A 139,497-nucleotide genomic window follows, 5' to 3' on the forward strand; every position below is an offset into this window, starting at 1 on the left:
GCCTGAGCTCTGTCCCTCAGCTCTTCAGCTCAAGGCTAGTGCTCTACCACTTGAGCCACAGCGCCACTTCCAGCTTTTTCTGCTTATGTGGTGCTGAGGAATCAAACTCAGGGCCTCTGCATGCAAGGCAAGCACCCTACCACTGAGCCACCTTCCCAGCCCAGTCCAACATCTTTTAAGTACTTCTTTTTTTTCTTTCAAGTTATTTTTAAACTCTAAGCCATTCTTTAGTCACTTAGCACATTCCGATTTTATAGAAAAGAACATTCTTTCAGAAGAAAAGGCAGTGAACTCTTCTAAATAAGACAGTAGAAACCTGGCTGTTCTCAATGAGCGGACATCATCTAACCACGCTCTGTGCCTAGCTGATACCTGTGCACTTTCCTCAGATTCCATTCCAGGAGTCCCTCTCCGTGGCTGCAGGCTGGGGCCCTGACTTCTTGTTGGTTATCTGCGAGTTTTTTCAACAGCTGCGTGGTGGTGATGCTTTCATCACATCCTGGGGTCTCACACTCCTAGACAGTTCCTGCCTCACACGTGATCAAGGAACTCCATCCCAAACCGGCATCTTCCATGTCTGGAGCCCTCTGTGTCTTCTCGGGCCCTCTGCTTGGACAGCCCTCATCCATGCCCAGCAAACGAGCAGGTCTGAGTTTCCCAGGCATAGTAGCCCTTCCGCTATCCCTACCACTTCTTTTTTTTTTTTTCTTGGGTCCGGTCCTGGGGCCTGAACTCTGGGCCTGGGCACTGTCCCTCAACTCTTCAGCTCAAGGCTAGCGTTCTACCACTTGAGCCACAGCGCCACTTCTGGCTTTTTTCTTTTTGCTTATGTGGTGCTGAGGAATCAAACCCAGGGCCTCATGCATGCAAGGCAAGCGCTGTACCACTGAGCCACCTTCCCAACCTCTCCACCACTTCTGTTCCTCATAAGACCCCCCTGACAGGAGCGATGTTTCGAGCTCAAAGCTCAGTGCCTCCAGAGTCAAAATCACCCTGGCTATTGAGCGTTAGAGCTGTTTCCATTATACGTAAGAGAAAAACATAAAACAGTGGCTTAAATAAGATACCATTTATCTCACACACATAAATAGAATCTGAGACTCTACCTTCAGTGGGTGTTTATGTCTTCCGCCTACAATGTAGGTGTCATGGTGTTAATTACCCTGAGGGCCCTGTCCAGCCCTGCCTCCCGCAGCATGCTGGGAAGTTCCTGGTCAGAGATTTGCTCTGGAGCTATAGGAGGATGCTGCTAAGTGAGAAGAGGCAGGCTTGCTGCAGTGCTGTGGGAAAGCCAGGCTGGAAGGAGAGGTCAGGAGGGAGCTCAGCCCGCACTGCTGCCCCAACTGCGGGCCTCTGGTCCAGAGAACGAAACAAAGCGAAAAGAGCTTTGCAGCTCCCTCTTGCTCTTTTTCCTGCATGCCTGTCTCTTCACACCCTAGTTCTTCCCCCCAGGCTCAGCCCATGGGCCACCTTCCTGCTAACAGGAGGTAAGATGCCTTCCTGGTGGTTTCTCAACAGTTCTCTGTGAGCTCCTCAGCTCTTCACTTCACTCTCTCTCCTGACTTGGGGGACGGTGCCAACAGCCCATAACAGTGACTTGCTGGTCGGGCACAGACACTTCCCAGGCCTTGTTTTCTCTTTCAGATTCCAAGACAAGTTCAAGTGTCAAATGCAGTGGTGTTTGGAGGCCCTCTCACCGCTGGAGGAGCGCAGTGGATTTGGGACACCTCAAATCCAGCTTCACAGAAAAGACCAGACTTTCCCACGCACACACATGTCCAGGGGGCCTTCAGTCACATCCACTCTGTTCTTTTTTTTTTTTTAAGCAAGCAGCACATTGCACAAAATAGGTTCTTGATACATACTTGTTGTCTTGCCTGGCATCCATATTTAACTCTTGTTCTAAGGGATTTAAGAAGGAGCGGCTCAAAGGCAAGTGTCTACTGTTCTTTCCTTGGTTTGAGGTTGGCCAGAGCCGCGTTGGTGTGGTGAGGGGCATGGCTGCAGTGCTCTCTGTGGTTGGTCAGGCAGCTGGACTTCAGACAGGTGTTGTGTGTTTATGTGAGGGGAAACTGCACAGCCTGTTTCTGCTGGGCTCGGTTTGATCAACATGTTTGGCCAGGGTAAGTCAAGAGATCCCTAAATAAATCTACTGGTTTGGGCAAACCCAGTGACTAGGCTGACATGGGCCTTAGCTACTGTGCTACTAATTCGACACATTAACATGGAAAGGCTCCTGTATTCCTGCTGGGAGCCTGGATGCGGATGCCAGGATATTGGGGATGTGGGATGTGGGAATGTGGGATGTAGAGATGCGGGATGTGGGGGTGTGGGATGTGAAATGTGGGGATGCAGGGAGGTGGGATATGGGATGTAGAGATGTGGGGAGGTGGGATGTAGGGATATGGGGATGTGGGAGGTGGGATGTAGGGAGGTGGGATGCGGGGATGTGGGGATGTGGGGAGGTGGGATGTGAGGAGGTAGGATGTGGGGATATGGGGATGTGGGAGGTGGGATGTAGGGATGTGGGATGTGGGGATGTGGGGAGGTGGGATGTGGGGAGGTAGGATGTGGGGATATGGGGATGTGGGAGGTGGGATGTAGGGATGTGGGATGTGGGTTGTGGGATGCGGGGATGTGGGGATGCGGGGACACGGGGATGCGGGGATGTAGGACCTGGGGTGTGGGAATGTGGGATGCAGGGATGTGGGATGCGGGGATGTGGGATGCAGGGATGTGGGATGCAAGGATGTGGGATGTAGGGATGTGGGATGTAGGGATGTGGGGAGGTGGGATGTAGGGATGTGGGAGGTGGGATGTAGGGATGTGGGATGTGGGGATGTGGGATGTGGGGATGTGGGGATGTGGAGATGCGGGGATGTGGGGTGCAGGGATGTGGGGATGCAGGGATGTGGGATGCAGGGATGTGAGGATATTGGGGTTGTGGGATGTGGTGATATGGGATGTGGATTGAGGGATGTGAGGATGTGGGGTGTGGGATGTGGGGATATTGAGGTTGTGGGATGTGGTGATATGGGATGTGGGTTGTGGGATGTGGGGATGTGAGATGTAAGTTGTGGGATGTGGGGTGTAAGGTGTGGGATGTGGGGATTGGGATGTGAAGATGTGGGATATGGGATGTAGGATGAGGGGATGTGGGCTGTGGGATGCGGGGATGTGGGATGTGGGGATGCAGAGATGTGGGGATGTAGGATGTGGGATGTGGAATGTGGGGATGCAGGGATGTGGGGATGTGGGATGTGGAGATGTGGAGATGTGGTGATGTGGGATGTGAGGCTGTTGGGATGTGGGATGAGGGATGTGGGGATGTGGGATGTGGAGATATGGCATGTGGGATGTGGGGATATGGGGGATATAGGATGTGGGGATGTGGGATGTGGGATGCGGGATATGGGGATACAGGGATGTGGGGATATTGGGGATGTGGAATGTGGGATGTGGGGATGCAGGGATGTGGGGATATTGGGGATGTAAGGATGTGGGGATGTAGGATGTGGGATGTGGGATGTGGGGATGCAGGGATGTGGGGATATTGGGGATGTGGGATGTGAGGATGTAGGATATGGAGATGTGGGATGTGGAGATGTGGGATGTGGGGATGCAGGGATGTGGGTATATTGGGGATGTAAGGATGTGGGGATGTAGGATGTGGGATGTGGGATGCAGGGATGTGGTGATGTGGGGATATTGGGGATGTGGGATGTGACGATGTAGGATGTAGAGATGTGGGATGTGGGGATGTGGGGTGTGGGATGTGGGATGTGGTGATGTGGGGATGTGGTGATGTGGGATGTGGGGATGTGGGATGTGGGGATATTGGGGATGTAGGATGTGGGGATGTGGGATGGGGGATGTGAGGCTGTGGGGATGTGGGGATGTGGGATGAGGGATGTGGGATGTGGGGATGTGGGATGTGGGGATATTGGGGATGTAGGATGTGGGGATGTGGGATGTGGTGATGTGGGATGCGGGATGTGGGGATGAGGAATGCGGGGATGCGGGGATGTGGGATGCAGGATGTGGGGATGTGAGGTGTAGGATGTGGGATGCGGGGATGTGAGGATGTGGGATGTGGAATGTGGGGATGTGGGGATGGGGGATGTGGAGATATGGGATGCGGGATGTGGGGATATTGGGGATATAGGATGTGGGATGTGGAGATGTGGGGATGTGGGATGTGGGGATGTGGGATGTGGGGATATGGGGGATGTAGGATGTGGGGATATGGGGGATGTAGGATATGGGGGATGTAGGATGTGGGGATGTGGGATGTAGGATGTGGGGATGTGGGATGTGGTGATGTGGGATGCGGGGATGTGGGATGCGGGATGTGGGGATGTGGGGATGTGGGATGTGCATTTTACTCAATGAACTATGTTTCAGAGATTATCATTTCGTTCATGCCTTGAGTTATTAAAAGCTACAACCTCTCAAGCTTTGTCCCAGTTACTGGGCTAAAAGTAAACCTCAAATCTTGATAATAAAAATTATTGTTACTGTAATGTTCTAGCAAGTCAAACGCCAATAGGATTCTTGTTCACGAAGGTGCATTAGCTCTGTCTCTCACTTGGCAGACACTGAGTGTACGGAGGCGTTCTGGGTGGGGCCAAGCCTGCTGAAATCTAATCTTTCGTCCACTTCGAGCAGCCCTCGGCCTTGGGTGAATCACTTAAGCTGCAAGTTCCTCATGGAGGAAACAGGAGTATAAACTCTGTCTTGTAAGCTGTCTCCCCGGTCAAATGGGAGCTGCTGGGGAGCTGGGGAGCAGTCCCTGGGCCTGGAAGGCATCAAGGTCCTCTGGTCACCAGGCTCCTTACTGTCCACAACAAATTACAGATTAGAAAGCATTTGATTCAATAAATTAAACAATTCTTGATCTGTTTGGGGAGTTGATAACTTTCATGGTCTAGACTTAAAATGCCTACGTTTTCTTTTCTTTTTTTGTGCTGATAGTGGAGCTCAAACTCAGAGTCTCACATGCTTGCCTAGTTTGTGTTTCCACTCTCGGCTGGCACTCTACCACTTGAGTCACACCTTCACTGCCAATGTGTGCTTTTTCTTTTGCTGTAGCTTAGCAGAGTCAGGACCAGCCTCAGAATTCGCAGAGCCCAGTGTGTGCTGTAAACACAGGCCTCCGCATTCAACACTGCAAGATTCTAGTAGCAAAGGACTGAAGCAAGTGCAGAGCCCTTCACGGCCTGCGGGGCTGGCTGGCCCTCTGCTGGGCTGGCTGGCCCTCTGCTGGGCTTGGAGATGGTTCAAATCCCAGCCCTTCCACTTGTATGCTGTGCATTCTTTGTTTGTTTCTTTTCCAGTCCTGGGGCTTGAACTCAGGACCGGGGTGCTATCCTTTTGCTCAAGGCTAGAACTCTACCACTTGAGCCACAGTGCCACTTTGGGCTTTTTCTGCATATGTGATACTGAGGAATCAAAGCAAGATTTCATGCATGCTAGGCAAGCATTCCACCACTAAGCCACATTCCCAGTCCCTCTAAAGTTATTTTCATAAAATGCTTAAAATTAAGCCAGGTGCCAGTGGTTCACACCTATAATCCTAGATACTCAGGAGGCAGTGATCTAAGGATCAAGGTTCAAAGCCAGCCTGGGTAGCAAAGTCCATGAGACTCTCATCTCCAATTAACCACCAGAAAATCAGAAGTGGCACTTGGCTCAAAATGGCAGATTGCTAATCTTGAACAAAGGAGCTCAGAGACAGTGCTTAGGCCCCAAGTTCAAGCTCCATGACCATCAAAAAAAAAAGGGGGAGAGGAAAAAAAAGCTTAAAATTGGCACATAGATTATCTTACCCATGTAATTGTAACCCCTCTGTATGGTATTTTCACAATAAAAAAATTGGCACATAGAGAGTACTCAATGAGGGCTAATGGCTATTTCTACCATGTTTATGTTGTAACAGAGCTGTGGAGAACAGGAGCCAATGGATCTCGTCAGCCACGTGTCCTGAGCCACACAGAGGCTGGCATTATGACTTACCACGGTTTCCCTGGCCAAGATGGTCCACATTCACTTCATCTTGACCACACAGGGCTACTATGATTAGACATTTTAGTATTGCTTGTTACTGCTACTCTCTTCCCTTGCCTAACTTACGTGTATATAGTTAAAAGCAATATGTAGAGGCCAAGTTCAGGTATACTGAGGGGAGGGAAAGAGAGAGGGTGCCATGTACCCCCAAGGTGAGGAGGAATTACAGTAGGGAGAGTTGACGTGCGGAGGGTGGGCTGAGGCAGCAATCCCTTCCAGCTGTGCCACAGCCCATTCTCTACACTAATAAACCGCTCTTCTTCCAGTCCCAAAGCCTGGAGTAAAAGGTTATAGAGAGCATATTCTGGACCGTTTGGACATAGGTAGCACCAGGACAGCCTTCGCTGTTCACTTTACTCTCCCCTAGAGACTGGCGTGGTGAGCGTTTGGTATACTCCCACCTGCCCTGGTGTGTGTGGGGGCCTGGGAGTGCCAGACATTGAGGAAGAAGCTGAGTTCTACCGGAAGCCCCCTGTTCACAGCAGACATCTTTCTCCGGAGTGAGCCACATGAATGAATCTCATTTTGCTATAGAGGAAACCCAGGTTTTGAACGGTTCAGTGGATTGCACAAAGCCAGACAACTAATAAATGTTCAAGCCAAATTTTGAACTTTGACCTCTCAGAATTTAGGCTCCTTGATACTCTTAACACCTTTCTTCCTAAACACGCTCTCTCTCTCCCCTGCCCGCTGCCTCATAGGTGATCTGTGGTTTGGATCTTGAATGTCCTCTGAAGGTCCATGTGTCAGAGACTTGGTCCCCACAATACCGCCCCAGATTGGTAATGGGATTTGGGGAGAGAGGTCCTTAAGTAAGAGGCAGCATGCCCGCTGCCCATGAAGGGGACCACGGACCCCCAGCCTCCTTCCTTCCTGCCACCTTCTGCCAACACTGAGCTCTTGTGGAGGGGTGGTGAAGGGGTAATGTGGGGAACAGAGCTCAGACACACTTCCAGCCTTACCTCCCCACCGCCGAGCTCCCACCCAGAGCAGGTTCCAGGCCTGAACAGCCACTTGCAAAAATACAGTACTGTGCATTTCTTGCTCTTATTTGGAGAGCTCAGCTGTTGAAACACTCCAGCTGACTGTTCCATGCAAACATTTAGCCATCTTAAAGCAACCACCTTACTGGAGACTCAAGCCATAGAAGTCATGATTCCAGTGGAATTTTCCACAGGGGAGAAGATCTGTTTATACTTCGTTTATACAGTGAGTGTTCTGGAAAATTCTCTGAGCCGGTAACAAATGGTGACTCTCAGAGCTTTGGTCATACACACACTCCAACAAAAGAGTGGCTGTATTTACACTACACTGCTTTCATAAACATAGCTTGTGATTCTGGTTTATAATATCTAATTTCTCAGCTTTATGACGTGGTGAATGTTGAAGTATAAAGAAATTCTCCCTGAAATGGCCCAGTGGAAGATGTACAATCTGACATTGGTCCTTGGCTTTGGTGGGGTTGTGAGCAGGAAGGCATCTGACATTACAGAATGGGTATCTGGGTAGCTTTTCTTCCCAAAGAGCAGTCAGTGCATCTATTTTGTATACTGCCCTTGTGTAGCAAGAGAAAGATAGGCAGGTGGCTGTGGGCAGCCCTCTAGCTCCATCTTGTGCAGCTGGATACGTATCTTTTTCAGGGACTTGTCTTCAAATCCATTTTTAATACAGTTCATCAGGGGGATGGGTAGGTAGAATTTTAATGAAGCCTAACCCCAACGTGTGTACAGTTTGAACAATTCCTAATTCACGCATACTCACCTGATGCCAGCATTTAACTCCTAATTCATGCGTACTCACCTCAAGCCAGCACTTAACTCCTAACTGCCTCCCTGGTAGCCCTCGGGAGTGAGAGGGGGCCACACCTTGAGGGGAGGCCTGTATCCCCTCCCAAAACTACCTGGCACACTCCCAGAGGTTTGCCAACTTCCCTCAGATTCCTCTGCTACTGTGTTTTATGGTGACAAACACATGATTCAAAATGTTCCATCTTGGGCTGGGAAGGTGGCTCAGTGGCAGAGCGCTTGCCTTGCATGCATGAGGCTCTGGGTTTGATTCCCCAGCACCACATAAGCAAAAAGAAAAAAAGCCGGAAGTGGCGCTGTGGCTCAAGTGGTAGGGCGTTAGCCTTGAGCTGAAGAGCTGAGGGACAGTGCCCAGGCTCAGAGTTCAGGCCCCATAACCGGACCCAAAATGTTCCATCTTGGGCTGGGAAGGTGGCTCAGTGGTAGAGCACTTGCCTTGCATGCCTGAGGCCCTGGGTTCAATTCCTCAGCACCACATAAGCAAAAAGAAAAAAGCCGGAAGTGGTGCTGTGGCTCAAGTGGTAGAGCGCTAGCCTTGAGCTGAAGAGCTGAGGGACAGAGCCCAAGCCCAGAGTTCAGGCCCCACAAACGGACCCCCAAAACAAAAACAAAAACAAAATGTTCCATCTTACCAGGCGCTGGTGACTCACACCTGTCATCCTAGCTACTCAGGACGCTGAGATCTGAGGATCGTGGTTGAAAGCCAGCTTGGGCAGGAAAGTTTGTGAGATTCTTATCTCCAATAAACCACCAGAAAACTGGAAGTGGCGCTGTGGTTCTGTGGCACTGTGGTAGAGCACTTGCCTTGAGCCGAAGAGCTGAGGGATAGCACCCAGGCCCAGAGTTCAAGCCCCACAACCAACAACAACAAAAAGTACCAGCCGGGCACCGGTGGCTCACGCCTGTAATCCTAACTTCTCAGGAGGCTGAGATCTGAGGATTGAGGTTCAAAGCCAGCCCGGACAGGAACATCCGTGAGACTCTTATCTCCAATAAACCACTAGAAAACTAGAAGTGACACTGTGGCTCAAGTGGTAGAGCACTCACCTTGAGCTGAAGAGGGCTGGGACAGTGCCCAGGCCCAGAGTTCAAGCCCCACGACCGACAAAAAAAAAAAAAGTACCATCTTCAGTATTTCTAACTACGTAGCTCAGCAGTGTTAAGTATGTTCCCACTATAGTACAAGCAGGAAGTTTTCCTACTCATGAAACCCAGTAACCTAAACCTTACCTACCTCTCCCCCGCCCCTGTTGAACACCAGTCAACATCTGTCCCCACAGATCTGGCCACTGTGCTCTTCTCAGTGGAATTATGCACATAATAGGCCTGTTTGACCCTGCCTGTCTAAGATTCAGCTGTGTTTTGGTACCTGACAGGATATCCTTCCATTTTGAGAGCTGAATAATATTCTATGTATGCAGCATGTTTTGCCTACCTGTTGGCCATAGACACTTGGGCTGCCTCTGCTAGCATTTAGGAGAAATGCTGCTTCCAGCAAGCTGTGCAGACGCCCCTTGGAGAGCCTGTGCTTAATTACTGCGAGGACATGCTGCTATCAAAAATTTATATGAATTGTTCCTCTCTGGTACTTTTCTGCGTTGTTCATGAACCTTGTATGATAGGGCTCTAGTGGTAAGGAAGATCATACCCAACGCGGCCTTGTTCATCTGGAGAGCCTCTGAAGACCCCAGTGTGGAAGGCCTCCCGCCCGGCCTCCCTCCATGGCCTCTGCCATCCTTCAGGGCCTGCTGGACCACATCCACCTCCTCCTGCCTAACCGAAAGTGTGCATTCTCTCACCTACAGCCTTGAGATATTGGAAAACTGGACATAGCTCATCCCTCTGGACCAAAGTAGTAACTTTTTCTCTCTGTTGGAGAATTAAAGTAGCAATGGCCATATACATGGGTCTCCTAAAACTGGCTTTAGCATCCAAATCAAATGGCCACAGCAGACCTGTGCCGGAACAGCCTTGCAGCTGACATTTGTCTGTTCAAACACTGGGGGAGGAAGAGGCGGGTTCGGGTAGGGTGTGCTGGGCCAGCTCACAGGGGCTCGCAGGTAACCAGAGGTGGCCTACATGCCTTTTCCCAACTCAAAATTCAGTACTGTTGCACTGATATTGTTGAAATCAACCATGCTGAGAGAATTTCCACAGTGAGATGGGGAGAGAGAGATTCTGATTAAAATATAATAATATGCATGCTGAAATCTCATGATGAACCCATCTGTCCGGTGTGATTCCCTTCCCCCATCTCACCCCCCCCCACCCCCCGTCAGTGGTATACAAGCAGGTCCTGCCATTCCCACAAAAATCCAGAAAGCCAGGCTGAAATAGTCAGAAAAAGGGAAGGAAGGCTGGTTGTGGTTAGACACAAAGAAGCCTGGTGAAGGTGTTCGAGGTGGAGGATGGAGGGCTGTGCATTTAGCCCTTCAGCATTTGATGGCAGCTGCTCTACTTCCTCTAGTGAGTCGTTTCAGAGTAGATCTGAACTAGTCAGGTGTGGTACGTTTGCAATCCCAACACAGGGAGGTTTCACTCTCAGCCTGAACTACTCAAAAGAAAAAAAAGTATCAACGTTTGTTTTGTTTTGCTTTGGTCACGGGGCTTGAACTCTGGGCTTGGGCGCTGTCCCTCAGATCTTCAGCTCAAGGCTAGTGCTCCACCACTTGAGTACCACTTCCGGTTTTCTGAGTGGTTCATTGGAGATAAGAATCTCACAGACTTTCTTGCCTGGGCCAGCTTTTAACTACAATCCTCAGATCTCAACCTCCTGAGTAGCTAGGATGACAAGCACCCGACTTACTCTATATTTTTAAATAAAGAGAATTCTTAACCTATTCAATTTAATAAGATTTAATAAGATGTCAACAAACCTAAATGAACTAAAGTTCCAAAGGCAACAGGTCCTCACAGAGGAGAAAGGGTTGTGGATGTCCTGCCGCCCCCAACCGCCCCCCCCAACCCCCCCTCCACCCCCCCCCACACCCCGGACGTAAAGTGCCGGCCTAGAGGGAGATACTGAGCAAAGGCTATGGTTTGACAGTCACACTTGATTGACAATGCATTTTGTCTCTGCCTTAGAATCTTCTTCTAGTTGTTGAACTTGGTTTTGTTTGTTTTGGTCACTGGTCTGTCTATCCTGGGCTGGTCTAGAACACAGCCCTCCTATTTTATATTTCCTGTAGCTGGTAATCACAGTCATTTGCCACTGAACCTGGTTCATTAATTGAGAGAAGTTCTCACGATCCTTTTCCCTGGGTTGGCTCTAACTTCGATTCTCCCTCTCTTTACTTTCTGAGTAGGTAGGACTACAGGCATAAGCCACTGCACCTGGCTTACAAGCTGATGCTCAATTAATTTACTGCAGGTTTCTTTTTTGTTTTCTTTCTTTACATAGGGTCTCACTATGTAACTCAGACTGGCCTTGAACTTGTAATCCTCCTATCTCAGCCTCCTAGGTAGCTGGTATGCCCTGCCACATTTCTTTTTTTTTTTCTTTTCTTCTTCTTCTTCTTTTTTTTTTTTTGCAGGTCCTGGCCCTTGAGCTCAGGGCTTGGGCACTGTCCTTGAGCTCTTCAGCTCAAGGCTAGCGCTCTACCACTTTGAGCCACAGCTCCACTTCCAGTTTTCTGGTGGTTAACTGAAGATAAGAGTCTCACAGACTTTCTTCCCTAGGCTGCAATCCTCAGATCTCTACCTCCTGAGAAGCTAAGATTATAGGCTCAAGCCATCAGCACTCAGCTCTAACTGCTTTTTTTCTTGGAGTCTGAATTTTTTTTTTTAGTGCTGCATTTGAATCTAGGCTCTGAATGCCAAGTACTTACTTTATTATGGCAAAACTCTACATCATATAAAAAAATATAGAATTCATCTTTCAGCAATTTCCAAGTTTACAGCACAAAACTGTCAGCCACAAGCACCTTGTACAACAGACCCCAGGGCTGTGCATCCTGAGAGATCAAAATTTGCCATCCACCAAGAACCTTCTACCCCTCCACTGACCCTTACACCCATCAGTCTACAATCTGACCCTGTGATTTTTGTTCCTACAATTCCAATGATAGCCAATTACGTGGAATCACACAGTATTGTGTTTGTGTGAGTGACCTGCCGATTTCTTTCAATATAATGTCCTCAAACTTTATCTATGTTGTAGCATGTCGGAATTTCCTTCCTTTTTAAGGCTGAATAATAGTTCATTGTGTCTACACTCTGCACCTTGTTTATCTATCCAGCTGTCAGGGCTTCCAGTTGCTGCCAGTGGTGAATACTGCTCTGGAGAATACCCGTAACAGACCCTTTACGACCTCCTTCTTAGTTCTTTTGGGGAGGTAGGGACATCCGGAAGAGGGGTTGCTGGGTCATAGTTGGTTCTATTTTTAATGTTGCTAATCCTTAGTAGGTAGCAATTCTTCCTTTTGCTTATCTCTGAGTGTCCCTTGGGATAAGCAGCTTACAGAACTGGGTGACACTCCTCTAACGGCTGTCTGGAACTCTCGGCTACATCCCTCCTTCGTAGGGCACAGTACCTCTTTCCCTCATCTCTACATCTTCCCCCACCCTGTAAGAGTGCCTTCCATCCAGCTTCCAATAGAGTTTCTCTCCCTTTTCTTTAAGCCCTCATGGTGCATCCCCCCCCCCCTCTGGAGAGTCCCCTCCTCCAGTGTGTCCCCTCCTCCGACACTCTGGGACCTCCTCACCCTCCTGCTGCCCCCCCCCCGTGCACCTGAAAATGGGGCTCCAGCACCTAGGCCCTTTCTACCCCACAACTGGTGTTGCCAGCATCTTAATGCCCCCCTCTCTTCCCAGGGACCCACTTGCTAGCCACCCCATGGTTCCAGAACTCAGAATGAACTCTGTGCCCCGCTCTCATGGAGTTCTGGGATGCATTCTTTTACCCCCACACTGGGTCCTTTGCTCTGAATAACAATCCTGAGCACCAAGGGAACCACCAGGGGATTGGTTAGCATTGGCCAAAAGTTAGAGAAGTGAAATATAAACTTGAAAATCAAACTTTCAATTCCTGGGGTCAGGAGGTTCTAGAAAGACTAAAAGATGTGCTGATGGGGAGGTCAAGAGGAGAAAGACTGGTATCTTTTCTGGAAAAGATGGAGAGTTTTCTTGGAATTCAAACACATCTGTTTCCGCTCCTTGGTGGACGTTCTTTCCAGTCATCTCCATAATAATTGCCAACTGCCATGGTACAGAATTCTGTTACAGAGTTCTCATAAAGCAAGAGGTGGATTAGCTGGTCCAGCTGTCCCAAACCCTCTTAGAGTAAACCAGTTTCAGCCAGCTACCCTGGACAGGGGTCTTGTGGCCTTGGGGCATCTGGATGTGAAAGACACAAGATCAGTGTGGGCAGAAGCTCCTATGGGGCTGATAGGCAGCACCCAGGGCCACAGTGCGGCCCCTGCTGGAGCTGTTCTTGGCCTTCCTCACACACATCACCCCAGCCTCAGTTGGGCCTCAGCCCCGGCCAGGTGCTGGAATGGGCGAGGGGGGGGGAGGGGAGCCAGAATTGTCTTTCTTTGATTTTGCCTAGCTCACTGGTGTCACTGACATTTTCAACTAATATTAACATAATTTCTGCACACCAAACATAAGCCACCCTGCTTTGCTTCTACCTTAGTTCCTCATTCCAAAAACCTGCAATTTATCCATGATAAAATGACAATTTACACTTTTCCTGTTCTCTACTATTTTATCTGCCCTCAGCTTCAAACTGAAGGTCTGATTATTTTAGTTATCCGGTGTGGTGAGGTTAGCTGAGTGGCTCAGGGGGTATAGCACAGTGCAGAGTCCCGAGTTCCCAACCGTAGTAGTGCAAAGCAAACAAACTAAGACAAATGACAAAACTTTTCAGTGCACCTGGGACTGGGTGCTCACACTGGAAATCCTAGCTATTTAGGAGTCTGAGATCTGAAGACCAAGGTTTGAAATCAGCCCAAGCAGAAAAATCTTGAGACTCTTATCTCTAATTAGCCAGCAAAAAGCAGAAAGTGGCTCAGGTGGTGGAGAGTCAGCCATTAGTGAAATGCTTAAGGGTAACAACCAGGCCCTGAGTTCAAGCCCCAGTTCTGGCACAAAAACCAAACCAAAACAGAACAAAACAAGAAAACCTTTCTGATTTATGTCCTGAACAAGAGTTCTGTGTCTTTCTGAACCTCTTGAATTAATTTATTTCCTCAGATAGTAAATTCCTAAGTCCAGGCTACCACTTCCTCCTTCCTGGTCCTTCATATCTTTCTTCTCTTTTTAACAATTTTTATTGTTTGTACTGGAACCCATAAACGAAAGTCTTAAGATGCATATAGAGAGTGGAATTGTTAGAGTGTGAAACACCTAACAATGGGGGTTTCACAGACACATTTTCCTATGGCAAGCAGTGGAAATCTACTGACAACAATCCCTAATAGGCTACAATGGTATTAACTGCTGTCAGGGGCTTCTAGAGGTCTCCCAGTCTTCTTCTACCTCCTGCTACTTTGTGTCCTTTGTCCTACTGCAGTGAGCTGCAAGTATGGTGTCTTCTTTTCTAGCTGGGGACAACCCCATGTTTCCTTGGTGTGTGAAGAAGGCCAGAACTTCCCATCTACGGCCCTTGGCTTCCTCTGTGTCAACATGGAGATAGATCCCTGAATCCTTTCATGTTTGTGCTCAAAGACAACCAAAAACATGAGCAAGAAAACATGATCAGAGGGAAGTAGGGAGGGGTAAGTGGGAGAAAATGAGGGCTGGGGTAACAGTGATTAAAGACAAATGTACTCATGCCTTTACCTATGTGACTGTAACCCTCCTGCTCACCACCTTTTCAATGAGATTACATGAAATGTGATCAATGCAGGTGGAAAAGTAGAATCTAGGTCCATGGAAGGGAGGCATTTCTGAGAGGCCCAAACACCCCAATCCACTGGCCAAGTCCTTCCAGGATCCCCTGTCCTACCTGTTTTGGCCCACCAAGGTGTGACTTTCGGAGCCTCAAGTCTGTGCACCCCTCACCTCAGCAACCCTTCTGTGCCCGGGCAGTGAACCGCTTTGGCTATGCACCTTTGCCCCTCTGAGTCCCTAATCTACTTTCCATGGCTTTCCCACATGCCATACATCATCCAGCTTGCCACTTTGGTAAGCAGCCTGCTTTGTTACAGGCATGACAAGTTCAAGGTCTGTTAGAGCCAGAAAGGAAACTGGAGACCCCAACTCCCTACACTGAACGTCTGCTACATGGTAGTAATGTACAACGTATACTGCCATTTCGACGGTCCTCTATTAGAGATACAGACAACAGCATGTTATCTGCACATACATATAAATGTACACACATAACATTTATGCAAACACGCACACACCCATTCACAGTACTTGCACAGTCTAGAATATGTTCGTGTACATACACATTATCCACACAGCCTCTGCTCACTTGGAGTGAGTGCAGAAGTGAGCACTGGAGATTGAGCTCTGTGTGGTTCACTGGGACACATTAGCTGCTGGACTGTGATCGATTGTGAGGGAAATCCCAATCTCTGACCACAACCATGACCTCAGCTCTTTGTGGTCCGGCTTGTGGCCACTCTCAGCCCATGACCAGCAGTCTGGCTCCCTGGTGATGGGCACTGACACCCTAAGGATGCCGGGAAAGCCACAAACTGTGCTTGGCCACTCCCTCTATAAGATTCCTGACAGCAAACGACTCCACAGCACTGCAGAAACTGCCCTGTCTGCTCCATCCGCACAGAACCTCCTCAATGGCTGCCTACAGCTCCTCCTTTCTCCACCATTTCTTCCTTTCATTTGCCTTTTTGAGGCAGAGTCTCACTCTGCTGCCCACACCAGTATTAAACTGCTGGGTCACGTTTGGCCTCCCAATCAGCTGGAACCACGCATGTTGGGCCCCAGGCCCTAAATTTAATGTTCTGAAACTGTTTTTAGTATTTATTTTATTCATTAATTTTTTTTGGTGGCACTAGAGTTTGAACTTAGGACTTAGAACTTGCTTGGCAGGCACTTGGGTTATTTTCAAAGCTAGAAAGTAGGTTGACCTTGCTCCTTTTCTCCTTTTTTAAAACTTTTCAAAAAGTTTGATTCCTTTATTGTACTTTTTTTTTTTGAGGTCCAGTCATGGGGCCTGAACTCTGGGCCTGGGTGCTGTCCCTCTTCAGCTCAAGGCTAGTGGGCTACCACTTGAGCCATAGCACCACTTCCAGCTTTTTTTTCTGCTTATGTGGTGCTGTGGAATCGAACCTAGGGCCTTATGCATGCAAGGCAAGCACTCTACTACTAAACCACCTTCCCAGCCCCCCTTTATTGTACTTTCTAACTCTATGCTGTGTCTTTGAAACCTGCACAATGACTCTTTCTATTTTTGTGCTGGTCCTGGGGCTTGAAGTCAGGGCCTAGGCATTGTCTCTGAGCTTCTTTTGTTCTAGGCTAGCACTCTACCACTTGAGTCACAGCACCACTTCAGCTTTTTCTGAGTAGTTTATTGGAGAAAAGAGTCTCACAGATTTTCCTGCCCAGGCTGGCTTTGAACCGTGACCCTCAGATCTCAGCCTCCTGAGTAGCTAGGACTCCATGTGTGAGCCACCAGTGCCCGGCCTGCACAGTGACTCTTTACCCGCTGATTGAGATGCCAGCTCGATCCTGTTGTGGCCACACACAGCCCATGTGGACAATCTGTGACAACTTTGGGAACTGTCACACGAAGCCCTGAGGTTGAACTGCGTACACACCACATGTAGGTCTGGGTGCTTTCTGGATCTTGGCATACGAAACAATTCCATCACCAGGATTCTAGATGGCCTGTTTTGGGGGAGGCTGTGCTGCAGGACGCTTGGATGGACGCTTGTGATGGAATGTCAGATGCTGGACATCCCGAGCACCTCTGCTACCCAATGCACCGGAGAGTTCCTGGAATCGATCACTGTGTGCCTGAGAGCATCAGCTGGGTACCATGAGAACTACCTTAATCTGTTTTGAGCGCCAGAGACCGTTTCCTGATGGGATGACCTTTCCTCTGCTTGTTACTCCAGGCAGTGATCTTCCTTTATTTCATTCCCCATATTAGGTTTTATCTTTCTCCCTCCCTCTCTCCCCCCATCTTTTCCTTCGGTACAAGAGACTGAACCCAGAGCCTTATCCGAAATAGATAAGAACTGTACCAGTCAGCTACATCTCCAACATTTTTTAATAATTTTTTTTTTTAATTTTGAGACAAGTTATCTTTAAGTTGCCAAGGCTGGCCTCAAACTTTGTTGTCATCCTACTTTAGCGTCCTGAGTATCTGGGATTACAGACATATGCAACCATGCATAGCTGCTTTTAATGAAACTTGCTATCAGTTTAAATCCACTATAAAATTTCTTTGTACTTCAGTCTCCCCAAGTGTAAATCAAAGGTGGTCAAACTCACAGCACAGGTTTCTTTCTTTCTTTCTTTCTGCATGTCTGTCTACCTGTCTTTGTTTCTTTGTCTCCCTTCTTCCTTCCTTCCTTCTTTCCTTCCTCCCTCCCTCCCTCTCTCTCTCTCTCTCTTTTTATTGTCGGTTGTGGGGCTTAAACTCTGGACTTGGGAGCTATCCTCAGCTCCTCAGCTCAAGGTAAGCACTCTACTGCTTGAGCCACAGTACCACTTCTGGTTTTCTAGTGGTTTATTGGAGATAAGAGTCTCACAGGCTTTCCGGTCTGGGCTGGCTTGGAACTGCAATCCTCAGATCTCAGCTTCCTGAGTAGCAAAGATTATAGGCATGAGTCACCGGTAGTTGGCACAGCACAGACTTCTTATGAAGGTTAAATGAGACCATACAACTAAAAAATTTGTATCAGTGCTTGCTTATATGCTGCACAGTACATGATTAGAAGGCAATTACACTGGCTGGGCACTGGTGGCTCACACTTGGAATACTAGTTACTCAAGACGATGAGATTTGAGGATCCTGCTTCAAAGCCAGCCCAGGCAGGAAAGTCCAGGAGACTTACATCTCCAACTAACCACCAAAAAAAGCCACAAGTGGAACTGTGGCTCAAGTGGCAGAACACTAGCCTTGAGTCAAAAAGCTCAGGGGCAGTGCTCAGGCCCTCAGTTCAACTCCAGGACCAACATACACACACACACACACACACACACACACACACACACACGCAGAGGCACATACACGCACACGTGTGCACACATACACAGGCATACGCACACACACACAAAATTATTTCAAAAAGGAAAATCAAATCCTTTAAAATTTGGTAACAAACTTGAAAACTATATCTTCAGTTCATGGCATACTTACATAGATAAAAATAATTAGATGACTTTAAAATGAAATATTTTGGAATGCCTGGTGTTGCAGCTACTTGGGATGATAATAAGATAATATAGTAGAGCGCTAGCCTTGAGCTGAAGAGCTGAGGGACAGCACCCAGGCCCAGAGTTCAGGCCCCACAACCAGACCCCCCCCCCCAAAAAAAAGAAGAAAAAAATAGGATAATATAATAATCAGAATAAATCACAACAAAATTGCAAAACCTGGGCTGGGAATGTGGCTTAGCAGTAGAATGCTTGCCTAGCACACTTGAAGCTCTGGGTTTGATTCCTCAGTACCACATAAACAGAAAAAGCCGGGAGTGGTGCTGTGGTTCAAGTGGTAGAGTGCTAGCCTTGAGCAAAAGAAGCTCAGGAACAGTGCCCAGGACCTGAGTTCAAGTCCCAAGACTGGCAAAAAAATGGGACTGGGAATGTTGCCTTGCATGCATGAGGCCCTGGGTTCGATTCTTCAGCACTACATATACAGAAAAAGCTGGAAGTAGTGCTGTGGCTCAAATGGTAGGGTGCTAGCCTTGAGCACAGAGAGGCCCAGGGATAGAGCCCAGACCCCGAGTTCCAGTCCCAGGACTGGCAAAAATAAATTTGCAAAACCTCATTTGAAGTTCCTAGAGCACCAACTCATTATTTTAAAAAATGGATAGATTTCTGATAGTGACATTTCAGGGTAACAAAAGAGTTGGTGAAAAAAGATGTTTAGGGTAAGATTTCAGCTAATAAATGAAGAGGAAAGGGTTGAATTAGGAAGTTACTAGTTTACAAACTTTACTGAACCACCATTAATAAAGGCTAAAACAACAGAGTGAAGGTTGGGGAAAACCTTCATGCTGTAGGAACCAAGCTGTGATAGTGCGAATGAAACTCTCAGCCATGGCACCCCTGTGGGAGATTGAGAAGCTACCCAGAAAGCACTGGGAAGGAGGTCCTACCTAAAGAACAACCTGGGCCTAGAAAAAACCCTACAACCAGCTGGTTGGTCATGGGGCTTGGGTGCTGTCCCTGCACTCTTCAGCTCAAGGCAAACGCTCTACCACTTGAGCCACAGCACCACTTCCCGGTTTCTGAGTGGTTCTTGGAGATAAGAGTCTTATGGAGATCGCAAGGTGGGGTTGCAGTGAGTACCACTGGGTTCAGGTGCAGCGTGGCCCCTCTTCCCCTTATTCCCGCGGTGGCTGGCAGACTCCAACCTGGAGGCGCTCCTTCATTCCCGGTCCTCACGTTTAGGAGCTCAAGCCTAGGACAATGGTGTGCATTCCTTGTATCATCATTCCAGTTCTGCTCTGGATCTTCAAAATTTTCCTGGAACCATACTTGTGCCCTCTGGTCTCCCCTTTCGTTGGCCGTATATGGCCTAGAAAAGCTGTACACGAAGCCAACAATAAAAATAAGGGCATAGTAGGCTGCAAGGCTGCAGACACAGATGTATTACCAACAAAAGGACCAACAGAAATCTCTGATAAAAAGAAAGACTAATGTGATTTTCCTCAAAGGATCTCCGCTGTTTGAAAAATAGACCTGATGATATGAAGCACCTTCTTTGTAGTTGTATCTGACCTTTTTCTCTGAGACCAGAATTCTGGATAGACAATTTAGATATTACCTGGTACTAATCAGGAAATACATGATATTTATATTTAAAATGAACTTAGTTGTATTTAATGACCTCATTTCTGAGATCCTTTTCCATTAAAGTAGCTCTCATTCCCTTATTACTATTTTAATAATATGAATAAGTAGGAGATTTGTGCCAGTAGAACCTCTACTTAAAACCCTTGGTCCTTTAGCACTTGTTCAAAAGAATTTGCCATTTGCTGTAACTTAAAGGATTCTAATTTGAATAATTTTACTGTGAAATAGTACAATGATAATGATGTGAAAAGATGCAATGCAATAGTTCATAAGAGTAGTAACTGCTGCTTATGGCTCTGATGAAAGTGAAAAATGTGGAAATAGAAAAAATTCCTTGATAAATGAAACATCTTTTACATGTACATCTAATATATAAATTATAATCCTGTTGCATTCCTTCTGTTCCTACAAATGCATTAAACATTCAGTTTAATGCTGGGAAGGTGGCTCAGTGGTAGAGTGCTTGCCTTGCATGCATGAGGCCCTGGGTTCAATTCCTCAGCACCACATAAGCAAAAAAAGCCGAAAGTGGTGCTGTGGCTCAAGTGGTAGAGCGCTAGCCTTGAGCTGAAGAGCTGAGGGACAGTGCCCAGGCCCAGAGTTCAGGTCCCACAACTGACAAAAAAAAAGAGTCCCACAGACTTTTCTTGCCCGGGCTGGCCTTGAACTGTGATCTTCAGATCTCAGCCTCCTGAGTAGCTAGGAATTACAGGTCTGAGCCTCCAAGGTACCTGGTGAGAGGAACATTTTTGAAACTGGAGTGGTAGGTGTAAGATCACAAGCCAATAAAAATTTGGTGATGGTGATTTTCAGTTTTCAGATTTACCGTTTTTTGTTTTCACAGGGAGATAACCTCAGTGGGAAGGAAGGCAGCCCTCCACCCACTGGGGAGCAGGTCCCCGAGGACAGGGACAACAGTGCCGCTTCACAGCCACACCTAGACATGCGTGTCACCACACCATAGTTAGAAAATGGCTCAGATTTCTGGTTGCTTTTCCCAGCACTCAAAGATCATCTTCCTGTTTATCTTGGTGGAATGCCTGTGTTACACTTGTGATTTTTCTGTTCTCTACCAGATATTCAAACAAGATTGTCACAGATGGGGGCGGGCAGGTCAAGGGGTCACTAGTCACAATCAGATGTTGGATTTCCTGAGTAGAAAAGATACTCGGCTGTGAACTACAAATGTTTTTATGGAGACCAGAGGACCTCCGCCGGCCTCTCTGCCCTGGGCTTCTTCACAAGGTCCCAGTTCTTCCTAGATTCATCTCCTCGCGGAACCTGACTTGCATTTATCTTTCAGTGTGTCTCTGGTCAGTTCTCAAGGGCTATGGCCTCACAGTTTTGGAAAATAGTCCCTACCCAGAACAGGGAGGTCACACAGGGAGGTCAGTCTAGGTGGGCAAGAAGGTAGATGCCAGCCCCTTTCTGTTCATCCGTTCCTCAGTTTCCACAACAGTATTCTTGGTTAGTGGGGAGAACTAGTCTGGCCTCAAAAGGCATCAGCTGTCAGAAGAAGGGGCTCACCCCACTACACCTTCTATGAAATGAGTCAGTGCAGTGTTGAGGACTAAGTTAGTTAATATTGACAAAACGTTTAGAACAGAGTTTGGTGCCTTGTAGCAAGCACCACATACTTGCTGTGAGTGGATTCCTAAGGGCAGAGAGGGTTCTGCCTTAGCAGTGAGCCAGTGCTAACTGAATCCTCCTGCTGGGGCCCCAGGGGCTTCCTGGCCTAACCACGGACCCATCCCTGCAAACTAATGATATGTTGAAGCTTGACGCCATTGAAATGAGCTCATGAACAATTACGCCTGACATTCTGAAAGTGTGCACCTTTGGAAATATTTCAAATCTGTATTTTAAAACTGGAAACTTTGTCAGTTTCATACTTGGCTGATAAAGTATATTCAATATACCCATGTTGTCTGGCTCCTGTGGCTCCTGCCTGCAATCCTGGCTACTCTGGAGGCTGAGATCTGAGAACTGTGGCTCAGGGACAGCTCATCTCCATCCTGAAGCGGGGGTGTGGTTTAAGTAGGAAAGACCCAGCCTTGCGCAGAAAAAGGTAAGGGGTCTGAAGACCCCAAGTTCAAGCCCCAGGAACGGCATGGAAAAAATATATACACACCTTGAATTTATTTTTATTTATTTATTTTTGTCTGTCATGGGGCTTGAACTCTGGGCCTGGGTGCTGTCCCTGTTCTTCAGCTCAAGGAGAGTACTCTACACTTGAGCCACAGTGCCACTTCTTGTTTTCAGGTGGTTTATTGGAGAAAAGAGCTTCACGGACTTTCCTGCCTCAGCTGGCTTTGAACCATGACCCTCAGATCTCAGTCTCTTGAGTAGCTAGGATTACAGGCATGAGCTACCTGCATCCAGCTTGAATTTGTTATTATGAACATTTAATTGGAACGTTAACAAAGTTCTTTTTTTTTTTTTGTGTCCAGTCGTGGAGCCTGAACTCGGCCTGGGCACTGTCCTACAGCTCTTCAGCTCAAGGCTAGCGCTCTACCACTTGAGCTACAGCGCCACTTCTGGCTTTTTGCTTATGTGGTGCTGAGGGATCGAACCCAGGGCCTCAGGCATGCCAGGCAAGCGCTCTACCACTGAGCCACCTTCCCAGCCCCGTTAACAAAGTTTTGATATGGACATTTCTTTAATATATTTCAAGCAAAGGGGAATAATGTATACTTCCTTTGCCTGTCACAGAACTATATGTTAATTTTAAAAGAAACTTGGGGGCTGGGAAGGTGGCTCAGTGGTAGAGGGCTTGCCTTGCATGCATGAGGCCCTGAGTTCGATACCTCAGCACCACATAAGCAGAAAAAAAAAAAAAAAGCTGGAAGTGGCACTGTGGCTCAAGTGGTAGAGCACTAGCCTTGAGCTGAAGAGCTGAGGGACAGCGCCCAGGCACAGAGTTCAGGCCCCACAACCAGACCAAAAAAAAAAAAAAAAGAAACCTGGCTATTTTCAACACCTATAAAAAACTAAATTTTGAGCCATGTACTAGTAGCTCACACTTGTAATCCTAGCTACCCAGAAGGCTGAGATCTGAGGATCACAGTTCAAAGCCAGCCGGGGCAGGAAAGTCCATGGGACTTTTTTTTTTTAATGCCAATTCTGCCTTTGGGAAGCACATTGCTAGATTTAGATTCTGATAGACTTGAATGATAAAATCCTTCCTTATGGATGACAATATTTGAAATGAGAATACATGAAAGGTTGTCATAATGGGGCTAGGGTGTTATGTGTACATTGTATTTATTTATTTATTTATTTATTTGGGTTGGTCGTGGGGCCTGAACTCTGGGCCTGGGCACTGTCCCTCAGCTCTTCAGCTCAAGGCTAGCACTCTACCACTTGAGCCACAGCACCACTTCCGGTTTTTTTGCTTATGTGGTGCTGAGGAATTGAACCCAGGGCCTCATGCATGCAAGGCAAGCACTCTATGCAAGGCAAGCACTCTACCACTGAGCCACCTTCCCAGCCCCCTGTGAGACTCTTATCTCCAATAATCCACCAGAAAACCGGAAGTGGCTCTGTGTCTCAAGTGGTAAAGCGCTCACCTTGAGCTGAAGAGCTGAGGGACAGCGCTCAGGCCCAGAGTTCAAGCCCCACAACCTGCCAAAAAAACAACACACACACACACACACACAGGTCATTGTTCCTGAATTAGCCCTTTCTGAATTGCTTGCTGGGAATCTCTTTGCTACAAAAGGCAAAGCTAACCATTTCAGCATGTCCTGTCCTGTCGCCCTGGGGTTGTCCTTTATTAAAGGCCCGTTGTGGCTCCTCCACCTTGGCTGAGCAGCGAATAGCCGGTGCCTGAACCGGGCTTTGGGAGCCCAGGAGCGGGACTTCCCGCGGGGTCTAGACCTGGACGGGGTGACTGCGGGTCCTCATCTCAGCTTCTGGGGACGGGTGGGGTTGGATTTCCCGGAGGCCTGCCCATAGGTGTGGAGGAGTTCTCGGATTTGAGTCTGTCCAGTTGGGGAAGTTCTTTGTGCGTGGGAAGCTCCCTCCCCTCTCCGGACGCCTCGGTGACCCAGCCGCGCACGGGCCAGGAGGGCCGGGCCGCCCCACCGCGCGTGGGCCCCACTAGAACATAAACACGAGTGGCCGGGGCTCCTCTGCCCAGGACCCCTCCTCCCCCGACGAAAGCAGCCTGCCGTGCGTGATGGCCCCGCGCGCCCGGCCGGCCCCAGCTCCTGTCCGGTCAGCATCTTCAGTATGCGCGCCGCCGGCCCCGGGGCTTGAACTCAGGGCCCTGAGCTCCGTTCTCCGGAGGCCGGCGCTCTACCGCTCGGCCCTTGCTGCAGGGCTGGCCTCGAACCGCGACCTTCGTGTCTCAGCCTCCCGACGGCCGGGCTCCGCCGCTGCTCCCCTGGCCGTCCCGGCGCGGCCGGCTCCCGGGTGGACACCAGGAGAACGGAGCGGCCCAGAGCCGGGGCCCGCCGTGCGAGCCGGCCCCGCTTTGTCGCGGCCGTCGCGGGCGCGGGGGCTGCGGGGCGGGCGGGCGCGGGGGGCCCGGGCTCCGCGGGCCTCGGGCCTCGGGCGGCGGCGCTTCCCCAGCTTCCGTTTCCTGTGCGGCCCGGCCGGGACGGCCGCAGCCCGGAGCGCGCGTCCCCGGCAGGTGTCGCCGCGTCCCCGCGTCCCCGCCCGGCCCGGCCCCGCCGGCGCAGCCGCCGAGGGGCGGAGACCGGGCGGGGGCGGAGACCTGGCCGAGGGAGGGAGGGCGGGCGGGGTCCGGGCCGGCCCAGCCCGCCAGCGCCGCGTGAGCGCGGCCCCCACCCCCGGCGCGCGCCCGCCCCCCGCGCCCGCCCCCCGCGCCCGCCCTCCGCGCCCGCCCGCGCCGGGTCGCCGGGGCCGTGGTGTACGTGCAGCGCGCGCGGAGCGAGAGGCGCTCGCAGGCTCGCAGGCCCGCCCGGCCCGCCCTGCCCGTCCTGCCCGCCCGCCGGACGCCGAGCCCGCCCGGCCCGGCCGCGCCGCCGCCGCCCGCCCGCCGCCCGCCCGCCGCCCGCCGCCCGCCGCCCGCCGCGATGAGGCGCTGAGCGCGGAGCTGACGGCGCCGAGCTGCGCCGCGGCCAGGCCGGGCCCGGCGGGCCAGGGCGCGCACGGCCTCCCCGCGCGGGCGGCGGAGCATGGCGCCGTGACGGCCCCGCCGCCGCCGCCGCCCCGCGCCCGGCCCCGGCCCGGCCCCGCCGCCATGGCCAGTGACAGCGGCGGGCCCGGCGCGCCGAGCGCCGGCGAGCGAGACCGGCAGTACTGCGAGCTGTGCGGGAAGATGGAGAACCTGATGCGCTGCGGGCGCTGCCGCAGCTCCTTCTACTGCAGCAAGGAGCACCAGCGCCGGGACTGGAAGAAGCACAAGCTGGTGTGCCAGGGCGGCGAGGCGGGCGCGGGGGGCACCGCTCGGGCCCCGGCCCCAGCCCCAGCCCCGGCCCCGGCAGGCCGCCGCCCGGCCCGGCCCGAGCCCCGCGCCGACGAGCCCGGCCCCGGCCCCGCCGGCCTGTGTCCCGCGCCGGGCGGAGAGGCGCTGAGCCCCGCCGGCGCCCCGAGGCCCAACGGGCAGACGAAGCCGCTGCCCGCGCTGAAGCTGGCGCTGGAGTACATCGTGCCCTGCATGAACAAGCACGGCATCTGCGTGGTGGACGACTTCCTGGGCCGCGACACCGGCCAGCGCGTCGGCGACGAGGTGCGCGCGCTGCACGACACCGGCCGCTTCACCGACGGCCAGCTGGTCAGCCAGAAGAGCGACTCGTCCCGGGACATCCGCGGCGACCAGATCACCTGGGTAGAGGGCAAGGAGCCCGGTTGCCACACCATCGGTCTGCTCATGAGCAGCATGGACGACCTCATCCGCCACTGCAGCGGCAAGCTGGGCAACTACCGCATCAACGGCCGGACGAAGGTAAGCGGGGCGCCGGGCGCGGGAGGCCTGGCGCCGCCGCCCCGGGGTCCGCGCCCCTGCACCCCGGCCGGACCCCCCGGCTCACCCTCCGCCGCACCCCATCCCTCCGGGCCAGGAGGGGCCCCCGCCTTCGGACCCTGTCCGGGTTGGCCGGCTACACCTTTGCGGGGGGGGGCTTCCTCTATCTGCTTTGTTTCTGTGGTGCCCCTTGAGAAAGAGCTGCTCCCTGGCTTCCTGGAAAAGGAACACACGCGCATGCACACACACACATGCATGCATGCACACACGCACATGCATGCACACAGACACCACCACTATCACCATCACCACCACCATCACCACCGACAACAAGGAGCCAGAGGTAGAAGTCCCAGCCTTCGGTTGGGAGAAGTCTTTTTGTCCTCCCTCACTAATGGGTGGTAGTTTTCACCAAGGCAGCCCTTCTTCCTCCCGGCAGACCGTGGCTGTCCTGTCCCCCTCCACCCTGCAGCCTTTCCATTTTGCTTCCAGCCCCTCCGGGGTCCCTTGCTCCGCCCTCCCCCCCTCATCTGGAGAGTTTTGAGAGGGGACAAGGGACATCCCTGTGGCTGCACACAGCCCTGGCCATTCCTGGGAGGCTGGTGTCAGGTGTGAGCAGGTGTCAGACTCCCTGTGGGTCCAGTGTGACTGCCCAGCTGTGTAAAGTCCCAGTGCCGGCTCTGAGGAAGGTTCTGAGCATCGAAACTTCTGTGGGGCAAAATACCGTGTGGAGTCGAATTTACCTCTGGCACAATCGGTCCTTCCTGAAGCACATATCTTACATGCCGTCTCAGAGAAGTTTAAATAAAGGGACAGTTGTTTAAAATTAAACGGGAAGGGAAAAGAGGGTCTGATTGAACCCCACCCTCCATTTTCCACAAGATTTTCATTTATAGTTTTAAAAGGAAAGGTGGTCGTGGATGACATGTGAACACAGAAATGACTCCCGCAGCAAGAAGGCTGTGCGGGCACGGGCTTGGGCCTGGGCCTGGGAACTGCCGGCATCTGATTAGGTGTGAGCCATGAAGCCAGCCTCATCCTGAGTATTCTATGATCTGCTTCCTTGGGTAACTGAGCTTTCCGTCGCAAGCCAAGACCTCTGCTCTCCATGCTTCCCAGGGAGGGGTGGCAGGGCACCTGCTTGGCAGATGCGCCCCGGGAAGATGTCAGTTAGGAAAGTCACTTCTGTCCTGAGTGAGGGCTGCGACTGAAAGGTCCCAAAGGTACTGCCCCCACCCTGGAAGGGTGGATTCGATCTTACCTCTGCATTTGACTCAGGGACCAGGTTCCGAATCTGAGACCGATCTTGGGGGAATTCTTCCCATGGTACTTGTTGGCTGAAAGAATGTTGGAAATCATGCTTAACATGTAATTTAAGTATTGGGGGGGGGGGGGGGAGGAAGAGAAGCAAAACCAAGGGTGTTTGTGAGGAGTAGAAGGCAGGCAAAACAATACCCCCAGCCGGACACTGAGCCACGTGGGGTGTGCAGGGTACAGATGAGGCTCCATGGCACACAGAGTGCGGCCCGGGGCCATGGTGCAGGCGGCAGCATCCACACTCACACTGGAGGAGGCTTCCGCTCACCCTTGGCCGGGGTGAAGGTGACTTGGGCGCTGGACAGACGTGAAACCCTGTCAGCTTTCCGGCTGCAGGTGTAGGTGTGATGTTGGATAAGAAGGGATCGCTCATCAACACAACACTGGCACTAAGGTTTGATGTGTGTTTTTGTTGATCGTGGGTGAATAGTGTCCGCTGTATATATAGATTAATCATAGCCCGTAGTTGAGCTATGTAAAGTTTGTCAGATACTATGTTTATTTCATATTGAAGCTCCTGAATCTTACGTAAGTACAGCTCCAGAGCCATGTCAGAGAGTGGGTGTTTTTGCAGAGGGATCTTCAAGAAAGAGTTTCATACCAGGAGAGTAATTTCAGAGGTACCTTTCTTGTCAAGCATGGGGGGGGGGGGGGCTCACGCCTGTAACTCTAGCTATTCTAGAGGCTGAGATCTGAGTATCTTGGTTTGAAGCCAGGCAGGGTAGACAAATCTGAGAGACTCTTTAATTAGCAAAAGCTGGAAGTAGACCTGTGGCTCAAATGGTTGAGAGCCAGCTAGAGAAAAATGCCTGAAGTTCAAGCCCTAGTACTGGCACAAAAAAGAATACAAAAGTAAAGGTGTCATCCTCGAATGAGCACCATTTCTTGCTCACTATTCTTGGTGTAGCTCAGGAGAGGGGGAGGGAAGCCGCCCACTGTGGGCAGTTCTGCACAATCCCGGGCCTTGGGTTCAGGTCTTCAACCGCGCTGCATGCATGCAGGCCCTGGACATCAGTGGTGGGTGATGGTTATGGTCACTCTTGGGCTTTGGTTTCCCCAGAGTCTCCTCCTTCAGTCGTGTTCATCTGGCCTGTGTTTTCCCAGCTTCTTTAAAAGAGAAACCACAAGGGAAAGATGAAGTAATCTAAGGGAAAAACAGAAATGCAATCATTACTCCTGATGTAACCCAGCTCCACGTCCTACTTTCCCTGATCTTCTCTTGGGGATCTCCCCCTTTCTGTGCCAGCACTGTCCTTGGGGCCTTCACCTTCCTCCTACCCTTCCTTCACCAGGGAAACTCTTCACTTGGGCAGAGCAGTGTTGTGGGGCACCCGAGCGGTGTTTTCTGTAATCCCAGCTCCCAGGAGGTGCAGGTAGGAGGATTGTGGCCCGAGGCCAACTGGGTTTAAAAGCAAGACCCTATCTGAGAAATAAACCAAACAAAAGGGCCCAAGTGGGTAGAGTACTTGCCTAACAAGCACCAGGTCTTGTAATCCTAGCTACTCAGGAAGCTGAGATCTGCGGATCAGGGTTCACACAGCTAGCCTAGGCAGACAAATCCAACAGACTCACCCAACAGACTTCCTCAATTAACTGGCATAACGCTGGAAGCGGCTGTGGCTCAGATGGTAGCTTGACTATTATACTTCACTCACAACTCAGTTCTGAGTGGAAAACCCCAGGAGCGACTGTGCAAGGTCTTGAGTTCAAGAGTTCAAGCCCTAGCACCACCACCACAAGTGGTGTGGGGGTGGGGGAGAGAAAAAGAAAGAAAAGAGCTTGGTGCCGGTGGCTCACACCTATGCTCCTGTTACTCAGGAGGCTGAGATTGGAGGGTTTGGGTTGGAAGCCAGCATGGGCAAGACAGTTAAAACCCATGAGACTGCTGGGAAGGTGGCTCAGTGGTAGAGTGCTTGTCCTTGCATGCATGAGGCCCTGGGTTCTATTCCTCAGTACCACATAAGCAGAAAAAGCTGGAAGTGGCACTGTGGCTCAAGTGGTAGGACATTAGCCTTGAGCTGAAGAGCTGAGGGACAGTGCCTAGGCCCAGAGTTCAAGCCCCACAACCGGCAAAAAAAACAAACCATGAGACGTACCAACTTTATTTCCACTTAACCACCAGAAAGCCAAGTCTCATTTGGTGGAGTGACAGACTAGAATGAAAAAGCTAGCCGGGCACTGGTGGCTCACGCCTGTAATCCTAGCTACTCAGGAGGCTGAGATCTGAGGATCACGGTTCAAAGCCAGCCCGGGCAGGAGCGACCGTGAGACTCCTATCTCCAATAAACCACCAGAAAACCGGAAGTGGCGCTGTAGCTCAAGTGGTAGAGCGCTCGCCTTGAGCTGAAGAGCTGAGGGACAGTGCCCAGGATCAGAGTTCAAGCTCCGCGACCGACCAAAAAAAAAAAAAAAAGAAAAGAAAAGAAAAAGCTAAAGGACAGCATACAAACCCTGAATTTGAGCCCTAGGACCACACTGAAAATAAATAAAGGTATGCTAGGATCTTAACTGAGGTAGAGGAAAAGGGAGTACTTAGAAGAGTAGGATTGTCAGGACACACTGACCTGAACCTTCCTGTTGGCATTCTCTGAGGGAAAGCATTTGCTGTTAAAATTATAGGGATATTACTAATATTGGAGGGTCATGAGGTTGAGGCCAGCCTGGGCTATGTCACGAGATGGTTTCTCAAAAAAACAAAAAGCCATTGAAAAATTAATACAGTTACTAGACTCGTATGCATATCATTTTTGGAATTTTTTTTTCATTTTTGGAATTTAATCCCAAACTTGATCTGTTCAATAAAAAAGTACCAGCCAGGCCTGTAATCCTAGCTACTGAAGAGGCCGAGACCTGAGGATCATGGTTCAAAGCCAGCCCAGGCAGGAAAGTCCATGAGAATCTTATCCAGTGAACCACCAGAAAACCAGTAGAGCACTCAACTTGAGCTGAAGAGCTGAGAGACAGTGTTCAGGCCCAGAGTTCAAGCCCCATGACTGACCCAAAATTAATAAACAATGTACCTTATTACTCCAGAAAAGGTTGAGTTTATTAAGTACCACATTTTTATTACCAAAATTTTCATTAGTGCTACAGCTAATGAATCAGCTTTGGCTAATTGCGGCTTCAGAGCAAGGAACAGGATGAGGAAAACCCACTGCTCTGTCAGTGTCATAGAAACATGGAGACAGACTCTTAAATGACAAAGCATAGCCAATCCCGGCCACCTCGGCCGCAAGCCAGGAAGAGGCCTTCCTGGAGCCCACCATACTGCCTCCCGAGCTCTGGCTGAGCCTCTAGGAGTACTATACACCACTCTCTGTTGTTTAAGCTTGAGTAAATAAACAAAAAGTAAAGCACATATAAAAGCCACCCAGCAAAACTTCCTCTTCCACCTACTTCTGCTCTCCTCTCTCTCCTGGAATCTGGAACATACACACTGAAACGACTCAGTGATGGTTTATAGCTGCATCAGAATTCACCATCATGGTCAGCTGTCCTGTCAGCAGAAGGGCTGAAGCATGGGTCAGGGTCCTGTCAGGCTTCTGGGGCTGGCCCTCAAAGGGGTCGGCTCCCAGGGTGTGTTGCACTGAATGCACCTTATCAAGAAAGCACTTTTGTTAGTGCATTACCCTCGCATGTGCTGGGTGAGTGCACAGAACCTCTTATTCCAAAGGAATTTTATTTCAAATAAAAAGACCTTTCTGCGTGTTTATAATGTTTATAATTTTATTTACATACTGGGGATGGGAGGAGGGTGTCAATGCAAAATTGTGTGTGTGTGTGTGTGCGTGCGTGTATGCGCACGCATGCACGCACATGCGTGTACTAGTACCTGAACTCAGGGCCTGGGTGCTGTCCTTTAGCTTTTTGCTCAAGGCTAGCACTTTACCACTTGAGCCACAGCTCTACTTCTGGCTTTTTGCTGGTTAAGGAGATAAGAATCTCATAGACATTCCTGCCTGGGCTAGCTTTGAACTGGGATCCTCAGATGTCATCCTCCTGAGTAGCTAGGATTGCAGGCGTGAGCCCCTGGTGCCTTGCTTCAGAATGCTGGATTTTGTGTTCTTTCTAGATCTCAGTTGGATCGGGGGTCTGCAACTTGGGGCTATAAGGAACTAATCTGTCTGCTCTGTAGGTCTTCCAAGTACTATCTGCTTGTACTCTTCTCTTCCTCTCCAGCTCGCTTCATTTAATTCAAGCACTTCCACACATAATGTCACTTAAATATTACTCTTCTCATTCAAAGGTTCCCACTTTTATGATCCATTTTTTTCTTTTAAGGGTTCAGTGCTTTCCCTTTTAACCCTGCCAGTGTGCTGGAGAAAAGAAGGTTTACGATTCTGACCCGGCCACTTTCCACAGACACACACTTTTTTTTTTTTTTTTTAAACAGGAAATAAGTTCCAGAGAGGTTAAGGACTTGTTCAAGGACACAGAGCTAGCTGGGGAAAGAGGCAGCCGCAGCTGGCTCCGCCCCCTGTTCTGTCTGGCCATCTCGCTGCTTCTCACAGAAACTGCGCCTTGCTGCCCAAGTGATTTTTGAGTGTTTTTGCCATCGTTTGAGGATGTGCCTGAACTTGTGTGACTTCCTGTTCCTTCCCTACTCCACTCTTTGGCTTATCTGAGGCCCCAGCCTTAACATTTCCTGCCTTGATGTCCCCCGCTGGTCCCTGCTGCTCCTTCCCATCTCCATCCTCCCTGTCTCGCTTCCTCAGCATGAGCTGGCTCGCTTGGTTTCTTTCTTCCTCCCTCTGCCTTTCCCCTAGCAGCCCTGGAATCTATTTTTGTTCTCCCTCGGTGCTTTCTGAACCTGTGCTGCTCTGGTATGCCTTTCTGCTTGGGTTTTATTTATTTATTTATTCATTCATTCATTTATTTAATCCATCTATCTTTAGGCCTTAAAGCTGTATCAGCTAGTTCAGTCTCTCATCCTAGCAAATTCTTGGGCAGTTTTTTTTTGGTTGGTCATGGGGCTTGAACTCAGGGCTTGGGTGCTGATCCTGAGCTCTTCAGCTCAAGGCTAGCGCTCTACCACATGAGCCACAGCGCCATTTTTGGTTTTCTGTGGTTTATTGGAGATAAGAGTCTCATAGACTTTCCTGCGGGATGAGCCACTGGTGCCCTGCTTCTTGGGAAGTTTTGGTGATAGGGTTTACTCCTTGGGCTTGTATTCACCCCTTCTTGGCCACACCCAGGCTCACACCTACCATGCTGCATTCTGACATTGAAGAATTGAGCAGTTTGCTTTTGACATTAATTCCAGAAAAGACTCCTTGTTTAAAAGCCAAAACAGAGGGGCTGGGAAGGTGGCTCAGTGGTAGAGCACTTGCCTTGCATGCCTGAGGCCCTGGGTTCGATTCCTCAGCACCACATAAGCAAAAAGAAAAAAGCCGGAAGTGGTGCTGTGGCTCAAGTGGTAGAGCGCTAGCCTTGAGCTGAAGAGCTGAGGGACAGCGCCCAGGCCCAGAGTTCAGGCCCCACGAACGGACCAAAAAAAAAAAAGAAAGCCAAAACAGAGGAGCTAGAACGGTAGCTTAGTGGTAGAGCGTTTGCCTTGCATGCTTGAGGTCCTGGGTTCGATTCCTCAGCAACACATAAGCAAAAAGAAAAAACCAGAAGTGGCGCTGTGGCTCAAGTGGTAGAGTGCTAGCCTTGAGCTGAAGAGCTGAGGGACAGTGCCCAGGCCCAGAGTTCAGGCCCCACGACCGGACCCCCCCCCCCCAAAAAAAAAAAAAGCCAAAACAGAAAAATCATACTGATAGGTGGCCACCCAGAGGCGGGGCTGTTTTGAGTGGAATAGTTCGTGTGTCATTATCATTTGTCCATAACCAGTTGATAGCTAGTTTGATTTCTGAAGGTTTGGACAGTAGCTCTGTGGGCATGGTAAAGTTGCCTTCGGGTTTCCTGGGGTGTGAAGCACTCTTGTTTCTTATCCAGCCTCACAGACCCCATTTCTCCACAGGGCTCATGTGTCCTTCCCGACAGCGTTTGAGCGAGTGTGAGTGACACCGGCTGTGCGCCGGCTCTGGGGAGGAGCTGGGCCTGGGGAACAAAGCCGGAAAGCGCTCCTCTTCTGCGGGCCCCCGGCTGCCACATGGGCAGGAAGTAGAAACGTATGCAAGGGATTTGTGGCCTGCCAGGTGGTCAGCGTGCAGACAGAAGTAGACAGGGTGAGGCAGAGCGTGGCTATCCTCTCTCAGACGAGAGGCACGGTAAAACAATACCTGTGTCTGCACTCAGTTGAAGCAGGAGTGGATACATGGGTGTGTGGCAGAGCGGGCCACGTCAGAGGCATTATGTGGCAAATACAAAAGACCTGGGTGGACAGTATGAGCTGTGTGCACAGACAGCAGAGAAGCCTCTGGATTCTGGTGAGGGAGCTGAGGCGGGAAGGAGGGGAAGAGAACAGCCTTATAGGCTGTGGCCGGAACTAGTTTCCAAGGAGCATTTGTTTTAAATGATCTGTGAGCGAGGCACGGTGGCACACACGTGGCTCCAACTAGTCGGGAGCCGGAAGGAGGATGCCTTGAGCTCAGGAATTCAAGACCAGACTGGGCAACCTAGACAGACCCATTTCCCAAGCAAGCATGGAATAGAAGACCGCTGGCTTTTGCTGGGAATGGAGGTGGAGGCCTAGCTGAGTTCTGGGGGACTTTGAGTGGGCTCCCCGGCAGCAGGAGAGCGAGGACAGGGCAAGGGAGACTTTGGGGCTTTGGTGTGAGCGATTGGAAGGAAATAGTTATTTTGTCTTGCCCTAACCCACGTCCCCACCACTGCCCTGCGCTCTCAGTTTCCATTTATAGCTCCTGTTGACACTTATTGCCAGCTTCAGCTGCTGGAGAAAGTTCTGTGCCCAGCTTTTCTACATTCCTCCCAATGGGCTGCTCTGCCTGCCCTTGACCCCAGCACACCCCAGCCTGCCCTCATCACCTGGTACCCACTGGCTGCACCTCCTCCGGCTCTGCATGTGGGCTCATGTTTCCTCACATGACCCACTCTCAAGACGGCTGGAAGCCAGGCACCAGTGGCTCACGCCTGGAATCCTAGCTACTCAAGAGGCTAAGATCTGTGGATTACGGTTCATAGAAGTTAGCCCTGGCAGGAAAATGTGTGAGACTTATCACTAATTAATTACCAGGAAACCAGAAGTAGCACTATAGCTCAGTGTGGTCGAGTGCTAGCCTTGAGTGAAAAAACTCAGAGACAGCGTCTCTTAGTTCAAACGTCACCACTGACAAAAATGATGGCTGGAAAATCACTGCACGAAGACGTGCTTAGGCTGGGTCCCAGTGCTCACACCTGAAATCTTAGCTACTAAGGGAGGCTGAGATCTGAAGATTATGGTTTGAAAGTAACCTAGACAAAGTTCTTGAGACTTAGTTCCAACTAATCACTAAAAAGCCAGAAGTAGCACTGTGCCTCAAGTACCACCAGCCTTGAGCAAAAATGCTCAGGGGGAGCTCCTGGGCCTTGAGTTCAAGCTCTGATATTGACACACACAGTATTGAAGAAGCAAGCTTAGATTTAGATTCAAAGTCAATATAAGGTCAGAAATTAGATAAAACATCTTCATTTTAAGGAGCAGTTAGGAGTCAAACCAATAGTCAGGCATCAGATGCTCATGCCTGTAATCCTGGCTACTAAAGAGGCTGAAATACAGAGGATAGAGGTTTGAAGCCAGCTGGGGAAAAAAGTCTGAAAGATTTCATTTCTAATAACTGCAAAAAGCCAAAATGGAATCAGGTGCTGGCGGCTCACACTTGTAATCCTAGGTGCTCCAGGAGGCTGAGATCTGAGAATCGCTGTTCAGAGCCAGCCTGGGCAAGAAAATCTGTGAGACTCTTTTTGTTTTGTTTTGTTTTTGTTTTTTTTTTGGGGTCCGGTCGTGAGGCCTGAACTCTGGGCCTAGTTGCTGTCCCTAGAGCACTTCTGGCTTTTTTCTTTTTGCTTATGTGGTGCTGAGGAATTGATCCCAGGGCCTCAAGCATGCAAGACAAGCACTACCACTGAGCCATCTTCCCAGCCCCCTTGAGACTCTTATCTCCAATTAACTGCCAGAAAACTGGAAGTGGTGCTGTGGCTCAAGTGGTAGAGCACTAGCCTTGAGTTGAAGAGCTGAGGGACAGCACCCAGGTAGAGTTCAAGACCCATGACTGACCAAAAAAATAAAAATAAAAAGCCAAAATGGAGGCATGGCCCAAGTGATAGAATGCTGGCTGAGCAAATCTGAGCCCCACCATTCCAACTCAGGTACCTGTTAAAAAAAAGAGGAAGGGCTGGAAAGGTGGCTCAGTGGTAGAGTGCTTACCTTGCATGCTTGAGGCCCTGGGTTCGATCCTTCAGCACCACATAAGCAGAAAAAGCTGGAAGTGGCACTGTGGCTCAAGTGGTAGAGCGCTCGCCTTGAGCTGAAGAGCTGAAGGACAGTGTGCAGGCCTAGAGTTCAGGTCCCACGATCAACCCCCCCCCCCCCAAAAAAAAAAGAGGAAGAATTAAGCTGCTGTGGATAGACAGTGGCTCACAACCCTATGATCCCAGCTACTTGAGAGGCAGAAATTGGGAGACTTGAGGTTCGAGGCTAGCCTAGGCAAAAAGTTTGTGAGATTCTCAATCAGTAAGCCAGCCAAGGTGGCTTGCATCTGTGACGCCAGCTATTTGGGAGGCAGAGGCTGGAAGATTGAAAGCTCTGGAGTCTCAGCCTCTGTTACTTTCCCTCATATCCTCCCCGACCTTTTTCTTTTGGTTCCAACTGTAAGTTGTTTTTTTTGTTTTTTGTTTTTTTGGGTCCGGTAGTGGGGCCTGAACTCTGGGCCTGGGCGCTGTCCCTCAGCTCTTCAGCTCAAGGCTAGTGCTCTACCACTTGAGCCACAGCACCACTTCCGGCTTTTTTCTTTTTGCTTATGTGGTGCTGAGGAATCGAACCCAGGGCCTCATGCGTGCAAGGCAAGCGCTCTACCACTGAGCCACCTTCCCAGCCCCCAACTGTAAGTTTTATGTGCACACACATGCGTGTGTACATTTTTCTCAATTTCACTTCTTTGCTCTCAGCTCATTGATATAAGAAGACAGAAGTTTTGGGAGAACTTGAAATGTCTCTCTAAGAGTTTTCCATTGTAGCTAGCTAAAAAGGCAGAGAGGTAGCAAGCCTGAAGCTCAGGTCCTTTCTAGCCAGGCCCAGGAAGGACACGTGCTGTGGTGCACCTGGATTTGAAGCCAGTGACTAGGTTTGTTCAGCTCTCAGCCTGGCACTCCCCTGCGAACGTTAGGCTCTGCCTAGTCTGAGGCTCTGCCCCTGTGGCTCTAATCTCTGCCTTTCCTGCCTGCGTGGTCTTGTGCGCTGGCTAAGCGCCGGTGCTTCTGTTGCTCTGCCCCTTCAGACTTACTTGTTCTGCTGCTATGTTGCTTCCTCTTCCACATGGCGGGAAGTGGCGGCAGCACCCGCGCAGGGGTGACTGGGCGCAGGGTGCAGTGGCACTTGGTCAGCCTTGAGGGCTTCTGATTCCTGCTTCGGGCCAGGGCCAATGGACAGATAGCCCTACCTGTAGTTTTCTAGAATATTGCAAACCCGGCATGATGTAGACTACTCGTTGTGTGGGAAGGGATGAGGCCAGTAGGGCAGGTGTGTGAGTAGCTGGAGAAACAGGTTTAAAATCCACCTGGTCTGTGCCTCCATGTGCTCACAGGTACTCCGTGTGCCGAGTGCTTTGCCCTGTGCCTGGGGCTGTGTATGCTCGCTCTCCCCTGTAGTCCTGTCGGGGAACCGAGCTCTGAGCTCTGAGCGGACAGCAGGTATGTGGTGTTCATGGGACAAGCACCATCTTGTGGCAGCCTGCGAAGCTCTTCTGTGTGCCTGGGGATTTGAACCTGAGGCCCTCATTCCTATCAGGCAAGCCCCCATAAGCCGGGCCCTGGTGGCTCACACCTGTCATCACTACTCAGGAGGCTGAGATCTGAGTCTTGTGGTTCAAAGCCAGCCTGGGCAGAAAACTGGAACTGGTGCTCAGGTGGTGGCTCAGGTGGTAGAATGCTAGCCTTGAGTGAGGTCAGCACCTAGGACCCAAGTTCAAGCCCCACAACAAACAAGAACAAAAAAAGAACAGTTTACTTCCTGCCATGCATAATTTGTGCTGGTCCTGAGAGCTGGCTAACTCGAGTCCCGGATCTGTGTAGAAACGAGCAGCATTCTTTTTTTTTTTTTTGTCGGTCGTGGGGCTTGAACTCTGATCCTGGGCACTATCCCTCAGCTCTTCAGCTCAAGGCGAGCGCTCTACCACTTGAGCTACAGCGCCACTTCCGGTTTTCTGGTGGTTTATTGGAGATAGGAGTCTCATGGTCTCTCCTGCCCAGGCTGGCTTTGAACCGCGATCCTCAGATCTCAGCCTCCTGAGTAGCTAGGATTATAGGTGTGAGCCACCAGCGCCCGGCTTACGAGCAGCATTCTTGAACTGACTCCTGCATATCCTAAGCATAGCCCGTTGTGTCCCTTTGCTCATGTGTGATCCTCTCGGTGCTGACCTCACCCAGCTCCTGCTTCTGGGAACCTCGAGAGTACAATACCTGTCCTGTTCATTCCGCCCTGGGGACAGGCCCCCTCCTGTTCACACCACCCTGGGACTGGTGCCTGTCCTGTTCACACCACCCCGGATACCATGCCCTTGTCCTGTTCACACTGTCCCTGGGAACTGTGCCCCCATTCTGTTCACACCACCCCGGGGACCGTGCCCCCATTGCCTAGCACCTCATGTCAGGCCTCTTCGGGGTTCTAAGTTATCTCTACTAACTTGCAGACCCCACTGGTCTCTGTTTTCTCAAAACTGGATTTGCCTTTTGTCCCCCAGCTGTCTTCTAGAGGCTTCTGTGGCCATGGTATGCGTTTGTCACTGCGGGTGTTTCTCCCTGTGGTGGTCAGCACTCCTGCATGTGCTTGCTGTGCTCTTTCTGGTCCCTCATTTTCTAGGTAGAAATAGCCCAGGTCAGCACCGCCTTTGGCTATTTCTAGTGGCAAGCCCGGGAGGTGGAGGAGGGTGAGGCTGAGGAGCTGGCATGTCTGGTGCCATTCTCTAGGCCCGGGCAGGGGCTGGGGGCTGGAGTTTCAGAACTCCTTGGCTCTGCTGTCTGCCCCGAGCCCTATGGGGAAAGGCCCCGGGAAAGGCCGGCAGCATGGTAGAAGGCATGTGTGGTGCAGGGTGAGCTAGGCAGTGGTCTGAGGAAAGGACTAGAACCTGAGACCCAGGGTGGGACAGCCCTCCTCACCACCCTGGACAGAATGGCTGACTTCTGGAGCAAGGGTCTGAATCCTGACATTACCGTGGTTTTGAGTCTCTGATCACTCGGAATTTCAGGCGCATCAGAGGCAGGCGCAGTGCTTTAGCTAAGGAGGGGGTGATTGCACCAGGTGAGGACTCCTCCCGACCGGTGGCCTTCTGTCTCTGGATTCAGACTTAAAGGCTTGGAGACTCTGCTGCCCACTGCCCGCTGGGGTGACTGCGGGAAGGAGGTACAGTGCCTGTGGTGGTGACTGCGAGAAGGAGGCACTGTGGCTGGACCCACGGGGTGGTGTCACTTTACCCAGGCCTTGGGAAGCAATCATATAGCACACTCTTAAGGATTCCCTGCTGGATTTGCTTGCTTGTGACAGTAAGCTGCGTGCTGTTTTGCTGAATACCGAGTCGGTAAGAAAAGTGGCCTTAGATGTAATTTTTACCACAGGGCTTGGGTGTGGCTCAGTGGAAGTCGCCTGGCCTGTGTGAGGCCAGGGCTTAGTCCCTAGCAACACCCACGTGCATGCACACACACAGTGACTAGTACCACACACACACACACACACACACACACACACACACACACACACAGAGTGACCACAGATGAGTTGTGGGTAAGGGACAGTTACAGTTTGGGAGGTGACAGAGTATTTTGGAATACAGTTTCTTGAACGAGGGCCCTGTGGATGGGAGTCATGCATAAGAATAGAATAGCTAGCCGGGCGCTGGTGGCTCACACCTGTAGTCCTAGCTACTCAGGAGGCTGAGATCTGAGGATCGCGGTTCAAAGCCAGCCCGGGCAGGAGAGACCGTGAGACTCCTATCTCCAACAAACCACCAGAAAACCGGAAGTGGCGCTGTAGCTCAAGTGGTAGAGCGCTCGCCTTGAGCTGAAGAGCTGAGGGACAGCGCCCAGGCCCAGAGTTCAAGCCCCACGACCGACAAAAAAAAAAAGAATAGCTTCTCTCCCTGGTAGCTGACAGGTTTGTGTGTGCTTCGCTGTTACATAAACTACTGCTTACAACTTTATTTTGCTTAGGAGTCCAGTGGACTTCATCAGCGAAACAAAGGGCTCTAAAGGAGTCACTCCAAAAATGAACACATGCTCATTCATTGATTTCCTGTTAAAAATCCCATCACCCTGGGTACCTGGTGGCTCACATCTGTCATCCAAGCTACTCACAAGGCTGAGATCTGAGGATCGTGGTTCAAAGCAAGACAGGAAAGTCCTTGAGACTTTTATCTCCAATTAACCACCAGAAATGGTGCTCTGGCTCAAGTGGTAGAGTGCTAGCCTTGAGCTGAAGAGCTGAGGGACAGCGCCCAGGCCCAGAGTTCAAGCGCCACAACCGACCTGTGGGACGGAGGCATTGCTCAAGAAGGTAGTGCCTGGCTAATAAGTATGGACCCTTGTTCAATCTCCAGTACTGCCAAAACAAAATGAAACAACAAACTCCAAACTCTGTTGTACTTAGGTGTGAAGCATGCACCTTAATCCTAGCACTCCGAGCTGGAGGATCACAAGTTTGAGGCCAGCCTGGGCCACATAGAAAAGACCCTGTCTCACACAAGTACAGAGCAGACCTTGTGGTACAACAATTCCAGAAAAACTGGGCAAGGGAGTGGAGGGCCACAATGGCATTTGAACTCAGCCCTTGCTAAACAGGTGCTCTACGGCTGAGCCATGCCTCCAGCTATCTTTTGCATAGGTTATTTTTGAGCTAGGGTCTTGCTTTTTGCCCAGGCCCACACCTGGACTATGATGCGCTTACTTTAGGGTTCCTGTCCAAATCAGGATGGCAGGTATGTGCCACTATGCCCAGCTTCTTCCTTTGAGATGGGGTTTCAAGAACTTTTTGCCCAGACTGGCCTGGAAACACCGTCCTCCCTATTTTAGCCTCCCATGTGGGGGGGGTGCGGGAGTGGGGGAGCCGTGTGAGCCACACTGTGCCTTGCTCATCTGCGTAATTGGTTGTGGTAGAGGAGGTTTCCGTGCCCTCAGTTGTCCTGGTGTGTTTAGAGCTGAACTCGAGCTTTCCCTGAGAGAAGTGGGGCTGGCTTCTGCTGGTCACGGCTGGCACACGCAAGTGCACTCCTGGAGTCCCTGTAATCTTGTTGCCGAAGACAGTGGCTCTGCCTCAGGCTGGCACAGACGCCATGTATGAGGTGCTGGCCAGCCTGCAGAAGCTGGACGAGCATTGGGCCGTGTTGCTGACCGTCAGCCAGCCAGCTGGGCTCTTCCTGTCGTCCTTCTCTCTTCTGCCCTCCTCCCCCATGGTATAGTACAGGTGTGTTTTGCTTTAGTCTCTATGTTTGCTTGTGACTGCCACTGTAGCAAGACTGACCTCGATTTTTAAAAATAATCAAGCAAAAGGCATCTTAACTGTCTCATGCCTCTGTAATTCCAGCCGCTCTGGAGGGAGCGATCAGAAGGATTGGAATTTGAGGCCAGCTGGGGTAGCGAGGTCAAAGGCCAGCTGTGGTGTTGCTTGTCTGATCCCAGTATACATGGGAAGAGGCCCAAATAGAGCTGCGGTCCTGGCCAGCCTACACGAAAAATGAGAGCCCTTAAATCAAAAGGAAAGCAGGGAAGGCTGGGCACAGGCTCAGGTTGAAAACCTTGGTGGCGGAGTCCCTGCTCGCCCCGAGGTGTGTCTCTTGGAAGAGCGTGGCTGTGACTTTGATGTGAGTGAGGTCTGCTTGATGCCTGAGCTGCGGGCGCCCCTGAGCTGTTGGGGTGCTGGGGCTGGGAGAGGCTGGTCTACTGTGTGCTTCCTTTAAAGCGTGTCACGCGGGTTTCTTCGTAGGGCCGTCGAGGGCAGAGGAACAAATGGGACAGGTGACAGAAGCCAGGGGTGGGGAGAGGACCGGCCAGGACCACCTCTGCCTCTCAGCACAGAGCAGCTTCTGCGCCAGAAAGCCGGCCGTGTGGGCCTAACTCACAGAAGCCCTCTCCTCGGAGAGCTCCGGGAACTGTTGCTGTGGCTCCAGCTCTTGGTGGGCAGCTTTGGGGGTTCAGGCTTGGCGTTGGCCTCCGGGGCTCAGACACTCGCTGCTTGTGGGGATGCGGCCCCGCCATAGAGGCTCATCTTTAGTTTTTGGTTCAGAATTCTTGACTTGCTCTCACCAAGAATCAGAACCTCGTTTTACCAGTTCTTCTTAGCGTATATTAGTAGTACACAGGTTTTATTTGTGCGCACAGTGAGCTCAATCCGGCTTGCTCCTATCACATCCTTCATTTATTCCCCTTTTAATATTTATAACTCCGATTTACTTAAAATACGCTATAATTCCCCAAATTATACGTGCAGAGAAGTAACACCTGTCCCTGTGGAAATTTGTCTCCCCTCAAAACTATTTCAGTAGGAGTCATTCTATGTTTTGTTTTGTTTTTTTTGGTCGAAGGCTGGGACTTGAACTCAGTATCTGATGCTTGCTTTTGCCCATTGGCTGGCTCTCTACCACCTGAGGCAAGCCTGCAGTGCCTCTTTCTATTTTCATACATTTATGCAGTGTATTTTGTTCATGTGCAAAGATGAATAAAGAATGGACTGACCTAAGTTGTAAACCATAAAATTTTGGGAGAAAACTTAAGAGGAAATCTTTGTGATGAGATAAGTAATGATTTTCTAGGACACAAAAAAGATGAACTATTAAAAATAGGGTTGACTGGATTTTGTTAATGCTAAAACCCTTTGCATGGCCAGGCTCACACCTATAATCCTAGCTACTCAGGAGGCTGAGACCTGAGGATTATTGCAGTTCAAAGCCAGCCCGGGCAAGAAACTCCATGAGACTCTTATCTCCAATAAACCACTAGAAAACCAGAAGTGGTGCTGTTGCTCAATTGGTAGAGTACTCCCCTTGAGCTGAAGAGTGCAGGGACAGCGCCCAGATCCAGCAAACCCCAGGACTGACCCCCCCCCAAAAAAAAAACCTTTTTGCATATGAAAAGAAAACCATTAAGAAAATGGAAAACAAATCCATTAGGAGATAAATATTTACAAACTATAAATCTGACAAAAGCCTTATATTTGGGGCATACCAAGAATTTTTTTTCTTCTTATTTTGTGCTTGAACTCAGGGCCTGAGCACTGTCCCTGAACCCTTTGACTGGAGGCTACTACTGGAGCCACTAACAACATGTTGCTAGTTAACCGGAGGTAAGAGTCTTTCCGAGGATCCTGCCTTGGCTAGCTTTTAAGCATAACCATGCTAACACCAGCCTTCCATTGCTTGTAGAAATGCAAAGTGGCACATCCACTTTGGAAAGCAGATTGGCCTTCTCTCAGAAAGTTAAATATAAACATAGGACCTGGCCCAGAAATTCCACTGCTTACTGTCTTCCAAGGGAAATGAGAACTTGTGCACATAAAGACCTGAGCATTTTATTCATTATTGTTTCAAGTAGGCAGTGTCCACTGTTGCAGGCCAGCGGCCGCCATCCCTGCACCTCAGCTCGTGGGCTCCTGTTTACCCAGCAACAAAGACTTGGAAGTGTCAGGTGGCAGGCCCAGTTGGTTCATTATTCCACTCCCCTGACTGACGCTTGGGCCATTTCCACCTTTTTCTCTGGCAAGCAGTTCAGAGGTTTTGGTACAGAACATTTCTAGAAGTAGTGAACTTCAGTCGCCAGCACTGAGTGTGAATTTTGAGGCAAGCACAGCAGTGCTTGTTCTACCAGCATTGTCTCCCTCACTTCCCACAGCGTTGTGTCCCGTGGACACCATTTCCCCCTTGTTTGCAGTTGAGGAGACTGAGGCACAGCAAGATTTTTTTTGGTCATGGGACTTGAACTCTGGGCTTGGACGCTGTCCCTCAGCTCAAGGCTAGCGCTCTACCACTTGAGCCACAGCGCCACTTCCGGTTATTGGAGATAAGAGTCTTAAGGACTTTCCTGCCTGGGCTGGCTTTGAACCGTGATCCTCAGATCTCAGCCTCCTGAGTAGCTAGGATGACAGGCGTGAGCCACTGGCGCCCGGCTCACAGCACGATTTAAAAAAAAATAAACAACTTAATTTTAGATCATGTGGTCAGGAAGTTCCACAGCCAGGAGCGGCTGGCCAGGCCCAGTCATGAAGTGCTTTTCGGTTTATTGTGATTTGAGTGCTGCTATATTTATTTTCAGGTTACCTGCTTGACTTTCCTTTATGTGCAACAGAAATTTCTTAATTTTCAAAAAGTTGAGCTATTTGGTAAGTAGAGTATCAAATAATGCCATATCTATGTCTCGCAGTGCTAGGGATTGAACCCAGGGCTCAGGGTGGGCCAGGTAGTCCCACCCGCCCTGAGCTACATCCCTCGCCCACCTTCTTCCTTCTTTACTGGAAGAAACCATTGTAGAAATATGCCATCATACTGTTACCTGACTTCAACAGAGCCAAATTCATACTCAGGAGAAGCAACCAGTTCCTCAATGAAACATTGTTTTGCTAGTAAGCAGATGTGTTTGGGCAGGTTCTTTTTTTTTTTTTTTTGGGGTGGGGGTTGGTCATGGGGCTTGAACTCTGGGCCTGAGTACTGTCTCTCTGCTCTTCAGCTCAAGGCAAGCGCTGTAATGCTTGAGCCACAGCGCTCAGGTTTCTGGTGGTTTATTGGAGATAAAAGTCTCACGGAGGGCTGGGAAGGTGGCTCAGTGGTAGAGCGCTTGCCTTGCATGCTTGAGGCCCTGGGTTCGATTCCTCAGCACCACATAAGAAAAAAGCCGGAAGTGGCGCTGTGGCTCAAGTGGTAGAGCGCTAGCCTTGAGCTGAAGAGCTGAGAGACAGCGCCCAGGCCCAGAGTTCAGGCCCCACAACCGGACCCAAAAAAAAAAAGTCTCATGGACTTTCCTACCCAGGCTGGTTTGAACCATGATCCTTAGATCTCAGCCTCCTGAGTAGCTAGGATTACAGGCTTGAGCCATGGGCGCCCGGGGGCAGGTTCATTTTTTTCAAGTAATGGTAGGTCTGGGTCAGGCACTGTTGGTCCTGAGTCGGATCACCCCTGGAGCTGGGAGGGGGTGGCTCAGCTCCTCCAGGGAGACAAGCTTTGCATGAAATCCACCTTGAGTAATTCTCGGTTCCACTGCAGGCGGGCCCCCGAGTCCAAGGGTGAGTCCCACGGCACCCTGAAACCTCACTGGATCCGACTACACATTCAGGCCTGGAGAAGGGGGGCTCCTCTTCCTCTCCTCCTCTCTCCCTCCCTCCTTTTCCTCTCTCTCTCTGTGTGCAGGCAGTTTGCTCTCCTGCTATAAACTTTTCTGCCTTAACTGTGTGGCAATCTCCCTTGCGGAACCTTACATCTGGTGCTGAAGTCCGGGAGGGGACCGTGTCAGCAGTCGCTCTGTGGGTCAGTCTGCCTCCTGACCACCTCTCCTTGGACCAAACTACCCAAGCTGGAGGAACTCCACCTTGGACTTCCCGCCTTGACCATTGCTGGCTACTCATCCTCCACACCGTCTCCTCTCTATGTCTGATCTAGGGCTCCTGAGGCCAAGGAAACTTTCCTAGCTCAGCATCTGACACCTGTTGATAGAAACTGAATGTTGAATGGCCACATCACCATCATCATCATCATCACCACCATCATTCCTGCAGCAATAAAACTTAGTTGTTGTGACCACCTACTTCTTTGCAGAGACATCATGAGACCTCCACCCTCCTGCCCAAACTGACATGTTGTATAACTAGTACAATCTCAAACCAGTCAACTTCCATCATTCAGAGAAATGAAAATGTGATTTTTAGGGAAATGGATGGGAGTGGAGATCTGACTGAGAAAGACACATACTACATGAATTCCATTTGTTGGGTGTCAAATCTTTGACACCCAAAGATTTTCTCCTATTTTTCTGAAAATTTTACTTTCAAGTTCATGGGGGAAGAGAGAAGTGGGGGTGGGCACCATCTCCATTGATGAGGAATAAAGTCTCAGTATCTCATCCAGAGCCTGCATGTGAACTCTTCCAAACACCGCTCACAGTTGGTATGCAGGAAGAAAAGCCTTTGCAAAGCCAGGTGGCTCATCCCTGTCATCCTAGGTACTCAGGAGGCTGAGATCTGAGGATCGTAGTTCAAAGCCAGCCTGGGCAGGAAGGTCTTTGAGACTCTTATCTCCAATAAACTACCAGAAATCAGAAGTGGCGCTGTGGCTCAAGTGATAGAGTGCTTGCCTTGAGCTGAAGAGCTGAGGGACGGCGCCCAGGCCCTGAGTTCAAGCCCCATGACTGACCAAAAAAAAAAAAGGAAAAAGAGGGGCTGGGAAGGTGGCTCAGTGGTAGAGGGCTTGCCTTGCATGCATGAGGCCCTGGGTTCGATTCCTCAGCACCACATAAGCAAAAAGAAAAAAACCGGAAGTGGCGTTGTGGCTCAAGTGGTAGAACGCTAGCCTTGAGCTGAAGAGCTGAGGGACAACGCCCAGGCCCAGAGTTCAGACCCACGACCGGACCCAAAAAAACAAAAGGAAAAAGAAAAAGAAGTAGTTTAGTTGGAAGGTAACAAACATCTTAGACTAGAGGTGTCGTTCACCACAACAAAACAGAGCAGAACGAGCAAGGCCTGTGCTTCCCTCCAGCTGCCCACAGACGGACGAGATGGCATGGCGAGGTGGAACAACGGAAAGGGAGCAGTGCCTCGGGGAGGGGAGTGCCTCCTGGGGCGGGGCGGGGGTGCCCTGGCAATGCGCTTTCTGATTCCAGCACCACAAGCGCGCGCGCATACACACCCGTCACACAACCAGGGGTGCTTTTCCTAAGCGTCTTGGATCTGTGTGCAGACTCTTCTGCTGGTTGCGAAGGTTGAGAAGCAGGCTCTGGGCCTGGCAGGTTCTGAGGTGATCACCGTGGCCTGCTTTTAACCGCAGAAGCTAGCCTGAGTGGCTCGGAGCTGGGCAAGGGAGTCCTGGAGGGAGAGGACTTGAGTGGGAGTCCAGGCGAGAGATGGGAGCCTCTGAGATGGAGGTCAGGAGGTGGGGGGCAGAGTGTCCTACCGCCCAGCGCAGAGCACTTGATGTGATCACTTGTGTAGATCAAGGGGTGGAGCGGGATGAGGTGAAGGTGGTAACTGGGTTTCTCTGAAGAAATGCCTTGATTCAGAAAAGGAGGAATGTATGAAGAGGAGCAGCATTCCAGTTTGGGAACCAAACGATGTTGTTTTGGAACTGTTTTGGTACTGTTTTCTTTTGGTACTGGTCTGGGGCTTGAACCAGAGCCTAGGTCCTGTCCCTGAGCTTTTGTGTTCAAGGCCAGCACTCTACCACTCGAGCCACAGCTCCACTTCTGGTTTTGTTGGTAGTTAATTAGAGGTAAGAGTCTCTGGGCTTTCCTGTATGGACTGAGATCTCCGTGTTTCAGCCTCCCGAGTACAGTCGTCCCTTGCTCGCTGTACTGCCGTCTACTGCTTGAGGCTCACTGTATCGCGTTTTTTTTTTTTTTTTTTTTTTTTTTTTTTTTTTTTTATTTTTTTATTGTAAAGCTACTATACAGAGGGTTACAGTTACATGAGTGAGGTTATGAGTACACTTCCTCTTGAACATTGTTACCCCCTCCATTGTTTTCCCCCTACCATCCCCTCCCTCCCTCCCTTCCCCGAGGTTCTTTTTTTTTTTTTTTTGATTGTGATTAAATGATTACATAATTTCAAAGTCACAAGTTCATTCTAACTTCCCTGGAGCAAATTGTCTACCACAGTCTGTAATATATAACAGTGTTCACATGTTATATACCATATTTGTGATCAGCAGCATGAGGATATTTAGTAGTGGTTCAACCAGATGAGCGGGAGTTCTTTGTTTCTTAAGTCCTGTTAGTTTTGTCGTATCACTAACCTTTTGGATTTAGCATCCACTTATGAGGGAGACCATGTACCGTTTGTCTCTTCGTTCTTGGCTTACCTCGCTCAACATGATTCCTTCTAGCTCCATCCATTTCCCTGCAAATGCCATTATTTTGTCATTTCTAATGGCTGCATAATATTCCATTGTGTATAGATACCACAATTTTTGGATCCATTCATCTGTGGTGGGGCACCTAGGTTGTTTCCATATCCTAGCTATTGCGAACAGTGCTGCAATAAACATGGAGGTGCACGTGTCCTTGTATATTGGTTCCTGTTGTTCAGGGTAGATGCCTAGAAGTGGTATGACTGGGTCGTAAGGGAGGTCAATCTTTAGCTTTCTAAGGACCCTCCAGACTGCTTTCCAAAGTGGTTGTATAAGTGTACATTCCCACCAGCAGTGTAATAGGGTTCCTCTTTCTCCACATCCCCTCCAGCATTTGTCGTTGGCTGATTTGTGGATGTGGGACATTCTGACTGGGGTAAGGTGGTATCTCAGGGTTGTCTTTATTTGCATTTCCTTCACCACCAGGGATGATGAACATTTCCTCATGTGTTTCTTTGCCATTTTTATTTCTTCATTTGAGAAGTCCCTCTTTAGTTCCCTTGCCCATTTAGTAATTGGTTTGTTAGGTTTGGGAGGGATTAGTTTCTTGAGTTCCCTGTATATACAGGATGTTAACCCCTTGTCTGATATATTGCTGGTAAATATTTTTTCCCAATTAGTTGGTTGTCTTTCTAGCTTAGTTGCGATAGATTTAGCTGTGCAGAAGCTTTTTATTTTAAGGTAGTCCCATTTGTCGAGTCTCTCTCCAACTTGTTGTGACCCTGGGACTCTGTTCAGGAAGTTCCTTCCTGTGCCTATTAGTTCAAGTGTCTCTCCTACTCTGTCCTGCAGTAGTTTCAGAGATTCAGGTTTAATGTTAAGGTCTTTAATCCATTTTGAGTTGATGTTGGTGCATGGTGATAGGCTGGGGTCCACTTTTAGTTTTCTGCATGTGGCTGCCCAGTTTTCCCAGCACCAGCGGTTGAAGAGGCTGTGTTTCTTCCATTGTATGTCTTTGGCTCCTTTGTCGAATATCAGCTGGCTGTAGGCCTGTGGATTTATATCTGGATCTTCTATTCTGTTCCATTGGTCTTCGGGTCTGTTTTTGTGCCAGTACCATGCTGTCTTTGTGATTATAGCTCTGTAGTAGAGTTTGAAGTTCGGCATGGATAGCCCTCCCATATTGTCTTTATCCCCTAGAATTGTTTTGGCTATTCTAGGTCTTTTGTTGTTCCATATAAATTTTTGGACTGTTTTCTGTATTTCAGTGATGTACGTCATTGGGATTTTAATAGGAATTGCATTGAATTTGTATATTAATTTTGGAAGTATCACCATCTTTACTATATTAAGTCGGCCTATCCAGGAGCATGGGAGGTCTTTCCATTTCCTAGTGTCTTCTGCAATTTCTTTCTTTAATTTTTTATAGTTCTCATTAAATAGTTCTTTTACATCTTTGGTTAGGTTAATTCCTAAATATTTTATTTTTTGGGAGGTTATTGTGAATGGGGTTGCTCCCTTTATTTCCCTCTCTTCCTGTGCGTTATCAGTGTATAGGAAGGCAACTGATTTTTGTGGGTTTATTTTGTATCCTGCTATTTTGCCGAAGTGACTTATGATTTCTAAAAGTTTGGGGATGGAGTTTTTGGGATCGTGGAGATATAGTATCATGTCGTCTGCAAAAAGGGATAGTTTAACTTCTTCTTTCCCTATGCGGATCCCTTTAATGTCTTTTTCTTGCCTTATTGCCCTGGCTAAGGGTTCTAGGACTATGTTGAAGAGGAGTGGAGACAGTGGACATCCTTGCCTTGTTCCTGTTTTTAGGAGGATTGGTTGTAGCTTTTCCCCATTAAGTATAATATTGGCTATTGGTCTGTCATAAATGGCTTTTATTGTTTTTAGAAATGTTCCTTCTATTCCTATTTTCTCCAGAGCTTTTAGCATGAATGAATGTTGAATTTTATCAAAGGCCTTTTCTGCATCTGTGGCGATAATCATGTGATTCTTGACCTTGGCTCTGTTGATATGCTGGATTACATTTATTGACTTACGTATGTTAAACCATCCCTGTGTCTCTGGGATGAAGCCTACCTGATCATAGTGTATTATTTTTTTTATGTGTTTCTGGATTCTGTTAGCTAGAATCTTGTTAAGGATCTTTGCATCTGTGTTCATCAAGGAGATTGGCCTGTAATTCTCCTTTTTGGTTGGGTCTTTGCCTGGTTTGGGGATGAGTGTGATATTGGCTTCGTAGAATGAGTTTGGGATAGCTCCCTCCTTCTCTGTTTCTCTGAAGAGCTTGAGGAGTATGGGTATTAGTTCTTCTTTAAAGGTCTTATAGAATTCTGCTGTGAATCCATCTGGTCCTGGGCTTTTTTTTGTTGGAAGACTTTTGATAGCTTCCTGTATCTCATTATAGGATATTGGCTTATTTAATTGGTTAACTTCTTCTTTGCTCAGTTTGGGTAACTTGTATTTCTCTAAAAATGCATCCATTTCCGCCAGATTTTCTTCCTTTAGAGAGTATAGCTTTTGAAAGTAGTCTGTTAGAATTGTTTGGATATCTTGGGTACGTGTTGTGATGTTTCCCGTGGCATCCCTAATCCTATTAATATGGGTTTCCTCTCTTCTTTTTTTAATTAATCTTGCCAACGGGCCATCAATTTTGTTTATTTTTTCAAAGAACCAGCTTTTTGTTTGGTTTATTTTGGTTATGGTTTTCTGATTTTCTAATTGGTTAATCTCTGCTCTCAATTTGGTTATCTGGCTTCGTCTAGTAGCTTTAGGTCCCATTTTTTCTTGTTTTTCTAGCTGTTTTAGTTGCAACATGAGATTATTTACTTGGTCTGTCTCCATTCTCTTGATGTGGGCACTGAGGGCAATAAATTTGCCCCTCAGGACTGCTTTTGCTGTGTCCCACAAGTTTCTTTGTGAGGTGTTTTCATTTTCATTGAGTTGTAGGAAATGCTTTATTTCTTCTCTGATCTCTTCTGTTACCCAGGCCTTGTTAAGGAGTGTGCTGTTCAATTTCCATGTATTAGAGAAATTTCTGCGGTATGCTTTGTTATTGAGAGCTAGCTTGATTCCACTGTGGTCAGATAGGATACAGGGGATTATGTCGATCCCTTTGTATTTGCTTAAGTTCCTTGAATGAACTATGATATGGTCTATTTTGGAGAAAGTTCCATGAGCTGCTGAGAAGAATGTGTACTGTGTTGTTTTAGGGTGAAATACTCGGTAGATGTCAGTTAATTCCGCTTGAAGTATGGCCTCACTTAATTCGGTAGCTTCTTTGCCAATCCTCTGGTTGGTAGACCTGTCCTTTGGTGAGAGTGGCGTGTTAAAGTCTCCTAGTATTATCGTATTGGGATCTATTTTATTCTGTAAGTTTGAGAGCATTTGTTTAACATATCTGGGTGCACCGATATTTGGGGCATATAAGTTGATGATGGTTATATCCTCCTCTTGGATTGTTCCCTTTATTAATATGTAGTGTCCGTCCTTGTCTTTCTGTACTGATTTTAATGAAAAGTTTATTTTGTCAGATATCAGGATAGCTACACCTGCTTTCTTATTGGGGGAATTTGATTGGTAGATCCTTTTCCACCCCTTCACTCTGAGTTTGTTTGTATGTTTGGCTGAGAGGTGGGTCTCCTGAAGGCAACAGATGGATGGGTCTTGTTTTCTGATCCAGTCCTCAGTTCGTTTTCTTTTAATTGGCGAATTCAGCCCATTTATATTAAGAGAAAGTATAGAGAGATGCATTGTTGTCCCTGCCATTCCGTTTTCCTAAGTTTTTCTTCTTTCCTTTCCTCCTGTGCTTGCTCAGTTAGACTTTGAGTAATGCCTGTTTGGGGCAGGTCCCAGTTCCTGGTTGCTTTCTTCAGGTTGTGTCCCCCCTCTTAGAATTCTTTGTAATGCTGGCTTAATGTTTATGTATTCATTTAGTTTTTCTTTGCTATTAAAAGTTTTCAGTTCTCCATCGAATGTGAATGCTAGCTTTGCCGGGTATATCAGTCTGGGTTGGCAGTTATTGGCTCTCAGGGCTCGTATGGTGCTTTCCCAGGCTTTTCTTGCATTCATTGTTTGTGTGGAGAGATCTGCAGTGATTCTAATTTTTTTCCCGTTGTAGTATAGCTCCTTCTTCATTTTTGCTGCATGCAGGATTGTTTCCTTATTATTCAGATCCATCATTGTTACTATTATGTGCCTAGAAGTGTTTCTCCTGGGATCTTGCTTGTTGGGTGTTCGATAAGCTTTTGTGATGTAGTTAAGATGGTCGTTTTTGAGGTGGGGAAAATTTTCATTGACTATCTTGTTAAATAGGTGTTGCATTCCCTTGCTCTGGAATTCCTCACCTTCGTCCACTCCGATTATGTGTATCGCGTTTTTTTAAACCTAATTCTGTATTGTGGAGTTTTCTCTATATTGCAGGAGTCTATGGTATCTAGGTATTTATATAATTAGTATTTAAATTATTTTTGCCTAAAACATTTAAAACAATATAAAAACCATTAAAATGTTAAGCTTATTAAGAGAGTAGGGAAGGTTTATACTAGAGTGGGAAGGGTTTATAAAGCCTTAAAACATATATAAATAAATAAAATACTACTTTGGGGATTTTCACCTATCACGGGGTCTGTGAAACGTAACACCCAGATAGATGGGTGAGGGATTTCTGTGGGTAGGATTACAGGCGTGAGCTACCACTTCCTGTCTTGCTTTTAGTTTTTGAGAAAAGATCTCACTGTATATAGCCTAGGCCTACCTAGAACTACGTAGCCCAGAGTAGCTTTGAACTCTTGATTCTCCAGTTTCAGTGTCCTGAGTCCTGGGGTGGCATGCCTGAACCACCACACTTAGTAGCCTATTGAATTTGCTGTGCTTTGCGTTTATGCAAAGTGGAATTGGTTTTGTAGGTCTGAGGCTCAGGAGGACAGCCTGGGCTGGAAAGCGGCCCTTGGGACCACACAAGCTGTACTCAGCAAAAGATCCCTGCTGGCAGCAGATGCCGATGGGAAAACCAAAACAAAGTGTGGACTCAAAAAAGGGAAGTGGAGTGGAGGCATGGCTCAGTTGTTAGATCCCTAGCCAATGAGCAAAAGTGTCAGGTACCAAGTGGGAGTCCCAGACTTAAAAAATAAAAGAAAAAAAGGGAAGGGAACTGACCACCAACTAGTGGGTAATGGAAGACCAAAGGGAGGGAGAGCGTGGTGGTGAATCACAGTAACACCACCACAGCAGCCGGGCCTTCTCTGGACATTCATTGCTTTTGTTTAAAGGAGGGGAGTAGTGTGGGGCTCCCTGGGGGATTTCAGTGTCGTGGAAGCAGCCAGAGCACTGCAATGAGTGGAGGAACCACGGGAGAGGCCTGTGCCCGTCTGGCTGGCATTGATTGGGCAGTGACTGGGCTGGTGGCGGGCTCCAGGCTGACATCGGTGGTCCCCCTCCCTCATTGGGGTGCTTGACAGGGCGGGGATGCATAGCTGCCTCTCTGGCTGCCCTGCGGTGTCCAGTTCCACATGGAGGTGTAAGAAACTTGTGCGGTGTCCAGTGGGCACTGGGTTGCTGGGTCTTAAATACAGACTAAGCGCTTTGTCCCTTCCTACTTTGTTTTGTTTTTGGTCAGTCGTGGGGCTTGAACTCTGGGCTTGGGCACTGTCCCTATGCTCTTCAGCTCAAAGTGAGCACTCTACCACTTGAGCCACAGCGCCATTTCTGGTTTTCTAGTGGTTTATTGGAGATAGGAGTCTCACGGATGTTCCTGCCCGGGCTGGCTTTGAACCAAGATCCTCAGATCTCAGCTTCCTGAATAGCTAGGATTATAGGTGTGAGCCACTGGCACCCAGCTGCCCCTTCCTACTTAATAAAAGCAACTAGATGCTTCTTTTGGCCTCATCAGAGTGCCATGAAAAAATTCTTTGAGGCACCAAAGGTTCGGGGGCCAAGGAAGAGGAACAGCCTGGGCCCGCAGCTGTTCCTCTCTGTGTCGCAGTGTTGCAGTGTCGCAGTGTTGTGTCTGAATCTGGCCGAGGTGGGAAGATCCAATGGTAGCTGAAGCCGAACAAAGGAGGGTTTGTGTTTCAAACATCAGAGACAAGGAGGGTGCTCTGCCTGGAGGGGTGGGTGCTGTGGAGTGGGAGTGACATGGACCCCGAAGCCTCCGCCTCTAAACACCACCTCCACACCAGCAGCAATACCAAGCTGTGTCACCGTGAGTGGGCCTTCTGAACCAGACGCGTGTTCTCAGGACCTGGCAACTGGTGGTTTCAGAGCTCTGAGGAAGCAGGTGTCTGTGCCAGGAGAGAACCCCTCTTTCTCTGCCCATCTCGTCTCTGTGCTCGCCTGGCAGCGGAGGGAGGGAGGGTGGGCACTACAGACTCATTTAGAAAGCCGGGGAGGTCGTGGAGCGGGCTTCTGCAGGACTGCCTCGAGTACCCAAGGGGAAGGAGAAGCTTCTCCACCCAGTGGGCTCATTTGGGCAGAAGTCGTAGCAGGAACGGTGTGAGGAATGCCAGCCCGGCCGCCAGAGACTGTGGAGGATCCTGGTGAGGTGGAGGGGCTTGCAGTGATCAGTCCATGTAGCTACCACAGTGGTATCCAGTGGTGTGGACACAGAGCCGCATGGCGTGGCCTGTTCTAAATCCACTCGTGTGTGGGGTGAGGGTTGGGGGAGAGCAGGCAGCCCTTTATCCTGAGTGGGAGAGAAAGGAAGCTATGGGGTGGGGGGTGGGGGTGTGAGTTGGGAGAGAGTGGGAGGCCTGTGTGTCCACACACTGGGAGGGGACGATCTCCCTTTCCACCTGCACACAATGCCAACTGGACGTGGTGGTGATTAGGTAACAGATGCAGACTCGCATCGAGGCTGCCTCCCGATGGATGTGCTGGATCAGAGGCCACTCGAGCTGGCATTGCTGGCCAGAGGGATTCCACCTAGAGTGAGAGAGGATGAGGAGAGGGCAGAGCAGGACGGGATTGGCCGGAGAAGCTGGCTCCAGAGCTGGCAGGGCACCGTGCGGTGTACATTGGCTCTCCGGGCACACAGACACGGGTGGAGTGTGAGGATTGCTGAGGATCAGAGGCACAGATGCATTGGCGGCCACATCGCTGGACAGAAGGCTGAGCGCTGGGCACGCAGCCTCATGCCTCTCACCTGCTCTGAGGCAGGATGCAGGCAGATGCCTGTAGTCACGTAGCTGGTAATTGGCGGAACCTGGATTAGGAACCAGATCCAGGCCCTTGCCAGGCTTGCGCGTTCTGAGTCACTGCGAGCACTGGGCGGGCTGATAGCAGGGGGCGAGATTGTCTCGGCTGGAGTGCTCGGAGAACCTGGGGCGCGTCTGTGCACGCCAGGCAAGAATGGCCAATTACCCCAGCCATGTTCAGCTGTCAGAAAGTTTCAGCCACCAAGGGCAGATCTAGATTTGTCCCCCTGCCTCTCCTCTCCATGGTGCTACTCCTCCCCTTATAGTACTGCTCCTCTCCATGTATTGTTCTTCCATGTAGTGTTGTTCCTCTCTATGTGGTGCTGCTTCTTTCTATATGGTACTGCTCCTCTCTATGTGGGGCTGCTCCTTTCTATATGGTGCTGCTCCTCTCTATGTGGGGCTACTCCTTTCTATATGGTGCTGCTCCTCTCTATGTGGGGCTGCTCCTTTCTATATGGTGCTGCTCCTCTCTATGTGGGGCTGCTCCTTTCTATATGGTGCTGCTCCTCTCTATGTGGGGCTTCTCCTTTCTATATGGTGCTGCTCCTCTCTATGTGGGGCTGCTCCTTTCTATATGGTGCTGCTCCTCTCTATGTGGTGCTGCTCCTCTCTATATGGTGCTGCTCCTCCCCATATGGTGCTGCTCCTTTCTATATGGTACTGCTCCTCTCTATGTGGTGCTGCTCCTCTCAGTATGGTGCTGCTCCTCTCTATGTGGTGCTGCTCCTTTCCATGTAGTGTTGCTCCTCTCTATCTGGTGCTGCTCCTCTCTATCTGGTGCTGCTCCTTTCCATGTAGTGTTGCTCCTCTCTATATGGTGCTGCTCCTCTCTATCTGGTGCTGCTCCTTTCCATGTAGTGTTGCTCCTCTCTATGTGGTGCTGCTCCTCCCCGTATGGTGCTATTCCTCGCTGCTGTGCTGCTCCTTGGCCTTGCCTGCTGTTGGCTGTGATCCAGCGTCTGGCAGGCTTGAGCCAGGGTGGACAGTGAGCAGCCACCACATGGTGGAGGGCTGATAGCCAGAGACCAGGGGTTCCCCAGGGCAGCGAGGTCCCCAAGGGCACAGATGTTGAGTGAACATCTGGAGCAGCGGGTGTCCGGGGCAGGGCTGAGCCCTGTGAGGAAGGGCAGCGGGGGGAGGGATGACGGGCTGGGGGAGGCACTTGCTTGTCCTCTCCACCGTCCATTCTTCATCCGCATGGCCGCCCTGAACACACATGCTAGTGTGAATACGGCATGAGTGAAGGTTTGCGTCTCCCGCCACGGTGCGCTTGGTCTGATGAAGGTAGGCAGGTGGCAGCCACACAGCTCCTCCCTTTGTAGTTGGGAACATCACTTAAGTGACATTTGTCTAGAGTATTCTAGTTTTAAAATTTAAAATCATTTGACACATAGTTCAGGTAGTATAGTACTTGTGAGATTTTAAGTCCAAACCCTTGTACTACCCCCCAGAAAAAGTTTTGTGCTTTATATTTTTATGTCACAGTCAGACAAGATCTTTTTTTTTCCTTCCTCTTAAAGATTTCTAGTCTGCAACTTGTCTGCAACTCATTCTGTAGTTGGCTCTGCCAAATAAGGGTGCTTGCTGCTTGCACTGGGCACCGGTGGCGCACGCCTGTCATCCTAGCTACTCTGGAGGCTGAGATCTCAGGATCTGGCTCTAAGCCAGCTCAGGTGGGAAAGTCCATGAGACGCTTATCTCCAGTTAACCTCCAGAAAAGCTGGAAGTGGAGTTCTGGCTCAAGTGGTAGAGCACTAGCCTTGAGAAAAAGAGCTCAAGGACAGTGCCCAGGCCCTGAGCTCAAGCCCCAGAACTGGCAAAAAATAGAGTGGGGAGAGAGGTAGTGGGGAGGAGAGAAAAGAGGAGCCTGGGCACCAGCGACTCACGCCTGTAATCCTACCAGCTCAGGAAAGCTGAGCTCTGAGGATCTGGTTCTAAGCCAACCCAGGCAGGAAAGTCTGTGAGACTCTTATCTCCAGTTAACCACCGGAAAACCAGAAGTGGTGTTGTGGCTCAAAGTGGTACAGCACTAGCTTTGGGCAAAAAACCTCTAGGACAGCACCCAGGCCCTACGTTCAAGCCCCATGATGGACAAAAAAGGAGAGAGAGGGGGAAGGAAGGAAGGAAGGAACTAAGGAAGGAACTGACTTTGCTAATGGCTAAAGCAGGAGCATGAACTTACCACAGCCTGTCAGGTCCTTGATGTGGGCTTCCTAGAGGAGAGCTGTTAGTTTTCCCAGACCACATTTTGCTGTCAACCCTATCCTTGAGCGTTTTTTCGATTGGATGTGGTGTGTTCTTCCTGAGAGTTCGTTACTTGCAGTTTTCAGGTTAATCACGAGGTTGGGCCTTGCTTGTCTTAGGAAGAACTGTTTGGCGTTAGCTTCCAGCCTCCCTGGGTCTGGTCCCTCTCGGGTGGGGAACCTCATCCCTAGGGCCATGCAAGGTCTGCAGGACCATTCATGACACGCCTGGCAGACACGCGCACTCCTCCTAGGCTTCCATCTGCTGCCCGAGGCCGCTCTGCCTGCACCGAGGGTTTTGCCGGGCCGCAGCAATGTTGCAAACATCCCAAGGCCTGCAGTGGAGAAGAGGTTTCCCACATCTATTTACCAGCTGGATACCAAGATGTGTGTGACCTTCAGCTGGGGAATGTTTAGTGGGATGGTCCTGTGCTGATGGTGTGGGCAGGGAGGTTTGCAGGGGATGGTGCGCCAGTGAGGGGCAAGCCTGGGGCCTTGGCACATGCCAGATGAAGCTGTGGACATGAGGAATGGGCAGGGGTGGCCAGGAGAGATGTCCTGTGGCAGTGGGAGCAAAGGTTGGAGCTGGTCGGGGAGACCATGCTCCCGGAAGTCACCCGTGAGGGGCAAGGATCGGCAGTCATGATTCCTGACACACATCACATGTGCAGTTCACTGTCCATTTTCCTAAACCACGTACCACGTCTGTGTCTACATTTTGAAAAGACGCAATGCATCTGGGGCCAAAATAAAACCACGGCTCTGCAGAAGACTGTGCCTGGGGTGTGGCATGGGGGCGGGGGATGTACGTGTGGCTCGTGTGTGCTGGCCGTCTGTGGGGCGGGCATGGCGTGGGGGCGGGAGGTGTGCGTGTGGCTCGTATGTGCTGGCCATCTGTGGAGCTGGCATGGGGGCAGGGGTGTGCGTGTGGGTCGTGTGTGCTGGCCGTCTGTGGGGCTGGCGTGGCGTGGGGGCGGGAGATATGCATGTGGCTTGTGTGTGCTGGCTGTCTGTGAAGCTGGGAAGTGGCCAACCTTCAAGTTCATTTTTCATAAGCTTTTAGCAGCTTCCACCAACCATTAGCCTAAGATGGTAGAACTCAACTTCTGTTCTGAAACTGTGTTGAAGATGGCTATGTGTGTCTGCCATCTCTCCCCGGCTCTAAAGTAGATTGCTAAGTTGGTTTTTCAACAGATACTTGAGTGCCCATGTTTGGCACTGGAGATATAAGGACAGATGAAGCTGGAAGCCTGGGGGCTGTGGCTCTAGTGTTTGTGAGTTCAAACCCTAGCCCTGCTGGAGGGTGAGAGATAAAGGATGTGGCTCAGGCTCAGTGGAGACCAGAGCAGACTGGAGCTGTGACTGTAGGGTCACGCCCGTGTGGGCATGGCAGCGCACAGACACCTGAGCAGCTTCTCCAGCCAGGGTGTAAAAACCAAGAACAGTAAGCACATCCCCAATGGCCAAGAGGGTGTCAGTCTCCTCCTTCTTCTGCTGCAGACGGCGAGAGATGGCTTGTCAGCCACACAGGTGCCTGTCGATGGTGCAGAACTGACATGAAATACTGGCTGTGGCGCAATGAGCTGTAAGTCTGCAGGAACAACTCGCATGCCTCCTCTCAGCTTACTCCACACACAGCCCCAGGAGGCCTCTGTGATCACCTTGCTGCTTTGTTGCTGACCTTGCCGAACCATAGTTGTATCATAACATCTGAGCTGGGGGGATCTGAGCTCCTTTATAAGTGGGCAAAAGGGGAGACCCCGGTGTGGAGCCCCATGAAGGCTGGCCCCCCTCACAAATGTGCGGGCGGGAAGAAGGGCGGAGGTGGGTGTCCGCAGGTGTTGGCAGAGGTCTCCTGGGAAAGTGGCAAAGCTGAAAGGCGTCCGTGACATGGTCTCAGGTCAGCGTGATGGGAACCCCCAGACCTAGTTTGTGGGGTTGTTGGCATTCCTTTAGCCTCTATAGTTGGAGTCTTGCTGCCCTTGGCCAGGCTGATATGGCCAAGGGTGAGTGAGCTGGTCAAAGCAGGAGGGGAAATGCAGGCCTAGTGGCCCGGCCTTCTGCCACCCGCCTTCCCGACGCTGCTCTCCCCGTGGGTCCGAGGGGAAATGCAGGCCTAGTGGCCCGGCCTTCTGCCACCCGCCTTCCCGACGCTGCTCTCCCCGTGGGTCCACGGCCTGTGGACCGCTGGGCTGGCTTTTTTTTTTTGGTCAGTCCTGGGGCTTGAACTCAGGACTCAGAACCTGGGAGCTGTCCCTCAGCTCTTCATCTCAAAGCTAGTGCTCTACCACTTGAGCCATAGTGCCACTTCCAGCCTTTTCTGTTTATATGGTGCTGAGAAATCGAACCCAGGGCCTCATGCATTCGAGGCAAGCCATGTTCCCAGCCCCCGGCTGGGTTTTTGCTAGTTGAGACAAGCCACTGAGCCATTTTCCCAGCCCCTGGGCTGGGTTTTTGCTAGTTGACTAGCACAGGGCTGCTTTATGAATACATAACTGGAAGACATAATCAGCATAATTGAATTAAGGTTTTGTTTAGCTGATTTGAAACTTGGAAAGTTTGAAGCTTTTATTAGACATTTTTGTTCTTTAAGTGTCGCACTTGCTTGGAATCGGTGTGTGGGAAGCAGCTGAGAACTGTCTGCAGTGCAGGTGGGGTGACCTGTGCTTCCCCCCGAGCAGGTGAGGCCTTACACACACACCCTGAAGCAGTGCTTGGCTGGCAGCAGCATCCGGGGATGCAGGCACTGGTGATGCTGAGCCTGCCACGTTGGACACAGGCTGTACTCATTGGCTGTCCATCCCTGTCAGGGCGGTCCTGCTTCTTGTCTAGTCCAACCTGGCCTGGAGCCCACTATCTTCCTGCCTCAACCTCCCAAGTGCTGGGATTACAGGCATGCCACACCGCAGCCACCTTCCTGTCACTTTGTGTTTTTTTTTTTTGTTTTGTTTTGTTTTTTGGTTGGTCGTAGGGCTTGAACTTTTGGCCTGGGCGCTGTCCCTCAGCTCTTCAGCTCAAGGCGAGCGCTCTACCACATGAGCCACAGCACCACTTCTAGTTTTCTGAGTGGCTTATTGGAGATAAGAGTTTCATGGACTTTCCTGCCCGGGCTGGCTTTGAACCACGATCCTCAGATCTCAGCCTCCTGAGTAGCTAGGATGACAGGTGTGAGCCACCAGTGCCCGGCTTCCTGTCACTTCTGAAACAAGACCCACAATTCTTCTATGGGCTTGATCTGGGCCCCACAGCCATGGACCTGGTGGCCTCAAGTCTTGATGGACCCTGCTTGTTCATCCCTTCCTCTCCTGCGGCCTGCCACCTCAGGACCAGGATTACTTGCCTGTCTCCCCACCCTACCCCCACCCCAACCTCCACCCCTGCCCCACCCCAACCTCCACCCCTGCCCCACCCCCTGCCCCAGACCAGGTGTCCTGGCCGCCTGGAAAATAAGCCATTATTCTCTGTACCTTCATTCACCTTTTTTTGCTTGGCTTTCTTGCTCATAGCTGATGTTCTACCATTTGAGTCACACCTCCAGGCTGGTTTTTCGCTGGTTCATTGGAGATGAGTGTCCCCCCCCCCCCCAAAAAAAAGAGCATCTCCCAGATTTGTTGCTCAGGCTGGCTTTGAACCAAGATAATCAGCTCTTTAGCCTCTTAAGCAGCTGGGATTACAGGTGTGAGCCACTGGCACCTGGCTTTGCTTTTTTTCTGTTTTAGGAAAAGTTATAGGACATTGTATGCTTATTGGCTCACCCACTGGCCGGCTGCTGTTACAGGAAATGTGAGTGGCCAGCAGCTTTTGTTAGTCCTATAGCCCCAAGACATGGTGGTCTGTAGTGCCTCGGGGTGAATTTGCTCAACTGAGCCCATGGATGGAGATCTAGGGGTGGGGAGGACAGGCACAGGGATGGAGAGCCAGACCCCCTTCCCCTTGCCTGAGAGACGCTGGCATTTTGGAGAGTTGGAGACTTTGAATCCACTCTCTGAAATGAGATTACTGTGGGGAAGATTAGGTGTTGAGGGGAAAAAAATCATTCTCGTCTAATCATTTTCCAGCTTTTCACAGGTTGGCTGTGCTGTTGTTGGGTCTCGAAGTTGGGCTTGTGGGCACAGCCTGTAGCCCTAGCTCTTGGGGAGGCAGAGATCATCTTCAGAACTTCAGCTTGAGGGCTGGGAAGGTGGCTCAGTGGTAGAGTGCTTGCCTTGCATGCTCAAGGCCCTGGGTTCGATTCCTCAGCACCACATAAACAAAAAGAAAAAAGCCGGAAGTGGCGCTGTGGCTCAAGTGGTAGAGTGCTCGCCTTGAGCTGAAGAGCTGAGCGACAGCGCCCAGGCCCAGAGTTCAGGCCCCACAACCGGACCCCCTCCCCCCCCCAAAAAAAAAAAAAAAAAAGAACTTCAGCTTGAGCCAAGCACTGGTGGCTTCCGCCAGCTGAGAGACCAGGACCAGGGTTCAGGTGGAAGAGCACCAGCTTTGATTGAAAAGGCTCAGGGACTGCACCTAGGCTCTGAGTTCAAGCCCCAGGGCTGGAATGCACGCGCAGGTGCATGTGCACACACACATACACACACACACGTGCACACACACGGACACACACACACAAGTTCAGCTCAAGTTTTGGAGACTTGGCTCAGTGGTGCGTGCATCTCACCCACCATGGCCAGGTGTAGTGGACACACCTGTCATCCCAACAACAAAGGGGTCACAGGTGGGGTCACAGGGTGGTTTGACGTGGGGACTTGTCTTGAAAGTAGCCAACACAAAAGGGACTGGTGGGAGAAGCATGTTGACAGTATGAGGCCCTGAGTTCAAACCTCAGTACTCCCAAAAAAGAAAAATATTGGTGCCTTCTTGTGGCTGAGCACACTCTTACACAGTCGCCTGGGATGTTCGTGCGAATCCACCCTGGCTCTCGGTGCCCGCCTGCGGTCGTAGCCGTGCCCAGAGGGGCTGAGCTGTGAGGAGTCAAGAAGAACAGATGTGAGGCCCCATAGCCCCATGCCTGGGAGGGTGTGGGCAGTGTCCATGCACACTTCCTTCTGGAAGGATTCAGATTGCACTGCTGCAGGCTGTGAGAAATGAACCAGCCCAACATCAGCAGCATGGCCCCATAGATATAATGATAGAGTCACTGCATTATTTCCTTAGAGTTTTGTACTGGTGTAGTGACTCCAGCCCATGAAGTCCAAGGCTTAAAGACTAGCCGGGAGCATTTCCTGCTTCCCGCAGCTCTGAGGGCATCATGCCTGCCCCCTCCCTCCCCCCCCTTCCTTCCCCTTCCCTCCCCTTCCCTCCCCTTCTCTCTCCTTCCCTCTCCTTCCCTCCCCTCTCCCTCTTCCAAGGATGGAAGTAGCCTCCACAATGAACTTCTGCACTGCATCTTGCTATGGTTAGGTTTGTGGTTGAGCAGGGGTTCGTTGTGAACTGGTGTGTTATGTAGTGTTTTGTTTCGGAGTTGGCTCTCGGATGCTGTGTCCGATGCTCACCTGTCAGTGCTCCTGGGTGAGTGCGGGGCAATGGGCACTCTGGGGAACGGCACGGCTCATCTGGGCCCCCAACACAGGCCTGCGGAGCCTTGAAGTCCTGAGCTGTGTTGTTTTCAGCAGAGATGGCTAGCTCTGGCAGTTCCAGCCTGTGCAGGTTCCTCTTCCAGCTGCCGGGAGCTGACCCTGGGCCCCGGGCAGCCCTCGCCTGTCCTGGGTTCCCTCCATACTCCTTTGCTTCCCAGCACGGATGAGACACGCACGGGAGCTGGCCCACGCTCCTTGGTGGGGAGACGAGCCCCAGAGCCATGAGGAGGAGGGGTCTGGGGGAGGGGGCTCTGTTCTTCCCATAATCAAAGTGGGCAGTGAGACCTGGCCCGGGCTCGCCTGGCCTGCGTTGTCACACTCGATCCCAGCCGCTGGGTTTGCCGCCCTGGGCTTCACTGGCGCAGCCACAGGGGGAAGAGCTTGCTGCATCTCATCCGTGCCAGCAGCGGCGCCGCCTTTGTTGGAGAGAAGAGCCATGTTAAGGCAGCATCCTCCACGTCCACCGCGGGCTTCTCACTCGCTGTTGTTGTTACAGGCTATGGTAGCTTGTTACCCCGGCAACGGAACGGGCTACGTTCGCCACGTTGATAATCCGAATGGAGACGGCAGATGTGTGACCTGTATATATTATCTAAATAAAGACTGGGATGCCAAGGTATGCAACATAATCAAGTATTTTCCCAACTGTTTTAAGTCTTTTTCACTTAAAAATAGCCAGGCACTGGTGGCTCTTGCCCATTATCCTAGCTTCTCAAGAGGCTGAGATCTGAAGATTGCAATTCAAAGCCAGCCACAGCAAGAAAGTCTGTGAGACTCTTATCTCCAGTTAACCAGCAAACAAGTCAGAAGTGGAGCTGTGACACAAGTGGTAGAGCACCACTTTGAGCAGAAAAGCTCAGGAACAGCCCAGGCCCTGAGTTCAAGTTCCAGGACTAGTGTACAGGCATGCGCGTGCACACACACTTTGCTAGACACCTGGGGTTTGCTGAACAGGAACAGAGTAAGCAGGCCAGGGGCTCGTGTCTGTGTTCACCTGGGGAGGAGGCCCTGGGACATTACTCTCAAGTTCTGGGGATAGCTTAGGACCACACTAAAATTCCTGCCGGTCCACCTGCAGAGGGTCCAGTGGCTTGGTTGGGCTGGTCTGTGCATCTGCACTCCCAGAAGGAAACCCAGGAGCCAGGTCTTCCTTCACCCTGCTCCCCACCAGGCCCTACGGTTCCCCGCGCACATGATGTCCATCCAGGGCTGGACATGCGAGTCCATTTGGTCCCGAACAGTGTGTGTGTGGGTAGCCGGGGGCAGCCTTTGTAGATGAGATTGAACTGCCCTGGTGTGTCCTCCAGGGTGGGCAGGACTGGGTCTTGGGTGCGAGGATGTGGCGACTCCGTAGCCCATGGGGGATTCTCCACATAAGAGGCCAAGGCCCCTGCGATGATTTTGCTGGACCGTAAAATAAGACACAGGGTTTATTCAATAGAATGAGCCTTGGCTGGGCTAATGCGCTCGTCAGGCTGGTTCAGAATATGGCTGTAAGGGTATGGACACAAATAAACATCTGCTGCTTTCTGAAACTCAAGCATTATCTGTTTCATCAGGTGTTCAGAGACATCTCTAAAACAAAAAGTGACTCTTTTCCTAGCACTAATCATGTACTCACTCCGGTACCTTGTTGGTTGAGGTTTGTTTGTGAGCACACCAGACGAGCCTCTTACTTCACTGACACCGTCCAGTGGCGTGCATGCTTGCTCCCTCTCACACACTCAACTCTTCTCCTAGGTAAGTGGAGGTATACTTCGAATTTTTCCAGAAGGCAAAGCCCAGTTTGCTGACATTGAACCCAAATTTGATAGACTGCTGTTTTTCTGGTCTGACCGTCGCAACCCTCATGAAGTACAACCAGCATATGCTACAAGGTAGTGTTTCTTTTCTGAAAGCTGAGCGCAGGAGGGGACACGGGGCACAGGGGAACTTGGCTGGGAGTTGGAAGAAAGCCAGGCGTGGTGGGTGACACCTCTAATCCCAGCACTTGGGAGGCTGAGGCAGGATTGTGAGAGAGAGAGAGAGCTAGCTCCTCAGGCCCAAGTGCCCACACCCCCACAGCTGCGCTCTCCCAGGAGGCTGGGGAGTGGCCGGCCTGGGCCCCAGGAGCTGGGTGCTGGGAGCCGGGTGCCGGGCCTCCCGTCCAGAGCTCCAGTTACAACTCTATGCTCTCCTCTGTTAAACTGCTTCCACGAGGAAGCTGGAGTTGAGGAAATGTTGGTGAATAAGGAAGTCTCCAGTTTGCAGATCCGTGTTCTGTAGGTGCACATGGAGAGAAGTGGGAGCAAAAGAAACCCTCACACAGTACATCCTACCCCTTACCCCAGAAGAGGCCGCACAAGAGAGAGGCGTGGTAAGCCACGAAGTGCCCGGCTCTTCGGTGCATTTGACTCAGTTCAGTTCTGACACTGCCCTGCCCGTGCTCCTGAGCAGCGTGGCATGCAGCAGGCTCCTGCTTCCTGCACCTCTCTGCACGTGGGCAGCGTAGCCTGGGGTCGATGCCCCTGGAGCGGGCCTGCCCCGCCCTTGTGGAATAGCATCATCCTCCTGTCCGCTGGAGTCAAAGCACAGGAGAGTCTGCAAAGTTCCTGAGCGTAGTTCAGTGTCTTTGTGGCTCCTCCGGGCGGCAGCAAACCCCGCCACGCGCTGCCACCCCTCGTGCAGTGTATGTTGTCCCACAGTGCGTGCCCTGTTCCTGCCGCTGCGGTGCAGCTGCCACCTCTGGGCTGCTGGTGACGGGCGGCTCTGTCATCCCCACACGCATACCTGCCTGTACACTGCAGCAGACCCGCACCTGTGCAGGCCTTCTCAACCTGTTCTGAATTCTCTTTTAGGTACGCAATAACTGTTTGGTATTTTGATGCAGATGAACGAGCAAGAGCTAAAGTAAAATATCTCACAGGTAAGCCCTGGTGGTGGCTGGCCTTGGGCGCCAGCAACCCGTTAACCAGCGTTCGCCACCTAGGCTCGGCCCCGGGAAAACGGCAAACGCTCACAGCTAGGTCAGAGTCCTTAACTCCGTTTAACACAGGATTTCTCCTGAGTGTTCTTCATTGCTGTTTGGGATTGAGATTAGGGAAATGTGAGGCAGAGCAAGCCCCGTCGATGCAAGCTGGCTGGCCGGTTTCGGGCCCTCTCCCCTTTGATGGAAGTGCACCTCCTCTCCTGACGGCCACGCCCATCTGTCCCCAGCATCCTGCATCCCGCATTCCACCCACTGCGCGCACCACCTGCCCTCCTGGGACCATGGGCGTCAGTTTCTCACAATGACCAGTTGTCTTTCTCGGACCCTGCCTTAGATTCCAGAAACCCCAGTCCGGCCATTACTGGCTCACTGCATTCTAACAAGCCTCTGGCAGTCCAGTCGAATCCTTGGATTTCTGTAGATTTTTCAGTCCTGATTTGCTGTCTGCTAGACACAGACAGCATTGGTTTCAGAGGACATGGTAGGTCGCCCACAGAAGCCTGGTTCCAGTGTCCCGCTGGTCACACTGCAGGGCAGGGTGGCTGGCGTGGGGTGCGGGGCAGGGCACGCGGTCCCAGGGCTCTGCAAGCCCGGGTGGCATCTGCAGAGTCTGGCAGCAGTGCTGGACTCTCTGGTGCCTAACCAGGGAACATGTCTTTGCCTTGTAGGAGAGAAGGGTGTGAGGGTTGACCTCAATAAACCGTCGGATTCCATCAGTAAGGATGTCCAGTAGGGCCTCTGCCCAGCGACGGGGCCTCTGCCTAGCGATGCGGCGTCTGCCCCAGGGGTGCCCACCTCACTGGCCAGGATTCAGGAGCCATCTGCTGACTTCGTGTGGACACGGTGACAGGAGAAGGAAGGAGGCGCCGGGTGGCATTTCACAGGACAGAGACAGCTGTCGCTGGCCAATGGAGCAGAGGAGTGGCTGCCGTGCCCCGCGTGGCGGCCCCCCTGCGTCTGCCTGTGCCTGTGCTCGTGCCAGCGCCGGACAGGAATTAAGGCCCTGTGTAGAGTTGTTTTCATTTTTATATTTTGCCAGATCTGTCATTTAGCTGAGTTCATTTCATCTCTCTCTTTTTTATATCAAGTTTGAATTTGGGATAATTTTTGTATGATTAGGTACAATTTATCAAAACTGAATTGAGAAAAAAAAATGACAGTATTATTCCTCAAAATAACATCAATCTATTTTTGTAAACTTCGTACTATTAAATTTTGCCCTCAAAGACCTCTCGCAATGATTGTTGCCAGTGACTGGTGATCCTTTTTTGTTTTTTGGGTTTTTTTAAACTGAAATGAGGAAGGAGCACTTTAGTTGTCAACTGAAAACCCAGAATTTTACTTGGCCTGTCTCACGCTAATCTGAACTCTGGAAGATCGCTGTGTTTTTGGCATTGTCATAATGAAACCTAACTGTAGACTGTTACTCCTGAGTAGCAAGTAACCTTTAGTACATGATTTTACAAGGGAAAAAAAAAAAGATGGGAAGAAGGGCGTAACCTTTTATTTATTTATTTTTTTAACCAAGTGACTGGCATTATGTGAACTTGAGACTTCAGGTTCCTAAGTCAAAGGGCTTTCTTCTGCTCCACCAGTCTCCCTCCTCTTCTCCTCCCTGGTCCCGGGCTGTGTGTCAGCCGCAGGGCGGCAAGCAGCAGGCCAGGTAGGGAGGGGGAGGTTGCCGGTGTGGGGAGAACAGGAGAGGGGCTGCGGGCTCTTGGGCCGGCCAAGGCCTCCTCCCAGACCCCACATCCATGTCAAGCCCGGCATCCCGTCTTCACGTGCCTGAACTTGGAGCGAAGCCCCAAGGGTGGCACCCGTCCTTCCTGAGGCTTGGCCCCTGGGGCTGCCGCCTGTCTTTGGTCTGCTTTACTGGAAGGGGGCTGTGCAGAAATCGCTGTTCTTCCGGGCGTGGCCGACTCGGCCTCTGCACCTCACTGCCACTCATGGCAGCTGTGCGTGCAGACGTGGGGCTCGCCGTGCCGTCCATGGCCGTGCTCAGCGCTGCCCCGCGTCCTCCCCTCACCCCTGGTGACCACCAACACCTCTCCAGCAAGTGCCTCTGCGAGCCGGGCCTGGCCGGCCCCCCCCCCCTCCCCCACCCAGGAATGCCCGGCTTCAGGGCTTTGCCACCCAGCCTGCGTGTGTCAGGCTGCTGTCAGGCCACGTGCCCCCCGCCCCCCCCTCTCCCCCCCCCCCCCAGTGCCCGTCTGTAGAGTCAGGTGAAGTTGCTTCCACGGGCAGGCAGGCAGGAGCTACCACTGCTGGGACAGGGGGCAGCCTTCTATGCTGAGTGCCTGCCATCCTCAGGCCGCACCCCTGCAGGTGGACTCGGCCAGATTCTGCAGTGGCCTCTACTCAGCAGACAGGGCGTCCATTGAATAGTTTTCTTGGAGACCACTGTGAAGAGATTAAGAAACCAGGATAGCTGCCTCCCTAATAGTCATCTAAAGCCTCTGATGTTGTGTTAGACCGGTAACTCACCACCACCAGGACTCTAAAGCAAAGTCTAAAGCGGATCTGTGGCCTCGGTGTGTTGAGCCTGGTTGGAGATTAAGCTTTATGATGCTGTTCCTATTCAACACATTAATCAGCTGTAAAACACTCCCTTATCATAATAGCAAGCAAAGGACTCCAGGATTCATCTAAGGACACTCTGAAGTCATGTAATTTGAAAAGCAGTGTTGCGTTATGGAAGAGCTCCCAAGTTGCTTGTAAAGCTAATCTAATTAAAAAGATATATAAATGTTCTTGAAAAAATGATGGTTGTGACTTCCAGCTGTCTTGTTTTTAACCCGTTGGCTTTCTTAATTGGCCTTTGCACCGGTGGCTGTGCTCTGCTCACTTAGACATGCAATGGGTTGCTTTTTGTATGGGTTGGGGGAGGAAGGCAGATGTGTAGAGTCCAGCATTTTTAGAAACCTCGTGGATTATGGATGGACCCAATGAGCCCCATTTGGATTCCCGGCATTTTAAGTTCTTGCTCTTTGAATATAAGGGTTTTAAAAAGTGATTTTAACTCATGACTCGGAGATGCTTGCATCAGTCCTGTGCCATGTGTGGGGTAGGTGTGCCCCTCCTGACTCATGGTGTGCTGCCATGTGTACATGTGTGAGAATGTGTGTGTGTGTGCATGCATGTGTATGCACATGTGTACACAGCATGCACAGGAATTTAATTTGTGGTCATACATCAATACAAGCACTAACTCAGAGCCTGAGCTCTGTCTGTGGGCTTCTTTTGCTCAAGGCTAGCACTCTACCACTTGAGCCACAGTGCCACTTCCAGCTTTTTCGGTTTATGTGGTGCTGAGGAATTGAACCCAGGGCTTCATGCATGGAAGGCAAGCACTCTTTTGGGAGATAAATATGCATGTGGTATCTTTTGGGTTTTTTTGTTTGTTTGTTTTTTGTTTGGTACTGGTCCTGGAACTTGAACTCTGAGATTTTTTGCTGAAGGCTAGCACTCTACTACCTGATAGTACCTGAGCTGTAGCTCTGCTTTCTGGCTTTTTGGTGGTTATTTGAAGAATTTCATACTTTCCTTTCTGGGCTGGCTTTGAACCTGGATCCTCAGATCTAAGCTTCCTGAATAGCTAGGGTTACAGGTGTGAGCCATCAGCCCCAGCTCTTTTTATAATTTCTTTGGTGTGTGTAGCTGTTTTCCAGCATTCTGGCCTATCATTGCGTTTGGAGGGTTGTACTGAAAAGTATGATAGTGGGTAGATGAGAAGATAGATGGGTCAGACATGAAGACCGATCAGATTAAATCTGAGAATAAGCCCATATAGAACTGTGTGAGACCTCACTGATTGAGGTGTGCTGGCACCCAGTGGGCAGCGCACCCTGGCCTCCCACAGGCCCCTCCCTCCCATTCCCACAGTGGCAGCAGAAAACCGAGTGAAGGAGCTTTGGACAGCTGGCAGTCGTAGCCCTCATTTCCTTGTCAACAATAGGTTTTCTCACAGTAACTTGGATCCGAATCAATTTGCTGTGCAATGTGCTCTTATTTGCCAGACTACACGTGGTCTGAGAAAGAGCTGGGTTGTGGGTTAGACGGCCATGGTCTGTACTTACCTCTCTCATATATACCTAGCAATATAATTACACATGGGATTTTTCCTATTGCATTTATAAACGCTCAGAAGCAAGCATCTGGAGACACGGCTCAAAGGGTAGAGCCCCTCTCAAGCAAGCCTAAGGACCTGAGTTCAAACCCCAGTACTGATCTCGTGTACGCACACACATATGCACGTGCACACATACACAGGGAGCATATGTCTCCCTTTTTTCAAGGGTACAGTTTGCATTGTGTCTCTGGAGGCATGAAGGCCTCTGCTAGCTCCCGTGTGGTCTTCAGCTGTGACCATGTTTCCTCTGAAGTGTGGCGCTGGGCATGTAGGCTCTGGAGCTGCAGCCTGCTGGCTCTCTACACAGATCGGCCGCCACCCTGTCCCAAGGAGATGTCCCAGCCCTCAATGAGTGCTGGTAGACAGTTCTCTCCTCCTGGTGTTCACAACTTTGTCAGCCAGGCTTGTCATATTTCCATGCTGTTCTACAGGATATGCTTGCTCTTCTTTCTCAGAATATACAAGATTTTGTCCTCATTGTAATGAGGACTGGGAAACACTTGTCAGTCACAGTTTCTAGGATGGAAACCTTGAGCAGGATTTTTTTTCTTTTCTTTTTCAAAAATAAAAGAGCATAAGGAACCAAGGAAGTGGTGACAATTATGGAGAAACAGAAAGGTGGTGCAGAAAATGAGAGCAATTCATAAACTTTTTCTCATTTTTTAAGTAGCAATATCTACTATACTAAAAGGGTTAAAAAAAAAAAGTCTTCTACCTTCGAAGAAACAAGTTACGCTCTTCAACCGCTCTGTCTTCATCAGATCTGAACAGAATCGCTGATCTACCACTGAGAGGATGGAGAGCACTGTGTGTTCAGGGCACTGCCCAGGCTCCTCCTCACCTCCACCTTGCATGTGGTGAGGTTCACGGTGACAACTGGGTTGCTCAATACTCAAATGTACAGGGTGCTGTGAGGACTTTTCATTTTACTTCTTTACCTTTTGGATTTTGTTGAGACAAGGTCTATGTAGCCCAGGCTGGCCTCAAATGAGTAGGCCTCTTGCCTCAGCCTCTCAGTCCTGGGGTTTCCTGGCCGAGCTGCGATGCCCAGCCCCAGATTGCTTTTTTCTTCTGCGATTTACTTTTCCCCTCAGTGTCTCCACTTTGCCCGTGCTTGAGCATCTTCCTGGCGGCTGACCAGGCCAGGACCCTTTCGGCCAGGTGCCAGTGGGCTCCCGGACCCTGAAGGCTTCTCTCCTGGGACACTTCTGAATGACCTGAGGACAGCACACGGTCCCGGGTCCTGCTCTTTGTTTTCACGACTACATGTCACTGGTGATTAGGCTGCTTGTAGAACCCTCATCTGGAACCTCACCTTTAGACTCCTCTAGCTCTGCTGGGGGAGGCCTGTCCGTGGTTGTTCCGTGGCTGTTTGTATTAGCTGCTCTTTCTTTAAGGAAGCTCACCTGATCTCTGGGCTTCTTCCTTGGGCGGCGGTAAGCTTTATCCAGTCCCTGACACTCAGCCTACGGGCGGTTTCTGGAGTTCATTTGCTACTTCCCTCCCTTTCACGTTTCCTCCTGGAGCTCCACCCTGACTGAGGGGAAGGCAACTGAGCTTTTCTAGTAGCATGTCTTTGTCTCTTACTTCTCCAGTTCTTCAGATCTGCTAAAGGATTTTTCGTTTTCAAGAGCTTTGGGCCCTGGGTGTGGCTACTTGGCTGAGACGGCTCCCGCCCAAGCACAAAACCAAACAAAGCAAACCAGCACGTGAAGGTGTAGGGAGTGCCCAGAGAGAGGAAGGCAGAGAGACCTGGGCACCGCCACGCACAGCGAACACGCAGGAGAAAGCGGGAGCTCTGTGAGCATCGGGTGCCAGCATACTGCCACCGCCGGGGCCCCGGGCCCCAACCACCACCGTGTCAAGGGAAGAGGAAGCTTGGAAGTTCTCAAGACCCAAAGTCTCAAGAGGGATAGGATGCTGTTTCTGGGAGAGAAGGTGGTGTCTCCCAGAGGCCTGAACTTAAAAGGAAGCAAGGGTCCCAATGAAAGAAAAGCCAGAATCAGAAAACAACATCTCTAGGGAATGTTGGACCAGAGGGTACTGTGGTGGGGACCAGCATGCCACCAAAAGTCTGGCTCTGCCTTCAGAGCCAAGGGTGAATTGAGCCTTTCAGAGATAAAATTAACACCTGAAGCCGGGCACTGGTGGCTCACACCTGTAATCCTAGTGATTTAGGAGGCTGAGGTCTGAGGATTGCAGTTTAAAGCCAGACTGGGCAGGAGCGTTGGTGAGACTCTTATCGCCAATTAACCACCAGAAAACTGGAAGTGGTGCTGTGGTTCAAAGGGCTAGCCTTGAGCTGAAGAGCTCAGGGACAGTGCCCAGGTCCTGAGTTCAGGCCCCAAGATTGACCAAAAAAAAAAAAATTAACACTTGAGATTAGAAGATCAAACCTAAGACAGGAGAATCACTTGAGCATAAGAGTTCAAGGCCACTCTTGACAACAAGGTGAAAGCCTGTCTAAAGGAAGAAATAGCTGGGTGTGGTGCTGTCACCTGTAATCTCAGTTATCTAGGAGGTGATAGGAATACAATTTAAGGTCAGCTCAGGAAAAAAAAGGTGAGACCCTGTCTGGAAAATAAGCTAAAAGAGAGATGGAGGTATGGCTCAATTGTCCTAAGTACCTGCCTAATAATGGGCAGGGCTTGAAGCCCAGTGTAGTGAAGCAAGTTTGTCAGCCCAGCTGTTCAAAAGCCCTGAGTTCAAGCCCCAGGACTGGCCAAAAACAAAGCCAATGAGAAGCCAGTGAAGGGCCTTGAAGAGGAGCATACAACAGAACCAAGAGACAAAGCAGAGGGACATGTGGGGACATAGCCACCCACAAACCCAGGGAATCAGGAGCGGGCTAGCTCTGGACCATGTGTGGGAGCAGACGGCCTGCCACCACAGGCTGGGCCAATCGTGGCCTTCTGAAGAAGCTTCTGAGCTGGGGATTGGGGATGGGCCAGAGTCATCCCCTGGGGAGAAAGCAGGTAGCTCAGTCCGTCTGTCTGCAGGGCTTCCTGGACCGGGGAACTGGTGTCTGCCCGGTGCAGGGAGCAGGGTGGAGTACTGGGGAGTGGGTGCCAGCAGGGGACAGCCCCACAGGGCAGCCCTGGCTCCAGAGACCCCGCAAGTTCTGGGCCTGGTCAAAGGGCCACACAGCATGCATTCTGGAATGAGGGAGGTTTCCTGTGGGTACAGAACCAGGAGACTTGGGGGGGGGGTCACTTAGCATCAAGTCCCCTCCTGCTTTCCATGCAGACACGTGGCCAAGTGCATGATCAGGCGGCTGCCCTGGTCATGGACTGTATAGTGGTAAACTGTGTTGCATCACCTGTCCAGTGGACAGTGCTGTGGTCAAGGACGACAGCCTTGGCCCTGCAGGTATGGTGTCAGCCCATCCGTACTCTGCCCGGTCTCAGGAGATGTGTCCAGCCTTTCACCCTGGAACTCTAATCTGACTTGGAATACAATCTCCAAGCCACAGGACAGTATTTCCCCCTTATCATCTGCCAAAACAACACAAAATGTCCTAAAGTTCACTTTGTTAGTGTGTAACTTTAAAAGGGGCAACTTTTATAGAAGTAGAATCTGCTTCCATCTCCCTACAAAGGGAGACAGCCTAGCCCGAGCCACCAGCTCTGCTGGCAGAAGGCAGCTTAAAATGGGGAAAAAGAAAAGAAGCTGGGCACTGGTGGTTCACAACTGTAATCCTAGCTACACAGGAAGCTGAGATCTAAGGATCAAAGTTCAAAGCCAGCCTGAGCAGGAAAGTCTGAGATAACAAAGGGGTGGGGGGGAAGATAGGCAAAAACTAGTTCTTTGATATAATGTGTGTGTGTGTGTGTACACATGCTAGTGCTAGGGCTTGAACTCAGGGCCTGGGTGCTATCCCTGAGCTTTTTCTGCTCAATTGCTCTACCACTAGAGCACAAGTCTACTTCTTGCTTTTTGCTGGTTAATTGGCGATAGGAGTCTCAGTACAGAATGGGCTGGTTTCCAACCAAAATCCTCAGATCACAGCATCCTGAGTAGCTTGGGCTGCAGGCATGAGCCCAGCTCAGTCTTTTTGTTGTTGTTACAAAGGTGATGTACAAGCCAGGCACCTGGGGCTCACACCTGAAACCCTAACAACTCTGAAGGCTGAGATCTGAGGATGACAGTTCAAAGCCATTCCAGGCAGAAAAATCCCTGAGATTATGTCCAAGTAACCTCCAAAAAACCGGAAGTGGTGCTGTGGCTCAAGTGGTAGAATGCTACCCTTGAGCAAAAAAGTTCAGGGACAGTGCCCAGGTCCTAAGTTCAAGCCCCATGACTGACCAATAGCAACAAAAGGTGATGTGCAGAGGGGTTACAGTTACATAGGTCAGGTAAATTTCTTTTTGGATGTCACTCCTGCAGCTTGTATTTTTTTTGGGGGGGGGGGGTCCAGTTGTAGGGCTTGAACTCTGGGCCTGGGCGCTGTCCCTCAGCTCTTCAGCTCAAGGCTAGCACTCTACCACTTGAGCCACAGCACCACTTCCAGCTTTTTTTCTTTTGAGTGCTAGCCTTGAGCTGAAGAGCTGAGGGACAGCACTCAGGCCCAGAGTTCAGGCCCCACAACTGGACCCCCCCCCCCCCAAAAAAAAAAAAAAAGAACCAGAGCAAACCAGAGGTTTCAGGCCCATCCCTTCACTCCCCATACGGCTTCTGCCCTTCCTTCCTCACAAGGGCTGGTTCTCCTCGCCCCGCCCTGCCCCACCACTGCCTCTTCAAGCTCCACAGGTGCACAAGACAGCGCCCACTTGGTATACTGCCCAGCTAGACCTGCGGTGTCTGCAGCCTTGTTCCTTCTGTGGTTTGGCCATGTTTCTTTCTAGTTCCTTTCTTAGCTTGTAAGGCTCCAGTGGAACTTGTAAGCATGTTTTCATGTCAGTGCTAGAACTCACTAGAAGATTTGACTTTGAAGTGTGGGCTCCAGTGGCAGGCACACTCGGGTGTTGCTCACTGCCCTGGGCAAAAAGCCCAGCCCAGCCCTGCAGGCTGCCTCGCTATTTACCTGTGGTCTCTTTAACTGAAGCAGATTGTAAAGCGCCACTCAGCACCCAACTCCTCAAATACTTCACAGCCTGAGAACACTGCAGTTTTGCTTTAAACTATTTTATTGCAAATAACTTATTAAACAGGTAAAAGTATAATGGCACATATTCAATACACATTCCAATAGTCATGTAATTATTTAATACTATTAACTGCATGTTCTAAGAAACATCAGAACTGTTGCTCACTGAGCCACAGATATTTGTACTGCTGGGAGGGGAGGAACAAACATCAGCCCGAGAGCCAGCACCATCCCTGTGTACCCACAGAAACGAGAGGGGAGCTTCCTACAGCCCCACCCACAACCCCTCCAAACTGAGTCACTCAGTGGCCAGTTCGCGTGAGTGAAGCACTGCAGAGGGATGGATGGGGCAGCAAAGGCACTGATTTTTAAAGTGCAAAAAGCAGGCAAAACCATAGCAGCTGCTCCCTGCAGTGAGACGTGGAGACCTCGGGAACAGCACGGCCACAGGACCTTGGGGAGCAGAGAAAAGGTGAGCGCTGTGGAGGAAGTTGAGCTCACGAGTTCACACTGGAGACTTGCACCCCTCCCTGAGTATAAATTACCTTGCAGCAGTGAAAGAACACTGAAGGGAGCGAAGGCAGTGGGGAGACAGAGCTGCCACACAGGGGAAGTGAGCAGTGGCAAGGCGGCCATGCTGGGGCCCCACCGCTGCTGCTGCTCCTGACCGGGCAGGATGCCAGGGCCACACACCTCCGCTCAGCCCCCCCTTCGCCACTCATGTGGCTCAACTCAGGCAACAGCTAAAGTCGGTGTAAAACATGGTCTGCAGAGCTAGCGAGGCTGTTCTTAATAACACCCCAAAATTGACTTCCCCTGCTCCATTCCTTCTACCTCTACCTTCAGTGCAGGTGGAAGAGAATTATCTTTAAAACAACTGTAAAATGTAGAAAATTCTTTAAAATCTGTCGCCACCTCTTGGAAAGGTAGAAAATTCTTTAAAATACAGAAAATTTCCTGTTATGATTAGAAAATTCTTTAAAATCTGTCGCCACCTCTTGGAAAGGTAGAAAATTCTTTAAAATACAGAAAATTTCCTGTTATGATTTTGAAAGAAAAAGACCCAAGAAAACCTGAGTACCCTAAACAACACCGGCAGGGCCCTGCTGTGTATGCGCTGGGGCAGTGTGTGTGCCCGGAGCGGTGCTTGAGGACATGGTGGTGACTGGCGCTCGGGGGGCAGACGTAAGCACAGGAAGGAAGGCATCCCCCAAGGACCCTGACACGAGTGGAAAGCTCTGAGAGGAGTGAGGAAGAAAGACATCTACACCGTCTTGCGCACATCACAGCGGGCCGGGCGGAGGCGAGCACAGGCTGAGTGTGGTCCGCCAAAAGGGACGGCTGCTCTCTGGAATGGGGTCTGGCCGTGTCCACAACTTGTGTGTCTGGGGCCCCCTGAGGCAGAGGGGCTCCTGTGGCCAGGGCCACCCTGGCACGCTCAGACCAGACAGATGCCATCACAGAACCTCGGGCCACGGTGAGCCCCGCCCCATCTCAGACCCTGTGGCCTCAGACCTCCCCGCTGTCCCTTCCAGACACAAGTCCAGGTGCTCGTTGATCTGCGTCTCCGCCACGTCCTCCTGACAGACAGGGCAGCTGACCACTGGGCTCTGACCACAGGAGTGGCTGGCAGCCAGTGTGGAGGCCCCTGGGCTCCAACTTCTCTCTGCGTCACCAGGCCCACGGGGAACTTGCTCCTTCTTGATAAAAAAGTGGTCAAATGCTGTCTTGGCCTCCAGCCTGGGTCGTTTGTTTGTGAATGGGAGGTCTTCACCCCCACGGCCTTTCTGGGACACAGCCACAGAGGCCGATGGCCCGGCTTTGGAGGGATTTCTTGGGGTCCGGGGGGTGGCGGCAGAGGCCCCGCTCTTGAGTGAGGGCGTGGGCACGGGCACGCTGCGGAAGGCCTTCTGTGGGAAGTAGCTGCTCAGCACGCTCTGGAAAGTGGCGCTGGGGAGCGGGGTGGCCAGCTGGGACGCGCCGCTGGAGGAATCCCCGTGGTCCAACTCCACGCGGACGTGGGTGCCGGGGTCAGGTCTTCGCACATCTGCTGTCCTATCCAGACTTGAGTGGCCTGAGGCTTCTTCACAAATGGTGCGTGAGGTGGTGGGTGTCCCGACAGCTGGGAGTGGGCGCGTCTCCCCGAGAACATACCCTTTCCCACTGAAGGGGACCAGCGGCAGGGCCGCCCTTCCCCGGGGCTCACCTGTAGGGGAAGCACAACATGAGCGCATGGAAGCAGTGTGGGTTTCCTTCCCACCCACACCCGCAGCTAGCGGCCCACTCTCAGGACACAGACAACCTCTGGAAGTCAAAGCTCTGGCACTGAGGAAAAAGATGAAAAGAATCCCTCACTTACATAACAGATAACATACAAGAGAAGAAAGGGGAGATTTGCTACAGGACCAGACCTAGCCTTCCCCTACATTCTCAGCCTCTCAGGTGTGGGGACCTCAGCCTGTGCTTCTGAGCTCTATCATCAAAGCAGCAGCGCCCAGGGAGAGAAGCAACTGGCAAGACTATGTCACAGGCAGGAGAGATTCCCTGCCTGTGTGTGTGTGTGTGTGTGTACTGGGACTTGCTACTGAGATGTCCCTGAGCTGCTTCTGTGTGTGTACTGGGGCTTGCAAGTGTGTGTGCATGCATGCGTGTGTGTGCATGCATGCGTGTGTGTGCATGCATGTGTGTGTGCATGCGTGTGTGCATGCATGTGTGTGTGTGTGTGTGTGTGTGTGTTCTGGGGCTTGCAACTGAGATGTCCCTGAGCTTTTTCACTTAAGACTGGTGTTCTGCCACTTGAGCCATAGCTGCACTTCTGCACTTCTGCCATTTTAGTGGGTAATTGGTGATGGCAGTCTAAAGGACTTTTCTATTCAGGCTGGCTTGAAACTACGATCCTCAGGTCTCAGTCTCCTGAGTAGGTAGGATTACAGGCATGAACCACTAGCACCCAGCAGGAAGGGTAGATCTTAAAAATGACACATGACTAAACATGTCCCATCCCATCCTCCCAAACACAAACACTGGCAGATGTCACCAGGAAACACACACACACACACACACACACACCCGTGACGGGAGGTGTCAAGACTCCTGATCCTGACAGTTCTTTACATTGTGTATATTTGCACAATCCTTTTGCCTTTTGCTTCCTAGTAACTCAGTGAACAGCAAAGAGGAAGAAAGGGAAGAAAGGGACTCTATTCAAACACTGCCCGTGGAAAATGCTTCCATTTTGGCTCACTTCAACAGAGCAAAGTGAATTTTTCTCTTTTCTTTTTTTTTTTTGGTCAGTCGTGGGGCTTGAACTCTGGGCCTGAGCGCTATCCCTCAGCTCTTCAGCTCAAGGCAAGTATTCTACTACTTGAGCCACAGCGCCACTTACGGTTTTCTGAGTGGTTTATTGGAGATAAAGAGTTTCATGGGGCTGGGAAGGTGACTCAGTGGTAGAGTGCTTGCCTTGCATGCAGGAGGCCCTGGGTTCGATTCCTTAGCACCACATAAGCAAAAAGAAAAAAGTCGGAAGTGGCACTGTGGCTCAAGTGGTAGAGTGCTAGCCTTGAGTTGAAGAACTGAGGGACAGCGCCCAGGCCCAGAGTTCAGGCCCCACGACCAGACCAAAAAAAAAAAAAAAAAAGTGTTTCACGGACTTTCCTGCCTGGGCTGGCTTTGACCCATGATTCTCAGATCTCAGCCTCCTGAATAGCTAGGATTACAGACATGAGCCACCAGTGCCCGGCTTTTTTTTTTGCCAGTCATGGGCTTGAACAAAAGGCCTAGGCACTAACCCTGAGCTTCATTTGCTAAAGGCTAGCACTCTACCAGTTGAGCCACAGCGCCACTTCCAGCTTTTTCTGTATATGTGGTGCTGAAGAATTGAACCCAGGGTTTCATGCATGTGAGGCAAGCACTCTGCCACTGAGCCACCTTCCCAGCCCCTGAAGCCTTCTTTCTATACCAGACACAATCCTGTCTCTCGCAGCCACAGCTGGGGCCCAAGGGAAGGCAAAGGGTGCAAAGCTACCTTTGTTCTCCACTGCAGAGCCTGGCTGTTGGTCTACTTTCCCCTTCCTTTTGCCTTTCCTGGAGTAGTTCTCGGGTTCCTTGACTTTTATGAATGTGCCTCCGCAGGTCTTCTGGTGCTCTGCCCACCAGTAGTCGTGGCAGGAGGGTGCCCTGTTGGTGGAGCGCTTGACATAGCCGTAGTAGGGCTGCCGGTACTGGCATGGCCCATCACAGCGCCACCAGTGCCTCCGGTACTCCTCCACCTCGTCATGGAAACTGTGGTAGATCTGAGCCAAAGAAGACATTTTAACCTTCAGTTACCTAAAGGTTTATAGGTCTGAGGAAACACTACACAAACAGCTGGTTTTTTTTTTTTAATCATTCCATTTAAACCAGAGATTTTTGAATAGCTCTATTTTGTTGTTATTTTTTTTGTCGGTCGTGGGGCCTGAAGTCTGAGCCTGGGTGCTGTCCCTCAGCTCTTCAGTTCAAGGCTAGTGCTCTACCACTTGAGCCACAGCGCCACTTCCGGCTTTTTCTGCTTATGTGGTGCTGAGGAATTGAACCCAGGGCCTCATGCATGCAAGGCAAGCACTCTACCACTGAGCCACCTTCCCAGCCCCAAAGAGCTCTATTTTGGAAAAATGATTTACTCTAGTTTATGTTCAAAAGCTGACATTAGTGGGAAATGACAAAAGTTGATTTAATACTCCCTATCCTGTGCAAAGACAGAACATGTAAGACAAAACTGAACCATGAAACACCATTATGAATGTGCAATCTTTCGAAACTAAGTACTGTAATGAAAAAAACCCAAACCCCAAACCAAACCAACCCACCTAGGTTCAAAGCCAGTCACCAGTGGCTCACGTCTGAATCCTAGCTACTCAGAAGGCTGACATCTGAGAATTACAGTGCAAAGCCAGCTAGGGCAGGAAAGTCCGGTAGACTCTTATCTCCAATTAACTACCAAAAAAGCCAGAAGCGGAGCTATGGCTCCAGTGGTAGAGTGCTACCCTTGGGCACAAAAGCTCAGGACTGGTGCCCTGACCCTGAGTTCAAGCCCCGAGACTGACAATCCTCCCTCCCCCCCAAAAAATAAATAAGAGACTAGGATGGAAACAAGACTTAGTATCACAAGATAACAACATTAAAGCACGGAGAAATAATTGTGACCAGAGCAAGAACTGTCTGGAGACAACAGTGATTTCCTGGTCTAAATTCTTGAGAAGAATGCAAAGCTCAAGCAAAGTGCACACTGATGAACAGTGTGATATGAGTGCTAAAGCGGTGTCACCATGCCCGCGTGTCTTCTCTTACCCCTGCCTCCTCACCGCCTTCACCTGCTAACAGCCACCAGGAGGCTCACCAGGAGTTTATGGTGTGAGAACTCAAGCAGGCTGAGCCCAGGGTTTACCACCACGAACCATGTATGCTGACCATGAACAAAAACCCTCTGACGAGAAGAATGGCACAGAGGCAGTAGAGAACTGGACAGATTGAGGAAACATACTGGGCTGGGAAGATGGCTCAGTGGTAGAGCGTTTGCCTTGCATGCATGAGGCCCTGGGTTCGATTCCTCAATATCACATAAGCAAAAAGAAAAAAGCTGGAAGTGGCGCTGTGGCTCAAGTGGTAGAGCGCTAGCCTTGAGCTGAAGAGCTGAGGGACAGCGCCCAAGCCCAGAGTTCAGGCCCCACCACCGGACCCAAAAAAAAAAAAAAAAAGGAAACATATTGGGAGATCACCATATAAGTCCAGAGAGGGAGGTCCTACAATGCTGACCTCGAGGGGCAGAGGACTTAGGGACAGGGCTGGCTCTGCTGCCCTTCACTGCCCGGCACCAAGAGAAGCCAGTCCCCTTCTGTCAGCTTCCTTTTCTCTGCTGAAAATCCTCCTCTTAACTAAATCTCAGGAGTTACTAAAATAAATACTAGCTCTCATTACTGTGTACTGAAGCCAGACAGAATAAGGGAAGCCTGTAATTCCAGCACCCTGGACACTGAGGCAGAAGGACTCCCAGTTTGAGGCCAGGAGAGACTACACAGTGAGCTTTAGGACAGCCTGAATAACAAGTAAGATCCTGTCTTCTTCAGGTGCTCTCTATACCGCTATACCAGCAGGAAGAGAAACGCAGGCGCTGTCTATACCGTTATATTGGCTCCGGTAAGGTTGTTGATGCGACGCATGTGTTTACAGAACTCGGGACCGTGTCCTTCCCGGTCTTTATCATTATCAGTGACAAACAAATAGGCGTGTATCATCTCATGCAGGAGGGTCTGAAACACAAAACCACCTTGTCAACTGGTTATGGAACTTCTAAAATGCACATGCGCTTTCTTACTCTACCTGTCATCTTAAGCCTCGGCAGGAGTATAGTCACAAGCTCTGCCCATTGTATCTGAAGCTCTGCAGACCTCAGGAAAACATCTCTGTGCCACAATGACCCGCTACGTGCAATCCAAATCCAAAAAAGGTCAATGAGCCCAACCTCATCAAAACCTTAAAATTCTGACACTGAAACAAAATAAAAAAACAAGTGAAAAAGAGCCAGGTACCGGTGGCTCACACCTCTAATCCTAACTACTCAGGAGGCTGAGATCAGAGGACTGCAGTTCAAAGCCAGTCCAGGCAGGAACACCCATGACTCTTCAATAAACCACTCAGAAAAGGCCACAAGTGGAGCTGTGGCTCAAGTGGTAGATTGTTGGTCTTGAGTACAAAGAAGCTCAAAGACAACATCCCAGCCCTGAATTCAAGCCTTAGGATCAGCACGCACGCACGCGCGCTCTCACACACTCACACACACACACACACACACACACACACACACACACACACAAACACACACCATCTCCCTTGGTCATTGTAAAAACATCTCCTTTAGGGCTGGGAAGTGGCTCAGTGGTAGAGTGCTTGCCTTGCATGCATGAGGCCCTGGGTTCGATTACTCAGCACCACATAAACAGAAAAAAAAAAAAAAAAGCTGAAAGTGGTGCTGTGGTTCAAGTGGTAGAATGCTAGCCTTGAACTGAAGAGCTGAGGGATAGTGCCCAGACCCAGAGTTCAGGCTCCATGACCGGACCCCTCCCCCCCCAACAAAAAAAACATCTCCTTTAAAATGATCCACCATAGCCAGGAGCCAGTGGCTCACACCTATAATCCTAGCTACTCAGGAGGCTGAGATCTGAGGATAGCGGTTAAAAAGCCACCCTGGCCAGGTGAGTTGAATGCTGAGGGACAGCACCCAGGCCCAGAGTTCAAGCCCTATGACCAACAAAAAAAAAAAGGAAAAAAAAAGTTCCACTGTACTACTTTTGTGTATGGTCCTAGGGCTTGAATTCAGGGCCTGAGTACTGACCCTGAGCTCAAGGTTAGCACTCTATCATTTGAGCTACAATTTCATTTCCAGCCTTTTTTTTTTTTTGGTCGGTCATGGGGCTTCAACTCTGGGTCTGGGTGCTGTTCCTCAGCAATTCAGCTCAAGTGCTCTACCACTTGAGCCACAGCACCACTTATGGTTTTCTAGTGGTTAAGCTGGAGATAAGAGTCTCATAGACTTCCTGTCTGGGCTGGCTTTAAACTGTGGTCCTCAGAGCTCAGCCTCCTGAGTAGCTAGGTTACAGCCAACGGCGCCTAAAGAAAGTTTTATTTAAGTCAATGACATTCTATCCTGAACACTCAAACTAAAAAACTTGTTTTATATCTCAAAAGTTTCTCAAGGAGACCTGACACTGTGGCTCACTCGTTTCTGAAATCCTATCTACTCAGGATGCAGAGGTTAAAAGGGCTGGAGCTTGAGGCAATCTGTCTGATCTCAGGCAAAAGGAGCAAAAAATTTATGAGACCCTCATCTCAACCAATACAAAGTTTGACACAGTAGCACCTGCCAGTCATCCCAGCTACTCAAGAAGGGTAAATAGAAGGACCGGGGTACTGACTAGTTGGGACATATATGTGAGACACTATTTTCACAAAGGAGAAACCAATTTAGGCTCCTAACAACTTAAACATCTGAAAAAATAGCACTCCAGTTTTATGTATCTACCCATGTCTACATTTAGCCTAGCTCCAAGGTTCTGAACAACTCATCTGTTTCCCACTGTTGCTCTACCTGGTCAGGGTTGACAAGTACTAGCCACACATGGTGCTATATATCCCAGTGATCCTAGCAAGGAGGCAAGAGAATCAAGCACTCAAGAGACTGAGGTAGGAGGATTTTGAATTCAAGACTAGACCGGTCAAGAAAAATAATGAACAAAGCAAATTACTGAGCCAAGAGTCAGATTTATGCTCAGAGTACCTCTACAAGATCCTTTCTTGGTCTCAACTTTAAGAGGGGTTCACTGAGACGGATAGAGCACATTCCACCTCTTCCTTCGTAGAGGCAAATTCCAGCGCACCTGCAAACATCAAAACATTTTATGTTCATCAAATACACACGAAAGTCAACAGAGCAAATTCTTACCTGCTGGTGAGCAGCTTCCAGGAAGAAGGCCCATCTGGAGATAGATGGCTTCCCCATGGTGACTCTCCCAGGCAGATACTTAACCAGTGGGTAGTAGTACCTCCTTACTGGTGCCTGCACAAAGGCCCAAGAAACAGAATCCACTCTGCCACCCAAAGGCCATCATGACAGGTGGTGAACCAGCCTGTCTGCACTGGCACAAAGGGGCTGTGTGAAGATGTGCACGCTCACAGTTTTCTACCCTACCTTGTCTTGTGAGCGCTTACAACTCCGCCTAAACCTGCCTCCCCTCACGTCTGGGAAAGGCTATGACTGCAAACTACATTTTCTTAAACTCAGTAGAGAAAGATTCCTGTTAGGACACCATGGGGAGGCGGGGAGTAGTCCTGGGTCTAGTGCACTGTTCACGGGTGAGAACTGTAACCTGAGAGCCCCTGAGTGTGGTACACCAGGGCCAGGGTCAAGACGGCATATCTGGGGGTTCCAGGACCCCACGACCAGAGGCAGGGTCAAGACGGCATGTCCGGGGGTCCCCGGACCCCGCGACCAGTGCAGGGCCAAGACGGCATTCCGGGGTCCCTAATGCGAGAGCCGAGTCCGGGCGGCGCGTCCCGCGGGCCCCGCACCCCAACGGCGGCGGCCGCGCGGGGGCCGTTCGAGGCCGCACTCACAGCGTCATGCGCGCGCTCCACTTCACCTCCACGGCCTCCAGCTGGCCCCAGAAGAAACGGTCGTTGAACTGCACGAACAGCGCCTGCAGGTCCGGGGTGGGGTCCGCCAGCTCCCAGGACGCGTCCACCAGCGACGGCGGCTCCCGCGCCGCCTCGCGCTGCGCGGCCCGCGCGTCCCACTCCCGCTGCGCGGCCCGCGCGTCCCACTCCCGCTGCAGCCGCAGCGCCACCACCAGATCCTCGTCCATCGCGCCGCCCGCGTCCCCCGCGGCTCACGGACCACGGGACACGGGCGCGCGCGCGCGCGGGTCTCGCGAGAGCTCAGGGCACGGCCACAGAGCGCGCGCGCGCGGACGCGAGCGAATCAGCGAGCGAGCGCCGGACGCCGGAACCGAGATGCGGAGCCTCGCAAGCGGAGCTGGCACTATGCTGCCCCGCGGGCGCGGGCCCGAAGCGGTCTGTTGCCTTTGCAACCCTGCGTTCCGCGTTACACTCGGATCCCCGCACGAAGCCTGGCCCGACTTTTACTTCCGCAGTTGGGCATCCGCGCCCTAGGCGACTGCAATTTCTGCGCAGGCGCGCGGTGGGGGTTTGGAGTAGCGCAGGCGCACTGTGAGACACTCGACCCCTCCCCTCCACCTCAGCGCACGCGCGCTGGGAGACGCTTGGTTCCGACGCAGGCGCACTGGGAGACGCTCGACGCCCGCGCACGCGTGCTGGGAGACGCTTGGTCCTGGCGTAGGCGCTCTGGGAGACTCTCAGTCCCGGAGCAGGAGTAGTTGTGAGCCCCTTGGTTGTGGCGCACGCGCGCTGTGAGACGCTCGGCTCCGGCGTAGCGTCGTCGTCGTCGTCGTCGTAGTCCCTCGCGTGCCCCTTGCCCCCGGCCGCGGTCTCCGCCCAGCGCGAGTGGAGCCCGGCGGCGGCGGGTGACGGCGGCGGGTGGCCGCGGGGGCGCGCCAGAGGCGCGGAGCGGGCGGTGGCCATGTCTGACAGCGGGGCGAGCCGCCTGCGGCGGCAGCTGGAGTCAGGCGGATTCGAGGCGCGGCTGTACGTGAAGCAGCTGTCGCAGCAGTCGGACGGCGACCGCGACCTGCAGGAGCACCGACAGCGCGTGCAGGCGCTGGCCGAGGAGACGGCGCAGAACCTGAAGCGCAACGTCTACCAGAACTACCGGCAGTTCATCGAGACGGCGCGCGAGATCTCCTACCTGGAGAGCGAGATGTACCAGCTGAGCCACCTGCTGACGGAGCAGAAGAGCCGGCTGGAGAGCATCCCGCTGGCGCTGCTGCCGGCGGCGGCGGGGGCGGCGGCGGGGGCCCCGGGCGGCGAGGACGCGGCCGCCGCCGGCCCGCGCGCGCCCCCGGGCGGCCCGCGGGCCCCCGCGCCCGCGCCCGGAGAGGACGCGGGCCCGCGCCGCACGCTCACCACGCTGCTGGAGAAGGTCGAGGGCTGCCGCGCGCTGCTCGAGGCGCCAGGCCAGCGCCTGGTGTACAACGGGGACCTGGTGGAGTACGAGGCCGACCACATGGCGCAGCTGCAGCGCGTGCACGGCTTCCTGATGAGCGACTGCCTGCTGGTGGCCACCTGGCTCCCGCAGCGGCGCGGCGCCTACCGCTATGATGCTCTCTACCCGCTGGACGGGCTGGCCGTGGTCAACGTCAAGGACAACCCTCCCATGAAGGACATGTTCAAGCTACTCATGTTCCCCGAGAGCCGCATCTTCCAGGCGGAGAACGCCAAGGTCAAGCGCGAGTGGCTGGAGGTGCTGGAGGAGACCAAGCGGGCGCTGGGCGAGCGGCGGCGGCGCGCTCAGGCGCAGGAGGCGGCGGCTGCCCCGCGGGCCCCGGGGCCAGGATCGGGGCCGGCGCCCAAACCTGCCCGGGGCACCAACCCCTTCGAGGCCGAGGCCCAGGCCCAGCCGCCCGCCGACCGGGCCCCAGAGGAGGAGCAGGAGGAGGAAGAGGAGGAGAGTGTGGACCTCTCCCTGGAGTGGATCCAGGAGCTCCCCGAGGACCTGGACGTCTGCATCGCCCAGCGGGACTTCGAGGGCGCCGTGGACCTCCTGGACAAGCTGAGCCGCTACCTGGAGGACAAGCCGCGGCCACCGGCCGTGCGCGAGCTCCGCGCGCGGGTGGACGAGCGCGTGCGCCAGCTCACCGACGTGCTGGTGTTCGAGCTGTCCCCCGACCGCTCGCTGCGGGGCGGGCCCCGCGCCACGCGCCGCGCCGTGTCGCAGCTCATCCGGCTGGGCCAGGCCACCAAGGCCTGCGAGCTGTTCCTGCGGAACCGGGCGGCTGCCGTGCACACGGCCATCCGCCAGCTGCGCATCGAGGGCGCCACGCTGCTCTACATCCACAAGCTGTGCCACGTCTTCTTCACCAGTCTGCTGGAAACGGCCCGCGAGTTCGAGACAGACTTCGCGGGCACCGACAGTGGCTGCTACTCTGCCTTCGTGGTCTGGGCCCGGGCGGCCATGGGCATGTTCGTGGACGCGTTCAGCAAGCAGGTATTCGACAGCAAGGAGAGCCTATCGACGGCAGCCGAGTGCGTGAAGGTGGCCAAGGAGCACTGCCGGCAGCTGGGCGAGATCGGGCTCGACCTCACCTTCGTGGTCCACGCGCTGCTAGTGCGGGACATCCGGGGAGCCCTGCACAGCTACAAGGAGATCATCATCGAGGCCACCAAGCACCGCAACTCGGAGGAGATGTGGCGGCGCATGAACCTGATGACCCCTGAGGCCCTGGGCAAGCTGCGGGAGGAGATGCGGAGCTGCGGGGTGGGCGACTTCGAGCAGTACACGGGCGACGACTGCTGGGTCAACCTGAGCTACACGGTGGTGGCCTTCACCAAGCAGACGCTGGGCTTCCTGGAGGAGGCGCTGAAGCTGTACCTGCCGGAGCTGCATACAGCGCTGCTGGAGAGCCTGGTGGAGGTCATCTTGGTGGCGGTGCGCCACGTGGACTACAGCCTCCGCTGCGAGCAGGACCCTGAGAGGAAAGCCTTTATCAGACAGAATGCCTCCTTCCTCTATGAGACCGTGCTCCCTGTGGTGGAGAAGAGGTTTGAGGAAGGTGTGGGGAAGCCTGCCAAGCAGCTCCAGGACCTGAGGAATACATCCCGACTGGTCAGGGTGAACCCCGAGAGCACCACCTCCGTGGTCTGAACCCGGCCTGCCACCCACTTGGATAGACAGCGTGTGCTTATTTATATTTGCGTTAGGTAAATTTGTGTATTCCTTATAGCCTTAGATTGCTAACAAAATAAAAATGCCCACTTAGAAAAATGTATAATCAAAAGGGGTAGAAAACATGCGTGTTTAAACCCAAAGAACAAAAATAGTAGAACGATTAAAACATACTATACTTTTAAATTATGCTACTTGTTTTAAAAATAATTTTTTTGTTACTATAAAGGTGATGCACAGAGGGGTTGCAGTTACATAAGTCAGGTAAAGAGTGCATTTCTGGCTAGGAATTCGGCTTAGTGGGAAGAGTGCCTCCCTAGCATGCATGAAGCCCTGGGTTCAATTCCTCAGTACCACAGAAAAAGCCAGAAGTGGTGCTGTGGCTCAAGTGGTAAGAGTGCTAGCCTGGGGCAAAAAGAAGCCCAGGGACAGTGCCCTGACCCTGAGTTCAAACACCACAACTAGCAGAAACAATACAAAAAACACCCATATTCATTCTCGCTGCGCTACTTCTATAATGAATATATGGCAACACTGAAATTTCAGGTTATCTTTCGAGTTACACACTTCTTTATGGTATGTGTTATGCAGCACAGAGAAATAATACCTGTAAATACAAACCTTGAGTATGAAGTTTCCCTGTTTTCCAGGATGATAGGTTTCTTAGCAGGTAGAGTGCCATATAAAACATCCTCACATTTCCCCTTCTTAAGTTGTAATTAAACAGTTTGGTGAAATGATTGTAGGATAAGTTTTAGTCAAAACAATTCCTTTTGGGGGCTAAGAGTGGCTCAGTAGTAGAATGCTTGTCTCACATAAGCAGAAAAAGTTGGAAGTGGCACTATGGCTCAAGTGGTAGAGCGCTAGCCTTGAGCACAGAGTGGCTCAGGGACAGAGCCCACACCCTGAGGGCCACCCCCCCAAAAAAAAAAAATTCCTTTTTAAACTGGCTAATGCGCAGGTGTGGAGTACTGCCATCGTTGTGGAAAACACAGGGAAGCTCACACACTGTTCTGTTAACATTTCCAGCATAACTGAAAGGCTTAGTATTTTTTTGGGGGGGGGCGGGTCTGGTCATGGGGCCAGAACTCTGGGCGTGGGCACTGTCCCTCAGCTCTTCAGCTCAAGGCTAGGGCTCTACCACTTGAGCCACAGCGCCACTTACGGCTTTTTTTTCTTTTTTGCTTATGTGGTGCTGAGGAATCAAACCCGGGGCCTCATGCATGCAAGGCAAGTGCTTTACCACTGAGCCACCTTCCCAGCCCTGGCTTATTATTTTCATATGCTACTTACCAATTCCATAGGACTTAAATTTGACAGTATTTACTTGAAAAGAATAAGGACTATGGTGGATTCTTTCTGACATTCCTGGATCATCTGAATTTGCAGTTACAGTGTTTGTCATGTGAAGTAGAAACTGGTTTAAAAAACACAAAAGAGCCAATTGTGGGACCTGGAAGCAGCCTTTGGCTTTGTGCTCCCACCCCTTCAGCAGGGCTCACAGAGCTCAGTCTGGAGGCAAATGAAAAAAATGTTCCCAGTGGAACATCTAGATTTGAGATCCTGGGAGGGTTGGAAGTTAAAAAAAAAAAAAAAAAATTCAGATCCCAAGAATGACTACTTAAACAGATTTGGTTTTGTTCTAAAAAAAAAAAAGCCGGGTACCAGTGGCTCATGCCTGTAATCCTATTCCAGGAGGCTGAGATCTGAGGATCACAGTTCAAAGCCAGCCTTGGCAGGAAAGTCCATGAGACTCTTATCTCCAATTAACCACTCAAAAAACTGGAAGTGGTGCTGCAGCTCAAGTGGTAGAGTGCTAGCCTTGAGCTGAAGAAGAGCTGAGGGACAGCGTTCAGGCCGAGTCCAGCACCACGACAAAAAAAAAAAGGAAAACAGGTGATATTGAAATGTCCAGAGCTGACGTCTTCAAGGCTCCTATTGTGTTTGTTTTTAACTTTTCCTTTCTCTTTAGAAGGTACTCAGATTATAATGTTTCAGTAAAAGAAAAATGACTAAAGAACTGTGAGCATACAAAGATTAACTGCATCTTCTCTGTCCTGAGTATGTAAGATTCTTCATAAGAAGTTTGTTGCTGCTGTTGTCTCTTCTCTAGTAGCTGATTCTGTCCACTGTGTCGTTTCTATACCTGAGTTTCATACTGGGGCTTAAACTTGGGGCCACATGCTGTCCCTCGGTTTTCTTGCTCATGGCTAGTGCTCTGTTGGAGCACTCCTCCAGCCTAGCATTGTGGTAGTTAATTTGAGATGGAGTCTCAAAGACTTCCTTCCCTGCTCCAGCTGGCTTCAAACCTCCTCTTAGGTCTCCTGAGTAGCTAGAAGTACATATGGGAGCCACCTGTGCCAGAAATCTTCAGATTTCTCAAGATCACTTCCTAACATGAATAAACACAATGTTATTACAACTGAAAATTATTTAAAACTTAAACTAGGTTTCAAACAGTCGTTCAGGGTTATACTCACATGCCAGGGTGCACTTTTCTTTTCCTTGTAGCTGTGCATATTTAAGAGGTTAAAAGTATTAGAGGTGCCATTTTCTCTTAATTTTTTTTATATAACATCCTGATTCGCTCGGAATAACTGGTTATCTCAGCTAAACAGTTATAATTTGTTGTTTTTAGGATCACTGGAAACATATTAAAGTTTTGAGATTAGTGTATTTTGTGCTATTTATAGTTTCTAACGTATTGTATGAAACGTGTGCTTTGTAAATATATGATTCCAGTGTATGAAATGATACTTCTGAACTGGAGATATGGATGCTCAGATGTACTAGTTGCTTCATGGAACTGAGGGATTTTAAAACTGGAAGTACAGGAATTTGTTCTGTTCTCCACAGTGCACGGGCACGCTTTTGGTGAATGTGTTTCCGGGGGAGAATGAAATCTACCAGTGTGGCTGTGTACCTTTGGCCTGGGCCCAGCAGTTAGTGCTGCATTCTTCAAAGTGGAGTCAGCTTTTCTGTTTCATTCCTTTTTTCCTTAGACTCCAAAGAAAGTTTCCATAACTGACGGGAGTCAGACTTCTCTGGAGGACAGTACAGATTGGAATTTACCTCTCTAGCATCAATCACCTTTTTCTTGTTTGCTTGTAATAGCTGTCACCAGGTTGAAATCAGACTTGAGTTACCTACTGATGGAAAAAAAGAGCTCTGATAAAAGCCTCATGTTTTTATGTGCTAACACTCATTTTTGTTTAAAGTACTACTACTACCTATAGTTTATGAGTACATAAAGCTGGTAACTTGCTATCTTACCTGGAATGGTAGTTTAGAACTTGATGTGGAATATAAGATCCTATGTGGCTGGGAAGGTGGCTCAGTGTAGAGTGCTTGCCTAGCATGCATGAAGCCCCAGGTTTGATTCTTCAGAACCTGATGTGGAATAGAAGATTGTATGTGGCTGGGAAGGTGGCTAAAGTAGTGGAGCGCTTGCCTAGCATGCATGAAGCCCCAGGTTTGATTCCTCAGTACCACATGCACAGAAAGTCAGAAGTGGTGCTGTACCTCAAGTGGTAGAGTGCTAGCCTTGAGCACAGAGAGGCTCAGGGACAGAGCCCAGGCCCTGAGCTCAAGCCCCATGACTGGCAATTAGAAAAAAAAAAAAAGATCATATATGTAAATTTTGCTTTTGATACACTGTAATATGAAGATAATGGAAATGTTTATAAAACTTAAAATGTTCTTACAGATAAAATTAACACTACAGTGTCTTATCTAACCAACATTCTTTTTTTTTTTTTTTTTAATTTTATTTTATTTTATTTGAGAACATACTGTACAGAGGGGTTACAATTACATGGGCAGGATAATGCATACATTTCTTACCAAGCATTGCAGCCTCCTCCTTTGTTTACCCTTCACCTCCCTTCCCAGCCTCCCCCCTCCCCCCCACCCAATCATACCCCCCCCCCCTCCTCCCGCCCCCCAGTAACCAACATTCTTACATTCTTGTTATTTTTTCAGACAAGGTCTCCCTATGTAGCTAGGCTGGCCTCAAGTTTGTGATTCTCCTGCTTCTGCCTCCAAAGTAATAGGTATGCACCACCACTTGGCTGTGTGTTTTGCTTTATTTGCGGGGAAAACAGCAACTTCTTAGCATGTTTGAGTGTTCTGCTGTCATCTCATTGTAATGTCTCTCGTGCTGGGGTTGCACCGAGGCATACCAGGCCAGTGCTGCTGTGCCGCTGGGCCCCAGACCCAGTTATCAGTTTAGGATTCTCTGGAGGGGAAGATTTCAAATGTGCAAAATTGGTGTACTCTTCAAAAGTGAATTTTATGTAAAGAAAATGAAGGCTACAAGACCTAGGAGCCAAATGACAAGGTTCTACTGTTACAAAGAAAAGTGTGGGGCTGGGAAGGTGGCTCAGTGGTAGAGTGCTTGCCTTGCATGCATGAGGCCCTCGGTTCCATTCCTCAGCACCATATAAGCAGAAAAAAACCGGAAGTGGGGCTGAAGCTCAAGTGGTAGAGGCTAGTCTACAGCTGAAGAGCTGAGGGACAGGGCCCAGGTCCACAGTTCAAGCCCTACGACCAACAAAAAAAAAAGAAGAAAGAAAAGTGTGGCTGGGTGCCAGTAGCTCACACCTGTAATCCTAGCTACTCTGGAGGCCGAGATCTGAGGACTCTGGTTCCAAGCCAGCCGAGGCAGGAAAGTCCATTGGACTATGATCTCCAATAAACCACTCAGAGTTGGAAATGGCGCTGGGGCTCTAGTGGTAGAGTGTTAGCCATGAGCAAAAGAATCTCAGAGACAGAGCCCTGCCCCTGAGTTCAAGCCCTAGGACCAGCAGAAAGAAAAAGTGTGTATGTGTGAGAAGCTGTCACAGGTTTAAAGTGCTGACAGCTGTGCTTCATAATCACAGATGGGAGAACAGACAGCATGCTTTTTTCTTTTTTTTTCTTTTTTCTGTCTGTCTTGGGGCTTGAACTCAGGGCCTAGGCACTGTCCCTGAGCTCTTTTTTGCTCAAGGCTAGTGCTCTGTCACTTGGAACCATAGCTCCACTTCGAGTTTCCTGTTGATTAATTGGAAATAAAGAATGTCATGGACTTTCCCACCTAGGTTGACTTTGAACCATGATACTCAGATGTCAGCCTTCTGAGTACCTAGGATTACAGGCATGAGCCATCAGTGCCTGGGCTGTGTATATGTGTGTTGTGCCCGAGTGTGGCAGGTCCTGGGGCTTGAACTCAAGGCTTAGATGCTGTCCCTGAGATTTTTCTTGAGGCTAGCACTAACCATTCAAGACATTTTGCCATTCCACGCTGTCTCTTAAAGGGTTTAACAACTCAAAAGGCTAATATTAGAGAACCATTTGGTGATGCCTTGTGCAGACAGTTCAGTGCACAGAGTGCTGAGGGGAAACAGCAGTGGAAGTTCTCGGAACCACTGGCATCTGACCTGGTCCTTGAGGGATGTCAAGGAAACAACACAGTGCCGGCAGCAGCTAGGGTCAGGCGTGGGCTGTGCAAGGGAGATCATGAGTGCTGCGGTCCACCAAAGTGAAGAGGCAACGTCCTCAGCCCCGCCCACTAGAGATTAACTGTCCTCAGAAACTGCATCATGTGCCACTGCACACGAACAATCCACAATCGTCAACATCCCTGCCAGAACTATAGCTGTACCTCAGTGTCTTTGAGGAAACAGTCTTCAGTCCATTAAGGGATAAATCATAATTTTGCTTTTCCTAATACTTTATTGGTTTAGATTTTTATGATTACAAAAATATCCTAAAATGTTCCATAGATATGTAATAGGTATGTGTGCATGTATGACACCTTATGAATAATTTATACACTCTAGATATTATGCAACCAAACTAGTTTATCAGTCATGAGGATTGAACTCAGGGCCTGGGCACTGTCTCTGAGCATTTTTTTGTTTTTCAAGAGGCCCTAGAATTCTACCACATTGAGCCAGAATTCCACTTCTGGTTTTCTGACAGTTAATTTGAGATAAAAGTCTCATGGAGACTGGGAACATGGATTAGTGGTTAGAGTGCTTGCAGAGCATGCATGAAACCCTGGGTTCAAGTCCCCAGTTCCATACACACAGAAAAGGCTGGAAGTAGATCTATGGCTCAAGTGGTAGCTTTGAACAAAAGAAGCTCAAGGTCAATGTCCAGGCCCAGAGTTCAAGCTCTGGGACCGGCAGAAAAGAAAAAGAGTCTCATGGACTTTCCTGCCCAGGCTGGCTTGAACCTAGATTCCTCAGATATCAGCCTTCTGAGTAGCTAGGATTACAGGCGTGAGCCACCGGTGCCCTGCCAAACTATAGTTTTTAAATTTAGGTAGACATTGCCCAGTTGGTTATTAGGAAGGTTGTATGATTTTGCATTCTCCCCAGCAATGCAGGAAAACATTGTTTCCATAAACAATAAATTATTCATTTGGTGATGAGTCCTCTTAAGATTTACTCATTTTAATAATTTTCTGTGAAATAGTAATGCTGGGCACCAGTGGCTCACACCTGTAATCCTAGCTAGTCAGAGGCTGAGAGCTGAGGATCACAGTTCAAAGCCAGCCCAGGCAAGAAAGTTATTTCTGATTAACTACCAAAAAGCCACAAGTGGAGGTGTGGCTCTGAATTAAACACCTTTTTTTGTCTCTGTATGCAGAACAGCGGCTTTAACTCGGCCTGGCATTTTTTTTTTTTTTTTTTGGTCATGGGGCCTGAACTCTGGGCCTGGGCGCTGTCCCTCAGCTCTTCAGCTCAAAGCTAGCACTCTACCATTTGAGCTACAGCACCACTTCTGGCTTTTTCTGCTTACCTGGTGCTGAGGAATCGAACCAAGGCCTCATGCATGCAAGGCTGCTTGTCTACCACACGACCATCTTCCAGCTCTGGCCTGGCACTCTTGTTCAGCTTTTTCACTCATGGCTAGTGCCCTGCCACTAGTTGTTTTTCTACGTCCTTGCTTTTTGCTGATTAACTAGAAATGAATCTTGCAGATTTGCCTGTCTGGGCAAATCTGGTGCTGAACAGTGATCGTCAGATCTCCCTTTCTGAGTAACTAGGATTATAGGTAAGTCACCACTGCCCAGCTTCTTTTTATTTTTTGTCGGTTGTGGGGCCTGAACTTGGCCTGGGCGCTATCCCTCAGCTCTTCAGCTCAAGGCGAGCGCTCTACTACTTGAGCCACAGCACCATCTCCGGTTTTCTGGTGATTTACTGGAGATAAGACTTTCACGGCTTTTCTTGCCTGGGCTGGCTTTGATCCTCAGATCTCAGCCTCCTGAGTAGATAGGATGACAGGTGTGAGCCACTGGTGCCTGCCCAGCCCTTTTATTTTTAAGGTACCCATCCTGTCTGCTGCCTTTTTTCTCTTAAGATTGTATGTTATGATTTTGGAGTTTGCTGTATATTTAGGAAATTAACTGTACCATATGCTGGAGACACAAGCATATAATCCTAGTTACCGAGGCCAGACCTGTAAGGTTGAAATGGAGACTCCATCTCCAAAAAAAGCAAAGAGCCTGCCCTCCTGAAGCAGCATGAGTTCAAACCTTGGTAAAGAAGTGAACCTTTATTCTGTAAGAATGTAGGTTTTTTTCTTAATGTCATCGGAGTTGTAGATTCCCACAGATAATTAGCAAGCACCACAATTTTGAATCATCCTTTTTCTTCACTGACTTGAAGTGCCATTCTAACCTTAAGTCTACACAGGAGCCCTCCACAGCTCCCATGTGTCAGCTAGCTTTCTGCTGCCCTGGCAAGGCTGTCCTGGTTTCACCCTATTACTGCTTGTCCCCACCATTTTAGCCTCTGGTAAGACGGCGCACTATGGTAGGGGTGGGGGTGGGAGGAAAAGAAAGGCAGGGTGGGGGGACCCAGTGTGTCCTGTACCCACCCTGTCCTTCCTTCCACTGGGCCTGCCCTCCTCAAGCCTCCAGTGGCAGTGCCCAGATCTGAGGCTTGTGCCTGCAGCCACCCAGGCTGCTGTACCTCCTGAGGCCTGGCTCTGCTGAGTCCGACAGAAATGTTTTTCAAGATCCCAAGACATTCTCAAACATTCAGAGGGTCTGAAATACTCATCTCTTTCACATCTGGCGATAGGCTACACTGGAATTCCAGGGCGGACAGGAGCAGCAGGTCTCAAGCAACCAGCACTGAGCGGGAGCTAGCAAAGTGTGCTTGAATCTGCTAGGAGCTTTGTATTTCTGAGGTTCAACAATTTGAAAAAGAAGCCGAGCGCTGGTGGCTCATGCCTGTAACCCTAGCTACTTAGGAGGCTGAGATCTGAGGATCATGGTTCAAAGCCAGCCTAGGCAGAAAATTTGGTAAGACTTATCTCAATAAACTACTCAAAAAAACTGCAAGTGGCGCTATGGTTCCAGTGGTAGAGCGCCAGCCTTGAGTGTAGAGGCTCAGGAGTGCCTAGACCCCATGACTGGCAAGAGAGAGAAGGGGGCTGGGGGGGGGGGGGGCAGAGATAGGGAGAGGGAGAAAGGGGGAGAGAGATACAGCCAGGCCAATGTTGAAGGTGGCAGGAGTCTTTGTACCCTAGGCAGTGATGGAGTGGATTTCCAGCAATGCTCGGCTCCCTGAATGTGGCAGGTGAGTGTGGAAGTGGGTGTGACTGTTTGCTGCCATTGCCCGAGGGCGTGTGATCAGGGTCTGTCCAGCAGGAAGCAAGGTACCAGCTACACATAGAGCCAAGGACTGCCTCAGTATTTGCCACTGGGTCCCAACACTCTTCTCACTCATATGTGGAACCTTCATCTGTGGCCTGCTGTGGTGGCCTGTGGCGGGACAAGACTGTGACATGGAGTCAAGGATTCACAGGCAGGCGGGCAGGCCGGACCAGACACAAAACCCACGGGAGCCAGGAACTCAGCTCCCCAGTTCCACACTTGTATTACTTGCAAGTCCATGGGGCATCCTGTTGCTGTATCCTGCTCTAACAGCTACCAGAGGTTTGGACAAACTTCTTTTTTGACATCTCTCTTACCTTGGGGAGTAGTTATACAAAGGAGTGCAAATTTCAATTTTTTTCCCCAGGCTGGTGGCATGCGGCAGGACCCTCTTGGGACATGGGACTGTGTAGGGAGAGTCCGGGGCCCTGGGCTGAGTTGTCCAGTGGCTTGGACTTGAATGTTTCTGACCTACATGGACCCTAGACATTGCGGGGCTGGGTCTTGAACTCTCCACTTGTAGACTCACATTCTTAGCCATTGCCTCACATTGTGCCTAAGGTAGAGACAGTCTTGAGAAAGTAATGTTTTGGGCCTTTCTGTCTTTGACTGACTTAGAAGTAGAGGCAAGACTGGTGGTGTGGGCTGAGAGTACAGTGCCTGGTCTGGCAAGCACCTGTGTTTTGGCAATTTGAGGCTTACATGGAGTCTCATAGGGAGAATGGCTGAAGGGACTGGCAATGACACCTAGAGCTCCAGACCCTTCGCTGCTTTCTTTAAAGCCAGAGCTGGCTACGAGACACATCTAACTAGCTGCAGCTGCTCTGTAGCTTAAGCCCACTGTGCAGTAGACAGGTCTAAAAAACATGAAGCCAGCATTTGAGGGACCACAATTCAAAGCCAGCCTGGCCCAGAGAGTCCACAGGACTCTTCTAACTTATTAACCATTAAAATGCTGCAATGTGAAGCTCTGGTCAAGTGGTAAACAGCCAGCCTTGAGTGAAAAAACTCAGGCCCTGAGTTCAAGTCCTAGGGCTGGCAAATGAATGAATGAAGGTCAAAGATCATTTTCTCCTTCGGTACACACGTGTCCAGCAAGAGTATCATAAAAAAATATACGTATACAGACTGAGTGGTTGAAATACTTCATGAAGCATACCTTGCAGCCAGTTAGTGACAATGCCACACAGCCAGCCTTTCCCTGCAACCCACACTGGGCTAGAACCAGTATCTCATTAGAGGAGATAACAAATGCTCACCTCCCGTCCAGTCTATAGGCGTGTGTACACGCATACACGTTCAACAGTGCACACATATACTTGTGTGCATGTGTGGGCATGCATGTGTGCTTGCACATGGTACAGAGGTCACAGGAGACGGCACTAAGTCCACAGACAGGCTCGGGAGCACCCTGGCTCTTACCCTTTCAACTGTGAGAAGTGAATGTCTGTGTTTGAGCACTCTGCTACAGCAGCCCAAGACGACTGGCACACCCACCGCTGAGGTGGTGACTATGTGATTTTCTTTTAGGTCCCCTAGAACCACCCAGGGGCCTTCTCATCCCTGTTCTAGCTGCACACATCACTCTACCTCCCTCCCTCCATCGAGCCCAGCGCAGACTCCTGTTGGACCTGACAGAGACGCTGACTGCCGAGGACCAGGATAAGCTTCCTGCCCCTTACCCAGAATGCCCAAAGCCATTCAGACTGGGTCCACTTTGGACATCTTAGGACGAGTGCTAATGACAGAGCTCTCCTGGGATCTGACTCTCAGCGTCTTATGTGTGCGTCATTGACCGGCACGACCATTGGATACAGTACTTGCAGTGAGCCTGGGTATGACCAACACTGCTCCTGTGGAGTCAGTGTTTCGGACTTTGTGTAGGAAATGCTCACCAGCCGCCATGTACTGCAACTGAGAAGCCAGCAGGAAGCTGAGAGTGTCCAGCCAGGCAGGGCTGGCTTTGCCGGATTCCTGAGTGTTTTCAAAAAGACTGTTTTATTTTAAAACATGCACAGGGTTGACAGGAACGACTTCAACTGCACGGAGGGGTCACTCTGATCACCTCTTCCTCTCTGCTATGTCCATGGGCCACGAGGTGCGGCTCATGAGGATGTGGCTCTTCTTTTCCATTGTTTGTGGTATCTTCTTTGTGGCAGTAGTTACATGACCAACCATCTGGCGATTATTAAAGTTTCGCGGTGGCAGGTTTTCCTACTGGCGTCTTACAACCTGAGACACACAAGAGACAGAGCGACAATCACTGTCTTCTCTTGTTCCCTGGCCTTGGCGAAAGACTGGGGGGTCTGCTCTGCAGATATGGCAAACACCGAGACAGCCAGCGGGGCACAGGGGAGCGCACTGCCCACTCCAGCTGCTGCCCACAGGAATCCCCATTCCCCTCCAGATCTTGCCTGAGTTTCAAAGTGCACTGTTATCGGGCATGACATACATGGAAGATTGATTCTGACAAATGGGCCGACCTCCCACCCACATCAACAATTCTACTACTCTTCCCCCGCTCCTCGGTCACTCTCCTTCCATGGCCCAGTCCTAATTTTCCTACTGCCCTGCCTCCCTCCCCCGCCAACGCATCTACCCAAAGCTCCCTCATGCAGTCCTAGCATAGGATTAGATACAAAGATGCTATTGGTAAGAATATCCATACTCAGCGATATAATGCATATTCAATATAATCCACACACACACACACATTTTTTGGTCGGTTGTAGGGCTTGAACTCTGGGCCTGGGCCCTGTCCCTTAGCTCTTCAGCTCAAGGTGAGCACTCTACCACTTGAGCCACAACTCCACTTCCGGTTTTCTGTTGATTAACTGGAGATAAGAGTCTCATGGACTTTCCTGCCTGGGTTGGCTTTGAACCACAATCCTCAGATCTCAGCCTCCTGAGTAGCTAGGATTATGGACATGAGCCACTGGCTTATGTTAGTATGTCCTCTTCTGAAATCACCCATTATCTCTGTTAACAGTGCTCTGTTCACTCAGGCAGGCACTAGTGCACACACACAGAGCCTACTCTCTATACAGGGGTCTTCACTTACACGATGACAGGACCTAGCACAAGGGTGAGTGGTCCTCTTACAGCTATACACTAGCTGGAGCTGTGCATCCACAAAGTCTGTGCTAACATCTCTGGCCAGGACAACAAAGCAAGACCCAGGACTAGAGGAGAATCTCGCCACAGACAGCTACAAGGGATGTGAGCTGCACATCCAGTCAGTGCTCAACTCTGACCCCAGTCCTTGCCAAGACCACAGAGAGGGAAGCAAGCAAGAATCAGGACCAGTGCTTGCCACAGCCAGCCAAGGGATCCACACCCCAGTCACACACCCCTCTCTGCTGGGAGCAGAATCTTTGTGTTGTACAAGTCTGCCCATTTTATGACTATTGTGTTTTCTTGCTTAATTTTCTTTGCACTTTCTCTTTAGTTTCCTTGAGAAAATTCTAGACTGAATAGTTCTATTTATATAAGAATAATATATATTATTGTTCCTTTTGGAGATGTAGCATACCCTCTTGCTATAATATATTCATAAACACGTTTATCAGAGGACGCTGCACTCACCAAGCATTTCTTCTAATCTGGTGGTGGCAGATTTCTGCACACTAAATACGTAGCCATCGTTTCTGAAGAAAAGAACAAGCTTTGTTACTGCACAGTTCGGGGTGAAAAACAAGTTCTGCATGGATGGGTATGTTGTTCCCAATCCCACAGCCCATGGCGTTTTACTTATGCAGGTGTCTGCAGCACTGGGAAACCCTGGTCTCGTCTCCTGGGCTTTGTGCTTCCTTCTCCTGACCACACTTTATGCTAGGTACATTTGCTCCCGCAGGAAACCACCAATCACCCACTCACCTCCCCTCACAAACACGTTCCCAAGTCTTTCTTATAGTTTCTATAGGTAGGTCAGAACACTTGTTCCTATAGTCCCTACCCTCTTCCCTTCCTCCCTCCCTCCCTTCCTCTCCTTCCTTTCTTCTGTCCCTCCTTTTTTCTTGGTGCTAGTCTGGGGCTTGACCTGAGGGTCTGGGCATTGTCCTTGAGCTTTTATGCTCAAGGCTAATGCTCTACCACTAGAGCCACAGTGCCTTTTTTTTAGTGGTTAAGTGAAGATAAGAGTTAGTTGTTTTGTTTTTGCTACTCCTGGGGCTTAATGAACTCAAGGCTAGGGTGCTGTCCCTTAGTTTCTTTTACTCAAGGCTAGCGGTCTACCACTTCCACCACAGCGACACTTCTGGCCTTTTCTGTTTATGTGTTACTAAGGAATGGAATGGAACCCAGGGATTCATGCAAACACTTCATCACTAAGCCACATTCCCAGCCCTGGAGATAAGAATTTCATGAGCCAGACACTGGTGGCTCATGCCTGTGGAATCCTAGATACTCAGGAGGCTGAGATCTGAGGATCAAGGTTCAAAGCAAGCTGACCAAGAAAGCCCATGAGGCTCTATCCAATTAACCACCAGAAAACCAGAAGTGCTATTGTGGCTCAAAGTGGTAAAGTGCTAGCCTTGAGCAAAAAAGAGCTCAGGGACAGAACCCAGGCCCAGAATTCAAGCTCAAAGCCAAAAAAAAAAAAAGTCTCATGGACTCTCCTTGCCTTGGCTTGCTTAGAAACACAATTCTCTGATCCTCTGATCTCAGCCTCATTGGGGCTTTTACTCAAGGCCCTACAGTGCCGTGTGTGTGTGTGTGTGTGTGTGTGTGTGTGTGTGTGTGTGTGTGTGTGTGTGTGTGTGTGTGTGTGTGTGTGTGTGTGTGTGTGTGTGTGTGTGTGTGTGTGTGTGTGTGTGTGTGTGTGTGTGTGTGTGTGTGTGTGTGTGTGTGTGTGTGTGTCCCAGTACTGGGGCTTTTACTCAAGGTCCTACAGTGCCCGGTGTGTGTGTGTGTGTCCGTCCCAGTACTGGGTACTGGGGCTTTTACTTGCCCGGCTTGTGTGTGTGTGTGTGTGTGTCTCCCAGTACTGGGGCTTTTACTTGCCCGGCTTTTGTGTGTGTGTGTTTGTGTTTCCCAGTACTGGGGCTTTTACTCAAGGCCCTACTGCACTTACTTCACTTTTTTGCTCAAGGCTGACATTCTACCACTTGAGCTCCATGTCTGACTTTCTGCTCATGGACTTTTCTGCCTAAGCTGTTCTCAAACCTTGATCCTCAGATATAAGCCTCCAGAGTAGCTAGGATTAGAAGCATGAGCCATCAGTGCCCAGCTTAGTACTCCCCTTCCTGCCTAGGTTTCACGTGGTACAGGATTTTCAGGTAGTTCACACTGACTGAATGACTATATGTGTGGAAGGGTAGGCGCCACAGTGCATTTCCCATACATCTCTTTAAGTTTTTCAAATAGTACTTACACCTTCCTCTTTTCTACCACACCAAGTCGCACAAAAGCTGCTAAGGCATTTTTCTGCACATCAGAAGACAATACATCGTAACACTGAGAGGCACCTACAATGAGGAACAGAAAGGGTTAGTGGATTACTTTCATTCTCACCTAAAAGAAATCACCAGACTGAGTTGTAACTGACCTTGATCGAGAAGCTGGTTTGTGAATCTCCTAACTGCAGCCAAGTACTGTTTCTCAGTGAAGCACTCCTCCTTTTCATCCAAGAGGTATCTGCAAATTATCTGATTACGAGAGGAGTAGAGAGGGTAAAATAGTCAAGTCCAGTAAATGTATTGCCTAGAATGCACATCTCCAAGGTCTGAGCAGGAAAAGCAGGAGAGTTCTTAGGATATTAGTTTTTATTAAATTTTACAATTAGAAGAAAGTCTGGAGCTGAGTATTGGTGGCTCATGCCTATAAGCCTAGCTACTCAGGAAGTTGGGATCTGAGGATCAAATTCAAATGAATATGAGACTCGTATCTCCAATTAACCAGCAAAGCCAGAATTGGAGCTGTGGTGAAAGTGGAAGAGCACTAGCCTTGAGTGAAAAAGACCTAATTAGAACATGAGGCCCTTAGTTCAAGCCCCAGTTTTTTAAAAAAAAAAAAGTCTGAAATACTATGGATATTTGTTGAAATTGTAGTTCTCATTTTGGCTGGCTATAAGGAAGTTACTTACTACAGCTTCCTATCTCTTATGCCACCTGGGAAGACAGAAGCCAGTTAGGTCTAACTTTGGTCTTTTCTCTTACTACATCTAACAGTATGGAGCATGCTATGGAAGAAAGGCAGAACTTCCCTTTACCAGGAATCCCCTGGGCTGATAAACCAAGAGCCCTCTCCTCTCTAACATGCATGGCTACCACAGGTTGCATTTCCTGTGCCCTCCCTGTGGTCCTGGGGCAATTCCCAGGGGGGCTTATCATCCCCTCCTTCCTGTCCCCCCTCCCACACACCTGATGAGCACCAGCCCCTCTTCCTGTCCCTGCCCCCATGCACTCTCCACCCTCCAGACATGTACTTTCCCTCCAACACTAGCATTTAGTAGCATCAGTAACTGACATTATGAGGTATTCAAGTCTACATTCATTTAGAGCCTACTATGTATCAAACACCCCCAAATCAAGCTGGACACGGCCTGACAACAGGACCTCATGAGTGGCTATCCTTTCTGGGTACTGAGGTGCTATCTGGTTCCATCCTCCTCCTCAGGGAGACATTACCCGCAGAGCAGAAATATGAGCAGAGTTGGAGGGACAGTATTTGATATGGGGGCATAAGGAAGACTGCAACATTTACATACCTGGTAACATTCCACAAAAGGCTTAAAGAGTCTCACTAGAAAATCTAACACAGCGTCTCCTTTCTTTGTGATGAGGATATCCTTCCCAAAAATCTGTATGGCTTCGCTTTTACAAAGCAGGTAACAGCCTTCCTCAAAGTCCTTCAAGGAAAAAGGAAGCCATGGGCAGCACATTTAGCTACCGGGCACACGAGAATCAGGGCATGCAGTCCCACAGCCCTCCCACAATCACTCTGCCACACACTTGCCCTAGCACAACACAAACACCCATGGGGTCCCGACGGGGTGAAGTGCTGCCTCCTCACAGCCTGTGTCCTGGACTTAAACAGCAAGTGCACACACCAGTCCTAAAATACCCTTGAAATCCAGGCACCCCTCCCCCTCCTTCCCTCTCCCCCCACAGGGAAAGGCAAAGCTGCTTCCTGGCACAGCCCACAGAACGTACAGCTCTACCCGCCTTATTCTACCCCTGCCTGCCTGCCCCAAGAGGCCCTTAGCCAGTCCCCGGAATCTGACTGTTCCCTGTAGTTCACACGCCAGGCAACACCACACTTGATATCCCCACAATGGCGCTGTGGCTGACAAAACAAACAGTGTGCTGATTTCTAAATACTTAACACAAGAGAGTTATTTACAGTAGCTGTTTTGGCTGTTCAGAATGACCTTCCTCTTATCAATGTCTATAATATTAGCTAAGCCTGACCAGGAATCAGAGCAATGTCTGGTGAGTTGTGGGCATCCTCATGTCTCATTGTGTTGCGAAGGGATGGACTCACACTAAGTAAGACACTGAAATCCAGATACATACTACCCGAGACACACCAAAATCCAGACACATGCTACGTGAGACATGCTGAAATGTAGACAAACATTACCTAAGACACACGCTGAGACATGCCAAAATCCAGATGCACACTATCCGAGACACGCCAAAATCCAGACACACGCTACATGAGACACCCCCAAATCTAAGCCTGTAGCCTCGCTGTCATCTACTGTCAGGACTTACCCTGATTGTGTTTCCTGGAAGGAATATGAACTCATCTAAAAACACATCACGCAGGAAGCGGAAGCAACTGAAGACATTCTCTGCAAAGAATCCATTACATGAAATCACAACTTTGCTTTCCACCATTAGGGCATACCGCGAAGCCCACGACACCCCGGTGGAAGTCCCCAGAGGCAAGCTGTCACTCATGTAATGGGGACAGAGTTTCATGTTTGGAAGAGGTTGACACCAGCCCCAGCCTCACCCACAGCATCTGCGTGCCACTGAAGCTCTCGGCAGGGACCCACCCTCCACCCCTGGGTGCCCAGCAGAGCAGGAAGGGACTTGTCCCTGTTTCCCTCTACAACCCATCCTCTACATCTTTGCTACGTTTTTTAGCATGCTGCCTGCGGACTGTGGAGGAAGCAGAACCACCAAACACTGCTGTGGCACCCACAGTGGTTCAAAGTCAGACCTGCACAGACACCTGGTAGAACTTCTACCCTCATGTGACTCTCCTGGGCTCCCTGTCCAAGGGTTTTCAGGGGACCGGGGCAGACACTGCGGCCTTCAGCACAGGCTCTTTCCAGAAGCGCTCTTCAGCGGCCCACCTCCCCAGACTTCAGCTCCCCAGGGCATGTGCTAACAAGGCGCTGCCCACCTGCTCTGGGGTGAGGAACCACCAGAGGGGAAGAACTGGGCAACCACTCACTGGCAGCACTCACTATCCTTCATGATAGAAAGTTTCCAATAAGGGATTTTAACTCTTCCTAGTTAAAAAGATTTTGCTTTTGAAAGACAAGGTCTCGCTGCATTGTATAGCCTGTCTAACAACGTGGGCAGGTCTCCTGACTTAGACTCCCAAGCAGCCAGGACTACAGATGTGGGACAACTGCTCCCTCCGATTCTAAAACTCTAAGCAGATGGCCACGTATTTAGGGAACAAACCTAACTTCTTCTGAGTGTAAAGCCCGGTCCTTGCTGGCGTGTGGGCTAAACAGATGTGGCCGCACTTTACAAGGCTCCAAACACTGCTCCCTTCATGGAACTGGAAGGCCAGGCCTCTTCCGAATTTCAAGGTCACACTCCAGAAAGTTACCTTTCCTGAACCCAGGTGTCATGTGCAAGGCTACAGCTACTAAGGAAGGACGAAGAAAAATGTTGAGCAATTGGTTCCTATAAGCTGAGCACATAAGGAGGGTGATATGCTGGACGAGGAGGCCGTCAACCACTTCCGAGTCTTCCAGCTTCATGTGCAGAACCACCTGGTCTCCAACAAGGCTGACGAGGTTGGAGTGCAGAAGAAAGCTGGACTGGACAATTTCTTCTGGGGGCTTGTTATCTACACACAAGACAGTAGGGGGGAGGGGTGTGAGCACCCCAGCCTCCTCTGCCCCACCCTGCTCTCTCCATAGAGCTGGCAGTTGGCAGCAGTGTGGTTTCCAAAGGCCTGTGACAATCCAGAACCACTTCCCACACCCTGGGGAGCCCAGTGAAGGCCCATAGCCTGCAAGACTCTACTAGCCACAGGCTTCCCGCCTCAGTGCCACCCTTGGAACACACCTGCAGCAGCGCCTGCCTTGGTGCCAGGCACTGACCCCTAGCTGGCCCAGCTCAGGTTCTACACACACACACACACACACACACACACACACACACACAATCTCGCTAGCTGGCCCAGCTCAGGTTCTACACACACACACACACACACACACACACACACACAATCTCCCTATGCGCGAACCCTATCCCTGTGAGCTCCAGGGCCCTCACAGTGCAGAGCAGCCGCCACTGGTCTCCGCTCCACAGCCCTCTCCTCCATCTTCCAGGGACCACCTGGCCAGCCCTATGTTCTGGAAGGACCCAACACAGGAGGGCCCAGTGTGAACACCATGTACCTGACTATAAAACCACAAGCTAGGTTTAAACAGAAAGTATTTCCAGCTGTGCTGCACAATTTTAAATAAAATTATAAATGTGAGCTCACCATCCTTATGGCACCCCAGTTCCCAACACAGAGGTTTGTAAGTTCCAGGGCATTTTCACCATGCCAACTTTATGTATCAAGCCCTGCAAGGCCAGCCTTGAACTCCTGATCACAAGGGAGGCAGACAGGGAAAGCCTCAGGTCACCACTCTCCACTCTGCTGCAGTACTCTATCCTCAAGGCTGAGGGTCCTGGAGGGGAACTGACTTGAGAACGGCTACTCTCCGGTGGTCCCTGGCCTGGGCAGCCCATTGTGAGTGGGACAGCAGATGAGGGTTCTGCGCCTTGTTGTCTTACGCAGGTTTTCAGGTCTGGGACACAGCGTGAGGTCTGTGGCTGCAGTGAATGAACACCTGCCCAGCCAAGGCCCAGCCCTGGCTTCACCTGGGCACTAGAGCCATAGGAAGCAAACACACTCGTGTCGCTGTATCACACACGTACCGGGCCACAGGAGGAAGCCTCCAAATGCCTGGGCCACACCCTTCAACCACAAAGTCTTCTCTATCAGAGCATCAAAGTCCATGGATGGCCGGTTCTGAAGCAGAACAGCAACTACCAGGGCCCAGGGGCTCAGAACCAGGTTTTCAATTTGCTGAAGCTGTATCTTGTAGGCAACTTCGGCAACAAAGGCATGCATGTCCTCTGACTGTCTCTGAGGGATGCACCTATGAGGAAGGCACAGGACACGTTACACTTCTGCTCCCCCTCAGAAGGCCTCTCTTCTGCTTCTGGCTCCCCTCAGGCCTCTCATGCTTCTGCCAACCATGTTCTCAAGCCACAAGCAAGAACGTTTCCCTGCTTTGCTACATTGTCATCTATCCAAACAGCTACAGAGCCTTCTTAACAAGTGACAAGAAATGCTAGTAGTTCCCATTCTAGGCAAAACAAGGATTCTTTGTTAACAGGATGCTACTTGCCTGCTGGGAACATGACTGCCTCTCCAAACCCTAGCCTGTGGACCACCAGTGCACTCTGCTGTCAGAGCGAGCTGTGCATGGGAGGTCACTCAACTATGTGCCATAGGTGCCTGCCCCAGCCTTGGCCGACAGCCTGTTCACACCGAACCCTATGTGGAACACACACTTAGCTGGGTACAGCAGAGACATGCAGGGGACACACAAGCAGCTATAAGAAGGAAATGACAGCTAACACAGGTGCCTAACCTGTAACACCTGGTCAGGCCCACGCACACTCAAGGAAGGCTTTCTGTGATCAGGCTAGCTGCCAGCTAGGTACCTGTGATGAAGGAATCGCCAGAGCTCCTGATGGGCCTGGCTGGGCACTTGATTGCCTGTCTCAAGTGCCCACGCATACTATCTAAATACAAACCATAAACCTCTAAATAAGAAAACATGTAAGGATGCTCTATAGCATGAAAGAAGTCCTGAAGGCTCAATTTGTTTTCTGGAGCTGGGACTCAGCCAGCCCACCTCTAGTGCCTCACCCTGTGACATGCACCTGTTAACAACAGCACCACAGCTTCCTGGCCTCCCAAGGATGACATCTTCTACATACATGTCCTGCTGGCCTTTTTTTCCCCCTCAACACAGAGCTTGAACTCAGGGCCTGGGCACTGTCTCTGAGCAATTTCGCTCAAAGCAAGCATTCTACCACTTTGAACCACAGCTGCACTTAGTTTTCTGGTGGTCAGTTAGATATAAAGAGTCTCACAGACTTCCCTGCCTGAACTGGCTTTGAACTATGATCCTCAGATCTCAGCCTCCTGACTAGCTAGGATTATGATGTGAGCCACTGGTACCAGGCTTCTCACAATTCTTCCTCAACTGAACCTTTCCATTGACAAACATAACATGAAATGACTTCCTTGACAATGTGCGATATGAACGCAACAATGTTCAGCCTCCAGAGTCACCATTTATTTTGTGTGAGCCAACACTGAATCTCCAACTCCTTGGGTGCTGTCCCTGAGCTTTTTTGCTCAAAGCTAACACTCTACCATTGAGTCACAGCTCCACTTCCAGCTTTTTGGTGGGTAATTGGAGTTAAGAGCCTCGATGCCTGGGCTGACTTTGAATCAAGATCTTCAGATCTCAGGCGCTTGAGTAGCTAAGGTGCCAGTAGCACCCAGCACTGTACTTTTGGATTTTAATCCCACTTCTCTGTCAAGTATTAAAACACAGGCACTGCACCTGGGGACCAAGTTGTATGGGTTCCGATTCATCCGCCCAGCTGCTAGAGACCGAAGAGACATGGGGTCTCCAAAGTACACATGGATGCTCCCGAAGTTCTCGGAGAGAACCCTTCTGGCCTTCAGCAGCCCCTAGAAGACACCAGACAGCAGAGAACAAAAGGAGCACATTTGTAAGTCAGATGGTGGATATTCTCTACACTCAAAGAAAACAAGTTTGGCTCTCCTCACGTACACTTGTAGATTCTTTCGGTTTAGGAACTCCTAGAAGCTCATAGGCATAAAGACTTTCTTCCAAAATCTTATCATAACTGATGCTAATTGGGACAAGGTAGGTATCAAAAACTTCTCTTTTAAAAAATGGTTCCATCACAATACTCAGGAGACCTGCAAACACAGGGAGAAAGGCTGTCATCATGCACACCCGAGGGCAGGGCACACAGATACGAAGATCCACAGTGAGCAGGCACAGTAAGCCCATAAAGAGTTCCATCAACAGTTACGTTAACAAAGATCAAGACTGTCTTGCAAAAAATAAGTTGAAAGCATTAAGTTCTACTTAGCAGGATAATGACAGCATACCGAAAGCCTTCAAGTTTACCATCTTTCTTCCTAGTCTGTAAGCCACCTACCAAATTTAGGAGTCAAGGTCTTGGCAGAGCGGCTTCTTGTCCCTTCCAGGAAAAATTCAACAGGAGCATAACCATTCTTCAGGAGAAAAAGCAAAGCACAAAACGATTGCCTACTCTCAAAATAATACATGCTTCATTGCCTATTCTCAAAATAATTACATGGTTTTTGTTTTGTTTTGTTTTTTTGGAGGGGGGGGGTGTTTCTGGGTATGGAGCTCGGGCCCTATGCATGCTGGGCAAGGGATCTTCCACCAAGCCACACTCCTAGACCCATAAATGTTTCTTCTGATTTTTTCTTTCCCATGCCTCCCTCCACCCCAGCCCCTCACCATGGCAGGCAGACACAGTGCAGAGACACGGCTTAGGGTTGGGGTCGGGGAGGGTGGCGGAGTAAACTGCTAAGAGGTCCGTCCAGACATTAAAGAATTTAAACAAGCAAGCGGAGCTGGAGTTATCATTGGCATTTACCCGCAACATCGCTTTTACGTATTCTGAGAACACAGCCCAGTAGAGTTTATTGCCACCAAAGGTACGCCTCATGAAAAAGGCCCCGGACATCCGGAGCAGCTCTCCAATCATCTTCATGCCTAGGAAGTCTGGGAAAACAAAAGCAGAATTAATTTATTAACAGTGAAGTGTCCCATAAGGATTGCAACCCAAGCACTGCTACGAATTTCATGCATGGGAGATGCTACCAACGAAACTGATAGACTTCCTAAGACTCAATACATAGAGACATTTGAGAGAACTGTGTGACGGATGCCTGTTGGATGGTGACTGGTGTCACTCTGAGCAGGGTGGGGGGAGAGGAGTGCTGTTAACTTATTTGCGTTAACAATCTGATTTTGAGGAACCCATCCTACAGAAATAAAAGCACTGATATAAAAGTATATTTCAACATGGCAGGCACCATGCCTATAATCCTAGCTACTCAGGAGTCTGAGATCTGATGCAATTCAAAGCCAGCTCAAGCAGAAAAGTCTGTGGGACTCGTATATCCAATTAACCACCTACCAAAAACAGCCAGATGTGGAGCTGTGGCTCAAGTGGTAGAGCATTGGGCAAAAAGAAGCCCAAGGACATTGCGCGGGCCCCGAGTTCAAGTACCAGTACACGTACACGTACACGTACACACACACACACCCCTTCACCCAGACCCCTAGTATACAAACATATAGATGGGAAAATTTATGAGTATTTTACCACAATTAAAAACATATTTTAAGCTCTATTTGTTAACCTAGAGGGATAACCACCCATATATTATCAAATAAAAAGGCCAAGGGAGGGCTGGGAAGGTGCCTCCGTGGTAGAGTGCTTGCCTTGCATGCATGAGGCCCTAGGTTCGATTCCTCAGCACCACATAAGCAGAAAAAGCCAGAAGTGGTGCTGTGGCTCAAGTGGTAGAGCGCTAGCCTTGAGCTGAAGAGCTGAGGGACAGTGCCCAGGCCCAGAGTTCAGGCCCATGACCAACCCAAAAAAAAAAAAAAGGCCAAAGGATTTTGCTTGTATATTATCCGGACTAAAAGCGCTGGCTTCCAGGGAGAAGAGGCTGCAGCAACTCTTCAAGTTCTTCAGTAGTTTAAGAACTACTACGCTCACCAGTGTGGATGGTACAGTTAACAGGAGGTAGAGGACAGACAGTACATACCCACCCCTGCTGCTATCACGGGCACAGGCAGGTCATAGCTGTACAGGAGGAAAGACAGCATCAGGAAGTCAATGTAACTCCGGTGGCTAGGCAGCAGGACAACGGGGTGCTCCTGGATGGCCTGTTGCAGCTTGGAAAGACAGGTACATTGTGAATCATTTCGGTGGGCAGGCCACAGCTCAAATCAGAAGGAGCCCATGGGCAGAGGGAATACTCATCATTTTCTCTTCCTTCCTCATACTTGCACACTAAAGTGGGTCTGACAAGGTCTAAGGGTTGCTTCAGAGCTCTAGGTCTGCACTTTCACTTAATGGGAGATTACTAAAAACACACACATTATTTATTTCTTTGATTTTGGTCAGTGGGGCCTGAACTCTGGGCCTAGGCACTGTCCCTCAGCTCTTCAGTTCAAGGCTAGCTAGCACTCTACCACTTGAGCCACAGCTTCACTTCCAGTTTTTTTTTGGTTATATGGTGCTGAGGAATCGAACCCAGGGCCTCAGGCATGCAAGGCAAGCGCTCTACCACTGAGCCACCTTCCCAGCCCCACTTCTAATTTTTTTAATATGCTTAAGTAGCTGTATAAAAAGTTTCAACCCCACATGTCAGTATGTGAGTACAATGTCACCCCTTCCATCTTTCTCCCTGTCCCTCTCCACACTGTATGTGTACAGAACACATACTCATTAATGTGTTGCCTGTGTCAGCTTGGTCTGCACCTAAACAATGATAGTTCATGGAAGGATCCCATGTAAATCAACTTAGAAAGCCTTGTACTGGGTTTTGTCATAGGAGAAAACAGAGCTTCTCTCAGAGATTTTTTTTTTTTCTCGGTCATAGGGCTTGAACTCTGGACTGGGGCACTGTCCTTGCACTTTTCAGTCCAAGGCAAGCACTCTACCACTTGAGCCACAGTGCCACTTCAGGTTTTCTAGTGGTTTATTGGAGATAAGAGTCTCACAGACTTTCCTACCCAGGCTGGCTTTGAGCCATGATCCTCAGATCTCAGCCTCCTGAGAAGCGAGGATGACAGGCATGAGCCACCGGGGCCAGGCCCAGAGATTTTGTTTTTAAGAAAGAAAAAGACCTATCAACTATTGGAACAAAATAAGAGGGACGCGAGAGCCACTGCTGCCCTCCACTGTCCCGAGGGGAGAACAGGAGACACACCTCCACTTCAGCTGTCCTTGCTACTCACAAGGCAGGTAACTGGTAGTCAGCTGACACATACCTTTCAATGGTCCCCAGCCCCAAACATTCTTTGACAGACCGACAGGTTAAGTGGGCAACATGAAAAACAGTCAGAGGAAGCCAGGCGCCGGTGGCTCATGCCTGTAATCCTAGCTACTCAGGAGGCTGAGATCTGAGGATCATCATTCAAAAAGAGCCTGGGCAGGAAAGTCCGTGAGACTCTTATCTCTAATAAACCACTAGAAAACTGGAAGTAGTGCTGTGGCCTAAGCAGTAGAGCGCTTGCCTTGAGCTGAAGAGCGCAGGGACAGTGCCTAAGCCCAGAGTTCAAGCCACACGACTGACCAAAAAAAAAAAAAAAACCAGTCAGAGGAAAAAGAATACTTGACAAAAAAGTAAATGCCAGGGTTAAAGCAAAATGTTTAAAGACCTGAGGAAGGGTGCAAATGGGCTAAGAGTTGACCTGGGAGAAAATGAGCAGCAAAACAAAGAAATAAACACAATAGTTATAGGAAAAGCTCTTCCTTACAGGGGACAACAGAAGTGAGGGAATTATACGGGGCAGCCATTAGCTTAATAGGTTTGGGCCAATCATGGAGAACCAGGGCAAGTCTAATGGAAACAGGACACAGTTGTTTTTTTTTGTTTTTTTTTTTTGGGGGGGGGGTCCAGTTGTGGGGCCTGAACTCTGGGCCTGGGCGCTGTCCCTCAGCTCTTCAGCTCAAGGCTAGTGCTCTACCACTTGAGCCACAGCACCACTTCTGGTTTTTTTCTTTTTGCTTATGTGGTGCTGAGGAATCGAACCCAGGGCCTCAGGCATGCACAGCAAGCACTCTACCACTGAGCCACCTTCCCAGCCCATGACACAGTTGTTTTCAAGTGCTGCCCAAAGTAGGGTCTTTGCAGACACCTCCTTCACCAGATATCCAACAGTAAAGGGCAGACAGACACCGGCTCCTGAACATACAGACACACAGTCGCCTGGGCTTGAAGCACAGCAGGAGTACGCTCACACCACCTGAGCCGAGTTGTGATCAGTGACATTGTTAAAACCCAGCTCAAGGGCCATTATAAAATAACTGACCTAAAATAAAATAAGATAAAAATAAAATAAAATAACTGACCTGCTAATTTAAGTGCTTAAGGAGCTAAGGAATCTGAACATAACAGGAGATCTAGGGTTTTATGTTAAACAGGATAAAATAGGTGCAGGAAATGAGGAGGTCTGAACTGCTACTGTCACAGCCAAGCTCAATGCTGTGGTAACTGGAACCTAAGAACATATCCTCACTCACAGGAAAATGTACCAGAGTAGCAGCAAATGGATAAAGGAAATACTAAAGAGCAATCTGTATTGGAAGCAAATACAAAAAAATTTGGCATTGCTTTTGTAACTTTAGTAAACATGTGACTAACGTGCATATAATCTTACCTTTACTAAACAAATCTCAAGGTTGTGGGCTTGTAGAAAAGAAAAGTCCTACTCTGAGCATTCACTCCAGTGGGCTGCCCTTGGGCTGCCTGTCACTGGGGGGGAGGGAAGACTGCTTTTAGCCCTCAGTACTCACTTTCTGAATGCCTTCTTCATTCACACACACCTTCGAGAAAATCTGTTTAAAAATTTTACTTAGGACAAAAGCAAAAAACCGAATAGCTCCCAGACGAAGTTTGTGACTCATTTCCTCCAGGATCTCACAGGCTTCCTCTCGGAGGGCAGTGACAGAGAGACAGCATTCCTTGGAAAGCTTAAAAGAAATGGAGAACAAGGATAGGCTGTGAAAGACGAACCAGAACTCCTTCTGCTCAAACCAATCTGTTGGGTCCCAACAGACCCATGCACATAACTTAAAGATGTTGTGCTGTCTTCATTTAAATTGACGCTCATTTTCTGACTTAGTAAAATAAATGATTTTCTTCCCTTCCAACAGAGTCTCATTCAGTAGCGCAGGCTTGCCTCAAACAGAAAAATCCTCCTGCCTTTGCCTCCCAAGTGCTGGGAAGATAGGGCACAATACGATGCCCAGTGAGGATCATTCTATTTAGACAGACTAGAAATCCAGAGAAACAGCTCTGTAGGACAGCATTTCAGAGTAAAGAAATCACTTCCCCCTTCCCTTTGGTGTGCTTTAAGTTTCCATCTCAACTGTCTAAAGAAATCTGCTGCCCAGGTCCTGGCCATCATGAAGCAGCTGCAGGAGATGCTCCCAGGAGAGCACTGGAGTGACCTGACTGCCTCAGTTGCTGGTACAAAAGCCCCAAACCTCGCCTCCAAGGCTAACAACTGAAACCATGCATCTCACAGCTTATGCAATAGTGAGAACAAGTGCAGGCGCTGAGTCAAGGTCACTCAGCTTCCGTAGAAGCACAACTTGAAGGTGGTGTGGTGGAGTCAAGATAGCTCGGCTAGCCTGGCACCAGTGGCTCATGCCTGTAATCCTAGCTACTCAGGAGGCTGAGATCTGAGGACCACCATTCAAAGGCAGCCCAGGCAGAAAAGTCCATGAGACTCTTTTTTTTTAATTATTTTTTTTTGGGGGGGGGGGTCCGGTCATGGGGCCTGAACTCTGGGGCCTGGGCGCTGTCCCTCAGCTCTTCAGCTCAAGGATAGCACTCTACCACTTGAGCGACAGCACCACTTCTGGCTTTTTTCTTTTTGCTTATGTGGTGCTGAGGAATCGAACCCAGGGCCTCAGGCATGCAAGGCAAGTGCTCTACCACTGAGCCACCTTCCCAGCCCCTCCATGAGACTCTTATCTCCAATAAACCACTCTGAAAACTGTAAGTGGCGCTGTGGCTCAAGTAGTAGAATACTTGCCTTGAGCTGAAGAGCCCAGGCCCAGAGTTCAAGCCCAACGACCGACCAAAAAAAGGGGGGCGGGGCTCAGCTTCAGCAGGAGCTCAGCTTGGAAGGCAGGGTGGGGTGCTGGAGTAAAGATGGCTCAGTTTCAGCAGGAGCATGGCTCAGAGGGTAGGGTGCTAGAGTCAAGATTATTTCATATCTTTTTTTCACCGATAATGAAATTCATAGGACACTAGCTTAACCACTTGGAGAACAATCCAGTATATTTAGGACATTCATAAATATTAGGCAACCTCCTCAGCTATCTGACTACCTATCTCATCTTTTGGGTTCAAATCACAGGGCAGGGCCTGGGATAAGCTGTTTCCTCTCACCTATGCCTATTTTACTCACAGGAAACCTCAAACAGTGAGGCTGCCAAGAAGGTTCTTACAACAGGATCAGAAAAGAATCCATATGAGATCTAAAGGAACTAAGGAATGAATGGGTGGGGTGGCACACACAGGCTGCACATACCCCAAACACAGCAGCCACAGCCAGAGAATAATTCCACAGTTTGAATGAGAAAAGGGAAGACAAAGACTCAAGCAGAAACAATTTTCTAAGTTGAAAAATCCTTAGGCCTGTTTTTATTATAGCTCACGGCTATAATCCAAGCTACTCAGAAGGCTGAGATCTGAGGATCATGGTTCAAAGTCAGCCCAGGCAGGAACATCTGTAGGAAGTCTGTGAGTCTTATCTCCAATTAACCACAAGAAAATCAGAAGTGACGCCATGGCTCAAGTGGTAGTCAGCTCACCTTGAGCTGAAGAGCTCAGGGACAGCACCCAGGCCCAGAGTTCAAGACCCACAACTGGCAAAAAAAAATAAAATAAAATAAATAAAATAAAATTAAGATATATCTAGCACAAAATTTACAGTCCCACAAATGCAGGCAAGCTCAGCAGACACTTAGCTGTGCAACCTGTGGGCAGGGATGGGAGGGGAAGACAGGGGATGCAAAGGAAGAGGTAACAATGCCCCAAAATATGAAACATAACCCCTCTATATAACACTGTACTAACAATAAAATTTTATTAAGATGTGCAGTTCTAAAACATTTTTTTCAGTGTACAGCTGTTTCACACTAAAGCCTTGAGCCCGTCCATAGCAGACAGAGATGTTATGAAAACCAGGCTGCCACATCTCTGAACAAGGCAGATGTAACCACTGGGAGATTATTCCATAGAGGAGCGAGCCTAGAGGTGGCCAGGAAACTGAGAAGTCAACCAAGAGCAAGTGAGTGAGGCAGACAACACAGTGATCTTCTCGGGCACGGAGAAGGGCAGGGGGGCAAGTAGAAGGGGTAGCAACTAGAGAAGGCACGGGGGTCAGAGGCCTAGTTAACCCCAATGGAAGACCGAGCTGAAGCTGTGTTAAGGGGAGGTTAGTGAGCACAGGAGTGGGGGACTCAGCCAGGGCAGAGGCAGGTGAAGTGAGAGAAGGGGACCCCACTTCCTGATACAAGAGAAGAACAGGAGTGCTGACTGCAGCTGACCAGAAACGGCTGTGGTCCCAGGGAGCTACCCAAGCCTCCTGCGACGCCTTCCGTTTTCTCTGGGGAAGTCAGGCACCCAGGAGGGGTGGGGTGGAGATGAAGGCTCTATGAGGGAGGTGCTGAGTGGACACTCACTGGCACACAAAGCCCTCCTGGAACATGTAACTACTCCCATCTATCTCAGTGAGTCTTAGCCAGGCTAAGTGGCCTGAACATTATCTTTTAAATCAGCTCCATTCCACTTGGCTGTACCCTGCAACTGGGAGAGACTAGGACTCGTGTGGCTCCAGTGACGTAACACCTGCCTAGCCAATTTGGCCCCAAGTTCTGATTCCAGGGAGCTTTAAAAATAGGAGAGAGAGAGACCTGGTCCTGTACCAGCTCAGCCAAACCATGACCTCTACACAGAGGTCACTGCATCTTTTTTTTTTTGCCAGTCATGGGGCCTGAACTCTGGGCCTGGGTGCTGTCCCTCAGCTCTTCAGCTCAAGGCTAGCGCTCTACCACTGGAGCCAAGCACCACTTCCAGCTTTTTCTGTTTATGTGGTGCTGAGGAATCGAACCCAGGGCCTCATGCACACAAGGCAAGCACTCTACCACTGAGCCACCTTCCCAGCCCAACTGCATCATGTTTTTCACTCACCAATCCGACCAAGATAATTATTGAATGCTGAATATATGGGAGCTATGGGGTACATACCAGTGAGAAGACAGACAAAAACTCTTTGACTGTCAAGTTCAGGCTTGAATGATTATTAACAGGTTACATGCCACAAAACAATGTTTTGGTCACACAGACCACAAATGTAAATAAGAGCAGTCCCCAGATTGTAACAGAACTGGAAAGTTCTATTGCCAAGTGATATCACTGCTGGGACATCACCTTAGCACAGTGCATCTCTTCTACATGTTGGTGATGCTGACACTAAAACTCCCTACACTGCCAGGCGCTGGTGGCTCACGCCTGTAATCCTAGCTACTCAGGAGGCTGAGATCTGAGGATCGCGATTCAAAGCCAGCCCGGGCAGGAGAGACCGTGAGACTCCTATCTCCAATAAAAACCACCAGAAAACTGGAAGTGGCGTTGTAGCTCAAGTGGTAGAGCACTCGCCTTGAGCTGAAGAGCTGAGGGACAGTGCCCAGGCCCAGAGTTCAAGCCCCACGACCGACAAAAATAAATAAATAAAAAATAAAAACTCCCTACACTGCCAGATACAAAAATATACCATTAGTGAAGGGCCGGTGGCTCATGCCCGTAATTCTAGCCATTAGGAGTCTGAGTTCTGAGAATCCTGGTTCAAAGTTAGCCTGGGAGAAAAGTCTGTGAGACTCCTATCTTTAAAGCAGGATGTAGAGGTGTGGCTCAAGTGGCAGAGCTCTAGCCTTAAGTGAAACAGCTAAGGGAGAGTGCCCAGGCTCTGAGTCCAAGCCCCAACATCAACGTGCATGCACGCACACACACAATTACTATGAAGCAATATGCATGGGGCTGGATTGTAGCTCAGTGGTAGAACACTTGCCTGGCATGTTCAAAGCCTTGGGTTCTATTCCCAGCACATCATAAAAGCAAAAACAAGTGGTTTGCTAACTTTCTAGCAAACCCTCACAGATCACAAGTTTCACTGGGTCTCCAGATCACATCATCCACTCCTATGCTTGACTGAATCTCGTGTTGCTTTCTTCACCACAGGCCTATGAACAACAAGCTGTAATTCACTCACCTGCTTAATGACATAATCGATCTCATCAGAACTGAGAACCATACCCTTAATATCACCAGGCTTGCAAGGGTTAATCCCCTTATAGACCGGAGGCGTGTAGCATTTCATGGCAAATTTCAGGTCACTGGTGTGCCTCCTCTCCTCCAGTATATCTTCAAACTCATCCCACTTTTTGAGCTTTTTCTGTGGATGGGCAAATCAAAGAGGAATGGTCATATTTCATGAATAAGGACAGGCAGGGAATATACTAGGTTTCACCTTTCTTGAAACTTGTTCTACCATGTCTGAACAAGAATGGAATATTAAAAAGAAATGTGCCAAATTGGATCAATAAATTGACACTGAATTAACATGTTATTATAATCATATTTCTGGTGGCTATCTTTGTTGAGCCAGTACTCCTTTGAGAAATTTAGTAAAAATAGCAGAAACAAGACATTAAGCTCTAGAGTAAACCAGTTGAGTCTACAAGGTTTCATCTATCACAATGACAAATTTATCTTGTCTAGCTCTACTTAACTTTAAAAATCATCATGACACATATTTAAAACTGCAAACTAAGTTGAATAAAACAAACCTCTTGGGTGCAATGAAAACGAAAAACCACTCAAGGAAGAACTTGCACAGAGCAGTCAGTACTGTTGTGACATCTATCCTGTGGCCCAGTCTCTCCATGCGGCTTCTCCCCCTGCCCGACACTGGTCTTCAGAGAGCTGCCAATAAGGCAGCTAATGTTTTACTTCGTGTGTGTGCACGTGCACATGCGGGTACTGGGGACACTAATTCATGCTCTTCCTTAGCTTTTTCCACTCAAGGCCTGAGCTCTACCACTTGAGCCACAGCTCCACTTTTTAGCTAAGAGTTCCTCAGATTTCTCTGCTGGGGCTGACTTTAGCCTCTTATTCCCAGATCCTGAGTAACTAGGATTAGAGGTGCAAGCCACCAGTGCCCGGCTATTTCAAATTTTTTATTAGCCTCTACTAACTGTACAGTGTGTATGGGTTCACTGTGTTGTTTTCATACATTCATATAACATACCTTGACCATGTTCACCTTCTATTCCTCTTCTCATCCCTCATCCTTTTTAAAAATCTTTTTTTTTTTTTAATGGTTGTTGTTGGTGGTGGTGGTGGGGCTTGAACTCTAGGCCTGGGCACTACTGGCCCTCAGCTCTTCAGCTCAAGGCTAGTGCTCTACCATTTGAGCCACAGCGCCACTTCCAGTTTTCTGAGTGGTTTATTAAAGATAAGATTATCACAGACTTTCCTGCCTGGGCTGGCTGTGAACCGAGATCCTCAGATCTTAGCCTCCTGAGTAGCTAGGATTACAAGCATGAGCCACCACACTGGCTAAACCCTTTTCTAAAATAACAAAGCCCTTTTATTTTCAGTGCTGGGATTAAGCACAGGGCCTCCTGCATGCTAGCCAACTGGCCTAACACTGAGCTCTTCCTTGTCTAAGTTTTATTTGAAATTGTACAGAAAGACATATGTAGTTGGATTTTTTTTTTGTTTTTTAATGCCAGTCCTAGGGCTTAAACTCTGGGCCTGAGCACTGTCCTTGATCCTCTGTGCTGAAGGCTAGCACTCTACCACTTGAGCCATAGAGCCATTTCTGGCTTTTTCTGTGTATGTGGTACTGAGGAATGGAACCCAGGGTTTCATGTGTGCTAGGCAAGCACTCTACCACTGAGTGACTTCCCAGCCCTGCCTCCCTCCCCCACTTGGAATACCAGGACACCCAACCCATTTTTCATTTTTTTGCCAGTCCTGGGGCTTTAACTCGGGGCCTGAGAACTGTCACAGAGCTGCTAGCACTCTACCACTTGACCCACAGCACCACTTCCACCCTTTTTCTGTGTATATGGTGCTGAGGAATTGAACCCAGGGTTTTGTGCGTGCTGGGTAAGCACTCTACCACGAAGCCACATTCCCAGCCCCTTGCTGATTTTTTTTTTGTAGGCACAATTATTTTTATTATTACTAAGTGGTTGTACAAAGAGGCTGTAATTCCAAGTGTTAGGCTGTGACATAAGCAATGCCCTCCCCCCCTTTCCATAAACCCTGTCTGATCCCATAACCATCAACGCCAAACTGTCTGTACCTCTCTGTGTTGCTCCAGGTGCCTCCTCATGGCCTGGCTGTGGCTCTGCCTCCTGGGCAGCCTGCTCTCTTCCCACAGCAACCTCCTTGGCTACAAGTTTACCTTTTCAATCAATCCTTCTCACTGTCATGCACTTTTTTTGGGCCAGTAATGGGGTTTGAATTCAGGGCCTAGGTACTGGCCCTTAGTTCAAAAGCTTGAGGCTGGTGTTCCACTTGAGTCACAGAGCCACACTTTTTGTTAGTTAACTGGAGACAGGGAGTCTCCCAGATTTTCCTGCCCGGGCTGGATTCAAACTGAGATCTTCAGACCCTGGGCTCTGGAGGAGCTAGGGTTACAGGCTACGCATGGGTGGAACCTGGCTTTCCTCATGCACTTTTTTTTTTTTTGGGTCCGGTTGTGGGGCCTGAACTCTGGGCCTGGGCGCTGTCCCTCAGCTCTTCAGCTCAAGGCTAGCGCTCTACCACTTGAGCCACAGCGCCACTTCCAGCTTTTTTCTTTTTGCATATGTAGTGCTGAGGAATAGAACCCAGGGCCTCATGCATGCAAGGCAAGTGCTCTACCACTGAGTCACCTTCCCAGCCCCTCCTCATGCACTTTTCAAAGCACAGGTTGCTCCTGCTTATTAAACGACTCTTGTCTCCTCCAAGTAAGATCTAAGCCATTTCCAAATGGGAGTAAGACTTACGGGGGGCTGGCCTCTCTTCTGGCTGCAGACAGGGCCTGCTCATTGACCACTGACCTGGTGCACGTGCTTCACCTCCACAACCATTACTTCTCCAAGAAGGCTTTCCCTAAGTTCCTGGCGGGCCTCACAGGGCTTCTCTGCCTACCACAGTGTGCTTCCCTGAGCTCTGTCTCCATTAATGTGCAGTTATCTTGAGGTCAGCATGATCCATTTCCTCTTCATCTTTCCAACATTGGGCCATGTGTGTTGGAGACAATGCAACATTATCACACTCTTGCTTACAAGGCTGGAGAATATTCTCAAACCTGTTTCTCATTAATAACCTAGTCATATCAGACTTGGATTCAACAAACGACCTTTAACAGCCTATCAGCAAGCTTAGGAACTTCCCATCTGGTGGCTCTGGGAGTGACAAGAATCAGTAGGGAATCAAAAAGGAGTAGCTTGCCCAATATCCACAATTCATTAACCTAGAGGATCAAGACCACACCTGAGCAGGTGCCCTGGGTGCTTCACGACCTGGCTATGTGGAGATCTAGACAAGTTATGCTCATTCAGGACTCCCCAGGCAGCTGTGAGCTGCCACTCTACAGAAAAGCATTCATTCTCAAACAGTGGAGTTCTGCTGTATGGCTGGCATTGTCGCCTAGGCACTGGGTTTATACAGCAATGATCAAGACAGTTTCCTTTATGAGTAAGTAGTGCATGGTGGTACTAGCTACAGAGAGGGTCATCTACAACATCTGGAAAACACTGCCGTGGCACAGCTTGGGATGCCCTGCTCGGGGCTGCTTTCCTGGCCTCCCCTTGATGCCCAAGCCTCCTAGTTTACTTGGTATAAGAATGTGCTGGCCCACTAGAATTCAAGATCAACTGCTTACTACCCGCCCCCCTCACAATATCATGCTGTGACCAGTAAGTAATCTGCATGGCTACGCAGCCAGGAGCACAGCACAAGGGGCAGTTCAAGCAAGAAGACCTAACAGCTGCCTCTCCCTGTGCCTCAGTGTCCAGGCCTGTCTATACTGATGGCTGAACAGAGTCCTCCTCCAGCTCTCTCTTGAGTCCTCTGGGGCTCTACCTATTCACTCAGCAGACAGCCCAAGTATACCAGATACAGTAATGCTACATGAATAAGAAAGGTAAGCTGTAATAGTAGCTACGCAAGAGGCTGAGATCTGAGGATTGTAGTTTGAAGCCAGCCTGGAAAACTCTTATCTCCAGTTTGCTACCAAAAAGCCAGAAATGGAGCCTCTGTGGCTCAAAGTGGTAGAGCACTAGCCTTGAGCACAAAAGCTCAGGGACAGTGCCAAGGCCCTGAGTTCAAACCAGAAATGACCATAAACTCCAGTCAAATAATAGAAAATGCTAAGTTTGGCAATGTGTATGGCCTTTGTTTTAATAACTTTTTACTTTTTAAATTAATTTTGTATAGCTTTTGTTTTAATAATTTTTTATTTTTTTAAATTAATTTTGTATTATCTTTATTTTCTTTTGGTCAATTGTGGGGCTTGAACTCTGGGCCTGGACGCTGTCCTTCAGCTCTTCAGCTCAAGACTAGCACTCTACCACTTGAGCCACAGTGCCACTTCTGGTTTTCCAGTGGTTTACTGGAGATAGGAGTTTCACGGACTTTCCTTCCCAGGCTGGCTTTGAACCGCAATCCTCAGATCTCAGCCTCCTGAGTAGCTAGGATTACAGGTATGAACCACAGGCACCCGGACAATTTTGTATTATCTTTAAGCAGTTTTACAATGGGGTTTCAAATAGACATGTCAGTTCATGAGATGACCTTTGTTTTTAATAGAAATTTAAATTTACATAATTCAATCTTTGATTTTTAAAATGTCTGTGTTTTAACAATGGGCTCAGAAACTCCATGAATATTTAAAAGCAGCTCTGGAAAGCTAGTACAAGACTGCAGGAAAAGTAAAACCAGCCCTGATGGACTCATCAACTACAAGAGGCTGAGTGCTCCCTGAGGACTCTGTGAGACTGAGTGCTCCCTGAGGACTCTTTGAGGGAGGGAGAGAGAAGTGTGAGACTCAATGCTCCCTGAGGGAGAGAGGGAGGGACGTGAGACTGAGTGCTCCCTGGATTCCGTGAGGGAGATAGGGAAGGAGGGCCATGAGACTGAGTGCTCCCTGAGGACTTGGTGAGGGAGGGAGGGATGCTTGGGCTGGCCTCCAGGCAGTGTTGCACTCACAGAGTGCCTAGGAGCATCCAGAGGAGGCAGCTTGCCAACTGCAAGGAGCCTGAAGCCCTGCAGGCACGACTGGTACAGTCAGAGTGTAGCATCACCAGCACCCACACTCTAATGAAACGTTCTGACGGGAACAAGGAGGCACCGGGATCGTTCCCACAGATTCTAGCAGGGAGCCAGGACCTAGAGCATAGCTCAGCAGTGGTCACCCACCTCCACACGTCTTCTCACCCCAGGGACTTCAAGCATACCTCTGCCCACTGACAGATGACTGCCAAATCCACACGTTCAGGCCAGACCTTCCTCTTCCCCTCCACTATCATACTCCAATCTTTGTGTTCAAAAGGCACTTATATATCCAGTCCATAATTCACAGGTTAAAAAATCTCATGCCTGCCAGGCACTTGTGACTCACACCTGTAATCCTAGCTACTCTGGAAGCTGAGATCTGAGGATCATGGTTCAAAACCAACCCAGGCAGGAAAGTCTGGGAAGACTTATCTCCAATTACCTACTAGAAAACCAGAAGTGGCGCTGTGGCTCAAGTGGTAGAGTGCTAGCTAGTCTTGAGCTGAAGAGCTGAGGGGCAGCACTCTGGCCCAGAGTTCAAGCCCCACGACCCTCTGCCACCTTCTTCCATTTTGTCACCCCCCTTCTACTCATTATCACCTAACGAATCATTCTCTCCACTCACGGAAGGCAGTGGTTTCCCTACACCCATGTCCTCCAGTCTTCCCCTCCCTTACCTGATGTTCACGCCTCAAAAACTCAGCCCAGGTGTTACCTTCTCTCATCCGCCTTCTCCCAGTCCCCAGATATACCAGGTGCCCTTTCCTGACTCCCACAACATGCTAAAGTCACTGCTCTTATCCCACTTAACTGTAACTATGTGCTTATTTGTAGAACTTCCTGTGCTCTGAGAGGCAACCAGTCTTAAAAGATACCTTAGCCATTCCTAATGTAAACATCTCTAAAGTACTACTTTCAGATTAGACTCTATTGCACAAAAACAGTGGCAAAAGTAAGAACAACCTGAAGTAGTAAGAAAAAGTTCAGGCTATCTTGGAAGAAAAGCTATGCAGTTAGAATAGTAAAAACTAGCCGGGCACCATTAGCTCACACCTGTAATCCTAGCTACTCAAGACAAGCCAGCCTGGGCAGAAAAGTCTGTAAGACTCTTACCTCCAATTATCCACTAAAAAGCTAGAAGTGGAGCTGTGGAGTGAGTGGTAGCCTTGAGTACAAAAGACAGTGCAGAGGCCCTGAATTCAGTACTACCACCCCTGCTCAAAAAAATAGGGGGCGAAGAGTGGAAAGAATAGTAAAGACCGCAGGTAAGGAGAGGGCTGCTGTCCACTGTTGGAGGTAGCAATTACTAAAAATTGCTTTTTGTCACGTGAAAATATTGACAAAAGTCTTATCTTTGAAGAACAACAGGTGAAGCAGGAAGCCAAAAGCAAGCTCCTATGTGTAATTCAGTTAACTCACAAAGCAGCTTAATGGGAAAGGCACACAACAGCCCTCTCCTCCCACTTTCCTGCTCTAGAAGCAGTCAGAACACAAGGAGAAATGTTTTCACCAAAGAACTGCCGGCTGACAAGGTCATTGGAGAGAGAAGCTTAAGCAATACACTTAGCCTAAAAGTTCTTAACAGAGAGGGAACTTCTAGAAGTTACCCCATGTCCGATATTCTCTTAGGGAGGAAGGAGGAGGTGTGTATGTCTCTTAGTTTTCCTTCCTTGGTCCTTTCTGTACCAATCAACCGGACACAGTTCTTAGCAACTAATGCTAGTTGCTTGTGTGAGGAAACACATGTACTATTTCCTCCCAAAGTGGACAAAGGCTAATTTAGCGGTTAAACACGCACACAAACACCTGTCGGTGACCCTCGCTGCTCAGGAAGCCGGTTCTGAGGCTGGAGCCGGGGCAGACGAGGGAGGGGCTCCGGTCAGCCACCCAAAAGTCTGCCCAACGCGGAGCTGTGGCTCAGGTAGGAGACCCTAACTTCGAACGAAAGCGTAGAGCGAGAGAGGTCCCGGCCCGGAGTTCGAGCTCCTGCAGAGGAGCAAGGCCCACATCAGCTGCCCCGGGAGTGTGAGACCCTAAGGGCGATGCGCCGCCGCCGCCTCCTCGCGAGCCCGCGAGGGACCGAAACTCTGCGGGCGATCTGCAGGAACCGGCGGGGTCAAGGTCGGCGGGGAGAGAGGCCGGACGGTCCGGCCTAAGGGCGGCGAGCAGGCGCGCACGCAACTTGCACACGTTCCAAAGCTTCGCGGGGCTCGGGCCGGCCAGGGCGGCGGGGGGGAGTGTGGGGTCGGGCGGCCCGCTGGGCCCCGCCGCCGGCCTGGGCCCCGCGGACCCGCGGCCCTCCGGCCTCGCCCCTCGGCCGCGCCCTGCTCGGGGCCCGCAGGCGCCGGGGGGCGCGGGCAGGAAGGACCCCGAGAACCACCAAGCGGGACGGCGCGACGCGCGGTTGCTGTGGACACCGGGCCGCGCCCCCTTTCCCCCGAGGGCCCGAGCCGCGACCGCCGGCCTACCGCATGCAGGAGCACCACCGCGCCGGGGCCGGCGGAGCCGGCGGAGAAGCCGAGGTCGGAGAAGTGCCGAGAGTCCATGGCGCGGCTGTCGTCCCGGGCGGGGCTGGGATCTGGGCGCTACGCGGCGGTGGGGCGGCCGCTGGGGGCGGTTCTTCCGCGCGGGGCGGCCCGACCTCGCCCTGGGCGGCGGCGCCCTCTGCAGCCGCCGCGCCGGACCCCGGGGGCCGCCATCTTAGTCAGGACGGAAGCCGCGTGGGGCCCCGGGGCGCACGCGCGCTGTCGACGCACGCGCCCTGGCCGTGCCGGAAGCGGAAGTGGCGGGCGGCGGGCGACGATGAAGCCGGGGAGTCAGCCCGAGTCCGGGCCGACCGGCTCCGAGGAGGCGCTGGACGCCCTGCTGCAGACGCTCTACGACCTGGGTAAGCCGAGAACGGGACCCCGGGCGGCCGGGCCAGGCATGGCCGGGCCCGGAGTGCGCGGCGCCCTGGGCCTCGCCCTGGGCCGGTGCTTACCCCTTGAGCCGCAGCTCTGCTCCTGGCCTGCTCTGTGGTGCTGGGGAATCGAACCCAGGGCTTCCCGCGTGTGCCAGCTGTGAGGGCGCTGCCGTTTCTCACGTGGAGGCTGCTGAGTACCGGTTCCCGTGCCCCGACCCTGTGCCCAGCGCCCCCGTGCCTAGCGCCCCCGTGCCTTCGGAGCCTCGGAGATGGTTTAGCCTCTGACCGCCCCTGGTTTACAGGCTGCAGGGAAGGACCCTGCAACATCCTAAGCACAGTTGATGGCCACATAGGCTGTGAGGGAGCCCTGAAGGCCTAACCTGGGCCTGCTCATTATTATATTCCTAGCTTTGTGCTTAAGTAAAAGACTTGGAGAGCTCATTTGTGCTCCCACTGTAGGTGAGTGATGAGGCCTGGCATTGTGGTTAGAACTTTAAGGTCACTGGTCATAGTTTGAACAGATCAAACAAACTGTGGATGCAAGACCTAGAAAATATTCAAGCTAAGTCAGCCACCTTCAGTTCTACTTAGTGCAAAAATGAAAGAATATAGGAAGAGCATTGCCTAGTCCTTTCACCCCAGGAAGTGTTTAGAGGAACCACCAGTGTCATAGCAGGTGTTGATAGTACAAAGTGTGAACCAGTTGGGAATCCCAGTCCTAGGAACAGGTTACCAAGGTGACACATGGAGTAAGGAGTGTGGTGAGGATCAGATTAACTGTGCTAATTAAATTAAGGTCAGAGATGTAAATACAGTTATCTAGGAGAGATGACTGCAGTTTGAATACTACAAATTGTGCAGCTATATCTGACTTGAAGAAAAACTTTAATTGTTGCTGTGGCATTTGATGTTAGTGTTAGCCAAAACTGAAAAGACTTCCCTTCTTGTGTTTCAACAAATAGGAGAGACAGAAGGTGTGACAGAGCAGAAGAGAATCAGAACCAGAGGCACTCAGAAGAGCAGTGTAGAGGCTGTGTCCTTGGCGGCTGTGGAGCCAGCCCTCCCTCCTGGCTCCCCTGTGAGACCCCAGAGGAAGAGCGCATCCAGGTTTTTCAAGGAACTCAGAGAAGAACTGCACCACGCTCCTGCCATCCCATCCCCAGCTGTCCCTGCAAGACCAAAAGTCTCTGCTGCTTCTGTAGTATTGCCCCAAAAGAAGAACAAGGAACTAGTTGAAGTGGTAGAATTTCACAGCAGAAGTAAAAAAAGGAGACTGAAGCCAGTTGGAGATGAGCACACAAAGGTAATGAATTGGTTGGTTTGAGTACGCTGATTGTGCATTAGGTCTTGTCTTTGTAGATTGTACCAGGCACCCTCATGGCTGAGAATTTGCCAGATAGTTTGCAGGACTCTGCAGGGACTTCTCTGTCACCTAGGTACTCTTTCCAACCCTCTAACCCTTGAGAGACAGCTGTTTACTGTCAATCTCGTTGTTGGTGTAAACTACTGCTCAGACTTGGTCAGAAGTAGCTGAGGCCTCAGGTCTGAAGCCACACTCAAATCAGATGGGCACATGAACTGGCAAGCTGTAAGCCGTCATGGGAGCTTCAGGGTTTGCTGAACCCAGGCCATGTTAACGTGTTGTTTGTCTACTGGTGCTGAGAGAATAACTCAACTGTACAGTAACTCTTTCTGATACTCCTAATGACTCTGGCAAATTTACTGTTAAAAAATCCAAGTAACTGAGCTGGGAATGTGGTTCAGTGGTAGAAGGCTTGCCTTCCATGCATGAGGCCCTGGGTTCGATTCCTCAGCACCTCATAAGCAGAAAAAGCCAGAAGTGGCACTGTGGATCAAGTGGCACAGCGCTAGCCTTGAGCTGAATAGCTGAGGGACAGCGCCCAGGCCCAGAGTTCAGGCCCTACAACCGACCAAAAAAAAAAAAAAAAAAATCCAAATAACTCATTTCTTTCACATTCCGTGTCTTGTAAACCTATGTTTATGGAAAAGGAAAATAGAAAATGAGGAGGCTGAGATTTGAGGATCACAGTTCAAAACTAGCCCATGAGACTTATCTTCAACAAACTACTGAGAAAAAGCCAGAAGTGGAGCTGTGGCTCAAGTGGTAGATTGCTAGCCTTGAGCTAAAGAAGCTCAGGGATGGCACCTAGGCCCTGAGTTCAAGTCCCAGGACAGACACAAAAGGAGAAAAAAAAATGAGAGTTTGGTGCAAGTGGCTCACATCTATAATCCTAGCTGCTCGGGAAGCTGAGATAATACGAATTGGAGTTCAAAGCCTGTCCAGGTTTATCTCTAATGAATCACTAAAAAGCCAGACATGGAGTTGTGGTTCAATTGGTATAGCACCAGCTTTGAGCAAGTTTAAGTCCCAGTACCAGCACACACACACACAAAGAAAATGGGATCAAGGCTCATGTTACATACCTGTAATCCTAGATTTTTAGTTAGGATTGTGGTTCAAGTCCAGTCTAGGCAAAAAGTGAGACACCATCTCAAGAAACAAGCCAAGTATGGTGGAATATTTATATAATCCCAACTACAAAAGAGGCATAAGTAGGATGATTATGGTAGACCATCTGAAAAATAACCTAATGTAAAAAGGGCTAGGGGTGCAGCTCCAGAGGGAAAACACCTGCATAAGACCCTTAGTTCAAGTGTCAGTACCACACACACAAAAGAATTGTATTTTTTTTTTTTCAGTTTTTAAGTAGTTGTACAAAGGGTTTTGGTTTATGAGTACAATGCAGCTGAAATTAAGATTGCTCCAACCTCAGTGACCTAAAGCCACAGCGATACATTGCCTTGTAGTTCTGGAGGCTAGAAATCTAGGGGAATGCGTGGCCTCTGACCAGAGGTGGCTTCAGGCAAAGGACAGCGCTGCCTCTTTACATGGCTTTTGTTCTTACGGGGTCTGGGTCCCAGATTTCCTCTGCTCTTCTTACATTGGGAATAAGGCTCGCCCTAAATCCAGATGGTCTTTTCTAGAGATCCCTCTTTCCAAATAAGTCACATTCACAGGTTTTAGAGCATAGAGCATGGCATGTTTTTCTGGGAACTGTAGGTTGTCTACGAAGATGGCTTAGCTTGTATTGTGTTTAAGTGTGTGGGGGGGTGCAAGCCCGTGCGTATGTACGTACCAGTTCTGGGATTTGAACTTGGGGCCTGGGTGGTGTCCTTCAGTTTTTGTTTTTTTTGTTGTTGTTGTTTTCACTCAGGACAAGCACTCTACCACGTGAGCCACATCTCCACTTCCAGCTCTTTTGGGGGGAGGAGGGGCACAGATGTTAATTGGAGAAGAGTCTTGGGATTTCCTGCCCCAGCTGCCTCCAAATCACAATCCTCAGATCTCAACTTTCTGAGTAGCTAGGGTGACAGGTGTGAGCCGCTGGCACCTAGCTTACATGGCTTTTTATGGTTGCATGAACAGATTTTAGTGCCTACTGTTTGCCACATCCTTATTGTTTGCGTTTGGCCCCCTGCTTTCACTTGGCTTTGGAGCACTGGGGATTGATTGTACTATCTAGTCTGGCTCCAAAAGGTCATTCTCATATATCAGTTTCCTCAGGAGCAGGGATTAAGGGCATAAACCACTGGTGCCTGCCTCTTTATTGTTTTAAAAATATCTGTCAGGCTGGGTTACAGCTCAGTAGTAGAGCCCTGGCCTTACATTTATTTGGTCCTCGGCTCAATTGCCAGTAGTGCAAAGCAAAACAAGTGTGTATTATGGATTTCAGGTATCATACCATGTCCAGTTCACTCATCTTTTTCTTAAAGGTTATTAGGACACTCGAGTCATATCTTAAGGTTCTAGGCCAAAGTCCCAGCTCTTGCGCTCTTAACAGTGGCACTCAGAGCCAAGAAAGCCAAGAACTGGCCCTCAGGCTGCCAGAGCTGATCACCTGGCCTTACGTTAGCCCGATGACCTTGCTGGGATCTGATTTCAGAGTGACTTAGCTGGAGAGGAACACTGACATGAAGCATCTTGGGTTCTAGACAGCTCTGTGTTCACCATAGAAGGCCAGTGTGTGAGTGTACCTCTTCCTGTCTCAGTAATGCAACATCTTCTGGAGCTGTCCAGTTGCCTCCACACTCCAAGCAAGCCCTTTTTCACTTTGCTTATATTTTTTGCATAATGAAAACTTCCATTTATCCTTATGCTCTCTTGCTTCTTTTTTCTCCCTTCCCTTCACCCTCTTTCCTGGGGCTTGAATTCAGAGCATGGGCACTGTCCCTGAGCTTTTTTTCTTAAGGCTAACACTGCCTCTTGAGCCACAGATCCACTTCTGGCTTTTTAGTGGTTAATTGGAAATAAAAGTTTCATGGACTTGTGCTGGGAAGGTGACTCGGTGGTAGAGTGCTTGCCTTGCATTCATGAGGCCCTGGATTCGATTCCTCAGCACCACATAAACAAAGCTGGAAGTAGCTCAAATGGTAGATCGCTAGCCTTGAGCTGAAGAGCTGAGGGACAGTGCTCAGGCCCAGAGTTCCGGCCTCATGACCAACCAAAAAAGAAAAAAAAGTTTCATGGACTTTCCTGCCTGGGCTGGCTTTCAACAGCTATCCTTAGATCTGAGTAGCTAGGATTACAGGTATGAGCCACTATTGCCCAGCCTGCCTTTTTTTTTTCCTAAATATAATTTTATTGTTAGTGCTAAAGTGTTATACAGAGGGGTTATAATTTCATAAGTCTGGTCGTGAATACAACGCTTCTTGAATAAAACCTCCTCTTCCTTTTCCCGTCTTGCCCACACATTGCGTAGTTCAGATTTTACACAGTATATATTGAGTATACATACATATATACACATATATATATGTGTATGACTGCATTTGTTCACCCTTCCGCCCTCCATTTCTGTGTACCTATTTTGCCCCTTTCCCCACCAAAAAAAAAGACAAGAAAAATTACCCTTTGAACATGTGAGTTGGAGGCAGCATGTAGGCAGTGGAAGTCTGTAGAAAGGCCTGCAGCACTGGCACCGCAGCTTGTGAGTCAGGGACTGCAGCACACCGTGTCCACTGGGACAGTGCTGCACGAAGAGCTGTGTCACACAGGTGTCGCTGGCCTCGCTCTCCAGAAGCACATGAGCCATGGGACAATTCACATAGACGGCAGTGGTGGAAGCACATGGCAAAATAAGGAGAACTTGACAAAGGAGAAGGTGGTGTCCACTTGGATAGTAGTCTAGCCTGCTGAGCCTAGGAAATGGCCTTCCTTCCCCAGAACTTGGACTTGAACCACACAAGCTTTGATCAAATTGTGTGATGTATTGTAACAGGTCTTCATAGGCTTGTCTAGGAGCACATCTACCTGTTCTGTTGCTTTTATCCTGTTCCCATTGTCTAGCCTATAAGTGAGTGGTCATAGCCTGTCTTAGTGCAATGAGAACAGCAGTTTCGCAGCACACAGTACGTAAGAGATGACGTGCTCATTGGTTTATCCTCATCACTGGGTGCTTGCTGTCAGCCAGCCCCCAGGGACACAGCAGTAAATGCAATTGTCCTTTGCCCTGGTGGAATGTATTACATACATCCCAAGTGATTGATGTTACAATTTTAAGACAGTTGCAAGTATAGCAAGAAACAACTAGGGTCCTGAAAGGAGCAGGCAGATCCTACTCCCAGTAGTATAGTCAGAAAAATAAGCCTGAGGAGGTAATGTGGCCATTAACACTGGTCATGGTGCTAGACGGGCAGGACAGAGCAGTGCAGTCAGGGGAAAGCAGCCAACAGCCCTGGATGTGAAACACTTGATTGCGATAAGGAGCTGGCTAGGCAGCAGGAGTGGGACAGAGGCGACAGTGGCATGAGGTCACATAGGGGAGACAGGTGAGGCCACGGCCTCTACTTGTGTCAGGAGTGGTGGTAGGACCTTATGACTTGAGAGTATGTGGGACGCCACCAAAGAAGGTTAGGTGAAAGCTGGGCACCGGTGGCTCATTCCTGTAACCCTAGCTATGCAGGAGGCCAAGACCTAAAGATTGCCATAGGCAGCAAAGTCTACCAAACTCTATCTCCAGTTAACCACCAAAAAGCCAGAAGTAGAGCTGTGGCTCAAATGGTAGAGCTCCAGCCTTGAGTGAAAAAGCTCAGGGACAGTGTGCCTGGTACTACCACCAAAAGAAAAAGAAGCCAGGGTAGGAGGTGATCTGATAAGAGTTTTGAGAAGAACACGGGTGCTGAGTAGGTGAGCAGCAGCACAGGCAGGGCCACTGAAGGAGTGGTTTTGTGTTGTCCAGGTTTGAAGTGGAGGCATACGGGCTTGAGTGAAGCCATTCCTTCACTGGTGCGGCTACCTGGGAGGAGGAAGTTTCTAAAACCAGGAGCGCTTCTGGAAGTGGCCTGGAGCCATGAGGTGTTGCTGGCCTTGGCATGCTTCTCCATCCTCTTCTGCATTTCTTACCTTAGTGACCTGAGGAGAGGGATGGAAGCTCGCAGGTGGAGTATTTCTGCCTCTTGTGGCCTCAGCTAAGGCTGTACCTGTGCATGAACTGTGTTTGTCTTGCTAAGCGTCTGACGGTGGTGTTTTCCTCTTGTAAATACTCTGAATGAACAGATTGTTCTTGGGGCTCCCTGACCCACAAAGGAACCTAAAGTTTTCAACATTATCCCACACATCCTGTGTGCAACTCAACACTCAGAGCCCTGGAAATCAGTTGAGTGGAGTTGGTGTTTTAAAATGGTACACATTTATTTGGCAGAAAAATCTGATGGGGCTTGTTAGCAATCACTTTTGGCTGGGACACGTGGGGCTCACCTGTACTCCTAGCTACTCAGGAGGCTGAGATCTGAGGATGCAGTTCGAAACTAGCCCAAGCAGGAAAGGCTGTGAGACTATTCTAATAAATTACCAAAAAAAAAAAAAAAAAGCCAGAAGTGGCATTGTGGCTCAAGTGGTAGAGTGCTAGCAAAAAGAAGCTCAGAGAAGTGCCAAGCCCTGAGTTCAAACCCCAGAACCAGCCCCAGAAAAACCCACTTTTGTTCACTCTATGTGTTGTAAATTTAGCAGACTGTTGTACACTCTCTCTCTCTCCCTCTCTCCCTCTCTCCCTCTCCCCCTTCCTCTCTCCCTCTCTCCCTCTTCCTCCTCCTCCCTTCCTCTCCTCTCTCTCTCTCCCTCCCTCCCTCCCTCTCTCTCTCTCTCTCTCCCTCTCTCCCTCTTCCTCCTCCTCCCTTCCTCTCTCCTTCTCTCTCTCTCCCTCCCTCCCTCCCTCTCTCTTCCTTTCTTCCTCTTTCTTTCTTTCCTTCCTTCTGTCTTTCCTTTCTTTCCTTTCTTTCTTTCGCAGAGCTGGGGGGTGACAGCTAGGCCTTGCCTATGAGGTGAGACCTCCACTCCTGAGCCCCAGCCCCGCAGAGATACTCAGCTGTAGTAATCGATTATGGCTGCTGCCTTGGACTACACAGGAAGTGGAAGTGCTCGGTTTATTCACAGTCTTGTCTTTCCAAAGTGTAGGGTGTCTGTCTGTCATTTGAAGCTGGAACCTGACTATAGGTGTTCCAGATAAAGGATTGTGGATCTAAAGCCTCAAGAATCAGGTTCTAATCCAAGGCTTTTTGGCTTCAAGGTGGTGTGCTTAACGTCTACACATGAGATAGAATACAGATTAAGGCAGCCTCTTTGTGCTTTGAGTAACACAAGTGCACAGAGCCAGAACACCAGCGAGCGAACCTTTCCCCACACTATTGCCAAATAGTGCCGATTGCATCCTGGAGGCTGCTCCCTCCTATAGCATCCAGCTCACCCCACAGCACTTTATTTGAGCTTTATTCACACTTGAAATACTTGCAGTACAGTAGTCAGTTGCAGCATCCAGTAGGGTTTAGGCAGAAAAGAATCTAATTGAAAGAGTTTATACCATTAGCTGGGAACTGACTTCTTAATACTCTAACACTGCCTGTGGTTTTTAAACTAGGATGTTTAGAGATAAGTTGGGTTTTGGGAGAGGTGGTGGTCAGTCGTGGGGCTTGAACTCGGGGCTTGGGCTCAAGGCTAACACTCTTACCTTTTAGAGCCACAGCCCCACTTCTGGTTTCCTGGGTTAATAGAATATAAGAGTCTCAGGCACTTTGCCAAGGCTGGCTTTGAATTGTGATTCTCAGATCTTAGCCTCTTTAGAGTAGCTAGGGTTACAGGCATGAGACACCAGCTCCCGGCAAGTTGTACATTTTAACTAATAAATTTTTTTAAATCTAAGCCATATTTGGAAGATGTTTTGGTCACCGAGACAGCCAGCCTACAGACAGGTTTCCTGAGCCTGGTGCACAAACTTATTCAAAGAACAAAGCACAGGACTGGGACTGCGTTACATTTGGACTGGTGGCTGTGTGGGACAGGGTGCTGTGAGCATAGATCACACCCTGCAGCGTGCGTGGCTGAGTAGACGCCCGCCATGTTACGTGGCAGTGAACACCTGTGCACCAGCTTTATCCTCTTTCCTCCGAGACACTCATACCTGCTCAGAGGCTGCACACCGCTCATGGCTGCTTCCTGTCTACAGACTTGGGGCCAGGATTGAGTGGGACAGCTACTGTTGGCCAAACAACGGATTATTTCATGGTAGTTTCCTTAAGATCCCAAGCTTCTACTTGAAGCCAGTGAGACATGTGGTCTGATGGAATTTGCAACAGCATCATTTCACATTAGAAATAAAGCCTACTTTCACCTGTCTGATGTTTCCCAAAGAAATGTTGAACTTGAGAGGTTTGCTAGCCATTATTCTAGATAGGAGGGAAGAAAAGAGATGACTCCCAGGATTTCATCTTCTGACCTCTGCTCAGGCACTGGCTTCTCCTGTGTCTACCCTGGAGCAGGACTTTCCTGCCTCAGCATTGGAGGTGCATTGTCCTCTCATCAACTTTGCCTTCTTTTTTCATCCCTTAGTGTCTAGCGGCCTTGAGAACACGTTTCTCCCTCTCCCTTCTGTTGGCTGTTAGTTGTCTTTAAGGTTTTTGATATTTATATGTATGGGCCAGAGTGAAGGCATCTTTTTTTCTTGTTTTCTTTTTAAAAATTATGCTAAAATACACATAATGAAAAATTTACCAATATAACCTATTTGAGGGGGGGGGCTCTGGTCGTGGGGCCTGAACTCTGGGCTTGGGTGCTGTCCCTCAGCTCTTCAGCTCAAGGCTAGCGGTCTACCACTTGAGCCACAGCGCCACTTACGGCTTTTTTCTTTTTGCTTATGTGGTACTGAGGAATTGAACCCAGGGCCTCGGGCATGCAAGTCAAGCGCTCTACTACTGAGCCACCTTCTCAGCCCCAATATAACCATTTTTGAGTGGTATTAAATACATACTGAAACTTTGGCCTCAGTGAGCACTGACTGCTGCTCTCCTGTCTGTCTGTCTGTGAATTCACCCTTTGAGCTTGCTTGCCTTTAGAGATGGGCATTTTCATTTACAGTGTCCATTTTTCACTAGTGTTCATACAGTTACAGCATGTGGCCGAATGCCCCCTCTTTGTTGTTCTCATTGTTGGAATTTGAACTTAGGGCCTCGTGTTTAATAGACAGACCCTCTACCACTTGACCCCAAACTCCCAATCCTTAGATCTCAGCCTTCTGAATAGTTAGGATTACAGGATCTCAGCTGGTGTTGGGATTTTTAACTTGATTTCAGTTTGCTAGGCAGGCATTTTGACACTTGAGCCATATATCATTGTTTTTGTTGTTGTTGTTTGCCAGTACTGAGGCTTGAACTCTGGGCCTAGGCTCTGTCTCTGAGGTTCTTTTGCTAAAGGCTAGCACTGTACCACTTGAGCCCCAGCGCCAATTCTGGCTTCTTCTGTGTATATGGTACTGAGTAGTGGCTCAAGTGGTAGAGTGCCAGCCTTGAGCTAGGCTCAGAGACATAGCCCAGGCCCTGAGTTCAAGCCTCAGGACCAACAAAAATAAATAAGAAAGGAACAAATATAAATACCATGATGTAGTAACAGTTGATTTAAGTAATTCTTTTCTTTGCAGACTAACACTAGTATCTTTGAGAAAGATGTGGATATTCAAGAATTTAACCTAGAAAAGGTATGTATTGGCAATTGCTAATTTACTTAGAGTTAATTTTATGTTTGTCTTCACTATTTGGAATACACTTACTATATATTTTTAGTAGACAGCCGTATGGTGGAGGTGAATATTTTGCATGTCTGGTAGCAAGGGACAGATCCCTCTGAACGCAATACCCTCAGATAACATCACACCCACTAACTGAATGAGATATACTCAGGATACCACCATCCCCCTCACTGAACGAGATATACTCAGATACCACCACGCCCCTCATTAAACAAGATACACTCAGATACCATCATGCCCACTCAATGAATGCAATACACTCACTATAACACCACACCCCTCACTGAACGAGATATACTCCCAATACCACCACGCCCCTCACTGAACTAGACACTCTGCAGACGTGGCGCAGGAGGCATGGATCACGTTGTGTTTGTCCACAGGCGCGTTTGGAGGTGCACCGCTTTGGGATCACGGGCTATGGGAAAGGAAAAGAAAGAGTGCTGGAACAGGAACGTGCCATCATGCTGGGTGCCAAGGTGAGGGCTGCCTAAGACAGAGCAGAGGACACTGGGACGCTTTTGCAGAATAAACACTGATTGTCTGTCCTGATTCTTTCATTTTAGCCTCCCAAAAATAGTTATGTGAATTACAAGGTTTTGCAGACACAGATCAAAGAGAGGAAAAAAGCAAAGGAAGAAGAAAAGAGAGTGGTAAGTGTGATGTCTTCCACATTTAAACTAGGATAGCCAGGACCGGCAGGAAATGGTTCTTTTACTTGGGACCAGCCATGCTTGCTAACTCCAGCTGGGGCGTCAGGCTTATGGCTGGGAAGCTCCATGCTCGCTCACACTCGCTGGGAACACTTGATGTGGGTGAGACTGAAACTGTCATCCTGAGGCCACATGGAAAGCATCCTGAGACTAGATGGTAGCCAGGTAGCTCTGTTGCTACTGTCTCTGGGTATGCCAGTCCTGGGTGCTGTCCCTGAACTTTTATGCTCAAGGCTTGCACTGTACTACTTGAGCCACAGCTCAACTTCAAGCTCTAGGGTGATTAATAGGAGATAAAAGTATCATGGACTTTCTTGCCCAGGCTGGCATTGAGATACATTTCTTGGATTTCAGCCTCCTGAGTAGCTAGGATTACTTGCATGAGCCACTGATGCCAAATTCTTGCAGTTTTTTTTTTGACTCTCCATTATCTACTAACATCACATATATTGTCTTAAATTCTAAACTCAGGCTCAGGATACAGATATTTTCAAGAAAAAGAAGAGAAAGCTGCAGGAGGACAGGTGAGTAACAGTAGTGGGTACAAGGCCAAGCCCTAGTTAAGCCCTCTTAGTTCTGACCTGGTGTCTAGAAAGGGTGCAGTGCGGCAGCCTGTTCGAGACCGCCCACTATGTTGCTTCTTTGCAGTAGTTACCCTGCTCACCCCTGTGAGAGGATCTGAAGCTGAGCTTTAGTAAACATCTGTGTGGGTTTGGGGTATATGATCTGAACCCTGACTGACGCCGCTTCAGCAGGGAGGATTTGTTGTAGTTCTGGGTTCAGAGGCAGGAAGTTTGGTCCATTGCAATATCTAGGAAACAGAAATTTTTGCCAGCGCAAAAATCTTCCTGAAAGGCCCTGCTTTCTCTTTTCCACCATCTTTCAATAATACACCTATACTAGAAACCACTGATGAGGCCAGTGCCCTTGGGACCTAGACATCTCTAAACAAGCCTCCGTGGATGACCAGAGTTGTGCTTTGGTAATCTGGGCGTCTCTTGGTCTGGTCAAGGTGACGATCACGATGAGCCACTGCCGCCCAAGACTAGCTGCCCCAAAGCTGACTGGGGCCTTCTCCCAAGTCACATGTGCTATGGCTGGGGTCTCCACCTGGCCTCCCCTCCTGGGAGCCCACTGGTACGCAGTGCTGCCTGCTCTGCAGAGCTGGGTAACGCCTGTGGCCCAGGGCTGACTGTGTATTTGTTTGTGTGCAGGTCTTGGGACTGGAATGCTCCCTGAGCTTTTTTAGCTCATGGCTAGCACTCTGCTCCTTGAACCTCAGCTCCACTTGTAGCTTTTTTTTGGTGGTTAATTGGAGATAGGGGTCTCATGGACTTTGGGGGATGACTTTGAACTGTAATCTTCACATCTCAGCCTTCAGTTGGGAGGCTAGGGTTATAGGCATGAGACACTGAAGCCACGTCCCTAACTTTGTTGCAGTCCCTGCTCTTCTCCCAGTTACTATTCAAGAATCAGGTCTCGGTGCTGGGAAGGTGGCTCAGTGGTAGAGTGTTTACGTGAGGCCCTGGGTTCGATTCCTCAGCACCACATTAGCAGAAAAAGCTGGAAGTGGTGCTGAGGCTCAAGTGGTAGAGTGCTGCACTGGTCTACAACTGAAGAGCTGAGGGACAGCACCCAGGCCCAGAGGTCAGCCCCACAACTGACAAAAAAAAAAAAAAAAAAGAATCAGGTCTCAACCCTTTTTCTTAGGTCCCCTCTGCCCTTGTGTATGCTGCAAAGTGGTCATTGTCCAGGCCACAAGTATCTGTTGGGTTGACCAAGTGGGAGCCCTGTCTTGAACGTGTATGTAGGAGGGAGATGTACAGGTGTGGTGACCACAGCACTCACAGGTCCTAGGAAGAAGCTGCAGTGGCTCATGGTTAAAGAATACCACTTGGGGGCTGGAAAGACGGCTCATTGGAAGAGTGCTTGCCTTCCATGCATGAGGCTTTGGGTTCGATTCCTCAGCACCACATAAGCAGAAAAGGCTGGAAGTGGCGCTGTGGCTCAAGTGGTAGAGCGCTAGCCTTGAGCTGAAGAGCTGAGGGACAGCATCCAGTCCCAGAGTTCAGGTCCCATGACTGACCAAAAAAAAAAAATAAGAATATCACTGGGTAGGTAGGTCAGGACATCCCTTGAGGAAGGAGATGTAAGCCTAGAAAGCATGTGCAAAAGGCCTTGAAGCAGGAAGTGTTTGCTGCAGCGGCCAGGGTCTGCATGGGAGGGGAGGCGTTTACGGGCAGCTGAGTGGCTTGTGCCTCCTCCCACACCTCACTGCCTGGCACCTTTCTTTCACCTGGAACACAGGAAAGCCAAGAAGAAGTTGGCCCCCAGTATTTTGTCAAGTGGACAGATTGGACAGGTTGGGAAATTCAAAAACGGAACATTGATTTTGAGCCCCATTGATATCAAGAAAATAAATTCTTCCCGAGTGGCTAAATGAAGTGCTTTATCAGACATGAAGAATGGGATCAAGTGACTGCTAGCAGGACCCCACGTCTGCTGGCTAGACTTCTGGACTTCACACATACTCCCATGTGCCTTGACCTTTGAGAAAGACATCCTGCAGAAATCCCTCTTAGCTGCAGAAGCATCTGCCTGGTACAGACCCTGGCCAGCGCATAAGCTGGTGTATTTGCTGGCCACCCGCCTGGTGCACTGACCATATGTCTTCTCCTGCCATGTCAGCACTGCTGGTGGGCATCTGGGTGACTGTGTGCTACATGAAGGAATTAAGAAGAGTCATGTGTCCGTCCTGTGAAAAGCAGCTTTCATTTTTAGATTGTTAAATTAAAACTTATTTTGTAAAACATTCTATAAAACACAGCTTTTGTAATGTGTGTGCCTGATTACTAAATAACTGAGCGGTGTAACTGATTTGGTATACAACCCCTTCTGCTGTCACCTCCTGGAAGCCACTGCTTTACCTAGCTGTACTTTTTATATTTAAGGAGGTTGTCTTTCCACAAAGCTGGTATGTATGTATTTCTTTTATTTTCTTAAATATTTCGTTACTAAGGGGTGTTGGAAGTTGGGTGGTGACCCTGAATTCCCTCGCCTCCCTCTTGTATGTGTATTTTAACGTTGCCTTTAATTAGGGTGTTGGGAGCTTTTCAAAGTTTGTGGCCCATTAAGAAAATTCATGCATGATGGTAGCAATTTTGGCCTTTATTTCTTTTTCTTTTTCTTTTTTTTTTTTTTCTTTTGTCGGTCATAGGGCCTCAGACTCTGGGCCTGGGCACTGTCCCTCAGCTCTTCAGCTCAAGGCTAGCACTCTACCACTTGTTGGCTTTTTTTTTTTAATTGCCAAACCATTTAGATCCCAGCCTAGCAAATTATACACTTTTGATCAAAAGACTGAGGACTATCTAAGGCATCACCAAACTCACTCACAAAGATGGAATTGTGCTGGCAAAATGGGAATGAGGCAGGCCATCAACTTCCAAGCTTCTTTTGAAAGGCTGTGGCCATTTGGAAACTTAGAATTTTTAGAGTAGCATGTGTAGCCAGGCACTGGTGGTTCAAGGCTATAATCCTAGCTACTTAGGAAACTGAGATCTGAGGATCACGGTTCAAAGCCAGCCCGGGCAGGAAAGTCTGTGAGACTCTTATCTCCAGTAAATCACTAGAAAACCAGAAGTGGTGCTGTGGCTCAAGTGGTAGAGCGCTCGTCTTGAGCTGAAGAGCTGAGAGATAGTGCCCAGGCCCAGAGTTCAAGTCCCACGACCGACCAAAAAAAAAAAAGTAGCTTGTGTGTACTTGTGTCTGTATGAATATATATTCACACGTGTGTGTCTTAAGCATGACAGCATTGGTACTACTCTTAAGAGCTAAAAATGATCTGAGGAGATGCTAAGCCAGGTAGAGCAGGGTTTGTCGTCAGTTAGTCCTGATCCCCACGACCTGCACACCGTGTGCCTCACGCAACCAAACCTCAGCACAGATCATTTCACATGCCAATTCCAGGTGTGAATGACTTATTTTGGCTTTTAT

The 139,497-nt window shown here is 49.9% G+C and overlaps 7 protein-coding genes across 10 annotated transcripts; 4 read left to right on the forward strand and 3 right to left on the reverse strand.

Moving 5' to 3' along the window:
- Positions 1–2,139: 2,139 nt before the first annotated feature.
- On the reverse strand, positions 2,140–4,380 carry LOC122113218 (extensin-like). Its single transcript, XM_042686189.1, has one exon. The coding sequence runs from the start codon at positions 4,378–4,380 to the stop codon at positions 2,140–2,142; it is 2,241 nt and encodes a 746-aa protein (XP_042542123.1).
- A 14,975-nt stretch (positions 4,381–19,355) lies between these two features.
- On the forward strand, positions 19,356–19,829 carry LOC122113202 (UPF0729 protein C18orf32 homolog). Its single transcript, XM_042686174.1, has one exon. The coding sequence runs from the start codon at positions 19,428–19,430 to the stop codon at positions 19,656–19,658; it is 231 nt and encodes a 76-aa protein (XP_042542108.1). The 5' UTR covers positions 19,356–19,427; the 3' UTR covers positions 19,659–19,829.
- Positions 19,830–25,006: 5,177 nt separating this feature from the next.
- Positions 25,007–67,936, forward strand: Egln1 (egl-9 family hypoxia inducible factor 1). Its single transcript, XM_042686190.1, has 6 exons — positions 25,007–25,239; positions 25,291–25,728; positions 62,707–62,826; positions 63,951–64,087; positions 65,048–65,115; positions 65,847–67,936. The coding sequence occupies exons 1-6, from the start codon at positions 25,024–25,026 to the stop codon at positions 65,909–65,911; spliced, it is 1,044 nt and encodes a 347-aa protein (XP_042542124.1). The 5' UTR covers positions 25,007–25,023; the 3' UTR covers positions 65,912–67,936.
- Positions 67,937–74,426: 6,490 nt separating this feature from the next.
- Positions 74,427–83,811, reverse strand: Sprtn (SprT-like N-terminal domain). Of its 2 annotated transcripts, XM_042686048.1 has the most exons (6): positions 83,538–83,811; positions 82,702–82,801; positions 80,549–80,677; positions 78,418–78,685; positions 77,848–77,852; positions 74,427–76,591 (listed from the first exon to the last, which is right to left on the reverse strand). In XM_042686048.1, the coding sequence occupies exons 1-6, from the start codon at positions 83,783–83,785 to the stop codon at positions 75,851–75,853; spliced, it is 1,491 nt and encodes a 496-aa protein (XP_042541982.1). In that variant the 5' UTR covers positions 83,786–83,811; the 3' UTR covers positions 74,427–75,850. The 2 variants fall into 2 exon arrangements, with proteins under 2 accessions (XP_042541982.1, XP_042541981.1); XM_042686047.1 differs by lacking the exon at positions 77,848–77,852 and having other exon boundaries at positions 74,427–76,599.
- Positions 83,812–84,255: 444 nt separating this feature from the next.
- Positions 84,256–86,910, forward strand: Exoc8 (exocyst complex component 8). Its single transcript, XM_042686297.1, has one exon. The coding sequence runs from the start codon at positions 84,520–84,522 to the stop codon at positions 86,698–86,700; it is 2,181 nt and encodes a 726-aa protein (XP_042542231.1). The 5' UTR covers positions 84,256–84,519; the 3' UTR covers positions 86,701–86,910.
- Positions 86,911–97,350: 10,440 nt separating this feature from the next.
- Gnpat (glyceronephosphate O-acyltransferase) lies at positions 97,351–124,345 on the reverse strand. Of its 3 annotated transcripts, XM_042686080.1 has the most exons (17): positions 124,264–124,289; positions 123,390–123,391; positions 116,733–116,915; positions 112,243–112,419; positions 109,484–109,613; positions 108,301–108,428; positions 107,833–107,908; positions 107,436–107,587; positions 107,202–107,332; positions 105,493–105,716; positions 104,165–104,407; positions 103,087–103,166; positions 102,078–102,218; positions 100,917–101,016; positions 100,743–100,836; positions 98,957–99,018; positions 97,351–97,603 (listed from the first exon to the last, which is right to left on the reverse strand). In XM_042686080.1, the coding sequence occupies exons 3-17, from the start codon at positions 116,838–116,840 to the stop codon at positions 97,560–97,562; spliced, it is 1,890 nt and encodes a 629-aa protein (XP_042542014.1). In that variant the 5' UTR covers positions 116,841–116,915; positions 123,390–123,391; positions 124,264–124,289; the 3' UTR covers positions 97,351–97,559. The 3 variants fall into 3 exon arrangements, with proteins under 3 accessions (XP_042542014.1, XP_042542013.1, XP_042542015.1); XM_042686079.1 differs by lacking the exon at positions 123,390–123,391 and having other exon boundaries at positions 124,264–124,345; XM_042686081.1 differs by lacking the exons at positions 107,436–107,587; positions 107,833–107,908; positions 123,390–123,391 and having other exon boundaries at positions 124,264–124,345.
- A 248-nt stretch (positions 124,346–124,593) lies between these two features.
- Positions 124,594–138,344, forward strand: CUNH1orf131 (chromosome unknown C1orf131 homolog). Its single transcript, XM_042686041.1, has 7 exons — positions 124,594–124,682; positions 125,660–126,000; positions 134,684–134,740; positions 135,175–135,270; positions 135,358–135,444; positions 135,976–136,028; positions 137,812–138,344. The coding sequence occupies exons 1-7, from the start codon at positions 124,598–124,600 to the stop codon at positions 137,945–137,947; spliced, it is 855 nt and encodes a 284-aa protein (XP_042541975.1). The 5' UTR covers positions 124,594–124,597; the 3' UTR covers positions 137,948–138,344.
- Positions 138,345–139,497: the final 1,153 nt, after the last annotated feature.

The sequence above is a fragment of the Dipodomys spectabilis genome, unplaced genomic scaffold, assembly GCF_019054845.1.
Source record: "Dipodomys spectabilis isolate Male_0828 unplaced genomic scaffold, ASM1905484v1 ptg000096l, whole genome shotgun sequence".
In the NCBI taxonomy this organism is placed as follows: domain Eukaryota; kingdom Metazoa; phylum Chordata; class Mammalia; order Rodentia; family Heteromyidae; genus Dipodomys; species Dipodomys spectabilis.

Bases quoted from the DNA above. Each gene is read 5' to 3' on its own strand.
- LOC122113218 (XM_042686189.1), bottom strand. From the start codon at position 4,380: ATGCACATCCCACATCCCCACATCCCCACATCCCGCATCCCACATCCC.
- LOC122113202 (XM_042686174.1), top strand. From the start codon at position 19,428: ATGGTGTGCATTCCTTGTATCATCATTCCAGTTCTGCTCTGGATCTTC.
- Egln1 (XM_042686190.1), top strand. From the start codon at position 25,024: ATGGCCAGTGACAGCGGCGGGCCCGGCGCGCCGAGCGCCGGCGAGCGA. The intron at 25,240-25,290 runs GCCCCAGCCCCA...GCCCGGCCCGAG, and splicing joins GGGGCACCGCTCGGGCCCCG to CCCCGCGCCGACGAGCCCGG. The intron at 64,088-65,047 runs GTAGTGTTTCTT...ATTCTCTTTTAG, and splicing joins CAACCAGCATATGCTACAAG to GTACGCAATAACTGTTTGGT.
- Sprtn (XM_042686047.1), bottom strand. From the start codon at position 83,785: ATGGACGAGGATCTGGTGGTGGCGCTGCGGCTGCAGCGGGAGTGGGAC. The intron at 82,802-83,537 runs GTGAGTGCGGCC...TGATGTTTGCAG, and splicing joins TGGAGCGCGCGCATGACGCT to GTGCGCTGGAATTTGCCTCT. The intron at 76,600-78,417 runs GTAGCTTTGCAC...CTTCCCCTACAG, and splicing joins CTCTGCAGTGGAGAACAAAG to GTGAGCCCCGGGGAAGGGCG.
- Exoc8 (XM_042686297.1), top strand. From the start codon at position 84,520: ATGTCTGACAGCGGGGCGAGCCGCCTGCGGCGGCAGCTGGAGTCAGGC.
- Gnpat (XM_042686079.1), bottom strand. From the start codon at position 124,341: ATGGACTCTCGGCACTTCTCCGACCTCGGCTTCTCCGCCGGCTCCGCC. The intron at 105,717-107,201 runs GTGCAGTGCCTG...CCTTCCTCATAG, and splicing joins CCATACAACTTGGTCCCCAG to GTGCATCCCTCAGAGACAGT. The intron at 99,019-100,742 runs GTAAGTACTATT...TCTTTTCTTCAG, and splicing joins GTGGTAGAAAAGAGGAAGGT to AAACGATGGCTACGTATTTA.
- CUNH1orf131 (XM_042686041.1), top strand. From the start codon at position 124,598: ATGAAGCCGGGGAGTCAGCCCGAGTCCGGGCCGACCGGCTCCGAGGAG. The intron at 135,271-135,357 runs GTGAGGGCTGCC...CTTTCATTTTAG, and splicing joins CCATCATGCTGGGTGCCAAG to CCTCCCAAAAATAGTTATGT. The intron at 136,029-137,811 runs GTGAGTAACAGT...CCTGGAACACAG, and splicing joins AGAAAGCTGCAGGAGGACAG to GAAAGCCAAGAAGAAGTTGG.